The sequence below is a fragment of the Pleurodeles waltl genome, chromosome 10, assembly GCF_031143425.1.
Source record: "Pleurodeles waltl isolate 20211129_DDA chromosome 10, aPleWal1.hap1.20221129, whole genome shotgun sequence".
Lineage (NCBI taxonomy): Eukaryota > Metazoa > Chordata > Amphibia > Caudata > Salamandridae > Pleurodeles > Pleurodeles waltl.
In genome coordinates, this window is record NC_090449.1 from 182,839,736 (window position 1) to 182,983,914 (window position 144,179).

Here is a 144,179-nt window from a genome sequence, read left to right on the forward strand (position 1 = left end):
TAATGTCTTCCATCCTCTTTATTTCTCCTCTTGTATATTTTGTCCGTATTTTCCTGTCTGCTATATTCTCATCTTTCCACGTTTACCCCCCCCCTTCCTTTTTATATATTTCACTTTGCTTTCCCACATTTCCCCTTCTGCCAAGACTTGGTAGTAGTACTTAGCTCAATATTCTGGAATTCTATTTAATATCAAAGATGTCCTGCACGAGGAGTGCAGACCCCACTTTCTTTTAGGTTGTCTCATGCCTGGGCATTGCCCATAGGTGTTCACATCGTGAAACCACATCTAGTGCTCCTCCTACCCTTTCTATATACTCCCCATCATGTGCTCTCTTTTACCGTTTTTCCTCCACCATCACGTCCTCCTACCCTGATCGCTCCTATCATTGATCTGCAGTGCTTGCATCTGCCCAGCCCGGTTCTCAGCCTTCCAATGTCCTCTCTCACCCTGTGCTCTTGCATCATCTTTGGTCTTCTATAACCTGTTTATTCCCATCGCCATCCCATCCCTAAGTTCTGTGGTCTCTCCCACACTGACCCTTCTTTAACTCCATTATACCTCACCCCATTCTCTGCCATTCCGGAATCTTATGTCCTGTGCTTCCCTTTCTGTGCTCCTCCATCTGCATTCTCTCATTCTGTGCTCTCCCATCTGGTGCTGTATACCATCATGTGCCATTCACATTCTGTGCTCTCCACTTGTATGATCTTCTATCTGATGTTCTGTCCATCCTATGCTCTTCCGAGCACTGTGACATTCCACCACGTATTTGTCAACGGTATGCTTTGTTTTTCACTTCTTTTGAACTCTGCCTCTTTCATCCTGCGCTCCAATACTGTGCCCACTCTTTCCGGGCTCTCCATGACGAGCTCCCTCTCAGCCTAATCTGCTGCATCTTGCGCTCCCTCATTCCATGTTCCTATTGCTTTCAAATGTGTGTCAGTTTTTGATGTGCTTCAAGCATCATGTGTACTTTTCCATCCAGCACTCACCCATCCTGTGCGCCACCATCCTTCACACTTTCATTCTTAGCTCGTTCATCAAATGCATTCAGCTTTCCTGCCCTCTACCTCATTTTTCTCTCCTTCATCCAGACCACGTTCCTCCTGTGCCCGGCCACCACTTGCTCCTTCTGATCCACTCTTCTCATGTATTCTCTGAGGCCTCATCTTGTGCTCGTGCTTTCTGTGGCTGTATTTTCCCATTTCACGCTACCAACAATGCGCTGTTTTTCTCTGTGCTCGTCCAATACGTGTCATATCTTTCCTGCATTTACCCATTTTGTTAAGTCACTCGTGCTCATTTACATTTTCGCATTATTACATTCTGTGCACTCCCTTATCTGATCTTGCAGATTCCAGACTCACCCACCCTCTCCTCCCCAATGATTTCATGAACCCGCCCATCATATACTGTTGTACCTGGCCCTTTTTGCTGGGTCATCCTCAGTCTTTTTGCATCCTTTGTTCCTAATTTTTCTGACCAGTTTTTGTTGGCTTTAGGACGCTGGGCACTTTAACACTGCTAAAAGAGTGCTAAAGTGCATATGCACTCTGTGTAAATTGTACTGTTGATTGGTTTATCCGTGATTGTCACATTTGATTTACTGGTAAGTCCCTAGTAAAGTGCACTAGAGGTGCCCAGGGCATGTAAACCAAATGCTACTAGTGGGCCTGCAGCACTGGTTGTGCCACACACATTAGTAACCCTGTAAACATGACTCAGACCTGCTACTGCAGTGTCTGTGTGTGCAGTTTTAACGTGCCAATTCGACTTGGCAAGTGTACCCACTTGTCATGCCTAAACCTTCCCTTTTACTACATGTCAGGCACCCCCAAAGTAGGTCCTAGGTAGCCCCAGGTGCAGGGTGCAGTGTATGTTTAAGGTCGGACATATCCTACTGTGTTTTATATGTCCTAACATTGAAATACTGCCAAATTTGTTTTTCAATTTGCAAGGCCTATCCCTCTCATAAGTTAACATGGGGGTTGCCTTCAAATATCCTTAAAGCACAGATCCACTTTGACAGGAGATAAAAATGTGGCGTTTAGGGTCTTTGAGCTCACAATTTGAAAATACATCCTTTAGTGAAGTTGTTTTTTAAATTGTCTGTTTGAAAATGACACTTTTAGAAAGTAGGCATTTTCTTGCTTAAACCATTCAGTGACTCTGCCCACTTGTGGATTGTCTGTCTGGGTCAGTTTGACAGTTGGGCTGTTTTGCACCGCTCTAGACAGTGACATAAAGGGGGTGGGGGTGTAGCCTGCATATCCTGATGAGCCACCTGTGCTAGAGGTGAGGGAGGAGTGGCCGTTCACACCTGAAAGTGCTGTGCCTACCTGCACACAATGCAGTCTCCAACCCCTGGGTGTGTTTCTGGGGCATGGCCTGGGCAAGGAAGGATCTCACAAACACTTGAGACTTTGCTTTGAAGTTTGCCAACTTCAAAGGCAGAAAGGGGCATAAGAAGACCCAAAACCCAAGACTTTTAGAATCTTTCTGGAATCAAGAGGAACCTCTGCCAAGGAGAAGAGCTGAAGAGCTGGATGAGGAGTACTGTCCCTTTGCTTTGCTGGAATGGCCTGCAGTTGCTGCTTCTGCCTGAACAGAGTGCAAAGGGTGAGCTTTGCTGTGTGTCCTGCTTGACAAAGTTCTCCAAGGGCTTGGAGTAGAGCTTCCCTCCTGTTGGAAGACTTCAGATTCCTCGACCTGCAGCACTGGAAACTGTGTGTTGTGTGCTGTTCAAGAGGAGAAACCACTGTGACCTGCCAACGCCGCACGGAGTCACATTGCCCCGCTTCGCATCGCGACCCTGGTCTCACAGATGGCACCATTGGACGACTTCACCGAGCCGCTGCTCCCAACGTGCCCTGTGGGCCCCGCACTCTGGTATCACCTGCTCACACCACAGTTTGGGCATCCCAGACGACGCTCCCGCTGACACCGGCGCTGCTGCCTGTACCGTGCCTGAGGACATCGCTCATGAGGAGCACGAAGCACTGTCACATCCCGCACCGCAGCCCCGGTCCACCGACGCCAGCACCATTGACTCCAGTGTCATCACCAAGCATCCCTGCCTGCACCGAGGCTTGTGGACACTGCTCCTGAGGGTCTCGAAGCACATCCCGTCCTGCTGGCTTGGACCTATCGACGACAGCGCTTCAGCAAGGACTACTCCGCTGTGTGGACCGTGACCTGTGGACACTGCACGTCACACTTCCCCGCTTCTCTCCACAGCCCTGGTCTCACCGACGCGTCTGGATGACTGTCACCGCGCCGCTGCCTGCACCGTGATCTTTGGGGTCCGCACGTCCCACTGCCCCGCTTCCACGGCAGCCCCGATGCCATCCACGCCAGCGCTCCTGACTTCATCAGCCCGGAGTTCGATCTGCAATGCGTGTGACTTCAAGGGCCCGACGACTCCCGCACAGACTCTGAAACTGACACCGTGACACCAGCGACACCGCTCTCCGGAGCTCACCGCGAGGATCACGACGCCCTGCAATTCCAAAGGTACTGTTTACGGGTTTCCCTTATACCGGAGCTGGTCCACGACACCGTGGCCAGCCTGAACTGTTGACTTTGGTGATCATGACACTGTGATAGCCCCAGGTGGAGCTATCGATTCAAGGAACTGTATTTTTGAGTAAACCTTGAAAAATACATATCTTTAACACTGTATGTTGGATTTTTTATTGTATTGGTCTTATTTTACACAGATAAATATTGACTATTTTTCGAAAACTGTTGTAGTGTCCTTTTGTAGTGTTTTCACTTATTACTGTGTGTTATGTGCAAATGCTTTACACATTGCTTCTGAGATAAGCCTGACTGGTCGTGCCAAGCTACCAAGGGGGTGAGCAGGGGTTATCTATGCGGGTATCTCCCTTATCCTGACTAGAGTGAGGGTCCCTACTTGGACAGGGTGCAAACCGACTGCCAACTAGAGACCCCATTTCGAACATATACTATTTCTCATCCTCTGGTCCTAGTCACCCTTCTGTCACAGTTTGCTAACCTATTCTCTTTCATCCTCTCTCTCTTAACGCCATCATTTGTACTCTCCCATTTCTAATCCGCTCTTGCTATGCTCACCATTTGCTCCACATCTCCTCCTGCACTCGTTGATTTCACGGATGTACGCTCTCCCTCCCATCCTCTCCTATACTGATCTCTTCGAATTGTATGCCTTTCTCCACCCTGTGCTATGTCATTCTGTGTTCGCTCCAATTCTGTGCTATCATTTTCTGCACGGTCCTATCATGTGCACTCTCTCATCGCTTTTGCCAATGCTATGGCCAAGACCAGGCCCACTGGCTTTGTCAATACTTGTTATCCTTTGTCATCGGCTGGCAACTTACTGTGTCGCTTCGACTATAGGTGAAACGTCCAGTAGAGCCATTAACTTAAACAAGTAGGGGCATATTTATTTTCTGTGGTTAATTTTGCATCATTTTTGTACGCAAATTCAGCTCAAACTTAACTACCTATTTATATTTTGGAGCTAGAAGGGTCTAGCGTCAAAATATTGGAGTTACCGTCATTTTTTGGATGCGTGAACCCACCTTGCATCAATGAGATGCAAGGTAGGCAATCCCGTCCAAAAAATGACCTAAAGCCCCTAGCGCCTTATTTATCCTCCTGTGCAAAAAAAAAGGTGCACGGATGGGAGGCAGGCCTAAATAATGGCGCTAAGCCGGTTAGCACCATTATTGATTGCCTGGGTCAGAGCAGGCGTTAGGGGACCTGTGAACCCATTTCCATGGTCAAACACCATGGAAAGAGCCCACAGGGTCCCACCCAAGCCCCAGGAACACCCCCACCCACAGCAGAGGAACAACAGAGGATGGGGGAACCCATCCCAGTTAATTATAGGTAAGTATTTTAAATATTTTCAAGTGACATTGGGGGCCCTTAAATGGGCCCCCTACATGGCACTAGGTGCAATGGCCATGCCCTGGGGACACTTGTCCCCTTTGCTGGTCATTGGGGTGGTGGGCATGACTCCTGTCTTTTATAAGACAGGTGTCACGTGGTATGGTTTGTTTTGCGTCAGGAAATGACGCTAGGCTGGTTAACGGCATTTCTTTGCCTCTAACCAGCCTAACGTCATTTTTTGAGGCAAAGCTCCCTTCCCCCGTACCGCCACCCCCCCACTGAGCTAATGTCATTTTTTCTGACGCTAGCCCAACCTAGCGTCGGCTTGCGGGATTCCATACATTTGGCACCAGGCTGGCACTCTGGAATGATGCAAGCCAACGCTATACTTTTTTACGCAAAACTGCGTTGGCGCAGTTTTGCGTCAAAAAGTATAAATATGTGCCCTAGCACTTTGGCTGGGCTACACCAGAGCGGAAATATTGCAAAATAAAAAATGGATTCAGCGAAAATCAAAAGGTAAAAAAAAGAACTTGGGGCTGAGCCGATTGCTCCATAATCCATTATAGAAGAAAAACAATTTGACTAACTCAGAACAAATATTTTATTTCACCTGCCATAAAGAACATTTATCTACAGTTTTCATATTAGCTCTGACTATTACTGTACCATGTGTGTTCTACTTGTCCATACAATACAAAACACGTACAATTTTCCGTATTGTAATGTAATATGCATACGATTAAAACCTTATGTGGAGCGTGCAATGCTGTATTTACAGTTGTATAAAAGGAAATCAGTGCTTGTGAAACAGAGCAATGTTATCCCTTCCAGTGTCCAAGAAGTGTGGTGGTAACTGCGAACAGCTGCCGAGTGCAAGAGTGCTTTATGGCGCTACATCAACGGAAGGTTTCTGTGCAAGTCCTCCACTTCGAGCCTCCACATGCGGGAATGCACTGGGTTGTCTGAGAGGTCCGTCATTTTCACCGCTCGCAGGAAGGGCTCGGGACTGCAAGACTGAACAACGCCCATTATCATGACGTATTTGCCTACAAAAGAAAGTAAGACTTAGCGTTTGCAAACTATGCCATTATAATTACTCGGAGGTTTTCTGGTAAAATGTATTGAAGAAGCTTGGTATTGCTAATAACAACTCAACGAATGCAAAAACTATGCTGCTTCAGCCCCTCTGGTTCATCAACATTTTATTATCTCTGATTTATTAGTGTCAGATTAGACTAAGTAACTAATCCAAAAAATATTTTTTTTGTTTTTTAAACTGGGTCTGTCGGAGCAAATCTGAAGAAAAAAAAAAACACTGCATTGAAACATGTAAAGTTTATGAAATTAGGAGAAGGCACTTAAATTACCTTGATAAACACATCACAGGTCAATATCACATTTCACTACTTTGTTGGAGTAATCCACTACAGAAATTTAGCAAAATACACTTAAATTAAATTATGCTCAAAGTAATGTTAAATGATTTGTTTTTCATTAATTTCCTATAACATTATTTCTTCCAATCTCTCATTTTAGACAAAACAACTAAATCAAAATTGATATAATCCTTGTTGCAAGGCAACATTTGGTGAAAACCTGCAAATGTTTTAAGATTTTATCATGCGCTTGTACAAGTACAATCTTGATGCACAGAGTGGTGACAGCATATACACAAATAAGAAAAACAAAACAGCAATGTCAAAATAGCAATATGACAAAAGAGAGGCGAGCAAAGTCAATGATTGATGAATGATCTAGGGAGTGCAACACTATGTATAATCTGCAGACTCCCAACTCTTCTGACCACAGCATCTAAATCCACCCCAGCCCACATTTGTCTTAAATGTTTCCTTGCGGGATCCCTCTTGACAAGGGTTAGCTCTAGACCACAAATATCAAAGAACTGCTTAAACCAGGTAATAGACAATGGAGGGTTTGGGTCAAGCCAAAAACGAGCAACCAGAATCCTAGCTGTCAAGCTGTCAGAATCACAGAGAAAACAATACCTTTCATCATCAAGGGGACTTCATATGATGTACCAAAACGATCAGCTAAACACATGGGTAAATATGACAAAGTAACCCTAGAAATATCCTCGCAGACTTCCTGCTAATACTGATGCAATGTGCCACACAAGTACGCGATATGCACTGTGTCTGCTCCTATTTTACCACACTTAAAGCATTTCGAACCGGCCCGACATCCACAGTTGAATAATTGGTTCAGAGTGTAACATGTATCTAGATCTTAAAATGATGTAGTTGCAGCCTTGATAAATTCACAAATTGATTACCCAACTGGATTGACTCCATAACAGCATCATCAGCCACTTGTAGTGATAGTTTATGAGTCCTTTGGAGGCTAAGGTGGATAAATTATCCATTTATAAAACTGACTAGTTCTTCCTCTTCCATGGGTACTGTGCAGGAGTTCAATATAACGTACACGGTTCAACAGCCCTGAATCTTTAACTTATTTGTTAAATAATTTTTAATCTGCATCTACTTAAAAAAAACCTGTGCTCAGAACTGCAAATTGCGCAACTAAATCCGAAAAGAAAATGAACTGTTGTCCTGCGAACAGCTGACCTACCGATTGCTGGTGCAACCTAGACCAGTATACTGCATGCAAATCATTGGAAAAAGAGGGAAAGTCCGGTTTAAACCATAAAGATGTACAAGGAGTGAGAGGGGCAATTAAAAATTTAAACCTTGACCACACCTGATAAAATACCACAAGAGTCCTAAACCCAGTGAGCTTAAAATAAGAGGGTTCAGGAAACTGTACCCTTAGGCCAACTTCAACATAGAGACCGCAAGAACCAGGACTCATGATATATTTGAGACATGCGCTCTGAGGTAGAAGACCAATAGTTGTACTTTACACTAGGAAGCCGCCGTCCACCTTTATCTTTTGGTAGTGGTAAAGTCTGTATTGTGCAGCAAGGGTGTTCACATTGCTAAATTAACTTGGCCTAAGTCCTTTCAACCCAAGAGAAGAAAGCAACTGTTAAATATAAAGTAATGGCTCTAAATACATATATGAATTTAGGGAGCATTGCCATTTTGATCAGGTTACAACGTCCCATAAGACCCACTTATAACGTGTTCCATTTCTCAAATAGGTGCCTAGATTTATCCAAACCAGGTTTGTGGTCCAATGGTACAATATCCTTGACCACCGGAGAGAGCCAAACTCCCATATACAGTGCTGTTTCCACATATCTCTTATCGGCTTCTGGGTAAAGCTTGTTAAAAAGAACTTGTGTCTTAGAATTATTGAGCTTGTAAACAGAGAGTGCACCAAATATCTGATCTTTACGCTCAATTGCTACCATAGATGCAGATAGATCATAAGTGAACTCCGACATCATCTGCATATGCAGCTATGCTGTATGTTGAAGCAGTAATCCTCAAGGGAGCCAGGGGCCTTGAACTTTTTAAGGTGGTGCAAATATGATTCAAGATGCAGCACAAATAGTAATGGGGACCAAAGGAAATCGCTGGTGTGTTCCCCTCTTTATTTTAAAAAATTCCAGATGTTAGGCAGCCACTGATCATCCGTGTTGAGAAGTTGTGATGCAGAGCCTGATTTCTGTCCAGCATCAGATAACCAAAGCAAACTGCTGCCATTGTTGACCATAAGAAAAGGCCATGATACCTGAGCAAACCTTTTTTCCGCATCAACCAAAATCGTATTGGACAGTAGACCTAATGCCCTGGAAATTAGCAACCGCAGGATTAGTGTGAGCTGTAGTGTCTCAGTGTGGGACAAACCAATGTTGCATACTGTCCACCCAAACTGCAATACTGGGGGCATCACGATTCACTATAATTTTGGGATAGATTTTAGCATTGCAGTTTATCAATGATATTGGTTGATAAGAGGAGCAGTTCAGTGGATCTTTTCTTCAGAAAACTGAATACCATTGTAAAAGTCTCACCCCAAAACCTAGGGACATCCTTTGTCCTCTCAATGTACTTGACCGGTGACAAAAAAATGAAGGATACATGAATATGTTTTACAGAATTCTGAGGGTATGGCATCTGGCCCAGCTGCTTTCCCAGCCAGGAGTTGTTTCAAAGCTCTTAAAATCTCTGCTGCTGTAGTAGTTGAGTCCAGAATTGCCCAATCATTATTACAAAATAGCCCCAATACTGTGGAAGTAACATATTAATGGATTTCGTCCAGGGATGCCATAGATGTTTCCCCATACAGTTTTTCATAGAAAACTTGGATGAGCCTCAAAACCTTATTGTGTTCCGCTGGATTGTATTATTTGCATCCTGTACAGAGTCAATGGCGTTCTCATTCACCCTCTTCCTTACTTACTAACATGCTCCTCATTTCCTCACTATTTTCAAATGTATTTATCCTAAGGCAAAAGATACTGCAACTACTTTCCCCCAAACTATTATCTGAATCTTAGTCTCTGATAGAACCCAATTACTTCTACCCCCAACCTCTTACATTTTAGAGTCTCAGCTTTGCATATTCCAATTGAAGAAGTTCCTGCTGTAGGGATTCCTCCTGCACACGTATAACCAAGTTCTGGTGAGAGACAAAACGGATTGTGATCCCCTCCATCACTACCTTCCTGATATCCTAGACCACCACTGGGGTAGTGGATCCTTGATTTTCTTTCAATAAATTAGACACGTTTTCCCTCATTTGCGCACAGTAGCCACTGTCAGTAGTGAGCGATCAAACATCAACCTTTTAGCCCCCCTCCTGCAAGCAATCCCATCCCCTAAGATCACAAACGTAGCTATCCGCGGTTTATGATTAGAAAGTATGCATGGAAACAGATGGGTTTAGCTACCCATGACCATTTACTGCATGGCAAATATCAAATCAAACCTGGAAACATGCAGAGGAGGGGACAAGTAGTATGTGTACTCTGGTAGTGTTGCATGTGTGTAATGCCAGCTTCTGACTAGCCTGTATGTATTCACCACATGATGCAGGGCGGCACGTTTACCTACCTTCCTAGATACACAGTTTCTATTTGAACTGTCCAACTTGGGGAAAACGGTCACAAAAGTCTTCACATATAATTATGGGATTTTCACACATGGCTAGCTCTACCAGAAGCAGCTGAACAGGTGTAAGGTCATCATCATTAGCACAATAAGTACATCATATTGTTAATTGCACCTGACCTGATCTTAGATTGTCAATGACCCAGCAACCCACCAAGTCTCTTGTTAGCTTTAAGCATGTCCATGAAACCCATTTGCTAATGCTGCTACCCCTCTTGTGGGCTTGTCATATCCGGATTAACCCATTATCTGGTAACCTAAGCCATCCAGCCGCTGTGAGTTTCCTGTAGGCAGGCCAATGACGGACTCATCATATGCAACTCTTGCCTGACATTTTGAATTTTAGGGGAAGATCGAAGGCCATTAACGTTCCAGCTTAATATCCTCATCTCATGCATAAGTAATGTGTTAATCAACTTGCTCATCCCAAAGCATATTTGCAGCTTCCTCAACCACTCCGAGCATCATAAATTGAATATAATACAAAAAATCCAGGCACCTAGTCCCACCACCTCCCCCCATCCACCCCTGCTCCTCACCACCCTTCCATCAACCCAAACTTCGAAATAGCGCTCTGGGTCGAAGCCTAGCCCAACCTGTGACTTACTGGGTGATCAGCTCATGTAAGCTCCCTACATTCCCCCCTTCCCTCCTGAGACAAATTACTTCTTACTTCAACTAGTGGTGTGCTGCGTGACTGCCCTGATACCCACACCCACAATGGAGTCTTTCCAATAAGTGCGCTTTATCAAATGAAAGACTATAGAGCAAACAAGAACCCCCCCAATAGCAAAAGTTATTGTGGATGGATGTATCTGGCCATTCTATAGTCCCTTTTGGTCTTTGCACCTCCCCCCCCCCCACACACACACACAGACAGCAACTATCACATTCCACAACCTGCCACTACTTCAAGTACTAAACGCCAACAGTGCTGAATCTGGCATTATCAGTCTTAAAACATTGCTCTTACCAGTGGCATGCAATCCAACAAACCGATCTCCTCCAAGTTTTAAGGAGTTGGCTGCTGATTTGCGCCTCCCACTGTTGGCCCCACTAGGTTGGAAAACCCAGGTGAAGGGCCCACAAAACTACGGAAAAAGATCTGACCGCTTGTTGGACCTTCGGTCAGGCTCACAGACCAGGCACCTGGTCACCAAACTTCATGAAGGGTCCAACAAGTATCCATGAGCCTGCAAGATTTTGTGAATCCTTAACACCTGAAAGCCATGAGCAGCATGGCGGGACGGGTGCAGGGACGCCACAACTGCCCTTTGGCGATGCACAGCAGTAACTGGCTGTCCTTAGCAAGTTAGTTTCAGGGCCTGGCTAAAAGCTAGACCCTTCAGCCAACACATGCAGTACACACCTTTATGCCGTGCACAGCGTGGTATGGCAGCCCAAAGTGATGATATGGTCAAGATTGTTTATTAAGCTGGAATGTATTTGAATAAAAATCTTAGAAACTCATTTAAAATGACAGCTAAAATACAGTTTGGGCTAGGATTTCAAGCAATTTCAAAACAATGCAATGATACAGAAATATATATATATATCTCTGTGATCAAGGCTACAGCCGAAGCGTGTTGAAGGGGAAACCTGTTTCCTGAATAAGGGAATTTACAGTATTACGAAGGTGTCCCGGCTTTCCTTGAACGTAAGGATAATGTCTGAATGGTTTGGGGGTTTCCGGAACCTGGCTGGGATCGCTGCTCTACAGCTTTCGCACTCCGGATTGTATATTATATATATATATATATATATATACACACACACATACACACACACACACACACACACACACATACGCATCCTCACTTCCAGGAGGGGCTGTGTGTGCATTATATATACACATACATACTCTTGACCCTTGCTTCCCTAGGGAGACTTAAGATTGAAAGGTTTCTTGCTCTTGTGGCCATGTCTGATTGCGGTTCCTCTGAACAAGACCTTGAGACGTATAGGCCTAATGAATATGAGGATTAATATTATGATGACAGATTTTGACCAGTCAGTCCAACAAACTATCGCCAAAGCCCTTGCTTCAACGCTTCAACCCATTTCAAAACTTTAAGAACTCTCTGGACGTTATACTGTCCTCTCTCCTACAACTCCAGCGGACTCCCTCCAACTCCCTGACCCTGCTACTGATTCCACCTGGCCACATTCAGATACCTATAATAAGTTATCCCAAGGGTTTTATGTGAACACACCTACAGTGTCAAGAAACGCTCAAAAGGCAGCCCAAACTCCTGACATTTACTTCAATATGTTCACTTTTCTAAAGAAATTTGCCAGAGATCCCAAGAAGGGAATAGGCAGATCCCTCAGAGCTTGACAGGGTAAACTACTTGTGTTTCTGTCCCCTTGGCAAAAATTCTAGGATTAACCCTCCAAGCTCAATACACAGGTGCCGCCATCAGCCTTGAGGTGCTAGCGGGGTGGACCCAGCGTGTGATCTGTCTGCTGGGTAACGCCAACCTTGCCCTGGCCTCTGAAAGACGCACATCGTGCTTCTGAGAAATAACCCACAGTGGGGGAATTAGTCACTGTTGAGCCCGGTCCTTTGGCTGAGAGACAACTTTTTGGGGACCAATTTGTGAATGATATTGGCAAATTCCTAAACACCTTCGCTTCACTTGATAAAGCCCATTCTTCTCTCAACCCCCTTTTTGGCCATGCTGGCCATGGCAGAGGACATCCGACCGTCCGGTTCAACCCACAAGGTCCTCAACGAGGTTTTATCAACACAGAGGCTACTGGCAAGATCCCTCCTCAATTGTCCTTCTTGTCCTCCAGGTCCAGAAGCATTCAAGGCCGTTACAATAGAGGCGTCAACAGGGGTAACCAGGCCTCCAACAGACAATCTGCAGGTAACAAATCCTCTCCTGTAGTTTCCTCTGGGGGCAGACTAGGACACTCTGCACAGAAACGAGTCAAGATTTTGAGGGATTGTTGGGTGCTGGACACGGTTCAGAGTTACGGTACAGAACTTTCTCAGGTGCCTGTTCAAATCTTTCCTCCCTTCCTTTTTTCCAAACTAGACATGAATTTTATAGACTCGACGATTCAAGAACTTTTGAAGAAACAGGCTATTGCACCAACTTTTCCTCACTCAAGAAGTTTCTGCAGCAATGAGTTTCTGGTTCAGAAAAAGGTGGAGGTCAGAGGCTGGTTGTCAACCTCAGAGTTCAATCTTTGGACGGTTTGCAGCCATTTCAAGATTTAAGGTATCCACCTTCTGCAAGATCTGCTTCAAGAAAAGGTCTGGGTGGTGCATCTAGCTCTCAAAAATGCCTACCTCTCGGTTCCTATTTTTACTCCACAAAAGTGTTCTGTGATCCTAGTGGTGAAATCAGTGGTACGAAAACCTCTCCCTTCCTTTCAAGTTTTCTTTACCTCCTTGGGCATTCACAAAACTCATGAAACCAGTGGTAGAGCGTTTGAGGGACATGGGAGTTGGCTTGATCATCTAGCTAGACATGATTCTGATGGCACAAGACAAAGCTCAACTCCGGACGCATCGGTCTTGGGCGGCGTCCCTGTTGCAGGATTTGGGGTTTACAATCAATTTGGAAAAAGCTAAAAAATCTATTATTATACCTTCGCAACAGATATAGTTAATGGGGTTTCAAGTGGACTCAGTCAAAACCCAACTTCTTCCTCCTTCAAACGTGAAATCTATCAAAAAGGAGTTGAAGACGACTATGTCCAATCAGGGATTTGAAATCCCTAGCATTGATTGTGGGTCTGTTAGCTTCTTCTATTCAAGCGATCTTTACCGGTCCATTACACTAGAGAGCCCTTCAAGGCTTGTAGATCAATTACCTTTAAAAAGGTTTGAAATATGATTCTCAGGATCCCATATCTCCCAATGCTCAGGAAGATCTCCAGTGGTGGCTTCTTCTTAAGGGGGCTTGGAACGGCGCAGTGTCAATGTCATCATGGAATATGACACCAGCAGACCAGCATGACTTGGCAGAGCAAGGTGTGGGGATTTTTCCACTGCCAGTCTTCGGTCGTCAGAAGAGTTAGGACTTCATATAAACTGCCTAGAACTGTTGGTGGGGTCCTTCGCCATAAAGTATCTCTCCCTCAAGAAGAGCAACTGCTGTGTCCTCTTGCGAATGGACAATGTGTCGGTGGTTGATACATGAATCGACTGGGGGGCACCAGGTCTCACCTTCCGGCAGACATTGCCAGGGAATTTGGGCATTTCTGTCTCAGTCAGAAGATTACAGTGCTAGTGGAATACCTTTGCAGCAAAGACAACAACGTTGTGGATTGGAACTCCAGGTTTCTGGTTGATTACAGTGACTGAAAACTCCATCCTCAAATTTTCCAGAAGGCTGTGCGATCTCTGGCTCTGTGCCAAGTGGATCTAGTTGCATCTCGACTAAATACTCAACTGAAAGACTTTTACAGTTGGAGATCAGATGCTATGGCCCTTACCACGGATACTTTACTTCAGAACTGGTCTGGCCAGGTGAACTATGCGTTCCTGCCTTTTGCCATTCCGAGGGTTGCGATTTAAGTCCAGTGGCAGTCAGCATCATTAGTCCTGATAACCTAGGTCTGGGAGACACAACCTTGGTTTCTGACTCTTCTGGAGATGTTGGTGTCTCTTCCTGCACGTCTGCATCTTCTCTTAGATACTGTGAGCTCTCCCCATCCTCTTCTCCTTCAAGGCCAGTTGGTTTTCATGGCTGGGAAAATATCGGGAGACATGGACAGGTCGAGGGTATCTCAACAGCAGCTGCCGCTTTTATACAACAAGCTTGGACTGCATCCACCCACAAATGATATTCTTCTGCATGGAAGAGATGGGTGGGTTGGTGCCTTCAATGGGATGTAGAACCCGTGGGATCCGAGTTAAAAGATGTTCTCAATTTTCTTTCTGAGTGTGCTGAATCTGGGTTATGTTACAGGTCAGTAAATAATGTGAGGTCAGCTTTATCCACTGGACATGCTCCCACTGACAGTAAACAGGTAGTTATGCACCCTTTGGTTGTAAATTGCTTAAGGGTATTCGAGTGGCAAACCATCCGAAGCCTAGATATTCCCTATGGTGGGATGTTAATAGTGTTTTCTCCATCTTTGATTCTTGGCCAAATAACTCTGATTTGTCCATGAAACAGATTTCTGCTAAGTTGACCATACTTCTATGTTTAGTTTCATGTAGACCTCTTGAATTACTGATTTCCATAATTCCCTATTCTATCCATAAGGTAATAATTTCTGTACTAATCAAGATGGTCATTCTTTATTCTGCATATTCCTGTTACATAGAGGCTTGCATAAACAACTTGCCCTCTCAACATAGTTTTAGTGTAGCAGCAATTGCACTGCCTACACATTTGCTTGAGATCCAGGAGGCTTCATCTGGCATTTGCCATCCTTAGATGGGATTTACAAAAGTGATCATACTCAATTCATGCTGTGTGAAAAGTAGTTCTAAGCTCATCTTAGATGTTCTACCTGCGTCATCTGCGAACAAGAGTATTGATATTACCTGGCCATTCAGTTTGGAAGACTCACTTTGAATGTTGCATAGCTCATCAGTAACCTTTATTAATAACGAGGCTTAATGCTGTGTAAGGCCTAATACATCCCTTTCACAATCTTAAATTAACTAATAAATTGGCAACGCACTGCCATTCACTGAATGATTTTACACATTCCACACTCAGTTCCGGTAGCGCTTGTGTGGAAAAAAATATATTTCAATACATTCTTACAACAGATTTGTTTTAATTAGAATTGAGCATTTCTATCCAATTTTCTGTTGGCAGGTCAGTAATTTTTATGGTGTCTTCTTTTACCCGGGATCTGACATGCTCTCAAATTCCAGCATCCTGGAAAGGGTCCATTATCATAGCTGAATTTGCGAGTCTCGGACGTTAAAATTTAGAAGTGATTCTCGGTTGGTTATTTTGACTGGCTGTCTGACCGTGGCACTGGCCATGGGATGTGGTTATGGTAATGGTGTTGGCTGAAATGGGAGTCGGTTGCTGTGTGAGCTTCCTTCGCTTGCCCCCTTGCTGCGGTGAGCTTCTTTATTTCCCTGACCTCATCCTGTCAGGCCGCATGATAAATTGAGCTGACTATTGCTGCCTGGAATTGTCCACTGCTACCACAAGCTACCAAAACGCTAAGGTGCTATGTGGCTCGAAGACCATGAACGCTGTCTGGGCTGATTAACAGAAATGGTCAATTTTTTATCTCTTCATGGCGCACCGCACCCCTCTCCTACAGCAGGAGAGGGGGGTATAATCATCTCACCAATCTTTAAGGGAGGCGACAAATCAAAACCAGAAAATTACAGACCAATGGCCCTGATCGATAATGAGGCAACGTACTACGCAGGGTCCTACTGGAACAGCTCCCAACAGGGCTGATGCTACATCAATCATCCCGATTAATCAGAAAGGGTTCAAGGAAACAACAGGGAGTTCAACCAACATTATGGCATTGTCGCTGCTGATGAAAAACTCAAAACTAGCCAAACAACCACTGCACGTATGTTACGTAAACTTAAAAGCGGCCTTTGACTTTGTCCCACAAATCCTGCTTTGAAGTAAGCTGAAGAACTGGAGCGACCACCTATGCTCTTATGAGCAATCAAAAACCTATACATAGACACCTAGGTTAGAATAAAGCTGGGCAATGGGGCTAGTTTATCCAGGGCCATTCCAATGCTTTGAAGGCTCAAACAAGGTTGTGTCTTGGCTCAGATGCCTTTTAATTTGTTCTTGGTGGACCTCTGTTTACCGCTGTCCTCGATAATCTCCCACGCCCCGAAGATTCACTGCATTCCAATCTCAAATTTGCTATACGCAGACGACCTGGTGCTGATTAGCCGCACCAAGGTGGGAATGCAGCACCTTCTGAATGTCACCTATGATTAGTCACTAAGGAATGGCCTGACAATTAACACCAAAAAAATTTAAATTATGTACGGGTGCAAAAGAACACGTGGTAAAATAAGCTAGTTCCTCAGCTCCGCAAGGGTCAAAGAAGCCATCGTAGATAAATATCTCTGCCTTATATTTGATGATTAAGGTAATTTTAAGCTATACAGGGAGGAAAAAAAGAGAAAATGGATTGCCCTGACGGGTGGTCTCAGAGCGCTTTTTAGGAACCTGAACAGGCTATCTTGCACCCCATCTTGGAAATAGCGAGGGCGAGGACAATCCCAACCTTGGCATATGAAAGCGAAGCCCTTCTATGAAGGGCCTCAGCCACTCTGGCCAACATCATACGCCTACACAACGCTGGAATCCGCGACAAGGCACTCGACTGGATCTCGTCATTTCTCTCAGGCAGAACCCAGAGAGTCCGCCTCCCACCGGTCCTGTCAGAAGCTTCCAGAATAATCTGTGGAGTGCCCCAAGGATCTTCGCTCAGCCCCACGATCTTCAACTTTTACATGGCCCCCCTCGCCAACATCGCACAAACCCACCACATCAAAATAGTTCCTATGCAGACGACACTCAGCTCATCCTCTCCCTCACGAAAGACCCTACAACTGCAAAGAACAACCTCCACAATGGACTTCACGCCATCGCCAGCTGGATGGAATCAAGCCACCTCAAGTTAAACACAGACAAGACAGAAATCCTCATCTTTGACACCAACCCCTCAACTTGGAATGACTCCTGGTGGCCCACCTCCCTAGGAACAGCGCCCTCACCCACCACCCATGCACACAACCTAGGCTTCATCTTGGACTCAACTCTCAGCATGACTCAGCAGGTCAATGCCATCTCCTCTTCCTGCTACAACACTCTCCGCATGCTCTGCAAAATCTTCAAGTGGATTCCCGTCGAAACCAGGAAAACGGTCACCCACGCCCTGGTCAGCAGCCGATTGGACTACAGAAACGCCCTATATGCAGGAATACCAACCAAACTCCTAACAAAACTGCAAAGAATCCAGAACGCATCCGCCCGCCTCATTCTGGACATCTCACGCCGTGACCACATTTCCCACCACCCCAGAGACCTTCACTGGCTACCAGTGTCAAAGAGGATCACCTTAAAACTCCTCATCCACGCACACAAGGCCCTCCACAACACAGGCCCAGCCTACCTCAATGACAGACTCACCTTCCACACCCCCACCCGCAATCTTCGCTCCGCCAGCCTCGCCCTCGCCTCCATCCCCCGCACCCACCGCCAGAGGAAGATCCTTCTCTCACCTAGCCGCCAAGACCTGGAACTGCCTACTGCTTCATCTTCGCCAGACCCAAGACCTCTTGACATTCAGGAAATGCCTCAAGACATGGCTCTATGACCAGTAGCTCTCCCTTGACCCCTCAGCGCCTTGAGACCCTAACGGGTGATTAGTGCGCTCTATAAATCCTTCATTGATACACAAAATCTACAGGGAAACTTTCCATCTACATGGATACACCCCAGCAGCCCAGATTAGGCTACAAGTGCGGCATTTGTGATCATGTGCTGTGCAGATCAGAACACCCTAAACCATACACTCTGGCTGGAAATCAACAAACTTCACTCAGCCGCCAGGAAATTCTTCAGAGGCTCCATTGACCAGCTTGGTTTAGCTCAGCTAGGGTCTGCAACGCCCACCCTTGAGTCATATAAAAATACAACAAGCAAATTATTGAGAAAAATCTCATCATTAGAGGACAAAGCCTCTCTCGAGAACCGCACCCTTGCATGGATGGTTCTAAACAGTTACTTACAGCTAAATCCACAGCCATACTTGGGAGAAGTCTTAAGTAGCAAAAGCAAGGGTGCTTTTTTAAAATATCGCCATGGGTTTCTGCCCAGCAATGCACATGAAGCACTCTGGCAAAGGGCAGCAGGAGAAACTCCCTACAAGTTGTGCAGCCACCTTAAAGAAGATGCGATTCATATCTTCTGCCTTTGTATATCCCACCCTGGCTTAGGATGGGATACACTCATGCAGACAAGCGATAATAGCATGCTTAATTTCTGGGGACCCACAAGCAATTGCCCGAACAGTAAGACATCTACAGGGCGTCGAAGAGACCACAAAGAATGTATCATGCCAGCCTGCACTGATTCTGTGGCAGAGGCCTTCAGCTTTGACGGCGGGGTCTGGAGCAACATGTCACTAATCCCCGACTCACTCTTTGCAATGCAGCTAGCATTTGCACACATTCCTGTCAGGATATAGAATCTCGAGCAACAAGAACTTTTGCTGTCATATTGCCTACAAGTTTTAAGGTCCTCATTAATTTTTAACGTCATTTCACTAACGTTTAATTGCACTACCATCACACTACTAATAAAATTTAAAATGTCAATGACTTTACATATCATTGTATTTTTTTTATATTGAAACGATTTTAATCAATCAAGTACTAAATTGAATTATGGTGTATTCTTTGCTGTTCAGGGCTAATCGTGAAAATAATTGCTGCTCTTCTGTTAATTTGTATGTAATTGAACTGCGGTATTTTTATATTGTGGTATGATACCTATTTCATGTGATGTATCATTCGAAATGCTACTCCCTGCAAGATTATCGCCTAACCGTTCTCCCACATATACCACTGATCCTATGTTTCTTATTACAATGGCTGGGCCTTGGTGTGGGTGTTGCGGGAGCCATGCTATATAAAAGTGTTTGAAGTGAACCTAAAAAGTAGGCATCTACATCGACCTTTGCAGGGGTAAAGATCTCCTACTTCTGAAAAAATACAGTTGAAATAGTTTAAAAGTTATTGCTCTTTCCATGTTCCAAGTTTCACTGATTATGCCACAATATCCCTTTGTGCATTTGTCATGTGTGTCAAACAAAAAATATCCCACAACTGCTGTCCAATAAAGTTTTCAACTACTCATTGTTTTAAGGAACAAAAAGAAAACAAAAAAAAAAAAAACTTTCTAGCATTTTTAGTACTTTTGTCAGATAAACAGGCCAAAACTGATTAAATAAGCATGTTCCCGGGCAGGTGACAAATGTTTACGTTTGATAATGTGCTCTTATAGCTGCAAGTGGGTCTTAAACGCAGAAAATGTGAAGGGTGAATGAAACCTTACTAAAAAAAACCCTAAAGGATAACAATTAATCGGCAAACACTCAAGGTAAGCTGGGGCTTTATATATTAGAAACCCCTGAACAACTATTTTCTTGTTAACGCCTGAGAAACCTTGCGCTCCAGAAGATGACCTACACTATTTTCTCTGAAACGTTTTACTGGCCAAGAACAGACGAGCAAAATTTTGAAGATGTGAGTGGACAGATGTACCCTAAACAGTTTAAAAAGGGTTGAAAATGTGGGAGAATAAGTCCAAAGTGATTGTGGACAAGAGGTAAAATCGATCCCATCATTTGGAGGAAGCCACGATGATTAAAAACGATTTTCTCCCAAAAATGTGCATGAGCAATGAGGCAAATAAAACAAGTTACTTATCTGTACGCTGTGATTCTCCAGTATTGATATATTTCATAGATTCACATACTTGAACCTTCCCCCTCATCATGGTGCGAGTCCCACGGTATTCAAAACAAGCAGTATTACGTAAGTATTTTAACAAAAAAGAACATGCAATTGACATTATTAACCTATTCACTTTATTATAATAGACCCAAACTCCAGCCAATCAGAGGCCAGACCTTGAACAAGCTCTTCCTCTGGAGAGCCACCATACCTCAGGTTTTGAGCACGAGTGTAACAGGATATATCTATGAGGCATAGAGGTGGAAGGTGAAAAAATGGAGAGCGGGTGGGTCGCATGTTGATCTACGAAAGATATCAATACTGGCGAACCACAGTGTACAGGTAAGTAACTTCTTTTTTTTCTCCAGTATTGAATCTTTCATAAATTCACATGCTTGAATCAGAGTAGTAGGCAAAAAATAAACAATGGAGGGTTCATGAATGTACTCTCTAAAGAGGTACAAGCAAGTAAGATCTGAACCACCAGGAGGTATAGACCAAATTAAACAAAACAGTGGTGATAGCGGAATAACAATACATTATTTGAAAAAATATTGCAATTATATATGAAAGAAAATAAATCTGTACCTTAATGAAAGAGGTGACGCTATACTACCTGTCCAACTGTGGCATCTACTTTCCATGGTGCATCCAAACAGTGTTTGGTAAAAGTATATGCAATCAAGCTTGTTGCTGCTCTGCAAATGTCTGGAAGTGATAAGCTAACAAACTAGGCAGTAGACATGGCCATCTTTTTGGTAGAATGTGCAGTGACTTTCGTGGACATCGGTCTTCCTGCTTTTTCGTGGCAGAATACAATTGCTGCCAAAACCCTACGTGCTATGCTGCTTCTTGACAGTGCGCAACCCTTACTGGAAGGAGCAAAAGGGACGAAAAGTGATTTCGATTTTCTGGAGGCTTTTGTTCAGTGAATATAGAATTTAAAGCATGGGTACTCACAAATATTTTCCCAGGGGCCGCACTGTTTGGTCTTTGATGTGGCAGAGGGCCGCATTGCTGTCAGCATGGTTGCGGTTGGAGGGCTGGGGGTAGGGGTAGTGGTAAAGTGTGTGTAGGGCAAGTGAAGCATATACATCTAATGTCTGAATTGCCCAATGTGAAACCAGAGACTTGGGTATAAATCCAGGCTTCTCCACTTAACCAAATTGAGTGATCCTAGGCAAATGTTTTATGTCACTTTACCTCCTTTTTTCATTTTTCTTCATCATCACACTTAAAAACCTTGAAATATGCCTTCAGGATGTATGCTGTATAAAACCTTCTGTGTCTGATTTAATAAACTATAATGTTGTTCATGTTTTATAGAAACCCAGCCCTCCCAAAGAGTTCACTTAACAACTGACTTGCCTTTTAGTTCACAGTTCACATTGTCGCCAGGGTGTGGGGGATGAAAGTTTCTAAATTAATGTTCGAAACTATGACTTTAAAAATACTTATCAATGCAGTGATATAGTGTTGGGTACTAAGGTGAAATGGTTCTGCAGGTAAATGAAATGCACTGTTTGAATTTCACACAGATAATACTTTTATATTTTTGCTGCAAGATGTCATTTATAATGAAGGTGTTTCTAAAGTTAAGAGTTCCAGAACGCCCTAGTTACTCCTTTTCGTTAACTTCAATTAGACGCCAAATAAATACTTACCCGTTTATTTTACAATTTTTAGTGCCAGTGCTGAGTCGAATAAACAGCAGCACAGTACTGCTGTTGACCTGGGGGGCGCATGTAAATGTCAGGAGGGCCACATGCGGCCCCCGGGCCGTACTTTGAGTATCATTGATTTAAAGCAACGTTTGATGTCCAGAAAATGAAGAGCCCTTTCCACAGTGGAAGAAGGTTTCTTAAAATGGTTGAGGGAATGAGAGGTTTGTTTGAGTGGAAAGAAGTCAGAACCTTAGGGATGAACTTAGGGTTGGTTCATAACAAGACCTTAACTTCTCTGAACCGTAAGAAAGGCTCAGTGGCCATAAAGGCTTGGATTTCGCTGACCGTTCTGGCTGATGTGAGGGCCAATGTAAGGCTGTCTTCCATGAGATATACTTCGAATCCGCTTTATGGATGGGCTCAAACAGCCCCTACATGATTTGGCAAAGAACCGTATTCAGTGGTCAAGATATTGCAGGTGGTTTTATTGGTGGGAAGGTTCTGAATAAGCCCTTCATGAATTCTTTCACAAGTTTAGTGGACCACAGCGAGATTTCACCTTTTTTCCTGGTAAATCTGGAAAACGCTGCCAAATGCACTTTTATGGAGGAGAGCGCCACGCCTGACTTTGCCAGGCGAAGATGATAAGGCAATAACTGTTCTAGAGAAGAGAAAAAAAAAAAAAGTGCTTATCATTTTTAATACAACAGCAGCAGAATCTCTTTCATTGCCACCACATAGGATTTATTTGTGAAAAAAAGCACATCACTGTTCCAGGATCGACTTGCATCTTGCTAGTATACTCAGAGATCCATGATTATTGTCGTGAGGTGCCATCCTGACAAATTGAGAGATTTTATTTAATGATGCAAGGGTCTGGCCATTACTCATTGGAATTCACATCTGTCGGTTGAAATTGGATGTGTGGATACACAGACAGGAGGACCAAAACTGTCTCTGCTATGAGCATGAGATGGCATGGCTCCTTCTTCATCTTACACGTCACACCCTGGGCATGAGAGGAATGGGAGGAAACGCATGGGTAAACATTCCTGTCCGTTGTATCTGAAGAGCATTCACCCAGGACTCTCTCTGAGGGAACATGCTTGAGAAGATTCTGCATTTTTCGTTGAGAAGATGTTGCAAAGAGATCCAGATTTGGGGAACCCCACTTTTGGATGATCAGAGACAACTATGTCTGATTTGTTTCCCCTTCATAGCATTGACTCATTGTCCTACTTAGAGAGTCTGCCCATACATTGTTTACACTTGGGACATGTTTGATTTTCAGAGAGCTGTCATCCACCAGTAACCACTTCCATATATGCTGGGCTTGAGAGGAGACCATTTTTTATCTTGTTCCCCATGGATTGGCTAGATAGAACATTGTGTTAGAATTGTCTTTTCTGACCAGGACTGAAAAATGTTAAAGTTTGGGTAGGAATGCTTGCAGCCCCGGAAACACAGCCCTGAGGTCTAGGAGACTAATGTGCATTTGAACTTTTTGAACAGACCATTTTCTATGGATTTCCAACTTCTGAAGATGAGACCCCCAACCTTCTAGGGAACCATCCGTTGTCATTAAGAAGCATGGTTCAAATGCCTTGAAAGAGAGACCCGTTGAAATGCTTACTTCTTTTCCCCACCATGATGTTTTATTCAATGTGGGGGTGATGCTGATGATCTTTAATACACCACGTACCTGGATCCTTTGTGCATCCAATTGTTCCTGCAACTGTGTAATGTGCAGATTACAGTTTGGTATTAATGGAATGCACGAAGATAGCATTCCCAGCATTGACTTGAACATTGTTACTGAAACTGACTTTCCTTTTGCAAGGGAAGTGGCCATCTTTATTATCTTTTGAACTCTTTCTGCAGTCAGGTGCGCTTTGGCGTCGGTGGTGTCCAGAATGGCTCCTAGAAATACTAATGATCTTGATGGTATCATGGAGGATTTTTCTGCATTCAATTTCAGCCCCCAGAGACTGAAAGAGCTGCTGACAGACCATGGTGGATTCTGTCGCAGAGAGAAATGTGGGACCCTTGATCAGTTGTCCAGGTAGGGGAATACCTCGTATACAGATCTTCTTATGAAGGCAGCCACCAGTGCCATGCTCTCAGTGAAGACTCCGGAGGTCCATCTCAGGCCAAATGGGAGAACCTTGAATTGATAGTGGAACCATGCCACCTCGATCCTCAGGAATCGCTGATGCTTTATGTGATTGGGACTGTGGAAATATGCATCTAAGAGATCGAGAGACATCACAAAATCCCCGTTGTTTACCAGCAGTACGATTTCTTGCAGAGACAGCATTCTGAAAGGTTGTTTCTTTACATACTTATTGAGCTGCTGGAGATCCATGACCTGTCTTCATTTCCTAGACCTTTTCCTGAAGAGGAAGAAGTCTGAATATAATCCCCTGCTGAAAAGGAAATTCTTCTATAGCGATCATTGAGAGAAGTAGAGCTATATCCTGCTTTAAGAGTGAGATACTGATGCGATCTCTTGTGAGGAGGACGAATGGGAGGCTTTTGAACGTATTCCAGGGTGTGACCATGATGGACGAAGTCTAACACGCATGTGTCGGAAGAGTTGCTCTCCTATTGATTGTAGAAAGTGGAGAGATTGTAGCTCAATGGTTGGTCCTGAGGTGGCAAAATGTCAGGAGCCTGAAAATTGTCACTGTCTTCTAGTGGTGCCTTGGGATTTTCCTCCAGCCGGGGGTCGTCCACGTGCTGGTTGTCTTGAGTACGCAGATGTGGAAACGCAAAATTCTTAAATTGACATGAGGGCTCCATTTATGCAATTTATATTTCGCTTTAATGTATGAACTACGTGCAGAGCTGCATTTTGCTTGCAACTAAAATTTTTCTGTTTGACCTTTAGACTTGATTTCCACTGAATTTTTGTTTGCTCACACTTAGGGCCTAGAGATGTTATCCGTAACTTGTTAGCTCAAGAAACCGCTGCAGCGATTAAACTGATGAAACTGAAGACCAACGCTGACTGTTCGTATTCTATGAAGTAAATCTTGGTGCTGTCTCCTACTGGAAGACACCCTGGAGAAATTTAACCCCGACAAATGGAGGCACCACTACTGAGACTCATGGCAAGAAATTAGACAGGCTACAAGCCTGTGACAGATCGAGGACACCGGAGACGGCAGATCGAGGGGGCCCCTGCCAAAAGACTCGTTTCTTGCAGCTGCCATCTAACGTTCCCAACATCCATCCATCTGTAAAGAATTTCTTCCACTGAGAACCATTAGGAGGGTAGACAAAATTGCGTCTTGAGAATACGAAGACCCGGCCCCTGACTTAACTACGCCACTTGACTGCATCTAATTGGTGAGACTGTTCTATGTCCCTTTGTACCTTTTGGGGGTGATTTTTGACGTCTTGAATACTTGGGTATGAGATACTGTTGACCTAGGCATTTGATTTGGTAAAAAGACCTTCTCATACCCACTATCCGCTTTTAGGATAAGGATGAGTAAGCTCAAGAAATGCATTTCTAAATGTTGTTGTTGTTGTTTCAGGTCCTTCAGTCTGGATGAGTCAATACCTGTGCCAGATGAGGGAAGCCCAGCTTGGTTTGTGTTAAACAAAATATATAGTGCGGGACCGACCCTCTGGGGCACATTATGGCACAAATATACAAGGAAAGGAGGGGAAGGCAATGGCCACTAAATGGCTCCTGGGATGATGAAAAACTATCATCTTGAGCAAATGTTTAATAAACAAAAAGTATAGGGAGCCATGTGGGATAGCTATCGTACCTGGGAACAGGAAGCAAGAAAGGTTAGAATGAGAGAAATGAAAGAACGAACAAAAGAATAGAACAAGTCCCCAGCTCAAAAACTAGCTGATTATGCTCACCAACAGAGAGCACAGAATATAGAAGAAGGGCACAGGGAATTTAGAATGACTACAAGTAAAATGTATCCATCCATGCCCCAAAACTTAAAAGAAGAAGAACATCCAACAACCCTTGACCCGTTGTTGCAACATCTCCTTGATAACCCTCCACCTTAAGCTCCTATTCTACCTCGCGCACCCCACGTACCCCCAAATCAAAATGACAATGGACAAGAAGAAATTGGCAGCCAAAATGTGGCTGTCACGGTTCCCTCCCAGTCATCTCTAAAATATGCCTACATGGATTGAGTTTCCAGGAGACGTACAAATTGATGAATACAGCCTGTTTAGAGCTGAAGTTGGATTAGCAGAAAAATGCAATGCTTTGGGACGGTGTCTGACACATGCTCAGGCTGCAAGGGAAAGAAGTCGCTAACTCCCCATGCGTGAACTTCACCCTAGACCTAATGCAGCAAATGAAGGATATTTAATTCGCCAGTATGTACATACCCCTTGCCAGCGTTCAGAACTCCTAAGTATCAGGAAAAGTCTTCCTGACTACAGAAAAAAACCCTACTTTGTTTTACGAAGAATTAGAGGCTGCCAGCAGTATGGCCATAATGACATTTAAAGATACAGAGATGTTCTTTGGTACATTACTCCCGCTCACTATTTGGCAGTAAATAAAGAGAGTGAATGATCCTAATATATTTGGGGCCACTTGGGCACAATTAGAACATGAAGACACCACACATGCGGCAGGCGCCCTCCCCAGTGAACATTTGCGTGCGTTACCCGCGCTCATTATACAACACCTTCAGACCATAGTGCCACGCACACATGTAGATTGGGACTAACTAGCTGTCTGTAAGCAGAAGGTAGATGAGGAAGTGTCAGATTTTTTTCTCCAGATTTGAGGACAAATTCCGCTCCTTTAGTGGACAGGACTTTAACACACAAACAGGACAACGAATGTTTGCTGATAAATTTGTATCTAATTTACAGAAGGATGTCTGTGATGCTATTAAAACAACAGAGAGTACATGGCCAACAGAAAATCCGTCTGAATAGTTAGTTATGGCTACCTCCTATGAAAATAAGTCTAAAGCTAGAAAAGAACATACAGATAAATAAATGAAGGATTTAAAGACAAAAGTGCTTATGGTGCAGGCATTTCCTCAGCAGTATCAAGGTAATAACATGGGACAGAGGGGTAGAGGACGTGGAAGAGGGATTGGTCGGGGACACTCAGTGGCTCCGGCGCAACAGGGACAGAGATCAATTGGCCCAAATGCTTGTGTCTATTGCAAAAAGGAGGGACATTGGAAAGACGCTGGTCCAGATTTACAGGGGACCGCACAACAAGGTCAGAGAGGAAATGGACGGGGATACCAGACATTGAATGGGGGGGGACTTACCAGACAAGATTTAAAAAATCATGCTGAACACCAACAACCGTGCAACAATTTCTTTGACACTTCCTACACTGTAGATGACTATACTGACAATATGTCGTAGGGATGCCCAGGAGAGTGTAACGCGAGAGTGGCCATACCTGTTGATCAGCGAGGACCCTATGTACCTGTGAATTTTGAAAATATGGATCATCCGTTCCTGTTAGACACAGGCGCCACACGTACTTCAGCAATGTGCAACTCTCTCCCTGGGGCGTCCCTCTCTGGGTCTACAAACATTTTGCTTAGGTTCGCAGGAACACAAGTACACAGCCCCATCTCCAAGCCACTTGACATTACTGTAGGACCATTTTCTGTCCCACACTCTTTAGTACTACCTGAGGGGTGCCATAAGAATTTGCTTGGTTTAGATCTCCTGAAAAAATTGCATGCCCACATATATTGTTCCCCAGATGGTGTGTATGTTACCAAAGCCAATCCCAACAAATGGGCTGCCTCACGCAACTATACAGTGTCAACCCTCCTAGACACACACCCAGAGTTGCGCACCATTGATACTTCCTTATGGGCCGCAACACAAAAATGATGTTGGTACTGTAAAAATGGATCCCATTAAAATACGGGTAAGGGATGGTGCTCCTCTACCTCGGATTCCCCAATATAAGCTATCTATCCCCTGAAGTCGAGGAAGGGCTGTTCCAAGTTGTTCAACACATGCTGCGCCAGGGAATAATAAAAGAAAGTTTTGGCAGCCTGTGCAATAGCCCTCTACTCCCCTTTGAAAAGAAAACGGCACCTGATGCCCCATCTGAATATAGATTAGTTATTGATCTGGGTGCCATTAATAAAATTGTAGTACCACAGTTCCCTGTTGTCCCTGATGTCACTACGTTATTCAACATTTTTCCACGCACATCCAAATACTTCTCAGTCATCAATCTTAAGAATGCCTTCTTCAGCATTCCTATTGATGATGAAAGTCAATATTTGTTTTCCTTCACCCTAAGACACAAATCTTACAAATTTTGTAGAGCTCCTCAAAGGTATACCGAAAGTCCGTTGATATTTTCCCAGTTGTTGAAAGGTCAGTTAGATTCCTTGCTGCTCCCTGAGGGCACAGTATTATTGCAATATATAGTGACATACTGGTGGTGGGTGACACCCTAGAAGAATGCAAAAACTCAACACTACAGGATCTGACACATTTGTCCACGTTTGGCCACAAAGTATCCCTTCCCAAATTACAATTCTGTCAACAGGAGGTCTCCTACTTAGGGCACCTCCTGTTGAAGGGGGGTAAACGACTTGATCCACAAACAATTTCAGCCATTGGCGCCTTGCAGAGACCCACCACACAGAAAGAGGTGAGAGGCTTTATAGGAATTACCTAATACTGTAGACAATGGATACCGAATTTCTCATTGATAGCCAAATCGTTAGTAGCTCTCACCCTCAAAGATGTACATGTCCCTTCACAATGGACAAAGGAGTGTGAGCAAGCTTTTGAACAACTAAAAAGGGTTGTATGCAATGCACCAGTATTAGCAACCCTAGACTATCAGAAAGAATTTACGCTTTTTGTACATGAAAAGGAAGGATGCAGTTTAGCCCAGCTAACACAGTTGCATGGAGAAAAGAAAAGGCCATGTGCATACTTCTCATCCATGCTGGATCTGGTGGCCCGAGCATTGCCTTGATGCTCAAGGGTGGTAGCAGCTCCTGCAGCTGCTGTCAATCAGAGCTAGGGGTATATGTTGGGCCACCGATTGACAGTCATGGTACCACAAGCAGTAGATGTTTTATTAAACAAAACACAGACAACATCTTACCAATGCTAGATTGACCAGATATGAATTAGTGCTGTTTGCACCCCATATCACCATAAGAAGATGTAACGTCCTAAATCTAGCCTTCATGTTACCCCTGCCAAACAAAGATCTCTCTGACAAACACATTCACGACTGCATTATCACCACTGAGGAAGAGACGAAAGGGAGAGTTGACCTTACTGATCAACCACTGCAAGATTGGGAAGGGGAACTGTTTGTGGATGGATCTTGTTTCAAATTACCCAGTGGAATGGCTACTGCTGCATATGCCGTTACTACACTCAAGACAGTAGTAGAGACTAACAAAATACCTCAAAACTCTGCACAAGTGGCAGAATTGGTAGCTCTAACCAGAGCCTGTGAACTGAGCAAGGGATTAAGAGTAAATGTCTACACAGATTGCCAATATGCTTATGGGGTGGCACACTCCTTTGGAAAATTGTGGAAAGAAAGAGGGTTCACGACTTCACACGGAACAAAAATACAACATGGGGATTTGATTGTGGGATTATTGAATGCCCTGACACTACCTAGTAAGATTGCAGTGATAAAATGTTCAGCCCACAAGATAGAGAATGATGTAGGAAGAGGTAATGCCTATGCTGACCAAATAGCGAAAGAGACAGCTCAGAGTGAACAGACGCCCATGTATGTGGCAGGGACAGCTAGACGGATGCCAGAAGTAGGCATGATGAATAAGACAATAGACAGCGTAAAGGACATCCAGGATGCAGCAACACCGGAAGAACTTGAGTCATGGCATAGTACTGCCACTTCGGACAGAGAAGGGTGTTGGGTGGATAAAACAAGGAAGAAAAGGTGGATGTTACCCGATGCTTATGTAAATGCTATTGTTACTTCAGCTCATGTGCCAGCTCACATCAGTGCACAGGGTATAGTGGACACGCTAGATCAGGTCTGGTACAATAAGAATATTACTAAATGTGCACGATCACATGCACAAAGATGCATACTATGCCAGACATACAATGTAGGGAAAGGCACCCTTGTTCCCAAGGGACGTTTTGCACCCCCAGACCTACCGTTTGAAGTCCTACAAATGGATTTCGTGGAAATGGAACGAGTAAACAAGAAAAGGTACATGCTTGTGGTGGTGTGCTCAATCAGTAGATGGGGGGAGGCCTATCCCCTGACTGGTTGCTCCGCTGCCAGTGCGGCCAAGGTACTGATGAAAGAGTACTTTCCTGGGTATGGTCTGCCTCTAACGATTTAGAGTGACAATGGCAGCCATTTCACCAGACAGGTGATGGATTTGGGCTGTAGAGATTTGAAAATACAACAGAAGTTTCATTGTGCCTATCATCCACAAGCAGCAGGCCAAGTGGAACGCTACAATGGTATCCTTAAGAGCAAACTGGCAAAAATATGTCCTGAGACAAAGTTAAAATGGCCAGACGCCCTCCCCATAGCACTGTTATCCATTAGAAACACACCACATTCCAGAGCTAAAGTATCACCCTATGAAGTTGTAAAGGGGCGACCTGCCAATCTGTGGGGTGTGCCTAGGAAAAAGCTGTTCTCTGACATTGATTATCCATTATTTTTCGATTATTGTGTACAACTCACTGAACAATTGTGTTCTATTCACGAACAGGTCAAGGAGACACTACCCAGAAGGTTCGAGGGGGACGGCCATTCCCGGCTACCAGGGGACTGGATATTCTTGAAAAATTTCCAGAAAAAAATCCAGCCTTGAGCCCAGGTGGAAGGGCCCATTCCAAATCCTCCTAGTGACCCAAACTGCTGTGAAGTGTGGCAGTAAAAAGAACTGGATTCACGCCTCACATGTGAAGAAGTGCCCTTTGCCTTTGCACTATGATCAATGGGTGCTTAACACCGTGCAGACTGAGAGACTGAACACACTCCATACCAAGTACCCTTTGGAGACGGAGAAGTGATTCTGAACGGGGAGATAAGGACTCCTGAGGAACACGCAGATAAAAACACTTCTCTCCCAGAGTTGTTTGCACAGGAACTGATCGGACCCAGATACTGTTTGAGAAACAAAGCTCATGTGAATTACAAACAGACTTAACAGAAGAAACAGTCCTAGGAAGGACTGCACCCCATGTTGGTGGTGAAGACCGCCAACGACTAACCTGTACGAAGCTGACCAGTGAGGCTTTGAAACAAAAGACACTAGGGATTATTGTAAATAGTGCCTGATGGAGTAGTAAGGGAAATGGTTAGGTATCGCAATGTTACTAGGGAGGAAAGAGGGGAGAACAAAAGAAAAATGGGTATTGTATTATTTACCACATTACTTTCAGTGTGCTCCCTTGCATTAGCAATGTTTTTCATACTTGAATGGCATGCTCCCATGCATAAGATACTACCAACAACAGCATCCCCTCCCGATCATCATTTTGTTACATTAGCTCCACACAAGGAAGCCCACAGGGCAGATTACATGAATAACACTTTTATTAAAATGATAGGGGCAGTTCAGCAAATTTGTAATAAATCAAATTGTTCCGTTTGTGGGTTTCTTCCCCATTCCACTAAAGGTAGTATGCCATTTGGCCCTCTTCCACTTTTTAATGGTACCTGCAGGCTAAGTCAGTTCATGGCAATGACAGCACACCTCCTAAAAAGATCTATAACAAAGGAAGTACCGGGGTACCTTGACTTCCTGTCAAAATTTAATAATACACGCGGAATAGACAATGGGAGGAGGGGCAGCAAACTGGAGAAAAACGAATATGAAAGTTGTAATAGTTCCTACACAACGCCAGAAATAACGAAGGGACTATGAACTAGAGTAATAGTAACAAGTGTGAAGGCCCCACTCTGTTACTCTCGCCAGTGACAGAAGTGGATTGGCCAGAGTAAATGTAGAGCATCAATACAATTGAATGAGACGGGCCCTCATGAATTTGCAGCAACTCCAGCCACAGTGTTTGTGTGTGGCAAGAATGCCTATATTCGCCTTCCCCAGAATAGTCTGGTGCTTGCTATTCAGCCTTTCTTACACCTCCTGTTTATATTGCACCTCCTAGCTACCATAAAAATAATCACCTGAAGAAAAGAGAAGTTGACCAAACAGACACAACAGGTGAGGTAGCCACAGATTTCTTTCTGGCCCTGTTCTACCCAGTAGGAGCTGGTCTGGCTAGTAGAGACATTAGAAGACTCACCCGCATGGTGGAAGCTGTCATAAATGAGACTGCAGGAGCATTAGCCAACATAACGGGTGAGATGCAAGCCAATAGGCTGATGACTCTTCAACATAGGGTTGCCCTAGATATCATACTGGCTGCCCGTGGTGGTGTATGCCGCATAATTGGGTCTTCCTGTTGCGTATATATACACCGGATAATGCCCCTTCTGTCCACCTGGCAATAAATAAATGACATAAAATAGCGGCAGAAATACATCAAGATACCAGTACATGGACTGTATTAGGGTGGTTGTGGGGGATTCTCACTACTTGGGGTTGGAAAGTGTTCATAGGTTTACTCATAATTGCTGGGGCAGTACTAGGGTGCTGCCTCTGTATAAATTGTCTACCGGTCATTTGTACCACATTTATGGGAGCTTGTCGTCCACCCCGGTTAATGTACATGCAACAAATGCTTTGCTTGCTTAAGAGGGAGTGTTTTATGAGATGTGCAGAATAGAAATTTAGATGCAAAATGTTCTCCGCATGGCAAAAAGGCCGGTTTGTGGAAACGTAAAATTCTTAACTTGACATGAGGGCTCCATTAATGCAACATGTATTTCTCTTTAATGTACAGACCACGTGCAGAGCTACATTTTGCTTGCTACAACAGTTTTTCTGTTTGACCTTTAGACTTGCTTTCCTCAGAATTTTTGTTTGCTTACAGTTGGGGCCTAGAGATGTTATCCGTAACTTGTTAGCTCAAGGCGCCTCAGTGGCGACATCACCTATACCTTATCAGTTTGCGAAATGTTTTCCGATAAGATGTTATCTCTATCCTGTCAGTTGAAACCATTTCTGTTAACGATGCAATCTGCATCCTGCTAAAAAAAATTAGGGAAGGGTTATGCACATATATGGACTTAACTAAGCACGCACGCAGGGGGAGGGATGTGGAATTTACAGTATAAAGGTGACCAGGGAGATTGGTTGGGGGTTGCTACTGCTTTGCACGAGGAGACGCAAGTGCTCCTGTGTTTGTAACCCGCTGCAGCGATTAAACTGATGAACCTGAAGACCAATGCTGACTCTTCGTATTCTATTAAGTAAATCTTGGTGCCCTCTCCTACTGGAAGACACCCTGGGGAAATTTAGCCCCAACGCATAAGAGGTAAAGGCCCTGCAAGATTGTTGCCCAGTGTATTAAGGTTGATATCCCTGCTGTGAACATGGCGATATCGTTAGGACTGAAAGGAAGGCCTTTGACCGTATTGTCCTCTTCCTCCATGAAATGGCTGAAAACGCTGTTTCTGGAGCGGCTTTGATGGCCTGCAGAGTGCTGTCCACATTTTTACCCAGTCGAAGGGCATATCCAGAACTTTGAAATTTGTACTTCAGGGCGGAAAGAGGCAACCTTTAGCTAGCCCTGTCTGTGTAATACTGCTGCAACTGCCACCTGCCTAAATGTGGTTGATGAGATGTCCATGGCAGTGTCTATAATTTCAGACAACGCTCTAGCCCCTTCTTGCAAGGTGTCCCTCGCTTCTTCTTTCTTGTCCTCTGGTAGAACTCTAAGAAGTGAGATAAAGCAGGCGACATTTGACAGACGTAGTGACTGAAAATGGCCAGTGCATTTGAAGCCCTAATGGATGTAGCTGCCATTGCTGCTAAACGTTTGCCTTGTTATCTAGCCTTCTGCCCTCCTTGTCTGGTGGTACTGAACACTGGCAGAAGGATTTCTGGATCTACGCTGGGCAGCCTGCATGACCATAGAATCTGATAGCTGATGACCTATCAAACAGGCCGATGCATCATCTGGAGCTTTATATTTTTTTATCCATTTGTTCTGCATTCCGTACATCATCTATTGCTTTTGCATTTGCTTTGCGGGTAGAGGTTGGTCAAATCTTTTAGTAGAACGTTTCCAGTAACTCGTGAAAGTCTCCAATGTCTTCATGAGAACTTGCTGGTGAAGGTGATCATGACAAAGGGACAAGGTAATAATCCCATTCTTAACCTGGTGCAACTGGGTCCTGAATTAGTTCCCCTTCTTCATTTTGGTCGTCAGCGTCACTATCCATATAATCATCCCTGATGGTGATAGGCGGTAGTTGAGGTAATGCCATTTGCTATTGTGTGGGAACAGGTACTGGATGCCTGGATAAAAGTGACATGCTCCTGCACGACTCAAAGAAAGTGATAACTGCTTCAGGGAAGTGCTTAGAGTAAGCTTTAAACATATGCACAAAGTCGGTGACCAAGGAAATAGACATTGAGATAATATCTTTACTTGAGTCTTGGTGCTCCTCATAAGGATAGTTTTCCTGGAATGCGTCATGCTAATAGGACTCAGCCTGCTTGCGAGTAGTAAACGAGTAGTCTTCAGCCAAGTATGTGGAAGTGCTTATCCCCTTGTGCGTCTCCTGGCACTTTACTCTCAGCTGTAACAGGCTATAAGCTGGACAGAAAAGTCCCTGCTCGTCCGATTCTCAGTGTCAAGAAGGCGGGATGGAGGTAATGGGTACACATTGCTTGGTCACGTTTGGAGCCAGAAGCACAGCTCTTTTCTGCCTCGACTACGGCATCAAAAACGAACTGGGTGAGATTTTTCTTATGGCTATTGCCACTCATACTGGTATCAACGCTGAAGACTTAAAAGTCGCCATCAACGGGATGGCAGTAGATGATGTCGTCCACGAGGTGGTCGTCGATGATGCAGTTGTCTTCGACACTGTGGCTAGAAGTGAAAGGGACTGCACTGTGGACATTGTTCTCATGAACGACAGGTGTGTCTATGGTCTAATTTTCAATGAAGATTCTTCCTTGAGAGGTGTGACACGCATCGAGGATGAAGTAGAAGGTCTCTTGTGAAAAGAAACTCAAGATGAGTCTTTAGAGACTGATTTTATAGACTCAGATCTTTTTCCAGTAACCTTGAGTCTCTTGAGGTACATGAGGTAGAGTCTTCATTTTTGCACTTACACTCAGCTGGGGAGCGACTTGGACCCTCCTCCTCATCTGTACCAGATTCTGATCGTGATTTTTTTCTTCTGGAGCTTTAGAAGCAGCCTGACCTAAGGGTTCTTTAAATTAATTTTTTTAGCAGAAAACAATCTGTAATGTTGCAGTCCTTGGGTTTATGGGTTGGGATATATGTAGTAGAGACAATACTTATGAAGGTACTCTGAAAAAGTCTTGGCTTTCCAATAGACCTGCATAGTCTAAAAGCCTTTTCTTGGATCCCTCTGACATGGTGCCCAAATGCTGAACAAAGAAACAGTACTTCAGAGGCTGCAATAGTAGACTGTAGTCTTTTCGTGTAAGAAGGTAAAGGACAAAAGTTATGAAATTGAAACAACCAAGCAGAGATCAGGGAGACTCCCTCACACACAATGTGCGGTTGGAAATCTGAGGTATGGTGGCTCTGCAGGGGAGGAGTGGTTCATGGTCTAGACTCTGATTGGCTGGAGTTTGAGTCTGTTATAACAAAGTGAATTGGTTAACGTCAGTTGTTTTTTCTATTCTGTTAATGTACTAACATAGTGCTACTTGTTTTGAATGAAGTGTTACTCCCACCATGAAGAGGGGGACGATTCAATCATGTGAATTTATGAAAGATATCAATACTGGAAAAATGAAGTTGAAATAGTTCATGATAATGCACTGAAAGCAATAGTGATATGCTAGCATGGCAACATTCTTACATCTATACGTGTTATTTGGACCAATGAGGATAATCTACCTTAGGAAATGACTGATGATACTATCATCCTCTTCTGTCGATAGTGAGATATCTAATTTGCTGGGCACGAAAACAGATATTTTGATTTCAGACATCAAAGCAGCAAGCCATTGACACTAGAGGGACAGTGCGCCAGGCAGCAATGTTTTTTTTTAGAGTTTTTGTAGAAATGGGCAAAGAAACCCACTAAAACACAGGGTTCAGAGGGGCTTATGATGTGTCCAGCTATATTTTTAAAAGACTGTGAAACCTTAACAGTGGCCAGAATGGCAGTAGTGCATTTTCTAAAATACTTTGTTTTGTAAGGGCCTTAAAAAGAAGCTTCCAATATTCACAGCTGCAGACATACAAAACACATTTTGACACGTTTAAAAAATCATTTCGAAAATATATGACAAACATAAAACTGGATGCCAGGAACTTACAATTTACCAACGGATTGACTGGTCTTGGGCAGTCTCAGCATCATCAGAAGTAGCTGGTTTTAAACTGTGCTAGCAAGACTTTCTGACGTGTGCATCTGGGGGCTAAGAGTTTAAGGGATGTAGGTCGTAACTTCAAAATGCAAAACTGGACAACAAACATATTGACATTCACAAGTTTTGATGCTTTAATATCAGCGCGTTTAATTTGCTCTAAAAAGTGTCCTTAAAGGCAAATTTCTATTCTAAATTCAGTCCAGCCCAGCATATTTGGGGAGTGGGGGTGCCTTACTAAATAGTTAGTGGTCCATACAGTTTGCTGGTAGATTTAATATAGGACTAACTTGTGGTGTTAACATTTGTGCATTACAATAGCTGGGTGTCAAGATTAGAACGGTATTACCAGAGCCTCAACGGTGGTAATTAGTAACACCCCATTTTTGAAAAGCAACATATCTTCACGCAGTGGCATCTGCAAAGTACCTGACCCCTTGCAATGCAATGTGGCTGGTTTACCACATTAGAATAAAACGGTTCCCTCCACCAGTTTGTTTCCAGGACTTAGCATGAGGTGGTTGCACCAGTCCCAAACTTTCATAAATGCATACAATACTTGGTGCGGTACCGTTTTTACTAAAAGACATGTTTAGGGCCCACAGCTAAACTAAAAACTTGTGCTATGCTCTGAATGGTTTAAGGGAATGAAGGTTCTCCTACCTATAGGGCAGACTCAAATTTTTCCGTGAAGGGATGCTTAGATCTTTAACGGTGCAAAGGAATGATCAACTTTGAACACTGAAAAGAAGACAAGAAAACAAACCTACTTGGCAAAAGCTCTGAGAAGTCTCTTTATGTACCAGAGATCTCCCTAAAAGGTGGTCTGTCCACAATGTACTAAGCTGGATTATGAGATACTAAGATGGTCATTATGACCAAGGCGGTCCATGGACGGCCACGGTGGAGGTGGCGGTTGCACCGCTGCGGTGCCGGTGGTGCAGACTGCCATATAATGGGCACGTGGTGTGGCAACTGCCAAACAGCCACAGCGCCGCCAGAGCGGGCGGATTGCCGCGGCTGCCTCCTCCCACCTTGCGGTATGCCAGACACCGCCGACCATATTACGAGCGTGGTCACTGGCAGGGTTTTCGTGGTTGACGCCTCACCATGAAAGCCCTGGCGGTAACACATCGAGTGACAGAAATTTACATTCATGTCACCCCTACACACCCCCACACCCGTACACACACACAAACACATGCACGTAAATACACACGCACACCCCACATACATGCACGGCAGGCACACACCCACCCCATTACAGTGGACCGACCTACCTGACAGGGCCGCACTGCAGCCCACGTCGAGGAGGTCTTCTGGCTGGGGAGAGATGGTGGCGGTGATGGTTGCACATTACCTAACCATCACCACCGGCGACAATCGTTATGGGCTTCAGTCCCCCACTGCAGCAACAAAATCTGATTGGACGGTGCACAGCGGTGCGAACCGCCACGGGTTCACTGCCATGCAGGGACCGCCGTGCACAAGTGGCATGTAATATAGTGGTCGGTGTAGTGACGTCATGGCGATGCTGGTGGTGGGAATGCCTTTCTCACACCCACGTTCAGCCCGGTGGTGTTGGATTTCAGTCCGTGTTATGTCAGACTCCTCTTCGGGACTTGTAATGCGGCTGTCTGGTGGCGGGTTAACACATGGCGGTCCGGCCCGAAAACCGCTGATCTCGTAATGAGGGTCTAAATGTTTTATTTATTTTACACCATTCACATTCATGTGTCATAAAATATGTCATTAGGCTTCAATATGCTTTAGAAATCCCTATTAACAAAATCCTGACCTGGTGTGTTGCAACTAGATGTATGGAAATATTATGGCCCTCATTACAGCCCTGGCAGTAAATCCCGCTTTCCACCGTGCTTAAGACTGCCAAAATACCGTTGCGGCTGCAGAATTCCATTACAGGTATTACGACCCACATCTCGGAATCCGCCACAATACAGACACCCACACAAGCCCACCACACCAAAAGGTAAGTGATAAACTGGCAATACCAAAAGCCACACCGTCACGCCAACAGGAATACGGCCACACTATCATGACCCACACACCGCCGCGCTCAAAATACACACACACTTACAATACACAACTACATTGGACAATTCGAAGTACACACACCTGATACACATACACACACCACTGTAAAACACACACCCACATTACCCACAAACTCTTACAACCTAAAATTTGGAAGAAGGCCAGAAAGAGAGATTAGCAAACACAATACCAGCCCCCACAGACACACAACACCATCACTTATACAACATCCACGCACCTCAAACAACACACACCAGCACACCACTCCCCCCACACATCACAACAGACAGCACCTCACACATCACCCAGACCACATCATGGCATCTCAAAGACAGCCCAGGTTTTCAGAGGAGGAGCTCAGGGTCATGGTGGAGGAAATCATCCGGGTAGAGCCACAGCTTTTCGGATCACAGGTACAGCACACCTCCATTGTGAGGAAGATGGAGCTATGGCGGAGAATCGTCGACAGGTTCAACGCAGTGGGACAGCATCCAAGAACACAGGATGACATCAGGAAGAGGTGGAATGACCTACAGGGGAAGGCGCGTTCCGTGGTTTCAAAACACCAGATTGCTGTACAGAGGACTGGCGGTGGACCCCTGCCCCCGCAACAACTAACAATATGTGAAGAGCAAGTCTTGGCAATACTGCATTCTGAGGGCCTCGCAGGAGTAGCAGGAGGACTGGACTCTGGTAAGTCTAATCTTAATTACCATATCCCCCACCCCACCTGCATGCCATCCCATACCCTCACCCTCACACCCATCACCTCACATATGTCTCACTATCACAACCCACACATCTCAATACCAAGGCCCTGCATGCCAAACCTATGCATGGACCACCGTCACCAAAGAATGTCCAGTACAGATACACACACAGACCTCAAACCAACTATCACAAAAGGGCAAACACAATGATGCAAGCACAGGAGTAGAGGGTACCTCACCCAATGCACAAGATGGCACACACAGATACTAAAACTATGCATTTACACCCCAACAGGACCCATACCCAACGTCACCGGGCAGGAGGTTCCAGACATATCCAGTCCCCCCCACAGAAGAGTCCCACAGTGGTGACAGCAGCTCTGCATGCCTGGATCAAGATAACCAGCCAGGCCCATCAGGGACCTCGCGACAGTCGATTCCCCTGACACAGTCCCAAACCACCACAGAACCTCCCCCCTCAGGAAACGCCGCCACAGCACCCACCCAGCAGGCCCATCCCTCTGTCCCCAGGACATGTCAATCAGCAGTGTGTCCACCACCAGCGGGAACCCAGGCAAACCCACCAACCCAAGAAAATCAGGGACCTGGGGTCAGTGGCAGTGGGCACACGGTTCAGGGAACAGAGGCACAGGATAACAGGGAAGCTGGGAGGACTGCTGTGCAACGGGGGAGGACAGGCCCAGGTAACCGACACTCCACAAGGCACTCTCCAACATCATGGGTGCTTACCACCATTCCCAGGAGACCATGGGCACGGTACTGGCAAAGTTTCACGAGACCCAGCGGCTGCAGGAGGAACACTACCTGGGGATCAGGGAGGACTTGAAGTCCATTAACACCACCTGGTCACCATTGCAGGGGTGCTGGCAGACCTTGTCAACACCATGAGGGCCACAGTGGCACACCAGCGGGCCCCTGATACTAGCCTGGACGATGAACAGCCCTCCACTTCTGCCGGCGCTAGTGGACAGGAGGCACCGCCACAGGACCAACAGGCCACCAGCACCCCGCCAACACCCCACCCCCTGCAGAAGGAGAACCACCCCGCAAACGGTCCCTGAGGTCCAGGAACAAGACCGGGAACATTGCCAAGACCCCCGCCAAGAAATAAGACCCTCCTGAGTAACACCCTTCTGTCCCACTTTGTCACCCTGTCCACCTTAAACTGTCATAGCTCCCCTTCCTATGCCCCATTGGACAATGCACATGTGAGACCAAGAGTGGACTCTACCAAGGACATTGCTCCTTCATCACCCCCAGCCCATTTCACACCCCCTCCACTTATTAGCACGGAAATAAACATCCTTGAATCACCAAAAAATCTGGAGTCAGTCTGTGCTTTCACAAATGTGTAATTGCAAAATCTCTGGAGTATAGCAATGTCAATGTACTTGTTCACATACCAATGTTACACAGCTGTAGGCCAGGAGTAAACATAGCAGAGGGCACAAATTGGGACCCAGATCTGTGAAATGGAAAGCCATAGTGACAAGTCAGGGTCCACACAAAGAGGTAAAAAGGCAGACTTATGCTATGTCCTACAATAGTACGGGATGTGGGAAGCAGTTCCATCTTCTTAACTGTGTCTCACTGGTAGTATTGCATGATGATGTTGTTTCGCTTGTCTGCATCTTCTTCTGCCTCCTCTTCTTCACTGTCCACAGGCTCCACAGCTGCCACAAGACCAACATCAGGCCCATCCTCCTGCAGAAAAGGCACCTGTGGGCGCAAAGCCAGGTTGTGCACCATACAGCAGGCCCCGATGGCACACTTTCTTCGGTGAGTAGTATAGGGATCCACCTGTCAGATGGAGGCACCAGGTATCACAAGGCTGTTTAGCAAAAACGTTACATTTTCTCAATGTGCCTTTGTCTGCCCGTATTCCTGGGCTAAATAGGGGTGACGCAGTTATTTGGCCTGCCATGTGGCCCCCTGAAATGGCGGCTGTCTGACCTGTAAGGTGGGACAAGGGGAAATGAGGTAACTGCGCTGGCGTTGTACACCGTTGCGGTAGACGGTCGAAGACCGCAGCACAATTCTGCATTGGTTATCATTGGGCCCTATGCGTTCCAGGAGCCAATGACGATGTACGTAGGTGGTGACGGTACGCACCGCCGCGGACGTTACCGCCATTTTCTATCTGTTCCCTCACTGGATACCTGACCTTCAACAGGAGAGGACCTACACTGCAAGTGCTGCTGTGACCAGTGTCTGGAAGAGACAATGGCTACAGTGTCTGGGGAAAGGGCCCCTGCCTTCACTTCGGAGGAGTTGGAGAAACTGGTGGATGGGGTCCTCCCCAGGACACGCTACTGTACGATCCTCCAAACAAACAGGTGAGTACACTGTGAGCATGGTGGATGGCACATGATTGTATGGAGTGTCATGGATGGAAGGGGGGAGGGGGCAGGCCAGCATGTGAGGATGGTGTGTGTGTGTGTGTATATATGTCTGGGCCAGGGTGGGAGGTTTGTAGGCAATGTGTGAGAAGAACTGTACGGGAGAGTAACATCCATTCTAACTTCACTTTTCTTCTAGGTGAGCACCCACCAGAAAAGGGTATTTGGCGTGCCATCGCCAAGGGAGTGTGGACCCTGGGGGTCTACCATAGACGGAGCACCCACTGCCAGAAAAGATGGGAGGACATGCGCCGCTGGAGCAAGAAGACAGCAGAGGCCCAGCTGGGGATGGCCTCCCAACGTGGAAGGGGTGCCCGTTGCACCATGACCCCCCTGATATACCGGATCCTGGCGGTGGCATATCCAGAGTTGGATAGGCACTTCAGGGCATCACAGCAGCCACAAGGGGGTGAGTACACTCTCATTCAGCTGACTCTGCATGCTTGACAAGGTGTCTGGTTGGGGGTGGTGGGCTGTGGGTTCCCCTAGGCCAGGGCAGATGCGCAAAGGTAGATCCATTGATTTGCAGGCTCATTCCCACTTCAACCTCAAAGGTGGTATTTACCCTCTACACCTAGTCAGGTTCCCATGGGTTCCAGTTGTGCATGAAATGGGTCTAGACAGAGTCCGCCTTGGGCATGTGCTTTTCCCCTGCACTGTTACTGCATGGCTTAGTGCATAGGGCTGCTCCTTGTGTGTTGTGTCTGCCAACTGTAGTGGTGTTGCATGCATTGCCCATGTGTCTCTTCTGTCTTACCCCCCTTTTTGTTTTGACACTCTGTTCTTGCGTGCATTAGCATCATCTGGCGGAGGAACAGTGACACCGGAGCAGGAGGGAGCTGCATCCCACATGGTCCTGGAGGGTATAGTAACAGAGTCTGAAGGCACCAGTTGGATGGAGGGCGAGGGGAGCTCCACGACGGGGACAGGAGCATACACCAGCGACAGCGGCGACTCCTCTGATGGGAGCTCCCTTGCGGTGGCGGTGGACACAGAGGTACCCTCATCAACAGGTACAGCTGCCACCCCCCCTACCAGCACCACCCTCCCAGCAGCCCCTCAGCGTGTTTCCCGTGCCTGCTCACCCAGGAGGGTGGGCATCTCCTTCGTTCCAGGCACCTCAGGCCCTGCCCCAGTCAGCCCTGCTGCCCTCAGTGAGGAGGCTATTGACCTCCTGAGATCCCTCACTGTTGGGCAATCTACCATTCTGAATGCCACCCAGGGTGTTGAGAGGCATTTGCAGCAAACAAATGCATACCTGGAGGGCATTCATTCTGGCCAGGCGGCCCAACAGAGAGCATTTCAGGCTCTGGCCTCAGCACTGATGGCAGCCATTGTCCCTGTGTCCAGCCTCTCCCCTCCAACTTCCTCCACCCAGACCCAATCCACTGTACCTCAGCCTATCCCAAGCACACCATCAGACCAGCATGCACACTCATCAACACAAAAGAGTGGACATGGCAAACATAAGCACCACACATCACACCAGCACTCACACAAGCACCATCCCCATGTAGACACACCAACATCCACTGCCTCCACTGTGTCCCCCTTCCCCACCCTCACTTTCTCGTCTCCACTCACACCTGCATGCATTACATACTCAGCCACTACCTCCATCACCAGCACGCCCATCACCACACACCGCTCACGTGCAATCACCAACCCCACTACCATTCACACATCCCCTGTGTCCTCTCCCAGTGTGTCTGTGAGCCCTCCTCCCAAACTACACAAACGCAGGCACATACCCACACCAACAGCCATCCACCTCAAAACAGCCTCCGGCCCATGCACCTTCACCCAAATTCAGCAAACGTAAACCTCCTACAACCACTACCTCTTCCTCCACTCCCAAACCCCCTCCATCTTCCCGTCCCAGTGTGTCTAAAAAACTCTTCCTCGCAAACTTTGATCTCTTCCCTACACCTCCCTCCCCCCGTCATTCCCCTAGGGCCAGGCTGTCCAGGTCCCAGCCCAGCACCTCAGCCACCAAATCCTCAAGCACAGTGGTCCCAACAACTCCGGTCTCATCGCAGGCGCCAGCCATCAGGGCTGCCAGTGTGCCACCTAGCGAGGCCAAGGAGCAAGCCATTCCGCCACCTGCCAAGGTGAAGGAGGTGCCCACATGCCGGAGGGAGATGCGCTCCTACCAGCAAGCAAGGGCTCCTCCAAGCCAAAAGGGGACAGCGGCAAGGCACCAGCAGCGACATCAAAGGTGGGGAAGGGACACAAGCCGAAGAGCAGGTCAGGACAGGGCATGGTGGCTCCGGATGAGGGACCAGCGTCACCCCTTCTGTCAACCACAACATCAACCTGTACGGCGGTGGACACCGCCACCTGCACGTCTGCTGCCTCAGCAACAGTCCCCAGCATTATCCCCAGTGGGCAGCCGTCCGAGGCTGCAGGAGATGTTCTGCTGGGTCCCTCAACAGGTGCAGACACATGCACCACCGCCGCAAGCCCCGCCACCAGCCCCGCGACGTACTCAGACAGTGCCACCACAGCTGACATGGCAATCATCCCCAGTGGACAGCCGTCCGAGGCTGCAGGAGACGTCCTGGACCCTGCCCAGCGTACATGAGGCATGACTGCCAGCACTGTTTGTACTTGCAGGTGGCAGGTGAAGTTGCAGCAGGGTGGAGTGTGTCTCTGCTTCCATGGAGTATCATGCGACCTGTTCCCAGGCGATCTCGTGGCGCACACACACCCAGGTTAGGGAATGGGACCTGCCACACTGCATGTGAAGCAATCTGGGCACAAAGCCCCCTCCAGAACCAGTGGAGAATCACATCCACTACCTCAGTCCTTGGCAGGATGAAGCACTCTGGGCACCAAGCCCCCTCCAGAACCAATGGAGAGATACACCCACTACCGCAGTCCTTAGCAGGATGAAGCACTCTAGGCACCAAGCCCCCTCCAGAACCAGTGGAGACTGTTATCCACTTGAGAGACTGTGGCTTTGCACTCCCCAGGATTAAGCAGTGGGCAAACCACCCACTTTAAAGACTTGTGAGACTGTGGCTTTGCACTCCCCAGGATACAGCAGTGGGCGTGGAGCCCCCTCATGAAGCAGTGGTTTATCTAAATTTGTGTTTATTTATGGTAAAATCCAGTTTAAAATATTTGTTAGTCGGATCTAAAAATGTCAACTCTCAAGGCTGTGATAACATTTAGAGGACTAAGCGAAAGAAAGTGAAGTATCATACAATGCATAAGCTTTCAGTATCACGTATTCTCCTTCAGGTGGCAGCAGTGGCGTTCTAGTGTCACCCGAAGGAGTAGCCTGCAAAGGTTTATGCATTTTAGTTAGTCCAGTAAAGGCTATAACCACCTGCAAAGTTTTAATTACTTCAATCACAATTTAGTAAATACTCGCAGGCACAGGTACTCATTGACATTTACTAGAATACGAACATTTATTCAGCAATTTGCTCTGCTACAGGTAAGAAATATTGATTTTCAGTAAGCACAGTTTGCTCTCCTTTGTGAATTGTTTTTTTTTTTTTCCCTCAGAAGCAGCAAAGAGTAAGGCATAGTCCAAGTAATAAATGTAAGTAAATAGTCTTCCAAAAGTTTAGAAAAGTTATGGGGGGGGGGGGGGAGTTTATCTATAATTTGCATGTTGGAAACAAAATGACACCATCTCCAAGGAAAGTGTAAGGACAGCTTTGCTGATTCTTACAACACAGGTGTACTCCTTTTGAGCTACGAGCTGAGCTGAGCTGAACTGCCTTTGAATTTCGTTTTTCAGGGCCAGGAGTCAGCAAACAATGTTTGTAAAACACAAATATTTTGCAAGTTAGACATGCAGTATTAGTCTCCCCTGTCTAAATTGCAAAACTGCCTCAAATCTTATGCTCATTGCATGAAAGGTAATCCACAGATAATTAATCCTATGCCTTTATCAGTGTGGCAAAGTGGGTTGCCTTGCCTTCCCTAGAAATCAAACATTTTGGGAGGGCTCGGAGAGAGATTCTTCTTGCTTCAATGTTTTACATCAACCCCGCGGTAAATGTATTAGATGGGTTATTTAAGAAAACTACGCAAAATATGAGAGGACACACAAAATGTCATTTCTACTGATACATAATCTGCAAAGAGGCGGAAGTGTGACTGATTTGCGCTAAAAGCACAAACAAAAAATATGCAAAGAGAAAGATGATTGTGTTTGCGGTGGTTAAGGTAAATTACTCTTTCCTTGCACATACTGACTTTCACATGTGTACACCTTTCTAATACATTTCACAAGTCATCAGCTGTGCCTTTTGGCCACCAAAAATTAAACACAACTTGAGGAACAAGAAAAGTGCTGATACAATCTCCCTCCAAACCTGGGGAATGGAGTCATCTAATTTTTAAGGTCAAACCTCAGAGTGCATGCGTCTCGGTTGAGAGAGACTTGTGTTCAGTAAAGGGCTTGGAGCCTGCCTGTCACTCACCATTTGTTGGTTTAAGTGACACTCTTCTTTGCAGCACTGTAATTGATCAAGGCACACCTGCTTCATTTCCGTTCCTCCTTGTGGAGCAGGTATCAAGCACTAATTGACTCAAGTCAATTAGTGCCTATCCTCTGCTCCTTATGTGATTAAGGTACTATTCTGTTCTTTTTAATTTCTAGTGCCCCACAAACAGAAGGCTTGTGACTGGCAAAAAGGTGCCCATCAGGACAAACAACATTGCAAAGTCTGATTTTTTAAAGTTAGCTTTCTTTTATTTTGCCACGTCGTCTTTTCTCACTTTCCACTCATGTTTTCTTTTGTTTTTGCTCCAGGGCACTGTTCTCAAAAGATGACAATTAACGTGTTTGAAATATTGCAAAGTGACAGTGCTTCTTTATTGAGAGCAATCTCTGAAATCACCCCCCACCCCTCCCAAGTCCGCTCTACTACTGTCCACATCAATCCAAACCACTTCAACCCACACCCATCCACACCACCCCAATCAAATCCACTCTAGCCCACTGCACTTCAATTCTCCCAACCCACCACAATCTAATCTGCCTCACTCCAGGTAGCCCCCTCTAATCAAAAACAATCTGCCCTACTCCAATCCAAAACAATCTGCCCACTCCAATAAAAAACAACCTGTCCCATTCCAATTCGGACCACTACAATCCAAAACAATCTAACCCACTGCAATCCAAACTAATCTGCCCCGCTCCAATCCAAACCATTCTTCCCTGCTCTAACCTGCCCCACTCCAATGTCAAAGAACCCACTCCAGTCCAAAACAATCTACCCCGCTCCAACCCACCTCACCTCATCCCAATCCAGCCCACTCCAATCCACCCCACACCAATCCAATCCACCCACCCAATCCATTCTAATCCACCCCAATCTCACCCCCATTGCAATTCATCCCACTCCAATTCAATCCACCCCCACACCAATCTACCCCACTCACTCATGCCACCCCATTCTACTCCAATCCAATCCACCTCTCTGCCTCAATCCACTGACCCACTCCACCCTCCTCTATAACACTCTCTGCCACTGACCCTACTACCTTTGACTCAAATCTATGACACTCTAATCCTCCTACTCAACTCACAACATTCGGACAAATTAACTCTACAACACTCTACTCCCACACTTCACTCTGACATTCCAGGCAACTAACCTTTAGCCATGCTGAACGGAAGACACACTTGTGTACAACATGGCAAACAAAGCCAAAAGGTCGTGTATAGGCTAGACCTATTGGCTTTGCCAATGCTTGTTGACTTTGGAAATAGTTTTAAAGTCTAAAGTAGAAGCAACAATACAACCCATCGACAACAGCTAATATTGCTTCTGCAAGTGCAGAGCATCAATGTGGCTGAGATTTCTGTGTAAAGGTGTTTTTGATGTGAAACTTCCTTCACCCTTCTACATGGTTTCTGGGAAAACTTTCTACAACATGTACTGAAAGATGCATTTTAAAAACAGCGAAAAATTACATTTTATTTTTAATATTTTAGATTTACATATGGAATGTTAATTGGTTAGAAGTGAACTACGGGGATGTCACCAAGGAGTTCTGATTAACTTTAAAAAGACAACAAGAGCAAATCTCAAGTTGTCAACAGTATCACTCTGAATGCAGAGGTGATCATCCCTGTAAGCCCTCCAAAATCATCTGCCCCAGCTTTAGAGCAGTGTTGGGAAGCCATAAATAACATGGTTCCTGGTATGTATACCATCCCAAAGGTAAAGAAAAAAAAATAAGCCATCTTTGACCAACCCCCGCCCCCCACCACCTTCCTTCCCACCTCCTGCAGCTGTGCTTTCTGCTTTCATTCAAAGCAGCCAAGCAGAGCTGCACTGACAGGCACTCAGACAGCCTTGGCAGCCTGGCCTGGAAGGCCTTGATGACATTGCAACACTGAGTATCGAGTTTTGTTTTCAACTGTTGCTAGGTCATAGTAGTGAAATACAAGGTTTAGAACCTGAAATAAACAATAGAGGCTCTCCATGAGGGTTATCACAGCCTATGTAGTATTTATCACAGGCAGATGTTCAGTGTACGTGAACAGTGTATATGCTCTGTGTCTTCGTTAAAATGTTAGCCATTTAGGAGTTTTGTGTGTACATTCACCCATCTCATGTTACCTCTGAGGCAGAAACACTGATTTGCATGTTTAACCTGGTTTTATCACTTTACCAAAATCTGGTAGCTAACTTTGGACCCACCCCTTTCTTCCAATCCCTTTGCAGTACTAACTCCAAAGGCTGCAATTCCTCCCCAGCTCCGACTTTGCTGGCACACGAGTTCTGTCTGAATGGGGTCATTAATCATGATAGTTAGACTACTGTATCTCAGATTTGTTTGGTCTGTCAGAGCAATCTTTTCTACTATTGCCCACTTATACTGAAATCACCCAGATTTACGATTAAAAAGAGGACAAGTTAGTCCTTATATTCTGCCTACTAGCAGTTATCAACATTAACCTTGCAGTCACCCCAAAGGCACAACCAGGATGATGGTATATGGCTGCAAGGACATAGTGCTGATGATTCATCCCAGCCTGTTTGCGCTGGGAATAGAACGTTGTTGGGGTGCATCACATGAATGAATTTTGGTAAGAAACGTTCAGCAGTGTGACAAATTCCATAACGAGAGCAGCCAACACCCAGCCTCATCTGAAATGTGAAACAAAGGAGCATGTAATAAAATAAAATCACACGAAACTTAGCACAAGTCTGGAGTACATGCCACTTTGTCTCTAAAACGGTCACTCTAACCACCTCTATATTCCAAAATGTTAGTAGCATGCAAACAACTTAATATTTTTTTTACGGGGGCGTGGTTTGGACACCAGTTAATGTAGCTCTCAACATCTCTGATACGTTAATGAATTTTTGGACGAGACTCAGACTGGCTTGTCGTTGTTGAAGGGCAGGCAGAGGAGGCTTGGCAGCCTGTGAGCAGCACAGTAAGTGCTGTAGATCAAGTGTGGTCCTAAATTAACACCTTTTCTACTTTTCGAGTGCCCTTCACTCACTGGAACACAAGTGTGATGCTTGCAGTGGTACATACCGGCCGTGCGTAGAGTTGGATGCATGTGCTGTGGTTGTATTAATGTACGGTAATTATATATTACTTTACAATGAAAAAAAACAATACAAATTTACTGACAAAACCAAAGGTTACAGGGACATTAGAGTTAGGTTCATGTTTTACCTACACAAAAAACACAGAAATTCAGCAGTTATAGTTAGCTGAAGAAACTATAACTCATGCCGTTAAGTAACTGTAGGCCAGGAGTTATACCTTCTTAAATTCAGTATAACTATAACGGCTGAATATAGTCTCTCTCTCTCTCTCTATATATATATATATATATATATATATATATATATATTTTTTTTTTTTTTTCACTTAAATCAAAGGTTACAGTGATGTTATAAGTAGGTTCTGAATTTACTTGCACAAAACCAGAGCAATTCAGTAGTTATAGTTAATTTAAGTAACTATAACTCGCAGCCTAGGGTAACTATAACTCACCCCCACAGCCCCCATGCACAGTTTTTTCTTCAATAATTTGACTTCTAATGTTTCGTTTATATTTTTATTGATGTTAAAAATGTTGTCATGAGTGCTGTAATATCTGGGGTAATTAGCAGTGCACAGCTTAGGCCGTGAGTTATTGTTACTTGAAATAACTATAACTTCTGAATTTCTCTGCTTTTGTGCAAGTAAATTCAAAACCTAACTGTAACATGTCTTTTAAGTTAATTTCTATGTTTCTTAATTTCTATTTTCTAACTATAACATCTGTGTAACCTTTGCTTTTTCAGTGAATTTTTGTGTACTTTTAACTCAAAGTAAATTTTCATTACTATACATTAATCCAACCACTGCCACGTTGGGCCTTTGGCAATGTGCGGCCAACCCTCCTACCACGTACTGCGCATGGCCTTTGGCCATGGGCGGCGGGAGTTGGCCGCAGGGCCTGTCTCACTTGGTGTGAGAATAGGTGTTAGTGGGTGTCTCTGGGTGTGAGAGTGTCTATGTGGATGTGAGAATGTCGGTCTGGTGTGAGACTAGGTGTAAGAGGGTGCCTCTGGGTGTGACAGTGGGTGTGAGAGTATCTGTGAGTGGGTGTGTGTATGTGTGAGAGTGACTGGGTCTGTGAGTGGGTGCTTGAATAGCAGTGGGTCTGTGAGTGGGTGAATGAGTGAGTGAGTGGGTGGGTGGGTGGGCATGTGAGTGGGTACGCAACTCGGAGTGGGTCGTGAGCAGGTGCGTGAATCGTTGAGTGGGTCTGTGAGTAGGTGTGAAAGTCTCTGAGTGGATCTGTGAGTGAGTGAATGAGTGGTTAAGTGGGACTATGAGTGGGTGCGTGAGTGTCTGAGTGTGTCTGTGAGTGGGTGTGCGAGTGACTGTGTGGGTAAGTAAGTAGCTGTGTGAGTGACTCTGCCATAAAGGAACCTCACCTGCCCTTCATTCCAACAAGAGTTCACAGCTTTGCATGAAATATCTACCCAGGTGGAGTTCTTTCTGTCTCCTTGAGTGAATGTCCTGTATGTATTCCACACTGCAGCTGTGTAATAGGGCACTAGGAAATGTCACTAGTGACCTCGTGTGCATTTGGGCAACATGGTTGTTCCAGTTGCCTGTTTCACTAGACTTCTGTGATAAGATGAATCCTCCTATAGAAAGGTAAACAAGACTATAAAGACATATATATCTCCAACAAACCTGGGTTCTTCCTCTTATCTATATGAAGAAAGTGATTCTTTGTTTTGTTGAGATGTCCCTCGGATTTACCGGCATCAAGAACGTGCCATCAAAATTGGTGGGAAACTCACTTAGAGGCACTCAGAGGAATCTCTATAGTCTTGTTGTCCTCTCGATAGGAGGATTCAAGTTATCACAGAATTCTAGAGAAAGACGAACGAGGAACAATCACACTGCCAAAAGCACACATGGTTACTTGAGACATTTCCTTGTTGTCCATTAGGTATCTGTATTGTAGAATACACACTGGACGTTTACCTAACGAGGTAGCACTTACTAACTAACCAGTAGAAAGTACTTCAGTTTGGTAGACATTTTGTGCACAACTGTGGACGTGAGCTTCCATCGTAGTCATTATGCTAATTTCACAGAAATTAAATGTCAACAACAAGCACTTACAAATATAAACGTAGAAGTGACGCTCCACTTCTGGAGAGGACAAGTGATTCTAACTCCTAGGCTTGGCGAAGGCAAAGCAAGTCTCTTAACTCTGCAATTCCATATTGAAAAACGATCTGAAATCCTTTGTTGAGATGAATGCCTCTTTGATATATTGGAGCACAATCTGTATGTGACTATGACGAGTGGACTCTTTCTAGTCTTCCCTAAGAGGGCCGCTCAGTCCCCACTCCAGCCAATTTTGGCCCTGTGGACCCCATCCCCAGTTGCCAACCTCTATTCAATGGGGGAGAGGGGTTGCACAGCCCCCCTCCCCGGCTGTTTTTGGCCCCAGTGACCCCACACCCCGGGGCCCACCTCTAATGGAGGAGGGGCCCATAAGGCCCTCATCCCCAGGCCGATCACAGCCACAGGACCCCATCCCCCAGTCTTAATTAAATAGAGGAAGGGGTGGGGGGGCATGGCCCACCTCCCCAGGCTGATTTTGGCCCCAGGGATCCCATCCTGAAAGGCCTTTTTCCCCCTCAGGTGCCAGGCCTTTTTTGGCTATTTGGGGCATTTTGTGCTTAGGCCCTCATAACATTTTGTCCACATAAGCTATCCACGCCAAATTTGCGTCCTGTTTTTCAAACATCCTTGGGATTCTAGAGATACCCAGAGTTTGTGGGTTCCCGTGGAGGAGACCAAGAAATTAGCAAAAATACAGCAAACATTATGTTTTTTTCCAAACAAATGGGAAAAAAGGGCTGCAGAAGGCTTGTGTTTTATTTCCCTGAAAATGGCATCACCAAAGGGTTTGCTGTGCTAAAATCACCATCTTCCCAGCTTTCAGGAACAGGAAGACTTGAATCAGAAAACCCAATTTTTCAACACAATTTTGGCATTTTACTTGGACATACCCCATATGTACTATTTCCTGTGCTTTTAGCCTCCTTTCACTTAGTTACAGAAATGGGTGTGATACCAATGCTGGATCCCGGAAAGCCAAACATTTCTGAAAAGTAGACAAAATTCTGAATTCAGCAATGGGCCATTTGTGTAGATCCTACAAGGTTTACATACAGAAAATAACAGCTAAAATTAAAAACAATGTTGAAATTGAGGAGAAAAAAAACAGCCATTTCTCTCCAAGTTTTACTCTGCAACTTTTTCCTGCGATGTCAGATATTTTTAAAGCAATATACCGTTACGTCTGCTGGACTCTTCTGGTTGTGGGGATATATAGGGCTTGTAGGTTCATCAAGAACCCTAGGTACCCAGAGCCAATAAATAAGCTGCACCTTGCAATGGATTTTCATTCTATACTGGGTATAAAGCAATTCATTTGGTGAAATATAAAGAATGAAAAATAGGTATCAAGAAAACCTTTGTATTTCTAAAATGGGCACAGGATAAGGTGTTGAGAAGCAGTGGTTATTTGCACATCTCTGAATTCTGGAGTCCCCACACTAGCATGAGAATTACAGGGCATTTCTCAAATAGACGTCTTTTTTTTTCTTTTTTTACACACTGTCTTAAATTTGAAGGACAAAATGTAGAGAAAGACAAGGGGCAACAACACTTGTTCTGCTATTCTTTGTTCCCCCAAGTCTCCCGATAAAAATGGTACCTCACTTGGATGGGTAGGCATAATGCCCACGACAGGAAACGCAACATGGACACATCACATTTTTGCATTAAAAACTAATGTGTTTTTTGAAAAGTGTCTAGCTGTGGATTTTGGCCTCTAGCTCAGCCAGCACCTAGGAACCCCTACCAAACCTGTGCATTTTTTAAAACTAGACACCTAGGGCAATCCAGGATGGGGTGACTTGTGGGGCTCTGACCAGGTTCTGTTACCCACAACCCTTTGCAAACCTCAAATTTGGCCACAAAAACACTTTTTCCTCATATTTTGGTGACAGAAAGTTCTGGAATCTGAAAGAAGCCACAAATTTCCTTCCAACCAGCGCTCCCCCAAGTCTCCTGATAAAAATGGTACCTCACTTGTTTGGGTAGGCCTAGTGCTTGCGACAGGAAATGCCCCAAAACACAACGTGGACACATCACATTTTCCCAAAGAAAACAGAGCTGTTTTTGCAAAGTGCCTACCTGTGGATTTTGGCCTCTGGCTCAGCCGGCACCTCGGGAAACCTACAAAACCTGTGCATTTTTTAAAACTAGACACCTAGCGGAATCCATGATGGGGTGACTTGTGGGGCTCTCACCAGGTTCTGTTACCCAGAATCCTTTGCAAACCTCAAAATGTGGCCAAAAAACCCCCCACTTTTTCCTCACATTTTGGTGACAAAGTTCTGGAATGCGAGCTGAGCCACATATTTCCTTCCACCATGCGTTTCCCCAAGTGTCCCAATAAAAATGGTACCTTACTTGTGTGGGTAGGCCTAGTGCCTGCGAAAGGAAAATCCCCAAAACACTATCTGGACCCATCAAAATCATCAAATACAAAAACTACCTGTTTTGCAGGGGGGGAGGGATGCAAATGCGTTTCTGGTCCTGGGCTCAGCAGCCATCTAGGGAAACCTACTAAGCCCAGACATTTCTGAAAACTAGGCAGCAGAGGGAGTCCAGTGAGGTGTGACTTGTGTGAATCCCCCAGTGTTTTCTTACCCAGAATCCTCAGCAAACCTCAATTTTAGTATTTGTGTGTGTGTAATCACCGCACCAGCACAAATGTCCTACCACCCAAAGTTCCCCTCAGTCTCCCAGTAAAAATGATACCTCACTTGTGTAGGTGGGCCAAGTGCCAGTGACAGAGAAGAGTCAAAAACATGTCGAAATTGAGAGGGAACCAAAGCCGGTCCAAAAGGGCAGATTGTCTGACAAGTGGGGCAGATTTTTTATTGTATTTATGTGATAATACTGGGTGGTAGGAATTTAGTGGATTCCTGCAGATTCCGGAAGGTTCCATCAAAAAAATGTGGAAAAAATATGTGATTTCCAGCAAAGTTGGAGGTTTGCAGGGCACTGTGGGTAAGAAAATGGTACGGGGTGCATGTGAAGCACCCCACCCTGGACTCACGCAAATGTTTAGTTTTCAGATGTGTCTTGGTCTTGTGGATTTTTCTACATGGCAGCGTCCCAAAGTAAGTGCAGCCCTCACCATTCCAAGTGGGACGATTTTGAGAGTTAGCCAAGCTCTCATGGCCCAAATGTAAAACCAAAACCGAAAATAATCAAAATGCCTTCTTGCTTGCCATGGGATAAGATGTTTTAGTGTGCGGGGCAGAGCTGAAATACATTTACCCCCTTCAGTTGGGGTGGGGGTTTAACCATGCCCATACTAGTAGGTAGCCACCATCACACTATATATATATTTTTTTTATTCTCTGGCATCTAGTAGACTTTCTGCCCACCACCCCGGGGTGTGAATCGGGGGTAATTGCCCCATCTGCCCACTGGTGGGCAGAACAACTTTGGCCCCATTTATTTGGGGTGGGGGTATGGCTATTTTGAAAAACAATCTTCCCTGATCTCTGGTGGGCTTTCTGCGTCCCTTGGGGCAGATATGTCCAACAATAATATGCCCCAATGGGGAGCGACCCTTGCCCAAGGGGCAGCCCCCAAACAAAACACACACACCAATCCCTGGTGCCTAAGTGGTTCCTGCCCCCACGGAGGCAGATCGGCCTAATAGAAATAGGCCGATTTGCCCCCAAGGGGAGCAGAAATGGCTTAAAATAAATCTCCCCCCGGGGAACGACCCTTGCCTAAGGGGTTGCTCCCCTTGCGTGAAACTGACACAAAAAAATAAAAATCCCTGGTGTCTAGTGGTTTCTGCCCGGCTGATCTGCCCTCAAGTGGGGCAGAAATGGCCTAAATACAATTTGCCCCTCAGGGGAGCGACCCTTGCCTAAGGGGTCGCTCCCCATATATAAAAAAAATATATAGATATATCCCTGGTGTCTAGGGGTTAATCATAATAAGCCTAATCATAATAGGTCAATCTGCCCTCGGGGGGGGGCAGAAAAGGCCTAAAAATATTTTGCTCCCCTCATTCAATAAGATATAAAAAAAAAATAAACCCCTTGTGTCTAGTGGTTTCTGCCCCCCCCCCCCCCCCCCCCCTGGGGGCGGATTGACCTAATCAAACTCCCCGAGGAGTGGCCCTTGCCTAAGGGGTCGCTCCCCACATATATATATTTAAAAAAAGAAGAAAAAAAAGAAATTATCCCTGGTGTCTAGCTGATTCTGTCTCCCCCCCCCCCTCCCGAGGGCAGATCAGTCTAATTATAATAGGCCGATCTGCTCCCAGGGGGAGCAGAAATGTCCTAAAAATAATTCCCCCTCCGGGGAGCGCCCGTGCCCAAGGGGCCGCTCCTCTTATTCAATTACAGGAAAAAAAAATACTCCCAGGTGCCTAGTGGGCATTTCTGCTGAAATGCTGAGAAAAACTTTAAAGGAAAGGCAAGGCCTTTCTTTTCCTTTGATGCCTTTCTCGGCCCCTCCAAGTGATCGGAGGAGGAATGCAAAAGCATTTCTCCTCCGATCGGCACTGGAAGCTGAGCTTCCAGTACAGAGGGGCAGGCCTCGGATGAGGTCAGCGCGCAATTGTGCGCTGACATCAGACGTCACAGGGGTTGGGGAGGGACGGGGTGGAAGGGGAAGCGCTTCCCCCTCCATCCCTCCCCAGGGGAAGGGGATGGGAGGCACCCGGGGAGAGCGCTAGCGCTTCCCCCAAGGACCCCTACTTGAATGTAACGGTTACGTCCTGGGCACCCGAGCGGTGCTGCCCAGGACATAACAGTTACGTCCAGGGCACCCAAGGGGTTAATTTTAATCTACCACAAAGAAACCAGAATGATTACGTGGAATGGTTTACTTCAATGCACAAGACTAATTCCAGTAACTAATACTACAGGATTGCTAAAACATACTGTTTTACTTGTCTGTCTTAGTCACACATCAACACACCTAAGTTTTTTGCGCTTAAGACAAAAATTACTTTTTTGCTGTCTCCGAGGAGGAAGAAATGTTGTCACCCTAGTAGAATTTAGTACAAAAAGTGAGGGCCAGCATGGTGTACAATATGTAGAATCACAACTGAAGTTCAGAATGGGGTGTGTCTGAAATACTGAGATGTATGGGGTGGAATGTGCTAGTCACGAGACAGAGCAAAATGGGTTAATTATTCAAAGTGGAAAAATAAAGACAGTTTTATGTCCATCCTTACCAGATCTGCCAGTCTGATTTGTCTTCTGCCGCAAGTTGCGAGGCAGTAGAAAGATGGGTTTTTTTTCAAATAGAAACACTTTAAATAAATGTCTTAGGTGTGATTTAAATTTTTTTTTTATTAAAACATATTTTTGTATTCAATCAATCATCTTGATGTTGTAGTAGATAAAGAGCATACTGAACGCTCTACAACTTATTTAAAGGACCTAAGGCATGACTATGCAAAACAGGCCATCGTGTGTTTCAATTTAAAAGGGACTAAGTTGATCGGATTACTCAGGATATACCCGGTCTTCAGTGTGAAAAGCTTTCCTGTTTTTTAAATTAATTTTGAACATGTGCATTGCTTAAACTCCACAGGATCCAAACGTGAAATGGTTAATAGGACAGAGCTCGAAAAATCATAGAATTGTTACAAGACCTGCAGATCGAGTAACTTAAATAATCTAATAAACCTAACTAATGTACTTGCCCCATAAACAGGTCTCAAACTATGTGATCGTAGGCAAATAGTTTACAGAGACAATTTTTTCTTAATTCTCACATGTGATTCCACCTTCAAATATGTGAGCTCAGCATTTCTGCAGTAAAAAAAATCTTTAGTTTGATTAAGTAGACCAAAGTTTGCTGCATGCATCACAAGAATCTGGTCCACATACTCATGATGTCTAGCCCACATAACATAGGACTTCTTTTAGTTTACTAACATTGCCATCAGGGCAGGAGTGTTTCTCAGTTTTTTTAAATACTCAATTTTAATAAATATATTACTAAACCATGATGTAGTAACATAGTCATTTACACACAGTAACTTTCCAAGAAATGTACAAAAACCTCTCCCCTAACTTGCAGCTTTACTGATAAAACTATATAGGGCCTCATTCTAATATCGGCGGGCGCTGCCCGCCGGGCGGGAACCGCCAAATGGCCGCTCCGCGGTCAGAAGAGCGCGGATGCCATTCTGGTTTTCCTGCTGGGCGACCGCCAAAAGGGCGCCCGCCGGCCCAGCGGGAAAGACCCTGCAACAAGGAAGCCGGCTCCGAATGGAGCCGGCGGAGTTGCTGGGGTGCGACGGGTGCAGTGGCACCCGTCGCGATTTTCACTGTCTACAAAGCAGACAGTGAAAATCTTTATGGGGCCCTGTTAGGGGGCCCCTGCACTGCCCATGCCAGTGGCATGGGCAGTGCAGGGGCCCCCAGGGGCCCCACGACACCCGTTCCCGCCATCCTGTTTCTGGCGGTGAAAACCGCCAGAAACAGGCTGGCGGGAAGGGGGTCGGAATCCCCATGGCGGCGCCCTGGGCCAGGGGAAAACCGGCGGTTCCCCTTTTCTGACCGCGGCTTTACTGCCGCGGTCAGAATGGCCCTGGAAGCACCGCCAGCCTGTTGGCGGTGCTTCCGTGGTCCCCGGCCCTGGCGGTTTGAAACCGCCAGGGTCGGAATGACCACCAGTGTATTAACAATCTGTGAAAATTGGGTTTCAGAAAGCATATCCTTTGCACATCAACATGTAAAGTATTCCGATTTGTTTTCATCCTATTAAAATAGTTTTTCATCACACAGAAATATAAACAAGCATTTTCAATGCAACAGGTCTCGCATTAGCTCGAGTTAGAGCTATTAGCGTTGTGAACACAAAGAAAAACGCAGCACGATTGCACTATGTAAAATGCAGCGCTATCGCGCTGCACGGAAAATAAACAGATAAAGTAGTCCGGACACCATGCTGAAAACAAACATCGAGCCTCCTATGTTTTGAGTAGTTTACCTGTGCTGTTTAGGTGGGCTAGACACCAGAAAAGGCATGACGTATGCATGCCTTTCACAAATGAAAGCAAGCGGATTTTAAAAGGCAAGCCCACAAACCAATGTAAGTGACTGACGTGACATGTGCACGGTTTGAAGCCCAAAGAGATTACAGAATGGGACAGAGCACTTTCACAACTACTGAAATATATTTTGAAATGTTTGCACAGTTGACTGCAGAAAAACCTGACACCCTCTATCCTTTTATTTGACATTCTAAGCAGTAGGTCACACAGTTCACCTTACAGAGTCCTAGAACTCTGCAGTCACAAGGAAAATAAATTGTAAGAAAAACTGACTTTTGACCCATCTGTGAACACAAAGCAAATGTGACAGAAGAACAAGGTTTAAAGGCATCTTTTATTGGCCATCCACTTTTCAACTGAACAGAACACCTGTCGACCTGATCAAATAACTCCTCAATGCAGTTTTCGAGCCCTGTAGGAGTTTTAACTATAGGGTGAATCCTCTTCCCCTTCTAGCTTCCTGAATCAAGCAAGAACCATCATGACCCTTACAGCAAGGTCAAAGAGTCCAAGGAATAAGAAGCCCTCTGGCACAGGCACTACAGCTTCCCTGGCAGTTTCATCATCGTCCTTTATTTTGTCCTTACATTCCCCATATATGAAGAGGATGAAGAGCTTAACCACATCATGTGTCTAGAGGAAAAGCAAATCAGCAGGTTGCTGTGACCTAGTTAATGATCAACCCCCCAACAGTGTGAGGCTTTCTTTCAGCAATTCCTTATTCAGTCACAACTCTGATCCCATAATGACTGTGGCAAGTAATGTAAAAGTGCTTAGTAGTGCCATCTTAATAGAAACATTTATATATCACAGTCATACTTGTTTTGATCCCGTGCTTGGAAAATTAGGTAGGGCATTTTTAGCTGGTTACACAGAGAGTCAATGCTGCAGATGAGATGGACAGAAAAATAAAGGTCTCTCCGAAGAAGAGCAAAGTGGGCCTGAAAAGGATGACTCACAAATTCATATATGCGGTCTGCGCCACGCAATAATAGTGAGGTAATTCCCTGCTTTGTTCTTGGCACAATGGACCAGGAAAGTCAGGGGGCCTATTGGCTGGAGGGGATACATAGGCTACATTTCGATCTGATGTAACTTGCAACAGCTGAGAGCTTAGTTAGTCCTGTCATAGCTAGGCGCAATGATTACTTCCATGACTGGAGGATTGATGGAGCTGCCTCCAGAACATGTCTTTCAAGGGAGACTGTTTACTTTGATGAATTGGAAGAGGACCCTTTAGAAGGAAATGCAGAACCTGGATTCATGCCGGTGTGGAAAAATAAAGCAAAGCAAGCCCACAACATCAGGAGATTTTCACAAAAAATACCATTATAAATGATACCCTTGTTCTTCAAATGAAGGATGCTTTAATCCAGATCTTTAAGGTTTGGAAGGAGTGTACAAGAGTGGAGGCTTGTTCATTAGGGCCATATGAAGTATCAGCAACAGGCCAGACTGTGCTGCTGCAGACCTGTGCATTGCCTGTAGGATGAGGGGAGAGGTGATTTGGATATCTCAATGTCACGACAACAGGATGTTATTCTCAAATACCTATGTCCTTAAGATCATCAAAATAGGTATTCTTCAGTTTTCAGTGTTCCAAATACTTTTTTTCCTTTTTTTCAGGATTCAAATCCCAAGTACCTTGTGAGGTCCTGGATTGAAATGTTCTGCTTAAAATTCAGAATCCTGCAATAAAAATCTGGGCCGAGGGGGGTCAGATTTGTCCACATTGCCCCCTTATGCCCTTTTCATATTTATTTTCCCCAGCATGGTGCTGGGTGCACTCGGATGGGTAATACAGGCAACAACAGAATTTTTCAGTTATGACCTGTCCATCAGAGTGCAGCGGATTTGCAAGTATGCTGTTGGATTTGCAAATCTACAATGAAAAGTGGGAGAAAAAGCTCCACAGTCTAATGGATCCACTGATTAATGGCCCAGGTATCTCTTAAGGTTTACCTCTTCATGCCCAGATGGAACACTTTAGATGCTAATTTTTTAAAAACTGCTGAACGGTTTTATACCAACGAAATCAAAGACACTTCCTTGCGCAAATTTCTCCTTTCATGCCAACGTTGATGTACTTATATTCTGCTGCTTTTTCTGTATCGAAGAGCAAAAATATCATATAATTAAAATGGGAGATGCCACTTTTGGACACCCACTGTCTTTAGTCATCCACTTTACAGATCTGGAAAATATAAACCAGAAATCCGAAACCAAAGTGGATGCACTAGTTCTTGACATATTTAGTGCAGATTTATTGAACAGTGTCAAAATTGTTACAAAACCAAAAAATAATTTCCAATGGAAACTGTGAACTAACCATAACTACAAATACCTCTGTGATATATTTTAAAAGTGCTTGTGGATCCTGCACATGGATAGGACAATTCAGTGCTTATGCATATTAAAGAGGATTGCCTGGACGAGATTTACATAAGACTCAAATGTGCTAATTATATTTCAGATAGAAAGAACGTGAATTAATTTCAATGGTTTTTAAAATAAATGTTAAAACCACCAATGGGAGGTGTAGGCCCTAGTGCCAATGATTCATTTCTAAAGTCCAAAAAATATTTAATATATAACATAGATCCCAAGTGTGACTCCGTATATCTGAGGGCAGTCTCTGAAAGACACTGATGTATCTTGATCATATCTGCAACCTTCATAAAACATATCTTTAAAGGTGCTTGATCGGAATTCCTCAGTGACTATCCTATCACACCACACAGTATTTTGAAATCTATAAACAATGCAGACCAAAATTAGGATTTTTGTGTATATATATATATATGTATATATATATATATATGTGTGTGTGTTTGTGTGTTACGTGACTGGTCAAAATATATTAAAACGTAGCATGGTCATCACATTAAAAGGGCAGATAAAGTCAAGCTGGCTTTCTGTTTGGTCCCTTTCGGGTGTAGGGAGCAACAATGACAAAGATTCTCTTTCTGTACCACAGGCTTGCCATACTGATGTGGCAGACCATTCCCTGCAAAAACAAACCAACCAAGAGAACAAGAGACAGACAGACAGACACACACACACACACACTTACTTACTTTACCCTTTGGCTTAATCTTTTTATGAAGCTCTAACTTCTCCAGTGGGGCAAGCCTTGAGCTGTAAACGGTAAGGTGCATCAAAATCGGACACCCTTGTCCCCCTGACAATCTTGGAAGCCCAAAGATTAATAAAAAATATATTGGATCTGCTTGATCAGTATTGCTCAGTGACTGTCCTAAAACACCACATAGTATTTTGGGATCTTTAAACAAGGCCACTGAGGTAGACATGGGTTTTAAAAGGATTCTCTATTTTTGAAGTCCTAACTTTTCAGGTTTCTGGAGCAGCTCATCTGTGTCACTTCTAATCCTCCCAGAATTTTAGGGAGCACTTAGGGACCAGGACTCACTCCGACAGAGGCCATCACCAAGGTACAAGTCGAGTTGGTATTGGTCAACTGGTCACTTCATGATTTAGGCCTCTTTAAGCTTTTTGTTTCTCTGTAGCTACACAAGAGGTAAGCCACCGACCCTTAGAATCAATTTCCTTGTCCTGGGTGTAATACGGAGAAGGTCCGTACCTTCAGATCTCCTGTCAAGTCACATCGAGCAGGGTTCAGTTGTTATCTTCCAGAGGTCCAGATATTTTCTGAGAAGTGTGTATTTAGTGCTAACCATAAATGTGGCACCCAAACTGTGAATGGGGGTAACTTCTGGCTCATTTCTGACAGGTGGGTTAAAGGTGCCCAGACCAACTGTACCCCATCCCTGGGGAAATGCCTGTGAGCCCACCCAGAGGTGTGACCCTTCTTCTGTGGTCACTTAAAACTAGTTCTGATGTAGTTTCCCTCTCATTGGATTTCACATTACATTTACGTGTGAAAGGACAGGTCCCTTACAAGTTAATGAAGTTCCCAGGTCCACCATAAGCGGTCTTACTGCAATGGGAAAGAAAAACATCTCCAGACACACGGGCTATTGTTCCTGTTCTGGGAGCACTCTTCATACATCATTAATGCCTGGCTAGGCAGCTGCTGTAGTGATAATGCACATTAGTCCCATGAGTTGCAGGCAGCGAAATGGTAACTTTCTAAAAGTTACTTTTCCTAAATATTTATTTAAAAACAAAATTAACTTCACCAATGACTCGGACCAAATATGAAAAATTGTCTTTGAATGACTTTGTAGCAGTTTCTTGTCAAACTCTATAGATTAAAGTTTATAGTCTGTTTTTTTTTTTCTTTTTTTACATTTTCTAGGGTTCAGCAACAACCCTGCCAGTTAAAGTAGCTTTTGGGGGCTAGTCACTTGAGGAACATGACAACTTTAATTTCACACATGTTCCACTTGTAAACATCAGCCACCCTACTTTGTAGACAGGAAAGGGGAGACGTATTAAAATTTAAAAGCATGGTTTCCTGCCTCTCAAAAAGGATTATTTTGACAGCAAGTTTTGGGCTGCTGCAGTCAAGCTACACTTTTTAAGTCAGAAGCCAGGTTTTACAGGCTTACTCAGTGGCTGGTGCAATAGACGCTGCAGTGCACAGAGGTCATTTAACTTACAGTTCCAGGGTGCATTTTCTATACTATCGAGATATAGAAAAGTTAAATATGCCAATTAAGGGTAAGCAAATGTAAGCATGTTTTAAGGGTAGATCAGTCAATTTACTCCTTGCACAGCTGTCATCCATAAACAAGTTGCAGTTTTAAGGTATGCCAGGAAGATTACACCAGTATCAATAAACCGGGCTTCGCTTCAACCTATGACAAATAGGATCTACCTGCTTTCCACTTAACAATGCCCAGGCAATATTTCAGAGTACACAGGAAGTCTACCTCAGATAAACTGACTCAATCATTAAAGTTAACTGTGAGGCAGGACATCAGGCCACATATCTGCAAGCTCCCAGCAACCAGTCAGTAAAATGTGTAAAGCGAGAGAGACCATTAGCAAAGATCATGCCCCAAAAGGAGGGCAGGTTGCAAGAGGGATCAATATATCTAATAACGTTGTTCTTTTTAAACACACAATGTACCTTGAAAAATACAGTAACTGAGCTGATATTTCTCTTTAAACAGTGCTCAAAATGAAAAACAGATGAAAATAAAATATGAGGCGCATGCAAATTATAGCGAAAACCACCAGAGGTACAGGGATCGTGAATGGATATACATACAGTTATGCTAGCCCACAATGCCAGACTCTTTGGGAGGACCTGGTGACAACTCACCTACTTTAGAAACTGCACAGTGTAATCTGGGTTTCTGCTCTAAGACACAACTCATAATTTTCTCTAAAATATTGTTACTTTCAACTATAAGGGATGATAAAACCATGCAGAAGAAAACAGACAATTCTCTTTTTCCCACAGACTGACAAGAGTTACAAAAAGTAATAACATACGTTGACACCTTCTTATAAAATTAGAGAAACAACAGATGAAAGGGGGGAATCTTATAACATCTGCAAGAAGTGACATTGAAGGTAAGCGAAGCAGAACACTCATTGGTTCATCTCAAGCAATTATTTTACTGCATTTAAGATACCATGCACAAAGCTACCAGCAGGGTTGAGGTTCCTCACACACCATAAATTCAACAGTCAAAAATAAGATAAATATTGGCAAATCAAAATGTGTCTTTGATACGAAAAAATTATATTGCACAAAGAACTAGAAAGGGAATTACAAGTACTTCTAAAATACATACAGCACAGTTCCAGAATATCACTATAGAGCGAATACAGAATTTCTATGACTATTACAGCAGTTCATTTTGAAGCCTAAAGTTCTTGTCTAGAATGCCAATTTGCAACACCCATCTAAACTTAAAGAGTTAGTTAATGTTAATTCACAGATGGTGTAGATTAGTAACGAAGCTGCATGCAAAACACCTGACAAGACACACTGCACTGGTTTAAACACTTTATTACTAATGGAAGAGCATATGTTAATGAGACTTGACATACGTAGTTAACCTTCTTCCTGCTGTGTGTACTGTACATGCTTTCACAGACCCAAGTTGAGTTTGGGGTTCACAGGTATATGGGGATTGTTTTGGGAGTATTAACCTAAAGGTTTGGAAGGGATGGGTGTTTTGTCTTTTTTTAAATTTCACTGGGGTGTACCAAGCGGAATAGAATGCGGGAAAAGGAAGAAGTGATCATAGAAGTTCATAATTAGAACTGACTGTATTTTAGGGCTTAGTTTGAATTGTAAAAATGTGACTATTATTTCATAGAACGTGAAGGGATTATTACATAGAAAAAAAGTTGAAGAAAGTTGCTGATCAATTATACAAACCTCATGTTTAGCCAGAATAGTGCTCCAGAAACAAATGTACCCAAAAGCCAGAATCGACTACTTCATCTGCAATGGGCAACACGAGAGGGACATCTAGATAGGATAAAACAACTCACGACACTCACTGTTTTAATCATTGGAAAATTATCTGGGTTTAGGATAATAGAGACTAAAAATGAGAATTTGTAGTTAGTAGACATTCTCAAGATGGTGAAACCATTAGATAAGGTCTACAGATTACATTCAGCAACTCTCTTTGTACAGAATAGATTATTATCAGTGTCTACAAATATATGAACTAATTTTTGAAAACTAACATTCTGCCACTGGTCGGGCCATCCTATGTTAACACTCGGAATAGCAGGATTAGGCCCCACAAATAAAGAAAAGGCTTGGTAATTCAGGCAAACTCTGCTTCAAAACCCAAACTTGTGACTCATGTTTACAGTCTGAGCAATATCATTTAAGCAAGACCAATATTTTCATTGCCGTGGGCTTTCAGCCTTTTTAAGAGGAATCATCAGTGAATTTACAATGAGGGGGAAAAAATAACAGAGCAAGACTGGCAAAAATATGTACTTAAAGATATAGAGACTCATCAAAGAACTTGAAGAATGAGATAGATATAGATGTTCAAACAATTATCTTCCGACACTTCTGAGCTGAAAAGTAGATGTTACAGAAGGGTAATGTGAAAAGGCCTCAGCTAAGATCATACAGCAATAAGAGTTCACTTATGACCTAAATGTAAAAAAATAATAATAATAAAAACAGGAAAATATCAGCCTGACAGACCAAGGTGAAAAGGACGAAATACCAAATCTGTCAACTTAGAAAGGACAGCCTAGAACAGAACATTACAAACCAAATTCAGCAAGGCATCAAAGAATACTACTTGCAACTATATTAAGAGTCTTCTTGGAAGGATCATATTGAGATGAATATCGTTCTTCCTCAAATAATACTTATTAGATCAATCTCAATTAGCCTTGCAAATATGCTGTCACCTTGTACAAAAGGAGTTATCAAAAACACTATATTTACAATGAAAATGCAGGTCTGCGATTTTTCCATCATAAATATTGAAGACACTTACTAAGCACACAGGCTGATCTAAAAGAAAATCATCTCACAAGGCACTGAATACTGAAATTGACAAACAGAAGGAAATATCCTACTCTTCGTTGTTCATGCAGGCCAGTATCGTTTCTGAACAAAGTCTAAAAAGTCTACTCCAAACTTAAAGCACACTGCAAGCACCTAAAATACAAAAGGGCTTCATTGGAAGTTGTAATGTAAATACAGACATCTCTGAATTTAAGGCCTGTAGTGATTATGAAACTACCAAGACGTGCCCTTTTAACCCTATCCTATCAGAAGCTAAAAAAGCTTTTGACTTCGCACAGAGGTCCCCAAAGCAGTTTTTCATGTGACAAAACAAACTGAATGTTAAGATCCATCATCACATGGCTTCGAGAGCAGGTGTTTTTTAACCTCAAGATTGTGTTGACCGCACACAGATGCTGAATGCGTCACTGTCAAGAGTCAGGCATAAAAAGTCTGTAAATCCCCTTCAAAAGCTTCAATGAGAAGCTTTTTGAGAGTGTGACTGTTCGCAGAATTTTATAATACTTGATTCGTGTAAAGTTCAACGTTACAACGGTGTGTATTTTTGAGACATTTAAAAAAAAAAATGAATTTATCACTGACATATCTGCAATAGAGCAAAGTAAAATTATATGTAATGAACAGACAGACGACTAATATTTAGAAGAGTTAGCTATATCTTTCAACATAAAATCTGCATAATCTGAAATTACAATCTGAATGTGTTGCCCATAATCTACAATTTGGCTTTCTACAACTAGAAACAAACATTGCTATTGGCCCCGTTTGTGTAGCGAGCATAATAGACCAGGGAAGCAGGAGCTCAATTATAATGCGGTTATTTATGGCGACAATGCTTCCTTCACCCATTATTACTTCATTACCCTACTCAAAATGGCTAATATAGGTACCCAGAAAGAAGTGTCATGAGCTTCCTCAAAAAGAGAATGGTCAGATATTATGTGACTTTTATTTGATATGCAAGAGTGGGATTTGAAGAAACTTGATGTGACTTCTACATCTTCCCAAATGCTGTATGCAGTACTGGCAGGTGGCTTAAGCAACTAGCAGATTGCAACTGTGGCTTATCGTTTGCTTGGGCTTTAGAAATGTTAATGTGTAAAAAGGTGAAGATCCAGAAACAGACAAATGTGCAAAATTAGGTTCATAGCAAGAGAAGCAGCATTTTTATTAAGTAATTTGTGGACCGGTAACCATCAAAGATAAGATGTCAAGACCAGCCCAGTTGTGTGACAACTACTGCCAGCACTCACAGTGCCTCTCTCTCGACCTGTGATCCCAACTATGCACTGGTATCTCTCATAAAAAATATAATGCAAACACATCCACAAAATATTTCCGAGCTTCACAGAACCAACACTTGGCAGCTGCGACAGCTGAAGCCAGCTGCCGCAATACAACCCAGAAATCATGGACATACTAGATGTGGGCTTTGCCTTCTTTGCTTCAGTCCCACTCCTTCGCTCTCGCCAACCTCTCCCATATAACACAAGACACATTCCTCCAAAATCGTAGACCTGCACTTCCTCATCAGACGAATCAGTTTGGGAACTATGGCCCACACTTCAAAGCACAACTTCTCTAATCGTCATAGAGGCAAAATACTCAGAACTCCGGTCATATGGGATTGCAGCTCAGTATACAAAGGGCCTGATTACGACCTTGGTGGATGGGCTACTCCATCACAAACGTGACCGATATCCCACCTGCCGTTTTACAAGTCCATAGGATATAATGGAACTTGTAAAAAGGCGGGCGGGATATCCATTACACAAAGGTCGTAATGAGGTTCAAAGTCTTGTGCAAGTAGTTTATTGCAGTTCTCTTCTTACATCTGCATCCTCACAGCCTAGCAGGGAGAGACACATTTTTTAGGCCTCTGCCTATGAAACAAGCATTTGACACGCAATGGGTCTCGCGTTTGTTCAAGGTAGAGATATTAGCATTGTAAATTTCTAACTGGACTTTCTTGCCATGCAAACTGAAAATAAAAAGTAAAACAGCTGACATAAGCGAGCCAATTCAAAGCACTGCCGTGAGCGCGAAAAGAGAGACAAAAAGAAAAAGAAGTTCACTCGCAGTCAAAGTTATCAGCAAAAGTGCAATTGTCCATGTAACCGGGTCGATGACGAAGGCGGTAACAAAACCGCCCTAAGGATGGACAAAAGTAAAGCAGTTACCAACAAAAACAAAAGATTTTTGAAAGGCAAGTCCATGAACGAGTGGATAGTGATGGGTGTGCGTTGGGCGTGGTTAAAAGCTCCGATATATACCAACTGTTAGAAATGGGTTTGGCAGTCAGGCTGCCCTCTGTCCAAGCAAGAACCCTCACTCTAGTCAGGGTAAGTCACACACAATCCAAAATCAGCCTGTGCTCACCCTCCGGTAGCTTGGCACGAGCAGTCAGGCTTAACTTAGAAGGCAATGTGTAAAGCATTTGTGCAATAAATCATACAACACCATAGCATAACACCACAAAAATACACCACACAGTGTTTAGAAAAATATATAATATTTATCTGGGTATCTTCAGGTCAAAACGATCAAAGTTGCAATATGAATTTGTAAAGATATCACTGAAAAGTGATATAAAGCGTCTTAAGTCTTTAGAAAGTAAACAGAGTCTCTTTCAAACACAAAGTACCTGGTTTCTGGTGGAAAATCTCCTCAGAGGGCCACAAAGGAAGAGGTGCGTGGAAAAAGGGTGTGTGCGTCGATTTCTCCCCAGCACACACGGACTTGCGTCGTTATTTTCCACGCGGGGAAGTCGGGCGTCGTTTTCCGGAGCGCGGACAGTCTCTTTCTGTGGGTCGCGGGGATTACCAGATGCCCCGGGTCTGTGCGTGGATTTTCCTGCTTGTTTTCCGGCTGTGCGTCGTTCTGCGGGGCTGCGCGTCGAAGTTTTGATCTCACGGCAGGCGTTGCGTCGATTTCTCCTGCGGAGTCGGGCGGCGTTGTCCTTGCGAGGCCGTGCGTCAAAGTTTTGATCTCACGGCAGGCGTCGCGTCGATTTCTCCTGTGGAGTCAGGCAGCGTTGTCCTTGCGAGGCCGTGCGGCAAAGTTTTGATCTCACGGCAGGCGTTGCGTCGATTTCTCCCGGGAAGTCGGGCGCTGTTGTCCTTGCGAGGCCGTGCGTCAAAGTTTCGGTCGTCCCGAAGACGTCGCGTCGGTCGGTGTGCGGTGTTTTTCTTGCCGCGGAACAAGCTGTGCGTCGAAAAGTTCGGCGCACGGAGCGTCCAAGAGGAAGAGAGAAGTCTTTTTGGTCCTGAGACTTCAGGGAACAGGAGGCAAGCTCTATCCAAGCCCTTGGAGAGCACTTTTACAGCCAGACAAGAGTTCAGCAAGGCAGCAGGCCAACAGCAAGGCAGCAGTCCTTTGTAGAAAAGCAGACAGGTGAGTCCTTTGAGCAGCCAGGCAGTTCTTCTTGGCAGGATGTAGTTTCTGGTTCAGGTTTCTTCTCCAGCAAGTGTCTGATGAGGTAGGGCAGAGGCCCTGTTTTATACTAAGTTGTGCCTTTGAAGTGGGGGTGACTTCAAAGAGTGTCTAAGAAATGCACCAAGCCCCCTTTCAGTTCAATCCTGTCTGCCAGAGTCCCAGTAGGGGGTGTGGCAGTCCTTTGTGTGAGGGCAGGCCCTCCACCCTCCCAGCCCAGGAAGACCCATTCAAAATGCAGATGTATGCAAGTGAGGCTGAGTACCCTGTGTTTGGGGTGTGTCTGAGTGAATGCACAAGGAGCTGTCAACTAAACCTAGCCAGACGTGGATTGAAGGGCACAACAAGATTTTAGTGCAAAGAAATGCTCACTTTCTAAAAGTGGCATTTCTAGAATAGTGATATTAAATCCGACTTCACCAGTCAGCAGGATTTTGTATTACCATTCTGGCCATACTAAATATGACCTTCCTGTTCCTTTCAGATCAGCAGCTGCCACTTCAACAGTGTATGAGGGCAGCCCCAATGTTAGCCTATGAAAGGAGCAGGCCTCACAGTAGTGTAAAAACGAATTTAGGAGTTTTACACTACCAGGACATATAACTACACAGGTACATGTCCCGCCTTTTACCTACACAGCACCCTGCTCTAGGGGTTACCTAGGGCACACATTAGGGGTGACTTATGTATAGAAAAAGGGGAGTTCTAGGCTTGGCAAGTACCTTTAAATGCCAAGTCGAGGTGGCAGTGAAACTGCACACACAGGCCTTGCAATGGCAGGCCTGAGACAAGGTTAAGGGGCTACTGAGGTGGGTGGCACAACCAGTGCTGCAGGCCCACTAGTAGCATTTAATCTACCTGCCGTAGGCACATGTAGTGCACTCTACCAGGGACTTACAAGTAAATTAAATAGTCAATCATGGATAAACCAATCAGTAGTACAATTTACACAGAGAGCATATGCACTTTAGCACTGGTTAGCAGTGGTAAAGTGCCCAGAGGTCAAAAGCCAACAACAACAGGTCAGAAAAAATAGGAGGAAGGAGGCAAAAAGTTTGGGGATGTCCCTGTCAAAAAGCCAGGTCCAACACCAACACACCCGAAAAGCAGCGCTTGCGAGCTGCTATGCTCGACCTAACAAAGAACCACTAGATTATTTGTTTCCTGAGTGTTATCCCCAGGCCATGCTATCCTTTTTATCGATCTTCTGAAATGCTTTAAGCTGAAGGCATTTGGAATCCTTCTGGAGTTTCATTATGGTGACTCATTTTCATATCTTCTAGATTCCTCCATCCCACTGGTCACGCCATCATAAAGTTCCCTCCGAGACTTTTGAGGCATTCATTTACCCTTCACTTCCAGTAGTGCAGTGAGTATATTCACATTAGTTCAACACTTGTATGGTATCCCTCATAGTAACCACAACCTGTACAACACTAACTAAGCTAAAACCCAGCAGCCATTTTAAATAGCTTGTAATATCATCAAAAACATGGCTACTGATCCTACAAAAAATAATGTAATTACTAATTTAGGCATAAACGCATGTGTATGTCACAGTCGTGTATGTTTCATGCCTCACATACCGGTTGTAGTAGCAGCCAATGAAATCCATGCGTCTAGCAATGCTGAGTGGCGTGTACCAAGCCCTCTTTGAAATTCCTAGCATATTAATCATTTCCACTTTGGGCAAGGCTGCTAAGGAACTTCTGTTTACTTTTACCTTGCAAAGTGGTCGGTGTCACTAGACAAGCGACATCTTAACATTCCACTTTAGAAAGGAAAGTAGTTCATGGTTTACATATGTGCCTGCTCGCTTATTTGAATACATTGTTTCAATACAGTATTTTTCACTGCAAATCTGTCTTAGTTCCTCATTTGTTCTCTATAATGTAATGCACACTTCTAAGCATAATTGTAATTGTTATGTAAAATCGTGGTTTGTATATTTACCTGCAAAGAGGCAGGGTTTCCCCTTGGGAACAGAACTGACGCCACAGACAGAAAAGGTGCCAGTGTCATCATGGATTCGCACTGTAGTGCCACGCTCAGGCAGCACTTCTATCACCGTGCCCTGCATCCACACCACGGAGACATCCAGATCACTGTCGCCCACACCCCTGCTCAGCCAGAAGGAAAGCTGTCCATCAACACTGCGAGTGCAACGACTCAGCGTCTCAGCCAGCATCTTGATGGGAGGAGACTGGAATTTGAAAGTTGGTGATGTCACCCGGCCCGAATCAGTCGAAGTATCCATCATAGGTATCCGAACAACAGGTTCCTGAAAAAAAAATGGTCAACTGATATAGAAAGCCTTCAACAGTAAGTGTTTTGCGGAGAAACCACCAAAATGGACACGAAGTGCTTAATACTACACGTAACTTGACATTTTATTTATCAATGCTGAACATTTCAAAATAAAAGGGTGGGAAAGCTCACTTGAAACTTACCAATAACAAAATCATACTTTTACTAAAGAGACATTAAGCATGGAATGACTACTGATTATTTTCTTAAGGGCTGCTTTCTTAACATGACCCTCCAAAATTTTTTATTACGTTTTTACATGGTTTTCAGAAAATATTTTTAAAATGTTCAATGATTAGTAACGCTGTACCACAAACTATGTTGAAAAGTCTATATTTTACTTTCTAAAAGGTCCAATTGTACATTTGATTACAGAAAACTCAAATAAAATGTAAACTAAGCAATGCTAACTTTGATTATATGAAATAATTAGAAACAAATTAAATTGAAACATTACAGAACTTACATTTTCACACCATGTAACTTATTAGTAAGTCTGACAAAAAAAACTACCACCACAACATCCACTTGCCTGTCTACAACACTCCTGCCACTGCGATCTATGTGTTACTCACCACATACATCTCATTACAACAACGCTAAAGATACTTACACACACACACAGAACCACTTTTACAGTCATTTTTCATGTGCAAGCATAAAAGCTCCTATTCTGTCTGAAACACCTTACTCACACTAAGATCAGAGGTTATGGAGGCAAAGGAGCCTTCCGAGTAGCCAGCAATGTGCCAGGTGGCACCACCGGTAAGCAATATCCCTTTTTCCCTTTAAGGGGTGAGGGGTAGGTTGCAAAGGTTCAGTCACAGTTGGATGCATGTAACAGGAGACGCTTGGGTGCTCTAACAGTGAGTGTTTTCCACATAGATATTTTTGGTACTACTTGTTAACACTCCTGTACCAGGCCCTTGATGTTCTCTCAGGAAGGGGCGCGGGCGGTAGACCGACAGGTGTCAGAGCTTCTGTAAAAAAGGAGCATTACCCATTCACTTCTTTACCACAGGTTTTTCTGAGAATCATCTCCCAGGTGGAAAAGAAAGATAAGGATTTTCGACCAGTGATAAATGTGAAGGACTTCCACAGGTGGGTCGTGTGCCGCCATTTCAAAATTGAGATATCCTCTTACCCAACGATTGGTTGGTGAAGCTTGATCTGAAGGATGCCTACATCACCGTCCCCATTTTTCCACCCCACAGACATTGTCTACAGTTCGAATGGGGCGGACAGGTATTTGAGTTCACTTGGCTTCCACTTGGTCTGTCCTCCGTACGCTGATGCTTCACCATGGTAATGTGGCCCGTCATAGAATGGCTAAGCGCGCTGTGGGGTCAGACTCATAGTATACAACATCCTATTGATGCATCAGAATAAATCCACTTTGGCTCCCAACTCCAAATGACAAGATCCCTCCTTCAGGTTCGGGGATTCACTGTGAATGTTCAAAAATCAGAATTTGTCCCGGCCCAACAACTGCACTTCCTGGGCTTCGAGATCGATACAGTGTGACAATCACTCCAATTAACCCATTAAAGATGCTTCTCATATGCCGAGAACTGCCCAAGACATTGGAGAGGGAAAAGTTCTCACTCAGACATCTAGCCAGGATTGTAGGACTGCTGTCCTCTTCCACCCAAACCATTTTCCCAGGCCCGTTGTACTACTGAGTGCTTTAATGTCTGAGGGCACACCATCCCAGGAGGGGTCGGATCTATGCCCAATAAATCTGCCCCTCGCAGAAGGCCCAGGTGGAGCTTCGTTGTTGGCTTGACCACATACACGCATGGAAAGGCAGGGCCATCTTCGAGTCAGCCCTGGATCTGATTATCCAGTCCGATGCCAGTCGCCAGGGATGTGGAGCTCATTGTGGAGGTGTTACTACAAGAGGACAATGGTCTGGATACGAGGAGGCTCTACAGCACAACTGTCTGGAGCTCCCTGCATGATCTTTCACAGTGCAGAGTTTAGCGGGCAACAGAGTTTCCTCTTTCATTCTCTTAAAGATGGACATTTCAGCTCTACGGTATATAAACCACTTGAGGGGGTACACTGTCCAAGGTACTGGCGGACTTGGACAGAGACTTCTGGAATCACTGCCTATAGCACAAGTTGTCAGTGACAGTGGAATCTCTACCGGGGAAATTCAAACCAGGCAGCAGACTGGCAATCCAGGCATCCGAAGGATTCCAGTGCATGGAAACTAGATCCCCCTCTGTTTCAGAGGATTAGGGAACGGTGGGGTCCATATCAAGTGGATCTCTTTGCATCAAGACTCAATCATCAACTACCACGCTTCTTCAGTTGGCGCCCGGACCTGCTACCAAAAACAACGGATGCCTTCCTCCAGGATTGTAGTCAGATTCAAGGGTATGCGTTTCCTCTTTCTCGATGATCGCAAGACTCCTGGCCCTGATCAAATGCCAGAAAGCAGAGCTTATCTTGGTAACACCAGTATGGGAATTGCAAGTACTGTATCCAGCTCTTCTGAAACTTTCCATGGATTTTTTTTGATTACCACTTCCCCTGATTCCGCCTCTTCTGATAGAATGTCATGAGAACTAGAATTTGTTGATTTAGAACAGAACTCTCCTGTTGATGGTTTTGAGGATTACAGGGGACAGTGGGAAGTCTCAGGCCTTTCGAAAGAGGCTGCCTCTCTTATCAGAAGAGCACCAGCTGAATTTACAGTCAAGAGATATGGTAAATGGTCATGCTGGTGTTTGCAAAGGAACAGTGATCCCATGGGGACAGATGTAGTGCATATTGTCAATTTTTTCACTTGGCTGGCAAGGGGCTGGCACACTGCACAATCAATGAATGCAGATCAGTGATCTCAGTTTGTCATGTATCTCTTCATGACATACAAGTGGGAGAACAACCTCTGGTCTGTTGACTCTTGAGGGATATCCGCTTATCTTTTCCACCTGAACTGCAGTATTACTCCTTTAGGGACATCAATGTGGTACTGCGAATGCTACGATCACAGCAAGATAACAAATACTTGTCACGTAAAGCATTAACAGGTAAGCTGGCAATGCGTGTTATGTCTCATTTCTTCTAAGAGTGGCCGATGGTTGGGCACTGGATATTACAGCGCATATGTTTAACGAGAGGGTTGATCATTTACTACCCCTAGACGCTCTAAGGCCAATACCAGGGTGGTTAATTATCCTGCTTTCCCTTGCCATACCAAATTGTGTATTTTGTGACAAAGCCATGACTGAAGAGTATCGTCCTCCAGGGGCAGCACAATTATTTAAAGCCCTTGAGAATCCTTTCACACCAGTCTTGGCAACTACTATCGCCCGATGGGTGAGATTGGTTCTACAAGAAGCTGGCTATGACACATCTTCCTTTGGGGCACACTCACAAGGGGAGCTATGGCTTTGATGGCCCCCTCACTGGGGGGCTGCCTAGAAGATATTTTCAGAGAAGCAGACTGGTCTTCGCACTCTACATTTAAGACTTTTTGCTTTATGCCGATCACAGGCCTAGCATCACTGGTTGTCAACCAGCTTTAAACTAACATAATCTGATACTCCAGTCCTGACATATAATTTGAAATTTCCTATCTATTGTGAGGGAAAGTTTCAATTCTATTTAGGACACAAAGCAGAGGATTATTCCTCCCAATTTCATTCAGACTATGACCCCTCATCTACTCTATTAAATTTACAGCACTGTGGATAAGTATATTTGCAGTGATGCATTAATTTCATTGGATAATGATTCTGTTGCAGTGTATTCTTGTTGTGTTTCGATGACACTGATGGATAATTTAATTGATGTTTTCCACATGTTCTGAAACTTATCCTCCCTGTCCTGTTTCTCCTTAGGCTCAGAGTAGAAGCAATAATTCTGAAAGAAATGCTTGGATCAGAATGTTTTGAACGAAGAAAGATAAAGTGCTTTTCCCTGATGTTGAATATATGGTACTAACTCTATGGTTGCTGTTGGACTGAGTTACAGCAAGACTCATGGAATATGTAGTCTTTATATCTACATGTTATTGTTAAAGGCTGCTGAGTGAATAAAATTAAAGAGATCAGCATAATACTCGCATCCGTATCCTTAATAGAATTGAAACTTTCCTTCACAATAGCTAGGAAATATTATATTCATCCCTATTGAAATCCCTATTGAAATGAATTTACTTATTCCTAATTATGCACGATTGATTACTTAAAAGGGAACTCTAGATATGTAGCAAGAACTTAGCATACTATGACGCAAGATATTTGCCTTAGTATTTGAAAGCCATGATTTGTGACACTGTGACAAAAATACATGTCCTATATTAAAAACATGGTAGTGTGCATTATCCTTAGTCTTTCTGTTCTTTCAACTCAGGAGAAAATTATAACTAACAAAAAACAACTTTTCCTATGAGTCCTAGCCATGTGGTTAGTATTTCTACATAAAGAGAGCAACATGCCCATCTCCACCGCTCTCCTTGCACACACGCCCTCAAATGTCACTTCCTACCCAAAGCACTCCCATTTAAGTGGTTGTTTCAACTAATAAATTAACTTTTCAAGTCATCAAAATGTTCAGCAGCCCAACTGCACAGGATGTCACTTTAACCCTTAGAAATGCAGTGACTTTCATTAAAAAGTCACGATGCCTACCTCTAACTCTTGCCCGAAAGAAAAGCAGTGGAAATAAAAACTACTAGATCTTGTGTGAGATGTCCACTATGCATCTCCAATTTGCATCCAATGCAGCACAGAAACGGAGAATTCCATGAATATGGAGTCATGTTGACAGTTTGGATTGTGATTGATAAGAAGGACAACAGTATTACTGTTTTATCCTCCAACTGCAAAAACAACAAGTGATGGACGGAATGCTGAACATTGTCAAACACTCACCCCCAGTCATAGATCTGGGTTTAATCCATCGTTCTTTTGCTCAAAATGCCACCCCAGTTTGGACCCAGCCATATGCAAATCAGTCTTGACCCTGTTCCTCATGGGAACAGTCCAGACCGAACTGCCAAGCCAGGTCCTCACTGGACCGGAAACAAGCATCCTGGGACCGGTTTCGGGGTTTTACCCCTCATCAGCCAGGCTAGCTTGAATCCTGTGCTTCCCATGCCACTGGACCCACGTCTGGGCATACCCTTCCTACTTAGGGCAACAAAGCAAAAACAACAAGTGATGGACGGAATGCTGAACATTGTCAAACACTCACCCCCAGTCATAGATCTGGGTTTAATCCGTCGTTCTTTTGCTCACCATGCCACCCCAGTTGTTGTTTTTGCTTTATCCTCTAACTGCTTCAGAGTATATTTCTCCCAGGGTCCGAGGGCTTGGGGAAGCATGCTTGTGAGGAGTCTTTTTGTTCAGCAACAAGGAGCTAGATCTTTTCATTACCACCACGTAATAAGTATTGTACTATAAGGCCACTGATGTAGTATATGTAAAAGTTCAGACATTGCTCAAAGATCAATGGTTCAACTGAAGGTTCTGGTGGTATGTCAAGAACTGGCAACATTGCTGAGAAGAGTCAGGCCATAGCATCTCTAGCCTGTATGAGGGCTTTCTGAAGGTAAAGACAACGTACCCACTAAAATGGTTCCTTCCACGACACTAATGCCATCACTGATTCTATCTGGCAATCAGTGCATAAAGGTATGTTGGCCATAATGAAGCTATTTGAGATTTAGTTCATACAGACCCTCAGCATCCGGGCAAGGTAAGCAATGCACTCTGAAGGGTGAACTCAGCAGTGCTAGAAAACGAGAAGATGCCACTACCTAAAGGAAAAGAAAAGGATGAGGTTGTTTAATTGAGAATCTCGGTGGACATTAAGGAATAGCACAGAAACCATGGGACCCTTTCCCGTTCGACAGTGAGGAAAGTTAATCCACTTAACATGGATGCAGACCCACGACACCCTCGCATACAGACAATGAGGAGTCAAACAATGACTCATTGGGTTATTCTGATGTAGAGTGCAAAACATATATTGGTTGGCGTCTGTCTTATGGGAATGGAAGAGGTATCATTAGGCTCAGATATCACAGCAAGAATGCATGGCACCCACCAACCATAAAGAATGGATAGATAATCAGGGATTTTGTTTAGCCCAAAGGACTTTAGATATCCTCGGACTACAGAATAACCCCCAAGAGACACAGCCCATCATGTATAAGCTCTCTCTCATATGGAACATCTGCTGCAAAGGTACAAAAATGCTTCAGGGGAGAATGCCTTTGACTTTCTGTGAAGGTGAAAACAGCCCTGAAAATGATAACTTTTATGGAAATGTTAGCAAAAGAACCAACAAAGTGCACTTATAGATAAAGGAGAACATGCTACTACAAACAACTGGTTTTAACTATACTTCTCGTAAGGGCCGTGAAATGTTAGTTAGTGCTGTGGATATTGGTTGACAAGTGTAACTTGAGAGTCTTTTGGGATTTGCCTAGAAGGCTTTTGTCCACTGGATAAGAATAGTTTCTTCTTCTCTACATAAAAGTGTAGGTCCATTTGATCAGATGGGACAAAGAGACTTCACCAAAGGCAGGGCAAGTGGTCCACAGGTTTTTTTTTTTTCACTAAACATTTTAGGTAACAAATGTCATGGTAAGGAACACATGCAAGGGCAGGATCAAGTCCAATGTTTATAAAGATTCTAAAATGCATGTAGAGGATGAAGCCAGTAGCAAAAAACATCAGATGCATAGGATCTTTTTTCAATGAAGAACAAAATCAATATAGCCCCCCCACCCCCACTAAAGACTCCTTCAGTATCTCTGGAATTATTTATGAGGTCTATCCCTTTTCCCTGGTCAGAATTGGGGAGGAATAAGACAGTGTGTGCCAAAAGGCCAAAAAGACGGCACATGGGTTATGCAAACAGCACAAGTTTTCATAAAAGACTTTTAAACATGCCTATTTCAGTAAAGGAGAAGGCACTAGCCTTTAAGGAGATTTCAGAATCGGTAACAAAGAACACTGCTCTGTGACATTTTTTCGCTGTACTAGTTTCCCAAGTAATCTCTATTTGGTCCAGAAGGACAAAGGAATTGTTGTAGACTTAAAACTATGGGAGTTCAATCCATGGGTTGTATTGAAACTTCTATCTAATTTAGAACATTCTGCAGGAAGGTGACCACATTCTTCAGGAAGGTAAATGAATTGCATGACTGGACCAGAAAAATGCCTACCTGAGAGTTCTTATTTTCAAAGCCTACTGAAAGTTTGTCGACTTCACCTAGCAGGACCAGGTATGCAAGATCAAAACCTACTATTAGGCCTCAAATCATCAATACTTTACTTCATCAAACTCCTGTGGACGGAGGAGCTATAAAGGTATCTCCATCTTGCAGCCATTAGGTTTGTAACAAATTGGTCAAAGGCAGGAGTAACACAGACTATGGACCATGGCTCTGGGGTGCAACACAGATTCACTGACTGCTGATTACCAAGTGCATCATTCTGTAAATCAGGGAAGTGCAAGAGATCAAGGAAGAAGATTGATTATGACTGAGCATTAACAAGCCTAGCAGAACCTATTAATGTCCATGATTTAAATGATTTTCTCATTTCTAGGCATTATAGGGCACTCATATCTGAATTCCTACACCAGCCAAAAGGTCAAACTAAAGCAAAGGCAATAACATTTTCAGATGAAGCTAGAATGGAAATGAAGTGGTGGCTGGATCACATTAAGGCCCTGAAATGTAAAGCAAACTGCAGACCCAAAAGATGAAGGACTTAAAAACTGAGATGGGTTGTTTGCTGCAACAACTCATCTAAGCAGCGACAGTGATCTAAAGACAAGAAGTTAGTCCTTGTTTAGAACATCTGGCCGGATCATTTAAGATTAAAAAAATATATCAGAATATAGGGTAAAATACTGCATCCTACCCCAGATGAACAAAGAGAGTGCAGGGATGTTTATCAACCAAATGGAGGACACAAGACCCAAAATTGTGACAGATTTAGCTAACGATAGTCTAGATTAGTAAAGTGAGCTATGGCATCCAAAATATTTATTTTGGAAAGAAGACTGCAAAATATCAGCTGCCAAGTGGTCAACAGTCTTCTTTTAAGAAATATTAATTCATTAACGCGGAGTATGAATTGTACTAGAATACCTGTCACCTCCAGTTCTGACATAGAATGTGAAATGTTTTAACTGTTGTAAATAAAAATCTATTAAAGAGACAGAAGAAGAGATTTGCTCACCCTCTCTACAATGTTAGCTTGTGCAAATTTAGTTTTAAGATGTTTTAGACTGATTATTTTGAAATATATATCTATATTTTGAGACTGATAATGGTAGTAATGGCAAGGACTGAATTCCTTTTCCTTTTTAAAAGGACTGAGTATACGGAATCGTTCATGGAGGAAGATGATGAGGTCTCAGAGGTATATATACTAAGTTGTTGTTGGATGTGGTCTGATTTCCCAAAAGTGGGAAAAGGGATGATGTCATGGGCTTTTGGGGGAGATTAAGACATATTAGTAATAACTTTCAATAGAAAATGCGGAATCAGGTTTCCCTGAGTGCAAAAATTAACGTAAGGTCTTGGATGAAACTAGCTTTATAGACCGCAAACCTGTAGCCTACAATGGAAGCTTTGATGTATGTGCAAGTGGGTCACTAGGTTTAGAAGAAGAGATTCTACTGATGTTGCTGGGGTAGATGAAGATTTGATTGTGGATAGAATTTCAAGCTCTGGAGATTTAGGTAATAAGATGTTTTGTAGAATCTGTGGTCAAAAAGTATGCCTGTGTGTGAGGTGCATTAGATGTAATGCATGTGAAGGGATGCCCCAAATTATTGAGTCGGCTGCACGTTGTGGGTTCTTCAGAAGTCAGTGTGTCGAGTGAGAAGTAAGGAGGGAGAGGGGTTTAGGAGAGTATTCCGTGTCAAGATAGTGCCTATGAGAGAGATCAAATACTACAATCATCAAAGCCTGGTGGCCATATTTGACATCAGCAATTACATTTGAGAACACAATAACAAATCATTGTGGCAGTTTCTGTTCTTTTAATTAATTGTGTGAAATGTATGTTTCAACAAACACCAAAACATATCCATCAGCATGCAAAACAAAGACATTATACATAACATATAACACAGTAAATTTCCATTCACGTTTGGAGGTAAGTGGTCCGGAAATAGTTCACAAAGTCCCATCATGAGGGGAGAAAGAGTCTTTCGTGACAGAAGCCCAGTGTGTTCAAAGTTTTTAAATCAGGTTTCTACGAGTTTCTATATACTGGATTTGCTTCTCAGTGTGATATAATTTGCCAATGCGTTTCGACCTCTGGAATCGGCCCAGTATTTTTATGAGGTCTTCCTCAGGGACATCAGCATCCCCTCGCTTCAGCAGCTATAGAGGGGTGGAGTTCTTAATGGGCCTCCCATCTGCAACTCAGCAGACAAAGGCTCATGAATAACGTGAAAGAATGGGTGGGCGAATGAGTAAAAGGATGGACGGATGAATGTGTGAGTGAAAGGGTGGATGGATGACTGAGTGAATGGGTGGATCAGCGAGTTAAAGGATCGGTGTAAGGATGGATGAGAGGGAGGGTGAATGGATGGACAGATGAGTAAGAATGGATGAATGAATGAGTGAAAGAATTGATGGCTGAGTGAAAGGGTGGATGGATGAGGGAAATATTGGATGGGTGAGTGACAGGGAGGGCCAAAGTATAAGTCATTTATGTACACTTAATTAAAACCTTTACATGAGTGCAACCAGGCAGTGCAATTCCGAATCAGGGAATTAAAAAACGATGTTTGCGAAAACATGGCCAACAATTACAAACATAATGCAGATTAAAATCTTGAAATCTACTGAGAGAGGAAGTTAATTAACATACTGGAGAGAGAGAAAGTTAATTAAAATACTGGATAAAGTGGAAAGTGCAAACAGCTGCAGAAAGCTATGACAGTTTATTCAGGTATAGAATTGCCTCAAAGTAGGTGGAAAGCACAATAGAAAGCACAGAGGGGCAAAAGCAGGGAACAACTATGCCATAGTTTATTGAAGAGTAAAATAGTAGCAGAATGAGGAAAAAGCACAAGGTTAAGTGCAAGAAGCAATAAAACGCAATGCCTTGAGACCCAATCATGTGCGGGGTAGCAGCAAAATTTGGAGGATGCAAATAAAGTTTCTGGGAGCCAGACTGGGGCCGCAATTAACCACATGGTATGTCAGCAAACTTGGAGCTTTCCTTCCTTAGCAGTTGATAAAGTGCTTGTTGCAAAGTGCTGGGGAAGTATAACTGCAGAAATGCTGCAAAACAGCACTGACTGGACACCAGTAGTACAGAAAGGAGAGTGCGAAAGAGTAAAGCGAAAAGGGGACAGTAATAATTGAACTGCCTCGAAGGCAAGAGAATTGAGCAGTAGGTCGGCTTTAAAATACAGCTTCCAAGGAGGCGTTGTTAGCAGTTCCTAAGTTTGCGGGCAAAAGGTTGGAGGAACTGCTTCTGGCCCACGACTGCTTTAGGAGATTGAATTCAAGCATTATTTGGTTTGCGATCCGGTCTTTGGCAGACAGAGTGCTGCTTTATAAATCCGAATGATAATCTTCTCTAGCAGAGTGGCCTCTTTGCCCAGGGTGTTTCGCGTCCAAGAGTTACCGTTGATGTTATCTTGGCTTTCATCACCTGAAGTAGGAGCTCTTGGCTCGGACTCCGTATTTTCCAAGATAAAATTGTAAGGACAAACATAAGACTGTTGCCGTTAGATTGCAGGGAGTTCAAGTGCTTCGCCTACTGAGATGAATACTCGAGTATTCATACTCCGCACTTTGGAAAAGCCTCTGCCCTTAAGATGCCACTATCCAAAGCCTTCTATTTTGTTTCCCTAGATGGCCGTCTTGGTGTCTATGTGGTTTATTTCAGGGCTGTTCTTGCCAGTGTAGAGATGCAGAGTTGATAGTTGTCGCTGTAGGCCGATCTTGGTTTGTTATAGCAGTACAAGGTCATCCGAGTAGAGCAGGTGCATCATGCGTTGCCAACCCAGTTTAGGGGTATGGCATTTGACTTCATCTATGGCCTCCAACAAGGCTGCAATGTACAGATTGAATAGCAGAGGTACTAACACACATCCTTGTGAAATGAATATATGAAATGGTAAATGGATTAGTGAAAGGGAGGGCGGATGGATGGATGAAACTGTGGATGGGTAGATAAGTGAAAAAATGAATGATGGGTGAATGAAGGGATGGACGAATGAAGGAAAGGAAGAGTGAATGGATAAACAGAGTGAAAGTGTGGATACATGAGTGAAAAGATGAATGTATTAGTGAAAGTGTAAATGTATGGATGAGTGGGTGGATGGATAAGTGAAAGTAGGACCGGCTAAGTGAAAGGGTGGATGGAGAGATAAATGAGTGGAAGGGTAAACTGCGGATAAATGAATACATGGATAGCTTTGAAGGATAGCTGTGGAGATGGATGGATAGGTTTTGATATGGATGGGCGTACTGATGGAATGGTGAAAGACGGAATGATGGACGAAAGAATGAACGGATGACAGAATGTAAAGGTGAAATAGATACCATAGGTTGATGGAAGGACGAATGGAAAGATGCTTGGATGGAAGAAACAAGAAAGCTCTTCTGGGGAGTGTTGTGATGATTTACTTTGTTTGCCTAGTGCTTTCATTCTTTGGTTGAAAGTGGGAAGTATTTTAATTTTCTGGGTAATCCCTTGGTCTTCCTCAGGGTAGTAACAAAATGTCAAGGCAGAGCACCATAGTTTTGTCTATAAATTAGTGAGGAACACAAACTTGATATTAATACTTTTCTCATGTTTACTAGTGGTTGTCTCACATCTCTGGACTGTTGAATGTCAGATCACAAGGTGCAAGTATTCACATAACGGAATAAGTTGGGTCGAGGGTGAAACAGGACCCATGCAGGGGAATGCAATGCGAGGCGCCCCAGCTCCGTGGGCAGCCTCTATTTGCACAGGAGTCGTTGCCCGCTTCTGCAGGGGCTCAGGGTAATCCAATGACCTATCAATTGTTTTAGTGGCCTTTCACTGCATCGCCTGTCCTCACATCACTGCGATTGCTATATGGTGCCATGGTCATTTCAGGGCATTTGAAGCAGCAGGTGACTTCATCGGAAATCAACGCCTACGTTTGTAGTATTTGCTCCCTCTCCCGTGGGCTTTAACTAGATCAAAGTCTGTATTGACCACAGATATTGCGATTTCCTCTCAGCAGGAGCTCCTCATGGTTCAGCGCTTAGCCTAAGAATGTTTAATATCTATATGTTCCCTCTGGCTAAGGTGGTGGAATCATTTGGAGCTAAGATTATCTCTTACACGGATGATACCCAGATCTTTTTTGTCTTTGGTAAAGGGAGGCTCACTGAACAGGATGCCATTCAACCCTGTCTCTCTGCAGTTTTTTGGTGGATCACCTATAATCAACTTATGTGCAACACCGAAAAGACAGAGGTGCTCAGTTTTGGACACAATGTCACTCTTAATTTGGATGTCCACTGGCTTGCAGGGGTGTTTCCACCAGATAGGGAAGTAGACTCTGTAAGAAACCTAGGGATCAAATTTGATAATAAAATGTCTTTCCATAACCAAAGTATCCCAGTGGTAGGCATGTGTTTTGGCATCTTACGTATGGCAAAAATAATGTTTGCATTTCCTTTCAAGTCCAGCTAGGATACAGGTTTTAGTTATGTCCATGTTGGACTATACCAATGTAATATATGCGGTCCTACCAAAGTACCTGCTGAGAAAACTCCAGACTGTAAAGAATGCGGCGCTTATCTGGCTCTTGGTCTTCCTAGACAAGAACACATTACTATGCACTTGCATAATCTGCACCGGCTCCCAGTGGAAAAACAGGTTCTTTTCAAGTCACCTCTGTTAATGCAGAGCACTTCATTATTCAGGACCTGATTATTTATCTGACAGGATGGCCTACTATAGCCCGATAAGAGCCTTAAACTCCTCCAATCTTCATCTGGCCAAAATTCTAAGAGTTTGTCTGGCTAAAGCAGGAGGACATTCTTTCTTTTCTTTGGCCTGGTTGTTGGAACAACCTTCCTTTGAATGTGCGAAAGGTAAACAAAGCATTATTTAAGAAAAAAAACTCAAGACTTGGCTCTTCTCACAGTTACTGTATTCTCCTTTGTTTTCTCTGACTATACGGTGTAGTGCCGGGACACTTTTGAGTAGTCATGCACTTTAGAAATCTCTTCACATTAACATTAACCACCACTCTTAACTTCACCCTTTTTAAGACTGGCTTGACGTCATAACAGTTTCCAAAGATCCTGTTATCAATTATTTAAAATATGCATAAAATGAGCTTTGGTTCCACTCAGAGAAGTTTAACCCTCTCACCGGACCTGGCTAGACTACTGGCTGTTTGATTTATCATTTCATCTCTTGTGGTGTGCTTGCATTGCAATGAACGAGGGACTAATTGGCATATGAAAAGTACACGAAATCATCACACGTGACATTATTTATTTCACCAATGCGTTGTTTACAGAAGGAAGTCCTTTTCCGTTTTAACGTAGCAGGCTTTCTAATTGTTTAAGTGAAAAATAGTGTACAGGTCACACACAATTCAGCTGCTTCATTCAAAATAGGCAGTGTCAAAGCCAGGAAGTGTGGCTTTAATGTGGCAATGCGTGAAAAAACAGGCATGCACTTGCACATTAAAGTACGACTATCTGGCATTGTCAATACTTGTCTGATTTACATTCGGGACTCGAATCTAAACTTATCACTCCCACTTCAAGAATAGGCAACGATCTCCCGAGCACCGCCCAAACCAGCAGCACCACCGTTTAGCTTTATTAACCACGTGTATTGTAAGAAGTACAACACACACTGAAGTAATTGAAATAAACATATTTTGAACTGGAGAAAAAAAACAAATGCCTTTCGAAAGTTGAAAATTAATATTTTATTCACTGAATTGTACTGCTGCCCAGTTTAAATCCATTAATGACACTTTTGATTCCTAAAAAGCTAGAAAAACTGCTTTTTAAAAGCGTGGATCTGCATTATAGGATCAGTATTTCGCAACATAGAAGTATTCAAAGAGGTTGCACAGGTGACTGACTGGCTTCTCGATCGTAGTCCTTACCTCCCTCCTGTGAACACAAGAGCCTCTGAAGCGCGTCTAACTCTAAGCAACGTTTACCGGTGAAGGGGCGTCATACTGACACCCACAGCTTAGCCGATCGTGCTCGGAGCTTCATAATTAATGTTCTTCCGCAAGACGCATTATCCTACAACTACGCATTACAGAGAGCTTTTACTGAATTTAGTAAAACGCGCCACAATTACTGGACCGGAAAGGGCTGCACCAGTGCTCCGGAAGTAATCGTCCACCCGCAAGTGGACCGGTGCTCCAGGCAGTGTGTAGATTAGGGATCTGGTAATTATGACTAGTCGTCAGCCCTAGCTAACGAAACGATATAATACCCCATTTCGGCTCTTTCTAGCTATAAACGAACTGAATTTAGAGAAGCAGAGAATCTCATGTTTAACGAGCTGTATCACCCACTGGTTTCGCCTCGAAGAAGAGTTGCCCTAGGTTTTCCATCTTTTACAGGAAATACAATTGGCCATCTGTTCACGTCCTAATATTCTGCAAATCACTTAACGTGCTTCCTAATTAGAATTTTACATGAAATAATCTGTATTCATTTTTAACCCGACCTTTCTGAAGATGCTGCAGACATGGCAACATGTCGAAACCAGAGCGAGGGAGATAATTAATGGGAAAAAATCCGGGGATTTCATTTTACCCATAGTCTATCATTGAAAAGAAGGAATCTTAGGCGGGAACAGCTATTTTTGCCAGTTGTGGTTTTAAACACTGGAGGTCTCCCAAGTGAATTGGTTCTGTTAGCGACCATGGTGAGACCAGATGTTTAAGGGAGCTATCCCATTACACTGAAGGGAGAAAAATATGTTTTTGAGGGTGATTGAGATTGCGAAGAGGGTGAGGTTATGGAAGTCTGTGGAGGCATTCTGAGTGTAAGGATTATTAATATTAGGCTGCCACTGAGGGTCAGTCGACAAGTATGGATGTCATTACAATTGCTGGTTCTTGACTTTTATGGGGCAAGTTATTTTCTTCTTGGTTCTGTAATCGTTTACAACAATTAGAGTACCACCTGATGATAGTGAATTTTGGATGGAAAGCCCATTACTAGAACATGTCAGTGATTTGCAGAGTGGGCCTGCCACCAATTTGTGACATTGTGATTGACACTTTATTACAAGCTGAGCAAAGCATTTACGTGCATCCATATTTGCTAATTTTGAGAAATCAAAATAGTCCAGCATGCTGGAGGGTGTTACTGCTGGAGCATTTTAATCCTTCGCATGAATCAATGCTCTTCGAGGTGGATGGATTTTTGGACCCAGTAAGTGGTGTGGCAGAACTGCTAACACAATTTCAGTACAAACCCAATTAATTTAAACACCATGACTAATGTAGCCACTGAAAGAAAACACCAGTCAGAAATAAAGTTAAGGGATTTATTACAAACACAAGCTCACAGTCATGTAAACTATTGTCAGTACTAAAGTATAAAGATACATAATCACCAAGGGTTTCCCAAGGTGACAAAATAAGTTCAGGCAAAGTAACCTTAAGAAAACTAAGCATTCAAGAAGCACAATACACATAAAAAATTATCTGAAATACAGAAATGATGCGCTACTCAAGAATAGCAATCGTCAGTCAATTCAATTTAGTAGAGTTATAATTTAGGCTGGGCAAATGGGAAACCCTGCAGCTAACCAAATCATGGAAACACGTGTGGGGCAAAACCCATGTGGACAAAAAACAAAAAGAGCAAAAATAATTAGAAAAAAGATAATCTTGGACTCCAGGATATTAACTAAGGTGGGTAAAAAGATAAATAAAAAAGGGAAGCATCAGCATATTAGAATCTCGATCAAGAGTCTTCTGAAGGGGATTACAAATATTTCTGAGTCTCAAGGGGACATCTCAAGTGGAAAAAGAAGAGAGGAAGATACTTCTTCAAGGAGCTCAGCATTCAGGGACTGTTTATCAGCAAAGTGTCAGCAAGCAGCTGGAAAAATCTGAGCAAAGTCTAACTGGGCACTGTAATATCAAAAAATCACAAAGCATTCTGATTTGCCAAAGGTATCAGACCATGTCAGTTTTGAGGGGCATCATCTAATAATAATCGATCACACAGCTCCAAGTTGAAACATATGCATTCCTTCCCAAGCTTTACATGAGAACATCTTCCATCCGTGAGGCTCAACACAAGTTTGAAAAAAATGTATACAATGTCATTCTATGTTCCACAATGTTCCACTCCCAAGGGCGATAAGATAAATTCTCTCTGTGCTTAAACAATGGGACCCATTACCAAAATGTAGTCTTGTCATGGGAACGTAACTTAAAAGAAAGTTCATTTTAGATAATGATTCAGCATTTTTGTATCGTGATCATAAATTGCAAACTCTGCATGCGGGCCTCACTTATGCTAAGGTAATTAATCATGACGTTACATTCAATTAATACATTTTAATAAAACACATGCAATATGCAAACTCATGAATTCAGCATTAATAACACTTTATTAGTATGAGTAATTAATTTCCTTTTAAATGAAAAGACTTTGATAATGCATTTCATTAAGTATAACAGAAGTGCATTTCTCTCATTTTTGCACACATTTTAAATTCATTAACCTTTAGAAATTCAATATCGTTTCAATAGGTACTGTTAGTCTAGAGTCTAAATTACAATATAACATCAATTTAATCCTTCTAACATGATTTAATTCAAATACCACCTAAGTCGATCTCTACAATACAAATGAAAGCATATTTAAATTGTGTGTTATGCAGCTTCTATCTTTTACTATTAATACTTTGATTAATATAGCACACAAACTGTCACACTTTGATTACCTCTCTGACACAAGGGACTCTACTACAATTTAGACTATATTATTAACAAAACTCAGAGTAGGATGACCAGATTTTGAAAAGCAAAATAGGAACAGAAATTATGAGGCACTAAGGAGAATTAAATGCAGCCTTTCCACACACTGTTATCTGTGCTAATTAAATTGTTTTTAAATAAGGGCTGTTTACTAAACTTCACATTGAAACACATGAACACTCATGCCTCAGTTCAGTCAGAACTCTGTCAAAATTAGGATGTGTACTACATTTACTGAAATTTGCTTACGCAAATTGAAAAAAAAAAAAGACTGTCTCTGCAAACCCAGCACACCTTGTCTCATTATCTCAAGGTGCCCTACATCAGGCATGAATAGTGCTTGCTGATATGCCAACATTTAGAAAAATGAAAATGTGAGATTTCAAAAACAGTCTGGGATGTTTATTTTCCCCATTATTTTGAATTGAAGTGAAGGCAATTTTAGGCAAACAAAAATGCGAAATAAGGCATTGTTAGATTACAAATTGCGAGTTTCCCACATGAACAGATAGTGTTGACACATATTCTCTTCCAGTCTTGTTGTTTGCTTTCAGAAAATCACATTTATTAGGATTCATCATCATCAATAAACTTTATTCGGCCTACATTTGTCCATAAAAGCACATAAAATGTAAAATATACAACAATAAATGCTATCAATAAAAAACAATAACTCTCAAGACAAATCAATTGATTCAATCCTCTAAAAAAAACCTTTAGATTACAGTGTACATAAAACCAAGATAATCTTAAAAAACGACAACCCCAACCTCACAAACAATTACATGTATAAATAATTTTAAAGTGCATATTTCTGCCTTAAACTGATTGCTGAGATATATAACTAAGAACAGATTGTCGCGCCGCGTACTGCGGCGCGAGCCAAACATTCGGCTCGGGCCGCACAACGCGTCTGCAGGACGCGGCGCGCCCCCAGTCTGTTGTGTGCTTTGCGAGGCCCCAGATTGGGCATGGGGCCTTGCTCTGTTTCTGTGCACCGCGTTTTTCGGGCATCCTGAGCCCTCTTACCTGTTCTTTTCTTTTCTTCTTTTTCTGGGACATCTGGTTGTACCTTCCTTTATGTTTTTTCCCCCTTCCCATGTTACCTTTTTCTTCCCAGCATTCCTTGTTCCCTATTCTCTATGGTTCCTAGTCTATTCTGTTCTATGTACTTTTCCCTATCTAAGATGGTGTCCTTTTACTTCCTGTTGGTCGTTTCCTGTTTAGTGGTATTTAAGGGATGTGTTTCTTTCTTTCCTTGCGCTGCAACACTTTCTGTTTAGATGGTGTCTTCGCTCCTGTTTCTTAGCCTTTCTGTGCTGGATCTTGTCTGTTCCGTGTATTACCTATATTTTGCCTCTGTTGATTCCTGTTCTTTTGTTCCTGTTTCAGGAATCTATCTGTTTGGAGGTTTTTTCCCCTTTTCAGGGTTTTTTTCCCTCTGGCGCTGTTTCTGAAGGGCACAGTCTGTTCTTGGCGTTTCCATTGCCTACAGCACCGTGGCTACCAGAAGGAGTCGCCCCTTTCTGGGCCAAAGCCGAACATTCAAGACCCACGCCACTCGATCTGCGGATTCCAGGCGTAAGCAGCACGAGAGTCGTGACAGATTGCAGCGCCAAATTCTCCCGATATCCTCTAACACCATGGATGACACAGTGGCGGCTGCTGCAGATCCTGATCAATCTCCTCTGACAACTATTCAGCAACAGGCTCAGGAACTGCAACAACTACGCAATGAGAATGCTGCGTTACGACAGGCTTTGGCTTTCCGCAGTGGCGATGTTCCGACTATCTCCGCCTCTACTTCTCGTTTCTCCGGTGAACCAACTAAACTGCGTGAATTCCTTGATGCATTAACGGTGTATTTCGCCTTCAGACCTAACCAATTCTCCTATGACAGGACAAAGGTGGGATATCTTATCAGTGCGTTATCCGGTCCTGCCTTGGCCTGGGCAACCCTGATGGTATCATCCAACGACCCGGTATTGTCGGACTATTCCGCCTTTGTGAATCGATTCAAACAAATGTTTAGTTGTCCAGGATTGGAGACCTCTGTGGAAGAAGCCTTATGTGACATCCAACAAGGGTCACAAGATGTCCTTCAATATATTACACGCTTTCGTCAGCTAGCGGCAGAGACCACCTGGGTGGAACGTACTCTGGTGACTTTGTTTCGCAGAGGACTTAAAGAAGAAATAAAAGATGAGTTAGTACACTCCACCAGAGTTGAAGATCTTCGTGGTCTGATGGATCAAGCACTTTCCATCGAATACCGTCTCCAAGAACGACAATTGGAGAAGAGAAAGAGTAGAGGATCTTCTCAGCCAAGCACTTCACGGGTTTATCTGCATCGTTCTGAGGAACCTCGCCCTCCTGCTAGAGACATAGAGGGAGAACCTATGCAAGTGGATACCACTCGAGGCCCGCTTTCCGTTAGCGAGCGGGAAGACAGACGTAAGAAAGGATTGTGCCTGTACTGTGGTGCTGCTGGCCACATACTTCGTACCTGCCCTGTACGTCCTCAAAGGCCATCGGGAAACGCCACTTCCCGTCCTCTGGAAGAAGGGAGGGGACGGGATCATCAGCTGTTCCTTCCATCAGTTCATTTAAGGACAATGCCACATCCTTGTTCATGTTACCTGTCATGTTACAGCTACCTGACGGCTGTCAAGAAAGAACTATGGCATTACTAGATTGTGGTGCTAGTGGTATCTACATGGATAAGACTTGGGCCACTACTCAACAAATTCCAACACAACCCAAAGAACTTCCAGAACAAGTGCACACAGTGGATGGATCCTTAATATCCTCTGGTCCAGTCGATACTACTACCCTGACATTAAGTTTACAGTTTGGTAACCATCAAGAACACATCTCCTTTGATCTCATATCATCCCCCAACCATACCATCATTCTAGGAATTCTGTGGTTCATAAGACATAATCCGTATGTGAATTGGGAAAGCCGGACTATTTCCTTGTCTTCACAGTTTTGTCATGAGAACTGTTTTGCTTCCGACAAATATTGGTCACCTAAAAGATTGACACCTACTGAAAGTACTACCGGATATTCCATCAATACTGTCCAAGGAGTCCCTGAACACTATTTAGAATTTCAAGATGTGTTCCAAAAATTACCCAGACCTGTGTTACCTCCACATCGAGATTACGATTGTGCTATTCCCTTGGACCCTGGAACTGTCGTTCCCTTTGGGAGGATGTATTCCCTCACGGAACCCGAAAAGGAAGTTCTAAAGGAGTACCTGGAAGAAAACTTACAGAGTGGTCTTATTGTTCCATCGTCTACTCCGGCAGGGGCTCCCCTCTTTTTTGTACCCAAGAAGACAAAGGATCTTCGTCCTTGCTTGGATTTTCGAGGCCTGAATAAGATAACTATAAAGGACCGTTATCCTTTGCCCCTCATCAAGGATATTCTAGAGGCAGTCAGAGGGGCTCAACGTTTTACCAAACTGGATCTACGGGGAGCCTACCACCTTTTACGTATTAAAGAAGGAGACGAGTGGAAAACAGCTTTTAGGACCCCATTTGGTCACTTTGAGTACAAGGTTATGCCTTTTGGTCTCACTAATGCCCCCGCAATTTTCCAAAGATTTATGGACTCTGTGTTTTCTGATCTTTTGAACCAAACGGTTGTAATCTACTTAGACGATATTCTTATTTATTCTAGACGTCCTGAACTGCATTCTTCTCACGTGAAACAAGTCCTTCAAAGACTCCGGGAACATCAACTATCTTGTAAACCAGAAAAGTGTGAGTTTGACAAGACGGAAGTCAAATATCTGGGTTAACATTTAAGTCCCACCGGCATAGCTATGGACCAAGGAAAAGTACAAGCCATCCTAGATTGGCCTTCTCCTTCCTCTATTAACCCCTTCGCTGCCAGGCCTTTTCCCCCTCCTGTGCCGGGCCTTTTTTTGCCTATTTGGGGCAGTTCGCGCTTAGGCCCTCATAACTTTTTGTCCACATAAGCTAACCAAGCCAAATTTGCGTCCTTTTTTTCCAACATCCTAGGGATTCTAGAGGTACCCAGACTTTGTGGGTTCCCTTGAAGGAGGCCAAGAAATTGGCCAAAATACAGTGAAAATTTCGTTTTTTTCAAAAAAATTGGAAAAACTGGCTGCAGAAGAAGGCTTGTGGTTTTTCCCCTGAAAATGGCATCAACAAAGGGTTTGCTTTCAGGAACAGGCAGACTTGAATCAGAAAACCCAATTTTTCAACACAATTTTGGCATTTTACTGGGGCATACCCCATTTGTGCAATTTTTTGTGCTTTCAGCCTCCTTCCAGTCAGTGACAGGAATGGTCATGAAACCAATGCTGGATCCCAGAAACCTAAACATTTCTGAAAAGTAGACAAAATTCTGAATTCAGCAAGGGGTCATTTGTGTAGATCCTACAAGGGTTTCCTACAGAAAATAACAGCTGAAAAAGAAAAATATTGAAATTGAGGTGAAAAAACCATCAATTTTTCTCTACGTTTTACTCTGTAACTTTTCCCTGCAATGTCAGATTATCGAAAGCAATATACCGTTACGTCTGCTGGACTCCTCTGGTTGCGGGGATATATAGGGCTTGTAGGTTCATCAAGAACCCGAGGAACCCAGAGCCAATAAATGAGCTGCACCCTGCAGTGCGTTTTCATTCTATACCGGGTATACAGCAATTCATTTGCTGAAATATAAGGAGTAAAAAATTGCTATCAAGAAAACCTTTGCATTTCCAAAAAGGGCACAAGATAAGGTGTTGAGGAGCAGTGGTTATTTGCACATCTCTGAATTCCGGGGTGACCATAGTAGCACGTGAATTACAGGGAATTTCTCAAATAGATGTCTTTTTTACACACACTCCTATATTTGGAAGGAAAAAATGTAGAGAAAGACAAGGGGCAATAGTACTTGTTTTGCTAATTTATGTTCCCCCAAGTCTCCCGATAAAAATGGTACCTCACTTGTGTGGGTAGGCCTAGCACCCGCGACAGGATATGCCCCAAAACACAACGTGGACACATCACAGAAAACAGAGCTGTTTTTAGCAAAGTGACTACCTGTAGATTTTGGCCTCTAGCTCAGCCGCCACCTAGGGAAACCTACCAAACCTGTGCATTTCTGAAAACTAGAGATCTAGGGGAATCCAAGGAGGGGTGACTTGTGTGGCTCGGACCAGGTTCCGTTACCCAGAATCCTTTGCAAACCTCAAAATTTGGCTAAAAAAACACATGTTCCTCACATTTCCGTGGCAGAAAGTTATGGAATCTGAGAGGAGCCACAAATTTCCTTCAACCCAGCGTTCCCCCACGTCTCCCGATAAAAATGATACCTCACTTGTGTGGGTAGGCCTAGCACCCGCGACAGGATATGCCCCAAAACACAACGTGGACACATCACAGAAAACAGAGCTGTTTTTAGCAAAGTGACTACCTGTAGATTTTGGCCTCTAGCTCAGCCGCCACCTAGGGAAACCTACCAAACCTGTGCATTTCTGAAAACTAGAGACCTAGGGGAATCCAAGGAGGGGTGACTTGTGTGGCTCGGACCAGGTTCTGTTACCCAGAATCCTTTGCAAACCTCAAAATTTGGCTAAAAAAACACATGTTCCTCACATTTCTGTGGCAGAAAGTTCTGGAATCTGAGAGGAGCCACAAATTTCCTTCCACCCAGCGTTCCCCCATGTCTCCCGATAAAAATGATACCTCACTTGTGTGGGTAGGCCTAGCGCCCGCGACAGGATATACCCCAAAACACAACGTGGACATATCACAGAAAACAGAGCTGTTTTTAGCAAAGTGACTACCTGTAGATTTTGGCCTCTAGCTCAGCCGCCACCTAGGGAAACCTACCAAACCTGTGCATTTCTGAAAACTATAGACCGAGGGGAATCCAAGGAGGGGTGACTTGCGGGGCTCGGACCAGGTTCTGTTACCCAGAATCCTTTGCAAACCTCAAAATTTCGCTAAAAAAACACATGTTCCTCACATTTCTGTGGCAGAAAGTTCTGGAATCTGAGAGGAGCCACAAATTTCCTTCCACCCAGCGTTCCCCCACGTCTCCCGATAAAAATGATACCTCACTTGTGTGGGTAGGCCTAGCGCCCGCGACAGGATATGCCCCAAAACACAACGTGGACATATCTCAGAAAACAGAGCTGTTTTTAGCAAAGTGACTACCTGTAGATTTTGGCCTCTAGCTCAGCCGGCACCTAGGGAAACCTACCAAACCTGTGCATTTCTGAAAACTAGAGACCTAGGGGAATCCAAGGAGGGGTGACTTGCGGGGCTCGGACCAGGTTCTGTTACCCAGAATCCTTTGCAAACCTCAAAATTTGGCTAAAAAAACACATGTTCCTCACATTTCTGTGGCAGAAAGTTCTGGAATCTGAGAGGAGCCACAAATTTCCTTCCACCCAGCGTTCCCCCATGTCTCCCGATAAAAATGATACCTCACTTGTGTGGGTAGGCCTAGCGCCCGCGACAGGATATGCCCCAAAACACAACGTGGACATATCACAGAAAACAGAGCTGTTTTTAGCAAAGTGACTACCTGTAGATTTTGGCCTCTAGCTCAGCCGCCACCTAGGGAAACCTACCAAACCTGTGCATTTCTGAAAACTAGAGACCTAGGGGAATCCAAGGAGGGGTGACTTGCGGGGCTCGGACCAGGTTCTGTTACCCAGAATCCTTTGCAAATCTCAAAATTTGGCTAAAAAAACACATGTTCCTCACATTTCTGTGGCAGAAAGTTCTGGAATCTGAGAGGAGCCACATATTTCCTTCCACCCAGCGTTCCCCCACGTCTCCCGATAAAAATGATACCTCACTTGTGTGGGTAGGCCTAGCGCCCGCGACAGGATATGCCCCAAAACACAACGTGGACATATCACAGAAAACTGAGCTGTTTTTAGCAAAGTGACTACCTGTAGATTTTGTCCTCTAGCTCAGCCGCCACCTAGGGAAACCTACCAAACCTGTGCATTTCTGAAAACTAGAGACCTAGGGGAATCCAAGGAGGGGTGACTTGCGGGGCTCGGACCAGGTTCTGTTACCCAGAATCCTTTGCAAACCTCAAAATTTAGCTAAAAAAACACATGTTCCTCACATTACTGTGGCAGAAAGTTCTGGAATCTGAGAGGAGCCACAAATTTCCTTCCACCCAGCGTTCCCCCACGTCTCCCGATAAAAATGATACCTCACTTGTGTGGGTAGGCCTAGCGCCCGCGACAGGATATGCCCCAAAACACAACGTGGACATATCACAGAAAACAGAGCTGTTTTTAGCAAAGTGACTACCTGTAGATTTTGGCCTCTAGCTCAGCCGGCACCTAGGGAAACCTACCAAACCTGTACATTTCTGAAAACTAGAGACCTAGGGGAATCCAAGGAGGGGTGACTTGTGTGGCTCGGACCAGGTTCTGTTACCCAGAATCCTTTGCAAACCTCAAAATTTGGCTAAAAAAACACATGTTCCTCACATTTCTGTGGCAGAAAGTTCTGGAATCTGAGAGGAGCCACAAATTTCCTTCCACCCAGCGTTCCCCCACGTCTCCCGATAAAAATGATACCTCACTTGTGTGGGTAGGCCTAGCGCCCGCGACAGGATATGCCCCAAAACACAACGTGGACATATCACAGAAAACAGAGCTGTTTTTAGCAAAGTGACTACCTGTAGATTTTGGCCTCTAGCTCAGCCGGCACCTAGGGAAACCTACCAAACCTGTACATTTCTGAAAACTAGAGACCTAGGGGAATCCAAGGAGGGGTGACTTGTGTGGCTCGGACCAGGTTCTGTTACCCAGAATCCTTTGCAAACCTCAAAATTTGGCTAAAAAAACACATGTTCCTCACATTTCTGTGGCAGAAAGTTCTGGAATCTGAGAGGAGCCACAAATTTCCTTCCACCCAGCGTTCCCCCACGTCTCCCGATAAAAATGATACCTCACTTGTGTGGGTAGGCCTAGCGCCCGCGACAGGATATGCCCCAAAACACAACGTGGACACATCACAGAAAACAGAGCTGTTTTTAGCAAAGTGACTACCTGGAGATTTTGGCCTCTAGCTCAGCCGCCACCTAGGGAAACCTACCAAACCTGTACATTTCTGAAAACTAGAGACCTAGGGGAATCCAAGGAGGGGTGACTTGTGTGGCTCGGACCAGGTTCTGTTACCCAGAATCCTTTGCAAACCTCAAAATTTGGCTAAAAAAAACATGTCCCTCACATTTCTGTGGCAGAAAGTTCTGGAATCTGAGAGGAGCTACAAATTTCCTTCCACCCAGCGTTCCCCCAAGTCTCCCGATAAAAATGATACCTCACTTGCGTGGGTAGGCCTAGCGCCCGCGACAGGAAACACCCCAAAGCGCAACGTGGACACATCCTAAATTTTGGAAAAAAACAGAGGTGTTTTTTGCAAAGTGCCTACCTGTAGATTTTGGCCTCTAGCTCAGCCGGCACCTAGGGAAACCTACCAAACCTGTGCATTTCTGAAAACTAGAGACCTAGGGGAATCCAAGGAGGGGTGACTTGCGGGGCTCGGACCAGGTTCTGTTACCCAGAATCCTTTGCAAACCTCAAAATTTGACTAAAAATACACATGTTACTCACATTTCTGTGGCAGAAAGTTCTGGAATCTGAGAGGAGCCACAAATTTCCTTCTACCCAGCGTTCCCCCAAGTCTCCCGATAAAAATGATACCTCACTTGCGTGGGTAGGCCTAGCGCCGGCGACAGGAAACACCCCAAAGCGCAACGTGGACACATCCTAAATTTTGGAAAAAAACAGAGGTGTTTTTTGCGAAGTGCCTACCTGTAGATTTTGGCCTCTAGCTCAGCCGGCACCTAGGGAAACCTACCAAACCTGTGCATTTCTGAAAACTAGAGACCTAGGGGAATCCAAGGAGGGGTGACTTGCGGGGCTCGGACCAGGTTCTGTTACCCAGAATCCTTTGCAAACCTCAAAATTTGGCTAAAAAAACACATGTCCCTCACATTTCTGTGGCAGAAAGTTCTGGAATCTGAGAGGACCTACAAATTTCCTTCCACCCAGCGTTCCCCCAAGTCTCCCGATAAAAATGATACCTCACTTGCGTGGGTAGGCCTAGCGCCGGCGACAGGAAACACCCCAAAGCGCAACGTGGACACATCCTAAATTTTGGAAAAAAACAGAGGTGTTTTTTGCGAAGTGCCTACCTGTAGATTTTGGCCTCTAGCTCAGCCGGCACCTAGGGAAACCTACCAAACCTGTGCATTTCTGAAAACTAGAGACCTAGGGGAATCCAAGGAGGGGTGACTTGCGGGGCTCGGACCAGGTTCTGTTACCCAGAATCCTTTGCAAACCTCAAAATTTGGCTAAAAATACACATGTTACTCACATTTCTGTGGCAGAAAGTTCTGGAATCTGAGAGGAGCCACAAATTTCCTTCTACCCAGCGTTCCCCCAAGTCTCCCGATAAAAATGATACCTCACTTGTGTGGGTAGGACTAGCGCCCACGAAAGGAAAGGGCCCAAAACACAACGTGGACACATCACATTTTTTTATAAAAAGCAGTGCCTACCTGTGGATTTTGGCCTGTAGCTCAGCCGACACCTGAGGAAACCTAGCAAACCAGTGCATTTTTGAAAACTAGAAACCCAGGGGAATCCAAGATGGGGTGACTTGCGGGGCTCTGACCAGGTTATGTTACCCAGAATCCTTTGCAAACATCAAAATTTGGCCCAAAAAACACTTTTTCCTCTCATTTCGGTGACAGAAAGTTCTGGAATCTGAGAGGAGCCACAAATTTCCTTCCACCCAGCGTTCCCCTAAGTCTCTCGATAAAAATGGTACATCACTTCTGTGGGTAGGCCTAGCGCCCACAAAAGGAAATGGCCCAAAACACAACGTGGACACAACATATTTTTTCACAGAAAACAGAGGTGTTTTTTGCAAGGTGCCTACCTGTGGTGTTTGGCCTGTAGCTCAGCCGGCCCCAGGGGGGGGGGGGGCAGAAATGCCCTAAAATAAATTTGCCCCCCCAACCCCCACCCTCCCCCGCCGGGAGCGACCCTTGCCTACGGGGTCGCTCCCCCTGCGTGACATTGGCACCAAAAAACAAATCCCCGGTGCCTAGTGGTTTCTGCCCCCTTGGGGGCAGGTTGACCTAAACTCAGCCAATCTGCCCCCAAGGGGGGCAGAAATGGCCTAAATACAATTTGTCCCGCAGGGGAGCGACTTTTGCCTGATGGGTCGCTCCCCATCTCTAAAAAAAAAAAACAAAGAAAAAAAAAAAAGAAAAAAAAAAAAAATTCCCCTGGCGCCTAGAGGTTTCTGCCCCCCCCCCCCCGGGGGCAGTTCGGCCTAATAATAGGCTGATCTGTCCCCCGGGGGGGCAGAAATGGCCTAAAATAAATTTGCCCCCCCAACCCCCACCACCCCCCCGGGAGCGACCCTTGCCTACGGGGTCACTCCCCCTGCGTGACATTGGCGCCAAAAAACAAATCCCCGGTGCCTAGTGGTTTCTGCCCCCTTGGGGGCAGATTGACCTAAAATTTGCCAATCTGCCCCCAGGGGGGCAGAAATGGTCTAAATACAATTTGCCCCCCCAGGGGAGCGACCCTTGCCTGATGGGTCGCTCCCCATCTCTAAAAAAAGAAACAACAACAAAAAAAAAACACAAAAAAAAAATTGCCCTGGTGCCTAGAGTGTTCTGCCCCCCCCCCCCAGGGGCAGTTCGGCCTAATAATAGGCCGATCTGTCCCCCGGGGGGGCAGAAATGGCCTAAAATAAATTTGCCCCCCCAACCCCCACCCCCCCCCCCCGGGAGCGACCCTTGCCTACGGGGTCGCTCCCCCTGCGTGACATTGGCGCTAAAAAACAAATCCCCGGTGCCTAGTGGTTTCTGCCCCCTTGGGGGCAGATTGACCTAAAATTGGCCAATCTGCCCCCAGGGGGGCAGAAATGGTCTAAATACAATTTGCCCCCCCAGGGGAGCGACCCTTGCCTGATGGGTCGCTCCCCATCTCTAAAAAAAGAAACAAAAAAAAAAAAAAACACAAAAAAAAAATTGCCCTGGCGCCTAGAGTGTTCTGCCCCCCCCCCCCGGGGGCAGTTCGGCCTAATAATAGGCCGATCTGTCCCCCGGGGGGGCAGAAATGGCCTAAAATAAATTTGCCCCCCCAACCCCCACCCCCCCCCGGGAGCGACCCTTGCCTACGGGGTCGCTCCCCCTGCGTGACATTGGCGCCAAAAAACAAATCCCCGGTGCCTAGTGGTTTCTGCCCCCTTGGGGGCAGATTGACTTAAAATTGGCCAATCTGCCCCCAGGGGGGCAGAAATGGTCTAAATACAATTTGCCCCCCCCAGGGGAGCGACCCTTGCCTGATGGGTCGCTCCCCATCTCTAAAAAAGAAACAACAAAAAAAAAAAAACACAAAAAAAAAATTGCCCTGGCGCCTAGAGTGTTCTGCCCCCCCCCCGGGGGCAGTTCGGCCTAATAATAGGCCGATCTGTCCCCCGGGGGGGCAGAAATGGCCTAAAATAAATTTGCCCCCCCAACCTCCACCCCCCCCCCCGGGAGCGACCCTTGCCTACGGGGTCGCTCCCCCTGCGTGACATTGGCGCCAAAAAACAAATCCCCGGTGCCTAGTGGTTTCTGCCCCCTAGGGGGCAGATTGACTTAAAATTGGCCAATCTGCCCCCAGGGGGGCAGAAATGGTCTAAATACAATTTGCCCCCCCAGGGGAGCGACCCTTGCCTGATGGGTCGCTCCCCATCTCTAAAAAAAGAAACAACAAAAAAAAAAAAACACAAAAAAAAAATTGCCCTGGCGCCTAGAGTGTTCTGCCCCCCCCCCGGGGGCAGTTCGGCCTAAAAATAGGCCGATCTGTCCCCCGGGGGGGCAGAAATGGCCTAAAATAAATTTGCCCCCCCAACCCACACCCCCCCCCCCGGGAGCGACCCTTGCCTACGGGGTCGCTCCCCCTGCGTGACATTTGGCGCCAAAAAACAAATCCCCGGTGCCTTGTGGTTTCTGCCCCCTTGGGGGCAGATTGACCCAAAATTGGCCAATCTGCCCCCAGGGGGGCAGAAATGGTCTAAATACAATTTGCCCCCCCAGGGGAGCGACCCTTGCCTGATGGGTCGCTCCCCATCTCTAAAAAAAGAAACAACAAAAAAAAAAAAACACAAAAAAAAAAATTGCCCTGGCGCCTAGAGTGTTCTGCCCCCCCCCCCCCGGGGGCAGTTCGGCCTAATAATAGGCCGATCTGTGCCCCGGGGGGGCAGAAATGGCCTAAAATAAATTTGCCCCCCCAACCCCCACACCCCCCCCCCCCGGGAGCGACCCTTGCCTACGGGGTCGCTCCCCCTGCGTGACATTGGCGCCAAAAAACAAATCCCCGGTGCCTAGTGGTTTCTGCCCCCTAGGGGGCAGATTGACCTAAAATTGGCCAATCTGCCCCCAGGGGGGCAGAAATGGTCTAAATACAATTTGCCCCCCCAGGGGAGCGACCCTTGCCTGATGGGTCGCTCCCCATCTCTAAAAAAAGAAACAACAAAAAAAAAAAACAAAAAAAAAATTGCCCTGGCGCCTAGAGTGTTCTGCCCCCCCCCCGGGGGGCAGTTCGGCCTAAAAATAGGCCGATCTGTCCCCCGGGGGGGCAGAAATGGCCTAAAATAAATTTGCCCCCCCAACCCCCACACCCCCCCCCCCCGGGAGCGACCCTTGCCTACGGGGTCGCTCCCCCTGCGTGACATTGGCGCCAAAAAACAAATCCCCGGTGCCTTGTGGTTTCTGCCCCCTTGGGGGCAGATTGACCCAAAATTGGCCAATCTGCCCCCAGGGGGGCAGAAATGGTCTAAATACAATTTGCCCCCCCAGGGGAGCGACCCTTGCCTGATGGGTCGCTCCCCATCTCTAAAAAAAGAAACAACAAAAAATAAAAACACAAAAAAAAAAATTGCCCTGGCGCCTAGAGTGTTCTGCCCCCCCCCCGGGGGCAGTTCGGCCTAATAATAGGCTGATCTGTCCCCCGGGGGGGCAGAAATGGCCTAAAATAAATTTGCCCCCCCAACCCCCCACACCCCCCCCCCCCCCGGGAGCGACCCTTGCCTACGGGGTCGCTCCCCCTGCGTGACATTGGCGCCAAAAAACAAATCCCCGGTGCCTAGTGGTTTCTGCCCCCTAGGGGGCAGATTGACCTAAAATTGGCCAATCTGCCCCCAGGGGGGCAGAAATGGTCTAAATACAATTTGCCCCCCCAGGGGAGCGACCCTTGCCTGATGGGTCGCTCCCCATCTCTAAAAAAAGAAACAACAAAAAAAAAAAAACACAAAAAAAAAATTGCCCTGGCGCCTAGAGTGTTCTGCCCCCCCCCCGGGGGCAGTTCGGCCTAAAAATAGGCCGATCTGTCCCCCGGGGGGGCAGAAATGGCCTAAAATAAATTTGCCCCCCCAACCGGCACACCCCCTCCCCGGGAGCGACCCTTGCCTACGGGGTCGCTCCCCCTGCGTGACATTGGCGCCAAAAAACAAATCCCCGGTGCTTAGTGGTTTCTGCCCCCTAGGGGGCAGATTGACCTAAAATTGGCCAATCTGCCCCCAGGGGGGCAGAAATGGTCTAAATACAATTTGCCCCCCCAGGGGAGCGACCCTTGCCTGATGGGTCGCTCCCCATCTCTAAAAAAAGAAACAACAAAAAAAAAAAACACACAAAAAAAATTGCCCTGGCGCCTAGAGTGTTCTGCCCCCCCCCCGGGGGCAGTTCGGCCTAAAAATAGGCCGATCTGTCCCCCGGGGGGGCAGAAATGGCCGAAAATAAATTTGCCCCCCCAACCCCCACACCCCCCCCCCCCCGGGAGCGACCCTTGCCTACGGGGTCGCTCCCCCTGCGTGACATTGGCGCCAAAAAACAAATCCCCGGTGCCTTGTGGTTTCTGCCCCCTTGGGGGCAGATTGACCCAAAATTGGCCAATCTGCCCCCAGGGGGGCAGAAATGGTCTAAATACAATTTGCCCCCCCAGGGGAGCGACCCTTGCCTGATGGGTCGCTCCCCATCTCTAAAAAAAGAAACAACAAAAAATAAAAACACAAAAAAAAAAATTGCCCTGGCGCCTAGAGTGTTCTGCCCCCCCCCCCCGGGGGCAGTTCGGCCTAATAATAGGCTGATCTGTCCCCCGGGGGGGCAGAAATGGCCTAAAATAAATTTGCCCCCCCAACCCCCACACCCCCCCCCCCCGGGAGCGACCCTTGCCTACGGGGTCGCTCCCCCTGCGTGACATTGGCGCCAAAAAACAAATCCCCGGTGCCTAGTGGTTTCTGCCCCCTAGGGGGCAGATTGACCTAAAATTGGCCAATCTGCCCCCAGGGGGGCAGAAATGGTCTAAATACAATTTGCCCCCCCAGGGGAGCGACCCTTGCCTGATGGGTCGCTCCCCATCTCTAAAAAAAGAAACAACCAAAAAAAAAAACACAAAAAAAAAATTGCCCTGGCGCCTAGAGTGTTCTGCCCCCCCCCCCGGGGGCAGTTCGGCCTAAAAATAGGCCGATCTGTCCCCCGGGGGGGCAGAAATGGCCTAAAATAAATTTGCCCCCCCAACCGGCACACCCCCCCCCGGGAGCGACCCTTGCCTACGGGGTCGCTCCCCCTGCGTGACATTGGCGCCAAAAAACAAATCCCCGGTGCCTAGTGGTTTCTGCCCCCTTGGGGGCAGATTGACCTAAAATCGGCCAATCTGCCCCCAGGGGGGCAGAAATGGTCTAAATACAATTTGCCCCCCAGGGGAGCGACCCTTGCCTGATGGGTCGCTCCCCATCTCTAAAAAAAAAAAAAGAAAAAAAAAAAAAAAACACAAAAAAAAAATTTGCCCTGGCGCCTAGAGGTTTCTTCCCCCCCTGGGGGCAGATCGGCCTAATAATAGGCCGATCTGCCCCCAGGGGGGGCAGAAAAGGCCTTCCCAAAAAATTGCCCCCCCTGGGAGCGACCCTTGCCAAAGGGGTCGCTTTGTTGCGTGACATTCGCACGCAAAAACAAACTCCCTGGTGTCTAATGGTTTCTGCCCCCCTTGGGGGCAGATTGGCCTTATCAAAATAGGCCAATCTGCCCCCAAGGGGGGCAGAAATGGCCTAAATATATATTGCCCCGTAGGGGAGCGACCCTTGCCTAAGGGATCGCTCCCCACCTAAAAAAAAAGAATTCATCACAAAAAAAAAAAAAAAATGGTCCTTGGTGCCTAGAGGTTTCTGCCCCCCCTGGGGGCAGATCGGCCTAATAATAGGCCAATCTGCCCCCAGGGGGGGCAGAAAAGGCCTTCCTAAAAAAATGCCCCCCTGGGAGCGACCCTTGCCCAAGGGGTCGCTCCCTTTTGCCAATTTCAAGAAAAAAAAAAAAATCCCTGGTGTCTAGTGGGGTTTCAAAAGCCGGATTGCAAGCAATCCAGCTTTTGAAACCTGTGAGAGACTTCAAAGGGAAGGAAATACATTTCCTTCCCTTTGAAGCCTCTCGGGGCCTCCCCCATGGGATTGAAAAAGAAATGCAAAAGCATTTCTTTTTCAATCGCGCTGGAAGCTCTGCTTCCAGCGCGATGGGGGAGACCCTGTGACTAATCAGCGCGCGCTCGCGCGCTGACGTCACAGGGGGGGGTTGGGGGGGGGTCGGGGGTGGGAGGGGAAGGGCTTCCCCTTCCATCCCTGACTTGGGGGGGTGGGGGGGAACCCCACAGAGGGAGCGAGAGCGCTCCCTCTGGGCTGTGTGCCGAGGACGTAGTGGTTACGTCCTCGGCACAGCAGCACTGTGCCGCAGGACGTAACCACTACGTCCGCGGCACAGAAGGGGTTAAGGAAAAACAATGTTTTCTAGGATTAGCAAACTTTTATAGGCAGTTTATCTTAGACTTTGCAAAACAAACCAGCCACATAACTCACACTCTAAAGAAGGAAAATTTAACGAAAGGTTTTGTCTGGACTAAGGCGGCTGAAACAGCTTTTCAAGGTTTAAAGAAGGCTTTCACTCAAGCTCCCATCTTGAGACACCCAGATACCAACAAACAATTTATTGTAGTTACTGAATCTTCCGAAAGAGCCATCGGAGCTGTCTTACTCCAACAACAAGAAGATGATGGTCTTGAACATCCTGTTTTCTATTTGTCCCATGTACTCTCTACATCGGAACAACATTAATCAGTACTAGAAAGGGAGTTATTAGTTCTGAAAATAGCCTGCCTAGAATGGAGACAGTTTCTTATGGGTTCCAAGGAGCCTTTTGAGGTGAGAACAGACCATTGTAATCTACAATGTTTACGTAATTTTGTATGCCAGAATAGTCGCCAGGCTCGTTGGGCCTTTTTCTTCAGTCAGTATGATTTTTACATCACCTATATTCCTGGATCCCAAAACATTCTGGCTGATGCTCTGTCTCGCCGTTATCCAGATTGTACTCCTACCCCATCTCAGTATCTACTTGAGCCTAGTAAAATCATCGGAGTAGCTCAGTCTTTCCTGGATGAGGTACAACTGGAATACTCTAGCCTGTCTGACCACGAAGTAGAGAAATCAAACCCCCTTATATGTAAAAAGCAAGGATATTATTATTATCAGAACCTGTTGTTCCTCCCTACTAATAGAGTTAGAGAAAAGGCATTACAAATGTGCCATGTTTCGCCGGTTGCTGGTCATAGAGGCATCAAGGCCACACAAGAACTTCTCTCGCGATCTTTCTGGTGGCCTACCTGGAAGTCGGATGTTGAAAGATACGTTCAGGCTTGTCCCATATGTGCTCAAGTAAAGGTTCCCCGTACCAGACCTGCAGGATTATTACAACCATTGCTTGTTCCACCAGCTCCCTGGCACACCATTTCTACTGATTTCATGTGTTCGCTCCCTCCATCAGCAGGAAACCGGGTTATCATGGTCACTGTTGATTCCTTTACTAAGATGGCTCACTTCACTGCCCTGAAAAAGTTACCTACGTCCCAAGAACTAAGCCAGATATTTATCTACCATATTTTCCATCTCCATGGACTTCCACATACCATTGTATCCGACAGAGGACCTCAGTACATTTCCTGGTTTTGGAAATATTTTTGTAGGACACTAAATATCAATATAGCACTAACATCGGGTTTCCATCCTCAAACCAATGGACAGACCGAGCGTCTTAACCAAGGATTAGAGCAAAACCTTTGCTGTTTTTGTAATTCTACCCAGAGCAACTGGAACACTTACCTCCCTATTGCTGAATTCTCCTACAATAATACTGTCCATAGTGCCTCCAAGGTCACTCCTTTTTTCTGTTCTTATGGCTATCATCCTATTTGTTTTCCTACTTCTCCTCAGTCTACCTCTCCTCTGCCTGCGGTTACTTCCCTTTCCAGACGACTTCTACAAATACATAGACTAATTCGATCCAATTTGTTGAACACCAAGAGATATATGAAGAAAATAGCAGACAAGAAACGTAGGAACATTCCAGACTATCACCTTCAGGATAAAGTCTGGCTTTCATCCAAATTCTTGCCTTTACGCCTTTCTCAGAATAAGTTCACACCCCGTTACTACGGGCCTTTCCGTATCCTTCAGCTGATTAATCCTGTCACTGTCCGTCTTCACTTGCCTCGTACATGGAAAATTCATCCGGTCTTTCATGTTTCTCAGCTCAAACCTTACGTACCTGATCCTTACTCTCGTCAGTTTCCTTGCCCTCCTCCTGTGTTAGTTTATGATGTACCTGAATATGAGGTACAAGAAATTTGTGACTCTCGTATCTTTCACAAACCTCTTCGTTATCTGATTCATTGGAAGGGTTATCCTCTCAGTGAATGCTCTTGGGAAGATGCATCTTCTGTTCACGCACCTCTTCTGATTCGTCATTTTCACCGCTTATTTCCACACAAACCTGGGCCTTCGGGGGGGGGGGCCTACTGTTGCGCCGCGTGCTGCGGCGCGAGCCGAACATTCGGCTCGGGCCGCACAACGCGTCTGCAGGACGCAGCGCGCCCCCAGTCTGTTGTGTGCTTTGCGAGGCCCCAGATTGGGCATGGGGCCTCGCTCTGTTTCTGTGCACCGCGTTTTTCGGGCATCCTGAGCCCTCTTACCTGTTCTTTTCTTTTCTTTTCTTCTTTTTCTGGGACATCTGGTTGTACCTTCCTTTATGTTTTTTCCCCCTTCCCATGTTACCTTTCTCTTCCCAGCATTCCTTGTTCCCTATTCTCTATGGTTCCTAGTCTATTCTGTTCTATGTACTTTTCCCTATCTAAGATGGTGTCCTTTTACTTCCTGTTGGTCGTTTCCTGTTTAGTGGTATTTAAGGGATGTGTTTCTTTCTTTCCTTGCGCTGCAACACTTTCTGTTTAGATGGTGTCTTCGCTCCTGTTTCTTAGCCTTTCTGTGCTGGATCTTGTCTATTCCGTGTATTACCTATATTTTGCCTCTGTTGATTCCTGTTCTTTTGTTCCTGTTTCAGGAATCTATCTGTTTGGAGTTTTTTTCCCCTTTTCAGGTTTTTTTTACCTCTGGTGCTGTTTCTGAAGGGCACGGTCTGTTCTTGGCGTTTCCATTGCCTACAGCACCGTGGCTACCAGAAGGAGTCACCCCTTTCTGGGCCAAAGCCGAACATTCAAGACCCACGCCACTCGATCTGCGGATTCCAGGCGTAAGCAGCACGTGAGTCGTGACAGATTGCAGCGCCAAATTCTCCCGACGTCCTCTAACACCATGGATGACACAGTGGCGGCTGCTGCAGATCCTGATCAATCTCTTCTGACAACTATTCAGCAACAGGCTCAGGAACTGCAACAACTACGCAGTGAGAATGCTGCGTTACAACAGGCTTTGGCTTTCCGCAAAGGCGATGTTCCGACTATTTCCGCCTCTACTCCTCGTTTCTCCGGTGAACCAACTAAACTGCGTGAATTCCTTGATGCATTAACGGTGTATTTCGCCTTCCGACCTACCCAATTCTCCCATGACAGGACAAAGGTGGGATATCTTATCAGTGCGTTATCCGGTCCTGCCTTGGCCTGGGCAACCCCGATGGTATCATCCAACGACCCAGTATTGTCGGACTATTCCGCCTTCATGAATCGATTCAAACAAATGTTTAGTCGTCCAGGATTGGAGGCCTCTGCGGAAGAAGCCTTATGTGACATCCAACAAGGCTCACAAGATGTCCTTCAATATATTACGCGCTTTTGTCAGCTAGCGGCAGAGACCACCTGGGTGGAACGTACTCTGGTGACTTTGTTTCGCAGAGGACTTAAAGAAGAAATAAAAGATGAGTTAGTACACTCCACCAGAGTTGAAGATCTTCGTGGTCTGATGGATCAAGCACTTTCCATCGAATACCGTCTCCAAGAACGACGATTGGAGAAGAGAAAGAGTAGAGGATCTTCTCAGCCAAGCACTTCACGGGTTTATCTGCATCGTTCTGAGGAACCTCGCCCTCCTGCTAGAGACATAGAGGGAGAACCTATGCAAGTGGATACCACTCGAGGCCCGCTTTCCGTAAGCGAGCTGGAAGACAGACGTAAGAAAGGATTGTGCCTGTACTGTGGTGCTGCTGGCCACATACTTCGTACCTGCCCTGTACGTCCTCAAAGGCCATCGGGAAACGCCACTTCCCGTCCTCTGTAAGAAGGGAGGGGACGGGATCATCAGCTATTCCTTCCATCAGTTCATTTAAGGACAATGCCACGTCCTTGTTCATGTTACCTGTCATGTTACAGCTACCTGACGGCCGTCAAGAAAGAACTATGGCGTTACTAGATTGTGGTGCTAGTGGTATCTACATGGATAAGACTTGGGCCACTACTCAACAAATTCCAACACAACCCAAAGAACTTCCAGAACAAGTGCACACAGTGGATGGATCCTTAATATCCTCTGGTCCAGTCGATACTACTACCCTGACATTAAGTTTACAGTTTGGTAACCATCAAGAACACATCTCCTTTGATCTCATATCATCCCCCAACCATACCATCATTCTAGGAATTCCGTGGTTCATAAGACATAATCCGTATGTGAATTGGGAAAGCCGGACTATTTCCTTGTCTTCACAGTTTTGTCATGAGAACTGTTTTGCTTCCGACAAATATTGGTCACCTAAAAGATTGACACCTACTGAAAGTACTACCGGATATTCCATCAATACTGTCCAAGGAGTCCCTGAACACTATTTAGAATTTCAAGACGTGTTCCAAAAACCATCCAGACCTGTGTTACCTCCACATCGAGATTACGATTGTGCTATTCCCTTGGAACCTGGAACTGTCGTTCCCTTTGGGAGGATGTATTCCCTCACGGAACCTGAAAAGGAAGTTCTGAAGGAGTACCTGGAAGAAAACTTACAGAGTGGTCTTATTGTTCCATCGTCTTCTCCGGCAGGGGCTCCCCTCTTTTTTGTACCCAAGAAGACAATGGATCTTCGTCCTTGCTTGGATTTTCGAGGCCTGAATAAGAGAACTATAAAGGACCGTTATCCTTTGCCCCTCATCAAGGATATTCTAGAGGCAGTCAGAGGGGCTCAACGTTTTACCAAACTGGATCTACGGGGAGCCTAGCACCTTTTACGTATTAAAGAAGGAGACGAGTGGAAAACAGCTTTTAGGACCCCATTTGGTCACTTTGAATACAAGGTTATGCCTTTTGGCCTCACTAATGCCCCCGCAATTTTCCAAAGATTTATGGACTCTGTGTTTTCTGATCTTTTGAACCAAACGGTTGTAATCTACTTAGACGATATTCTTATTTATTCTAGACGTCCTGAACTGCATTCTTCTCACGTGAAACAAGTCCTTCAAAGACTCCGGGAACATCAACTATCTTGTAAACCAGAAAAGTGTGAGTTTGACAAGACGGAAGTCAAATATCTGGGTTACCATTTAAGTCCCACCGGCATAGCTATGGACCAAGAAAAAGTCCAAGCCATCCTAGATTGGCCTTCTCCTTCCTCTATTAAGGAAACACAATGTTTTCTAGGATTAGCAAATTTTTATCAGAAGTTTATCTTAGACTTTGCAAAACAAACCAGCCACATAACTCACACTCTAAAGAAGGAAAATTTAACGAAAGGTTTTGTCTGGACTAAGGCGGCTGAAACAGCTTTTCAAGGTTTAAAGAAGGCTTTCACTCAAGCTCCCATCTTGAGACACCCAGACACCAACAAACAATTTATTGTAGTTACTGAATCTTCCGAAAGAGCCATCGGAGCTGTCTTACTCCAACAACAAGAAGATGATGGTCTTGAACATCCTGTTTTCTATTTGTCCCATGTACTCTCTACATCGGAACAAAATTACTCAGTACTAGAAAGGGAGTTATTAGCTCTGAAAACAGCCTGCCTAGAATGGAGACAGTTTCTTATGGGTTCCAAGGAGCCTTTTGAGGTGAGAACAGACCATCGTAATCTACAATGTTTACATAATTTTGTATGCCAGAATAGTCGCCAGGCTCGTTGGGCCTTTTTCTTCAGTCAGTATGATTTTTACATCACCTATATTCCTGGATCCCAAAACATTCTGGCTGATGCTCTGTCTCGCCGTTATCCAGATTGTACTCCTACCCCATCTCAGTATCTACTTGAGAGTTGTAAGATCATCGGAGTAGCTCAGTCTTTCCTGGATGAGGTACAACTGGAATACTCTAGCCTGTCTGACCACGAAGTAGAGAAATCAATCCCCCTTATATGTAAAAAGCAAGGATATTATTATTATCAGAACCTGTTGTTCCTCCCTACTGATAGAGTTGGAGAAAAGGCATTACAAATGTGCCATGTTTCGCCGGTTGCTGGTCATAGAGGCATCAAGGCCACACAAGAACTTCTCTCGCGATCTTTCTGGTGGCCTACCTGGAAGTCGGATGTTGAAAGATACGTTCAGGCTTGTCCCATATGTGCTCAAGTAAAGGTTCCCCGTACCAGACCTGCAGGATTATTACAACCATTGCCTGTTCCACCAGCTCCCTGGCACACCATTTCTACTGATTTCATGTGTTCGCTCCCTCCATCAGCAGGAAACCGGGTTATCATGGACACTGTTGATTCCTTTACTAAGATGGCTCACTTCACTGCCCTGAAATAGTTACCTACGTCCCAAGAACTAAGCCAGATATTTATCTACCATATTTTCCATCTCCATGGACTTCCACATACCATTGTATCCGACAGAGGACCTCAGTACATTTCCTGGTTTTGGAAATATTTTTGTAGGACACTAAATATCAATATAGCACTAACATTGGGTTTCCATCCTCAAATCAATGGACAGACCGAGCATCTTAACCAAGGATTAGAGCAATACCTTTGCTGTTTTTGTAATTCTACCCAGAGCAACTGGAACACTTACCTCCCTATTGCTGAATTCTCCTACAATAATACTGTCCATAGTGCCTCCAAGGTCACTCCTTTTTTCTGTTCTTATGGCTATCATCCTATTTGTTTTCCTACTTCTCCTCAGTCTACCTCTCCTCTGCCTGCTGGTTACTTCCCTTTCCAGACGACTTCTACAAATACATAGACTAATTCGATCCAATTTGTTGAACACCAAGAGATATATGAAGAAAATAGCAGACAAGAAACGTAGGAATATTCCAGACTATCACCTTCAGGATAAAGTCTGGCTTTCATCCAAATTCTTGCCTTTACGCCTTTCTCAGAATAAGTTCACACCCCGTTACTACGGGCCTTTCCGTATCCTTCAGCTGATTAATCCTGTCACTGTCCATCTTCACTTGCCTCGTACATGGAAAATTCATCCGGTCTTTCATGTTTCTCAGCTCAAACCTTACGTACCTGATCCTTACTCTCGTCAGTTTCCTTGCCCTCCTCCTGTGTTAGTGGATGATGTACCTGAATATGAGGTACAAGAAATTTGTGACTCTCGTATCTTTCACAAACATCTTCGTTATCTGATTCATTGGAAGGGTTATCCTCTCAGTGAATGCTCTTGGGAAGATGCATCTTCTGTTCACGCACCTCTTCTGATTCGTCATTTTCACCGCTTATTTCCACACAAACCTGGGCCTTCGGGGGGGGGGAGCCTACTGTCGCGCGTGCTGCGGCGCGAGCCGAACATTCGGCTCGGGCCGCACAACGCGTCTGCAGGACGCAGCGCGCCCCCAGTCTGTTGTGTGCTTTGCTAGGCCCCAGATTGGGCATGGGGCCTCGCTCTGTTTCTGTGCACCGCGTTTTTCGGGCATCCTGAGCCCTCTTACCTGTTCTTTTCTTTTCTTTTCTTTTCTTCTTTTTCTGGGACATCTGGTTGTACCTTCCTTTATGTTTTTTCCCCCTTCCCATGTTACCTTTCTCTTCCCAGCATTCCTTGTTCCCTATTCTCTATGGTTCCTAGTCTATTCTGTTCTATGTACTTTTCCCTATCTAAGATGGTGTCCTTTTACTTCCTGTTGGTCGTTTCCTGTTTAGTGGTATTTAAGGGATGTGTTTCTTTCTTTCCTTGCGCTGCAACACTTTCTATTTAGATGGTGTCTTCGCTCCTGTTTCTTAGCCTTTCTGTGCTGGATCTTGTCTATTCCGTGTATTACCTATATTTTGCCTCTGTTGATTCCTGTTCTTTTGTTCGTGTTTCAGGAATCTATCTGTTTGGAGGTTTTTTCAGGGTTTTTTTCCCTCTGGCGCTGTTTCTGAAGGGCACGGTCTGTTCTTGTTGTTTCCATTGCCTACAGCACCGTGGCTACCAGAAGGAGTCGCCCCTTTCTGGGCCAAAGCTGAACATTCAAGACCCACGCCACTCGATCTGCGGATTCCAGGCGTAAGCAGCACGTGAGTCGTGACAGATTGCAGCGCCAAATTCTCCCGATGTCCTCTAACACCATGGATGACACAGTGACGGCTGCTGCAGATCCTGATCAATCTCTTCTGACAACTATTCAGCAACAGGCTCAGGAACTGCAACAACTACGCAATGAGAATGCTGTGTTACGAAAGGCTTTGGCTTTCTGCAGTGGCGATGTTCCGACTATCTCCGCCTCTACTCCTCGTTTCTCCAGTGAACCAACTAAACTGCGTGAATTCCTTGATGCATTAACGGTGTATTTCGCCTTCCGACCTACCCAATTCTCCCATGACAGGACAAAGGTGGGATATCTTATCAGTGCGTTATCCGGTCCTGCATTGGCCTGGGCAACCCCGATGGTATCATCCAACGACCCGGTATTGTCGGACTATTCCGCCTTCGGCGCGCCCCCAGTCTGTTGTGTGCTTTGCGAGGCCCCAGATTGGGCATGGGGCCTCGCTCTGTTTCTGTGCACTGCGTTTTTCGGGCATCCTGAGCCCTCTTACCTTTTTCTTTTCTTTTCTTCTTTTTCTGGGACATCTGGTTGTACCTTCCTTTATGTTTTTTCCCCCTTCCCATGTTACCTTTTTCTTCCCAGCATTCCTTGTTCCCTATTCTCTATGGTTCCTAGTCTATTCTGTTTTATGTACTTTTCCCTATCTAAGATGGTGTCCTTTTACTTCCTGTTGGTCGTTTCCTGTTTAGTGGTATTTAAGGGATGTGTTTCTTTCTTTCCTTCTGTTTAGATGGTGTCTTCGCTCCTGTTTCTTAGCCTTTCTGTGCTAGATCTTGTCTATTCCGTGTATTACCTATATTTTGCCTCTGTTGGTTCCTATTCTTTTGTTCCTGTTTCAGGAATCTATCTGTTTGGAGTTTTTTTACCCCTTTTCAGGTTTTTTTTTTCCCTCTGGCGCTGTTTCTGAAGGGCTCGGTCTGTTCTTGGCGTTTCCATTGCCTACAGCACCGTGGCTACCAGAAGGAGTCGCCCCTTTCTGGGCCAATGCCGAACATTCAAGACCCACGCCACTCGATCTGCGGATTCCAGGCGTAAGCAGCACGTGAGTCATGACACAGATATACAAATATCCACCGACATCAAACCCTGCAAATATAAAAGACCCTCCTTGTAAGGCATAAAGGGGGTTATTCCAACTTTGGAGGAGGTGTTAATCCGTCCCAAAAGTGACAGAAAAGTGACGGATTTACCACCAGCCGTATTACGAGTCCATTATATCCTATGGAACTCGTAATACGGCTGGTGGTATATCCGTCACTTTACCGTCACTTTTGGGACGGATTAACACTCCTCCAAAGTTGGAATAACCCCCAAAATGCTTATTCAATAATAAACAACATAAAAAACAGTGTCTGGGAGAGGAATATAATGTGTAAAAAAGCATAAAATGTGAGGTAGATTGTTTAGTATGCCCATCACATGGGCAGGGAGGCATGCGAGGAGTCACTTAATGGGAAAACCACTAGATGGTGTATTAAATTTAGCCTTAACCTAGTAAGATAAAATCTATGTTGGAGATTATTTATCAATGACAAATATGGCTCCACACTTGCAGACAACATGATTTGCAAATACCTTGTGACAGTTGGTTTGTCTAGAATACCTTCAAGTCTTGTTTCCTTTTTAACAGCTCCAAAAAAGCACCTTCGAGTCAGCTTTAAAATTCACAGGGATGCTTCCTGGGTTATCAAAGGTATACCCATAACATTAACTGTGAAAGGCTGTTTTTAAATATGCCAGCCTGGGGATTAACTCCATGTTGTCCTGACATAAGCCATCAGACCGCTTTTCTCAGAGAAGCTAGTTTGTGGGCTTTTCTATATTCTTAAAAATAAAGATGCCATTTTCATATAGTCTTCAATATAACCCACCCCTAGCTCCCTATGTACATTAAAACTTGCTGTAGTCCTAGGAACTGCAATGAGCCTACATAAAATTTTCTGCAGTCTGCAATCTCCTAGGTTGGACATAACCCTAAACGCCCGCACCATGGGTGCCACCTGATAAACATTTACTATTATAAATTTTAAGCGAATCCTGTACAGGCTTTTGTCCTAAACGTCTTGCAAATCTAAAAATAGCATCAATCACCACCACCATTTTGTGTGCCCTATTAATTAAAAGACTATCCCAGTGCACCTTATGATCAAATAAAATACCTAAGAGTTAAAATTAGATGATTTTTCGATTTTTCTCCCTCCTATTTGAAAACATTTCGTTTTAAATTCTTTGGGCCACATACCATTACAAATTATTTTTGTTGATTAACCTTTAACATGAGATTTTGCCTAAAGGTATCAAAACCATTCAATAATCTGTGAAGGCAGTTTGCTCTGTGTGGCAATAAAACCACATCAACAGCAACACTGGGACAGACTGGTTTCCAATTTTAAGGACATCATCAGTGCACTTGCTAAGTGCTACATCCAAGGAGTTTATATAAAATAAAAAGAGAAAAGGGGAAAGGATAGAACCCTGCCTGACACCCCTAACCACTGAAATCGGGCCTGTACAGTCCCCCTCCGTTGTATAATGTACTCTTGTTACGGATCCCTTATGAAGTTTCATTATAAGATTTTATAATGGGGAATCTATTCCAGAATGTTTGATCTTGCCCCACAAGATCTCCCTATCCACCATATCGAAGGCACAGGAAAGATCCATAAAGGCCGGATGCAGGACACCTTACTGGCCTTCATTTATTTTCCAATAATAAGTTGAAGGTTCAAAGCCTGTTCTATGGTTCTGAGGCCAGGGTGGAACTGTACTGTACTGTACTGTACTGGGCTGAAAAAGGAAGTCTCCGCTACCCATAATTTCATTTTTCTAATATAATATAACAAGATCAAATATTTTCACTGTTGTGTCAATCAGGGCTATTGGTTGATAACAGGCCGGTGAATTCTGGCAGCCTTTAAAAAAAATGGGGAATGGAGACTATTATAGCCTCTTTCCAAGAAGTAACTGGGCCTGCCCAGACTGCCACTTGTAATACATTTGTGACCAAGGGGGCCCAGAACTCTACGTTACATTTGTACAAAGCCACAGGAACCCCATCTGGCCCAAGGGCCTCACCGCTCTTAGCACACATAATAGTCTTTATTACTGAAGTCAAATCTATGAGATCAGATACCCATTGCCTATCTGAGCGATTCCCGCTTTTATGAGCATTACTTACCTCTTCATTTTCTGGGTTAAATACCACTGAGTAATGGGCAACCCACTGCTGTTCAGTAACATGGCATGAAATGTCTCTCGGTGAACTATCTGCAAATAATTGATGGTTTACAACATTCCAGAATGATCTGCAATCTTTACGGTTTGCAGCTTAGTGCAAATCATCCCGTGCCTTTTCCCTAACCTCCTTTATATTTAAGCCTTGCAAGCCTAATATGATCAACATTTTGCGGAATAGTACTTGTGGTTCTTAAAACTTCTTTGAATGCACTGCCTCATACGCTCTCTTGGTGGTTTATGTAAAATTAGTCCACCAGCAATCACTCTACAGAGCCTCTCAAAATTACCCAAAACAGTTAACGGATCATCTGATTCAGATAGACAGTTCAGGATCACATTTGGACTGTTAATAATCAGGTTTTCAAAAAATATTCTTTGATCAATGGAATCCCATCGAAGACGTACCCCCTTATTCAAAGAGAAGGTAACTGGCACCAAGTACCAGAATGCATGAGGGAAAGCATAATGGGATGAACTAGCCATGTCTAGCATGGAACATCTTGAGTGTTATTCTTACAGTAGCACTGCCTCCTGATCTGGTGCATGAACTGACCACAGTGGAACGGGTTCTAACAAATTAGCCAGATGTGCAGATGCGTTTTCCCTAAATTTACTCCTACAGCTGGAGTGCATTTCTGACATTTTTGGGCCTCAGAGAGGTATCCACCAACAATTCTACAAAGTTGTGACTATTTGAGTTTCCCCAGGAATATTCCAGAAATTCTTTCTAGAACTCAATTTCTACATGAGCAATGCACACAGGTATATTTGCTGCTGTAAGTGATACCAACCAAGTGCAAACTCACTCATTTCTTTCCCTTTTTTCTTCACAGTTAAAATATTTTTCTCAGTGGCAATACCCCAAATTCACATTCAAAAACATTAGGAGAGGTGGTGTTCAGGCACGGGCCATTTTTTAGGGCAGAGGGGCCACACCCACCCCACCTTTTGCCCCTCATGAAGAGTGCCTGTCAGGCTGAGCAAAGGTCAGCCTGACAGACACTCTTCATGTTCAGGTCAGGTAGCCAGGAGCAAAGCATGCAAGATTTGTGCAGACTCCTGGCTGCCTGAGCTGAACTTTGCTGGGCTGAAGAGATCACAGCTCCTATGGGCGTGACCTCCTGGGCTCAGCAAAGGCGCCTCGAGGCCCTTCCCCGGATGAAGAGGGAAGGGTCACCCATTGACTTCGACCTGGGCACTTCAGGTTTAAGCCCTGAAGCGCCCAGGGCGAGTGTCAATCAGTGACACCTCGCCACAGAGTGGAGTGGGATGAGGAGTCTCACTGACCCCATCCCACTCTGATGAATTTGGGACTGCTGCCTTCCCTCATTGGCTGACCTAAGGTCAACCAGCGAGGGAAGGCAGAAGTCCCAACCCTCCCGGGACCTCTGAGGCTGGAGGTAAAGTGTGTGTGTGATTTTTTAAATGAATGTTTGGTGCGTGCGTGCATGTTTGAATGTTGATGAGTGTTAATGGATGTGTGTGCATGCGTGTGTGTGCGAAAGAATGAGTGTGCTGCCCGCTCCCCTCCCTCCTAAAACTGACGGCCGCCACTGGTGGTGTTCCCTCTCCCTTCCTGCCTCATATCCAAGATCTGCCTTTTAATATAAGTATATTTCTGTCCGGGTCTGAGAATGAGTGTTTTCAAACTTTCCATGGCATTTCTGCAGAGGAACATCACCTCCCAGCTGTGGGATCAGACATACTTCGACCTGCACATGTATGTGTGCACTTAAATCTTTTTATTTACAACTGTAGACCCACGTTTTGTGATTCCTAAATGTGGGTTTACACTTATGGAAATCATCTTTTGTGCGCATGTGGTCACCTCAGGTGTGTAAATGGCTTTGCAAATCAGGTCTTGAGGGTTTTTACAAGGGTAAAGTTAGGTGTGTGGGCCTCCAAGACAAATGCAAGTCTAAAGAGCTCCATTGCAGATGTATTCTGCTCCTCTTAATCTCCTTCTTTTTCCTTGGTTGTGATTCAGGGTTGAGAGGTGTGGGTGGCAGTGATAGAGCAGAACGCGGTAACAAATTTACCTACGTTTAGACGCTCTTTAGGCCGATGAATCTTTTGACTAAGTAGGAACTCTCTGTACTCTTAATCGATCACTCACCTTATATCGATAATCAATAACGTACATAAGCAACACCTTGAACGACATAACACTTAACAATTAATCCAGAATACATGTCGGCGAAACCCTGACCTTTCAGCCAGGAATAACCACACCAGTTTATTGCAAAGTTAGTGAATTTATTTCCCTAGATTAACAAAGCTAGCACGATATAAATGTGTCTCAACACCAAATGATAAACATAAATGAACATTAATAGCTGTCCATAACGTCGAAACAAGTGTAATCTATGTAGCATTTGAATCACAAGGCATTCGATAGTGGCAATGCAAAGCACTAATACGATAATCTGTAATGGGCTAATTGCGTACATTTAGTCAGCATAACAAGATCTCAAATTGCATCGTGCGACATATGGAATCCTCGTCTAACCTCAAATTAGCATCAACATGTGGGACTTCATGCAAAAACAATTTGGCAACATCAATTTAGAAAACTCCTAGCTAGGGTCCTTATCAAAATCAGCAGTTGGTTACCTAAAAGGAACACAATGCAATTTTACAATTTCCTTTCATAATTACCAATTCCGATCAGCAATCAATGAATTCTTCGTCTCACAGGTATCGTTTCTTGATCAGCATAGGGCCGGGACAAGGGGGTAGGGGTGAACGGGGCAATTGCCTCACGGCGGCAAGATAAGATTACTACTTCATGCAAAGGGCAAATCAAAGTTAAAGTCTCTAGGGCAAAAATCATTAAAGTCTCTTTCTCTCGACTAGAGAAAGCATCAAAGTCTCTCAAAATGGCGTCGCAGCAAAATGGGTCATAGTAGCTACGAAGTCAAAATGGCGGGATGTCCGAAGATATAGAGAGCTTCCCTCTCGTGCACCTGGGTTTTATAGACAACAGTTCAAGTCCAGTAGGTTCTCCATTGGAGGGTTCATAGGTTAGCTTCAAATTGACCAATCAAAAACGACAGTTCTCAAGCTTTTACTTAAGCATACATTATCCTTGGAGATGGGTACGCAAGTTGCAACATTGTTTCTCGATTAGCTTACTCTCAGAGCCTCCATTGTCCGCACCTGCAAGTCGGCCTTGAATTAAAGAGAAAATATGCCATGCTGGCACTAACTTTAAGATAAGCATGTGAGCAGTTTCTGTGGAAAAGTACAGCTTCAAGCAGAAATACACGTTTAATAGCACAGTGGAAAAAATACGAACATCTAAACCGTGAGACCAGGCAACTAGGCCAAAGCCTCCGCTAAAGTAATGCTAAGCTAAAACATTTCAAACAAGCAAATCGTAGCACACGTTTATGATTATGTCGGATTAGTGCAATTCTAATACACCACGTTATATAAAGCACGCATATAAATGATGGCAAACTACTCTGAGGGCACATTTTGTCCCCGTACAATCTTCATTAATTCGGTTAATGTCACACACGATTATGTCAGCACTACGTTTATGCGTTAATAAATCAAAACCTTCATTTTCTGCTTCATCAATCCCTCCTCTGATGACTACTTGTCATCACACAAATTTAGCCCACAAATTTTATCCCATTAAAATTCTGTCAGCTCCCTTTTCCTTTTAGTTCCCCTAGTTTGCGCTTTGTATTCTTCTGCCATTCTTTTCATAATTTTCTCCTCTTTTTTCCTTTTAATTCTTTCCATAATCATTATTATTCCCCTTTTTATTCCCCAAATTCCAAATACACAAATTATTATTATTAATATTCCTTCTATTATTTTCAATAATATTCCATTCCATATTCCCCCAATCCAATGTCCCACTGAAGCAAGTCCCTTTCCAACCTTTTCCCACACTCCTGGTTCTTTCAGTTCTTTCAAATCTGCACTTTCTTTTGTTAGATTAGCAAGCATAGTTTTAATCTTCACACTATTATCAGGTATATAGGTGCAGCAGTGACGTGCACCAATCATTTTGCAAACGCCTCCATCCTTTGCTAAAAGAATGTCTAAAGCAAGCCTATTTTGAAGAGTCATAGCTCTTTCCGCTGCAAGTTCAGCATCCATCAGGATTATAGCACCTGAAAACTTTGTCAACATGTTATCCACTATAGTAGACAACTTTCGTATCTTGATGGAATTCAGCACAACTCCCAATGAAGGAATCATGGCTCCAAATATATCACCTACCACAGCAGCTGCGGTCTCTCTTTTCTGGATACGATGGGATCCAGGTGTCTTTTCAATCATCGATATGTCATCTAGTTGATAAACCTTTGGAAACACTATACCCAAATAACATCTTCCCCACCATCCCTTTGGAAGACGATAATAGGCATTATGCCCACAAATGTAATACACCCCTGGAATGACAGGGTCAAGTCCATCCATCATGAATGTCCATTTGGCCTTAAAGATAAACGTATGTTTGCATTCACTCGCTCCTACAAAAATATTATCATAGTAAGATTCACCTCGATATATACAAAACTTCCCTACATGCCAAGCATCTAAAGCAATTTTCCCTTGTGTCTTTATAGCAGCAAAATCATAATTATCTACTGAAGTCCTCTTGTATAGCTCCTTTTCTAATTTCGCTTTCATTTGAGCCCTTCTATCATCTGTGCGATCTAAAAAGCTTATTTCTACAGCAGAGACGGAGCAAGTAAGGTTCTCTCTATGAGCATGAGCCGTTTCAAAAGGTTGCATTGGCTCGAAAAAGTCCCTTATAATTTTGTAATCCCAATATTTTGCAGTCTTGCTTAGCTGCGCTATTATAGGAACATAAGCAAAGGTGACATCATAATTTGAGAAAAAATACTGTATGTTAGATTGACCATAAAACCTAGACATTACTATACTACATGTAATCCCATATGTAAGAGGCATGTGGTGATAAGTCACCCCTTCCTTTACTGATGTCGGTATCTGTGTACACACATAACAATCTTTTGCATCCATAGTCTCAACATACTCTGTTAGTAAGCGATAGAAAACGTTATACGAAAGCTCCTTCTTATCGTGCAAGAGCCTCTCATCCAGTGCTAGTCTTTTCAATGGTGTTAGTTCAGTGACAGTAACAGGAACAATAGTAGAAGCAGCAATAGTCTCCTTCTCACCCTTTCCATGCATTCCAAACACAATTGCCATTATTATTAGTACACATGTTAGTACCAAGCCTACACACACGTATTTACAATATTTCTTTCTATTGTTTTGCGTCATGATCTGTATAGAATCAGAGAGCTAGAAGCACTTATAAATGAAACTACTTAGCAATTCAGTTACAAAGCTGAACGAGCACAATGTTCACACCGTCTTCTTCAAAAGGCCAGTCACTTATCGGTTAGCAGCATTTGTCTCAATTCGGTTTAGCAATGTCTCAGCTGGTTGTTTGTCTCACTTTAGATTGCAGCAAGCAATATCCTTTACTTCCGTTTCAATCAACAGAGTCTATGAAACTTTTCTTTTCTATTGGTATCTCTTCTTCTTCTTCGTTCTCGATGCTTAGAGATACAAACTCATCAGTCCAATCATCGTTTACTGCATATGCCCATTCAGGACCGGAATACCTCCTGTTTGGTATCCTTTTCCTTTTCAATTTTGCTTCTCTTTTCGATTCTGCTTCGCTGGCACTCTCCTCCTTCGCCAAGTCTCTTTCTTCACTTGACGATTGTTCCACGACAGCCACTTCCTTTCTTTTCTCTTTCACTTTCGGCCTTCCTCCTTCGTTCAAACCTTCTTTACCCTTTTCTTTTATCGGTGAGATACTTAGTCTTCTTTTTGCACCGTGTCCGTTTGATGGACCTGCACCCTTTTCTGTAGAGGTTTGAACTCTTTCGTTCTGCTCCTCTTTGTCCCCACCTTCAGGGGAATCAGTCACGTTTTCCTTTTCTTTTTCTGTATCGTCTGTTTCTGAAAAAAACCCCTTCTGCTCAGGCTCTCCTGCCTTCTCACTCTCTTCGAGCCCTTCGTCACCGTTACTTTCTTCAGGCTCTGTATCACTTTCAGCTGCTTCAGGTTCCTTGTCACCTTCAGCTGCTTCAGGCTTTTTGTTACCCTCAGCTGCTTCAGGCTCTTTGTCACCTGCAGCTTCGTCGTCGCTGTCTGAACTTTCTCCTTGGCCTTCCCCAAGTGAGTCGGACTTTTCGTTCTCCAATAATATCTCCTTTTCTCCTGCTGTTGCTTGTTCGCTTTCAGTTTGCTTTTGTTCTGTCCCAGCACTCGACACCGTTTTATCAGGCACTGGTAGTTTCAGCGCTTCAACTTCCTCATCTGTGGGACACAGCACCTTCTTTGTATGACTGGCGTGAATCCAGTTGGGAACCCCCGCACACTTCACAGCGGTAGTTGTCGTCAGGATCACTTGGAAAGGGCCTTTCCAACGGGGTTCCAGACACGACTTCCTCACGTGCTTCTTTATCACGACCCAGTCACCTGCTTTCAGTGCGTGTCCTGGACCTTGGATCGGTGGCAAGGTGGTCGCCTCCACCTGGTGAGAGAAAGAGCGAACCACGTCAGCCAGACCTTTGCAGTAGTCTAACACCATATCATCTGTAATATTCAAAAGCATGTTTGCGGGAACTGCAGGAAGTCTCATAGCCCTGCCCATGAGAATTTCGTGCGGAGACAATCCAGTTTTTCTATCCGGAGTGTTTCTCATTGACATTAGCACTAAGGGCAATGCGTCAGGCCATTTCAAATTTGTTGATGCACATATTTTTGCCATTCTCAACTTCAGCGTACCATTCATCTGCTCCACCAGTCCTGATGCTTCAGGGCGATAGCTACAGTGCAGCTTTTGCTCAATGTTCAGTGCTTCGCAAAGTAACTTCATCACCTCGTTATTGAAGTGACTTCCCCTATCTGATTCTAAAGAGATCGGGAATCCGAAACGTGGTATTAACTGCCTCAATAATAGCTTGGCAACTGTAAGACTGTCATTTCTACGTGTGGGGTATGCCTCAATCCAATGACTAAAAATGCACACAATCACCAACACATATCTTAAACCTCCATGCACAGGCATCTCAATGAAGTCCATCTGCATACGACTAAAAGGACCGCTTGCTCTACCAATGTGGCTCGCGTTCACAACTGTTCCCTTTCCTGGGTTCATCTGTTGGCAAGTGACACATCGATGGCAAACTGCTTCTGCAGCTTGACGAAATCTGGGGTTAAACCAATCAGTTTTGAACAATCTTATCATGGCATCTCTCCCTAGGTGAGCTTGCCCATGATAGAACCGCGCAAGCTGTGATAAGAGACCATTTGGCAGAACAAGTTTTCCCTCATGTGAAACCCATAGCTCGTCTTGTCTCTTTATACATTGTGATTTAGTCCAGGAATCTCTTTCATCCTCCCTGACATTACTTTGTAGTGCTTTTAGTTCTTCTATTGTATCTACAACCTTCAAGGCAAATGCTTCAGCTGGTTCGAGTTCTGGTTCACTTATTGTATTCCAATCATCCCTTAGCAATATACAGTTCAAAGCGCAAAATGTTGCGACTTGATCTGCATAGGCATTTCCCAGAGACACATAGTCCTGTCCTTTCGTGTGAGCACTGCACTTTACCACTGCAACTTCAGCTGGCACTTGAATGGCATGTAACAACTCCCTTATTCTCTCCCCATTTTTCACTGGGGATCCTGAAGAAGTCAGGAAACCTCTCTGTGACCACAGTTGTCCAAAGTCATGCACAATCCCAAACCCGTATTGGCTATCAGTGTAAATGGTGACTTTCGTCAATGCAGACAATTGACATGCTCTAGTAAGGGCTACAAGTTCTGCTACTTGTGCAGAATAGACTCCTTGGAGCCATCCCGCTTCCAAGACCCCTGTCACAGTACATACAGCATATCCTGCTTTCAAAATTCCCACCCCATCTCTTAGACATGAACCATCAACAAAAAGAATTTGGTCATTTTCATCAAGTTTTGTATCCTTGATATCCGGTCGGGGTTTTGTGCAAAATTCAGTCACCTGAAGGCAGTCATGCTCGACGTCTTCAGCGTTCTCAATTTCAGCATGTTCTCCAGGAAGCAAGGTAGCTGGATTCAACGTAGTGCACCTTTTCAGCTGCACATTCGGTGAGCCCAGAATAGTCGTTTCATACCTTGTGAGTCTTGCTCCAGTCATGTGCTGCGTTCGGGAGCGGGTCAAAAGTATCTCAACTGAGTGAGGGACCATGACTGTTACTGGGTGTCCCATCACTATTCCTTCACTCTGAGTGAGGCTGATACCAACTGCTGCTACGGCGCGCAAACACCCTGGGAGTGCTGCTGCAACCGGATCCAGAGTAGCTGAAAAATACGCTACTGGTCTGTTTACGCCACCATGGGCTTGGGTCAAGACAGACAAAGAGCATGCATCACGTTCATGGCAAAACAATGTGAAAGGCTTCGTGTAATCAGGCATACCTAAAGCTGGAGCCCTGCACATGCACTCCTTTAATTCAACAAAAGCATCCATCTCGTCCCCTTTCAGTTCGATCTGATCCAAGGCATCCTTCTGGGTCAATTTCAGTAGAGGCTTTGCTAGAGACGAGAAGTTGGGAATCCACTGGCGACAGTATCCCACCATTCCCAAAAACTTCCTCACCTCCTTCCTTGTCTTTGGTGGACTCATTTGAAGTACACTGGTAATTCTTTCCTTCATTATTTTCCGTGACCCTTTCTCTATCTGGTGACCCAAGTATTTCACTTTCTTCTGACAGAACTGCAGTTTGGAAGGAGACACCTTGTGTCCATTCCCTCCCAAATGGTTCAACAGAGCAATGGTATCGGCTGTGCAGCCACTTTCTGTCTTTGATGCAACCAGTAAGTCGTCAATGTACTGTACTAAGGTTGACTCGAATGGCAACTCTAACTCTTCCAAGTCTTTCTTTAGAACCTGATTGAATATCGACGGTGACTCAGAGAACCCTTGAGGAATTCGACACCAACTGTATACTCTGTCTAGGAATTTGAAACAAAAAAGGAATTGGCTGTCCTCATGAAGAGGCACAGAAAAGAATGCTTGTGACAAATCGATGACTGAGAACCACTCAGCTTCGCAAGGGATCTGAAACATTATCACAGCCGGATTCGGTACGACAGGGCAGCACTTGATTATGATGTCATTTATTTTTCTCAAATCCTGTACAAGTCGGACTTTCCCACTTGGCTTCATTAGTCCCATTATCGGTGAATTGCATGGGCTGCTTAATACTTCTTTCAGTACGCCCTGCTTCACGAATTCGTCAATAAGTTGGGCAACTTTCATGAGGGTATCTTGTGGCATGTGGTATTGTGGGGTCTGGGGAAAGATCGCATTGGGCTTTACCATCACTTTTACTGGTTCTACTCCTTTCATGAATCCCACCTCTTTCCCTGTCATGTCCCACACTTCCTTTCCGACTGTTTCCCGTAATTCTGCTGGGATATCTTCTTCAGTTATCATTGGTAAAAGACAAATCAGAGGATACTCTTCGTCAACTGTTTCTATCTCATCCCCCTCTACACTGTCCTCGTCTTCCCCATCATTGCTCGTCTCTATTGTTATTCCTTCGTTTGAACACATGATCGAGCAACCCAATTTACACAATAGGTCTCTTCCTAACAGTGCTATCGGGCTTGAGTCACACACCACAAATTGATGTACCCCTTGATAGTTACCAATGTTGACTGGTATCGGATCTGTTATTGGGTTCGTCAGATGCCTGTTTGCTACTCCCACCACTTGAACTGTCCTCCCTGAGAGTGGCAAATTTGGTACTTCACTGCTCTTAACAGTTGAACGTGTAGCTCCCGTGTCAACCAGGAATGAGACGCGATGACCCATTACTCTTCCTTCTACGTACGGACCCCTTTGATCAACTTCTAGAGATGCCGCAAGCACACAATCTCCTTCCTCTTCTGAGCTTTCACTCTCCCATACATTGTTTATTCCACTCTCACTGTGTAATGGGAACTGTTGTACTGTGCCGTTTGTGCTCATTACCTGACCCGTTACCTGTGGAGGAACCATCATTTGCTGCTGACTCATTGGTGCCAAAGGTATTTGCATTTGCTGATTAGGTACCATAGGTAACTGCTGTTGCATCGGCTGCATTTGCGTCATCTGCACACGGGGCATCTGCATCTGCTGCGGCTGCATAGGTTGTAATCCTTGCAATTGGTTTATGGTCTGAAAATTTGGGTTTAGACCTCTCATTTTCGGTCCTCTCATTGTCTGAAATGCATTGACATCATTGTTTTGCTGACCAACACCTACACCTGCACCTGCGCCTTCCTGCACCACCATCGGGCACTCGCGTTTCCAATGACCTACGTTTCCGCACGCGTGACACGGCATCACCTTCTTCATTGCCTGCACACCCGTCACAACAGTGTTCAAATCCGGACCATTATTCACAAAACCTCCTCTACCTCTGCCTCTGCCCTGTGGCTGAAACGCCATGTTTCCTTGCAACTGCGGCTGCTGTTGCTGAAACACCATGTTTCCCTGCAACTGCGGCTGCTGTTGCGGTACCTGCTGTTGGAACCCTTGCATCCCTGGCAACCCTTGCAAGCCTGTCTGAGCCGCCTTAAGCTGCATCATCATCACCTTCTCTTTCAGCCTTTTCTGTTTCACCTCAATTTCGTCGCTACAGTATTTCGCATAAGTCAAGACTTCATCAATCGGTTTCGACTGCCAGCAGATCAAATGCGATTTTATCATCTGACTTATCTCTGGTCTCAGCCCTTCCACAAATCTGAACACAAAATGAAGCATATCCTTCGCCTCGATTGCTTCCGTGCCACTGTAATTCTTGAACGCCTTCAACAACCTCTCATAGTAACTATGAATCGACTCTTTAGCCTCTTGGGCAGTTCGATCAATTTTCTGCCAATCCACATTTTTCGCGGCAACCTTCGTCTTCAAATGCTCAATCACCTTATAGTACAGACACATCACCATAGGTGATGGTGCACCCGTCTCTCTGTCTCTCTCTGGTTCACTTGTCGGCCAACCTACAGCTCTTTTGCAATCCTCCCACAAATCTGCCGGAACCACAATCTCGAATAGAGTGTTCAGGTCTTCCCAGAGACATTTTGCAAGCTTCACAAACCTATCAGTCTGTTGATACCATTCAATCGGCTTCTCTCTCAGTTTGGGAAAATCATTTGTAAAAGACTGAATATCGCTCCTGTGCCATGGTACATGTACTAATTTTCCCCCTGCTGTCTCTCTCATTGGTAACATGGTCACTGTCTCGCTGCTCTGCGGTCTTTTCTCATTATGCTCTGTAACACTGTCCCTCCTCTTATCCTTCCTCTTTACCCATCTGCTTTCCCACTTGTCTAAACACCTCCACACTTGGGCACTTTGCAACAATTCTCTAAGGTGTGCCTTCATGCCTGCTGATCTCATGTGTTCAAAATCTGTGGTCCCAAAATCCAACCTATAGCTCCTGCTCAAGTGTTTCGTCTTGCCTATGTCAATCCCGTTCCTGTCTGCTACTTCCTGCAAACTTTTATGTACCTTGTTTACCTCTTTCGTGATCTTTGGACATAGATACCTCAATTCCTCTTCCGTGTAGGATTCTAACCTGTTCACACCCATATTCCCTTCCACCAATTCTTGTGCTTCCATGTTCAGCCTCATCCTGCTCAAGTAATCGTCTCCCTTCCCACTGTCTGAACTTTGTGTGGAATTTAGACTGTTGAACCACTGTGTCAGCTGTTGCGCATTTACCCCCATCAGTGTAGCATTCACATCGACTGCCATCGATGGTTGCGGCAACTTTTCAGTGTTCGATGTTAATGGTATTATCAGTGGGGGGCTCGACCTCACCAGTGTTGATTGAGCGCATACGGGACTAAACTCCATCAAGGACCCAGACCCAGTTGGCTGAGCCACTATCGGGGTTATCCCTGGAGTGTTTTCTATGCACCTTCTTTCTGTCCCATTCTGCAGCATTTGTCCCTGACTGCTCATACCTAAGTTAGGCTGACTATACAAAGGTACAACTGGACCTACAGTAATGGGCAGTGATATTGCATCGGGATTCTGTCCATTTCCCATATTCTGAGGCATGTTCATCCCCATATTATGGGTCATCATTGCCGGCATGCCCATCTGACTCCTCGTCATTTGAGCATGAGCGTTTCCTCCCTGCATCTGCTTTTGAGGCATCATAAACTGAGTTGATTCAGCTTGTGCCATTGTTGGGTTGTAACCATTCTGTACGCCCCTTACGGTTGGATCTAGAATCATTCCTCCACTATTATCACTGCTGTAGTACCCTGACATCTGCGGCTGATAATGTTCTGCTGGTTTCAACACGGGCACATCTGGATACATTCTCCTAACCTGCGGTATCTGTGGGGTGAGCAGTAAACTCGGATCCTTAGATCCCGATGGTGCTTCTGGATTCTGCATTTCACTGTTCTGTACCGATGCCGGAGGGGCAGAACTGGTACTTGGACCTTGTCCATTCTCTGCATAAGGTGGTGGACGGTCGTTCAGCAATTGCATTATCAACTCCTCATCCTCTAACTCCTCTTCTCTTCTCAACTTTTCCTCGTTCTCTCTATCCTTGGAACATTTCCTGTCTGTCTTACAGGTAGCTTTCTTACCTGTCTCCTCTTCATCTTTAGTAATTGCGGGGAACAATTTTATTCCCTGCAATACATCTGACCTCCACACCTTCTGCGCATTATCCCACCTAGCATCCGCTAGTGTCTTTTCTACCTTCCTCATCCTTGTTTCAAACTTATTTTTCTGTTGCTGTCTAGCCATGAGTTCCCAAATTGCTAGAGCCTCAAACTGTGCTGGCCTTGGAGGCACCTTCATGTCATACATCGTGAATCTCAAATTCTCTAGGACCCTTATATTGAATGTCCCATGTATCGGGAATGCTACGCTCCCATGTTTCTCTGTCCACTTGTGCCATTGTTTTAGCCAAAGGCACGGAGCTACCCCTTTTTCCTCCATTACAATGTAAGCTGGTGTTCCCTCGGGCGGCGTATCCTCTCCTACGCTCGCTTTGATGTAAGACTCTCCCTTCATCGCGCTCCTGAATGCTTTAAGGAATTTCATTTTCTCGTCTTTTAATTCACAAATTTTATAATCAATAGATCACTGTTATTCCACAAGATTTGTAATCAATAGGTGACTTTAATTCCCGGAATACTCTTCACCTGCCTTTCCCCTTCCAATCGAGTCCCACGGACTGCGTCCAATCCGTGCGCGACCCTTCTCTCCAACCAACCTATCCCAGCGCGGCTCTTAGTGACGTCACACTCACACACACTGCGGCTGACAAAGCCTCGCGGCTAATCCTCCTTCACTCAGTTCCTCCCGTAACAACTTTTTGCATGTATCGCGAGCTACCAAAAACCAAAACAGATCTGTCGGTTTACTACAGGAAGGGTAACATAATCGCTTCAGGACCTTAGGGACTTTTCACTAACCTCGGCCACTATTCGATCTCTTTCACCAGCCTCGGCCGCTATTCCGTCTTTCTCAGTCCCCACACTCGCAAGCAGATCTGACCCGCAGACCTACTCTCAACTTGTCAATGATCTGTTCTAGTGCACTTAGAATCTTGTCAAAGCCCGAAGTCGAAGTTCCTATCACTCCCTAACACACGTACCCACTCGTTGACCACGCCCGATCAACCTACTAAACCGTCCAAACCACAACATGGATCAACATACTCCGGAGTCTCTTGACCTCGCAGGGCCCGTCTCAACAACAACAACCACGTGGACCTTTTTATGCACAAAGCGCCAGACGCACATGAAGTTCGACGACTTCCCTACTCTCGTACTCGGAGCCGCACCTCCGCTATTTCTATGAAGTTCGACGACTTCTCTACTTCTACACTCGGAGTCGCACCTCCGCTATCCTTAAAAGAAAACCCTCGCAACCTTTTCACACACCCTGCGGCAATAAGCTGTGCAAGCGCAAAACCCTAACTTCACTCATACCATCACTAGTACCGCCAACGCTGATTCCACACCTCCGTTCTCTCCATTCGCAAGCTCCGAGATCCCGGGAAAGTCGCGGTGGACCTAGCCCATCATCATCTTGTCAATTATTTTCATCCAAGAAAAATCTAATTCAACTTCTCGAATGAGGCCTCAAAATGCGTAACCGTTAGTTCGACACCATGTACTCTAATGGTACAGGGTCCCAAAAGACGAAACCGTCCTCTTCTACCATCTACTGATAGAGCGGAACGCGGTAACAAATTTACTATCACTCACCTTATATCGATAATCAATAACGTACATAAGCAACACCTTGAACGACATAACACTTAACAATTAATCCAGAATACATGTCGGCGAAACCCTGACCTTTCAGCCAGGAATAACCACACCAGTTTATTGCAAAGTTAGTGAATTTATTTCCCTAGATTAACAAAGCTAGCACGATATAAATGTGTCTCAACACCAAATGATAAACATAAATGAACATTAATAGCTGTCCATAACGTCGAAACAAGTGTAATCTATATAGCATTTGAATCACAATGCATTCGATAGTGGCAATGCAAAGCACTAATACGATAATCTGTAATGGGCTAATTGTGTACATTTAGTCAGCATATCAAGATCTCAAATTGCATCGTGCGACATATGGAATCCTCGTCTAACCTCAAATTAGCATCAACATGTGGGACTTCATGCAAAAACAATTTGGCAACATCAATTTAGAAAACTCCTAGCTAGGGTCCTTATCAAAATCAGCAGTTGGTTACCTAAAAGGAACACAATGCAATTTTACAATTTCCTTTCATAATTACCAATTCCGATCAGCAATCAATGAATTCTTCGTCTCACAGGTATCGTTTCTTGATCAGCATAGGGCCGGGACAAAGGGGTAGGGGTGAACGGGGCAATTGCCTCACGGCGGCAAGATAAGATTACTACTTCATGCAAAGGGCAAATCAAAGTTAAAGTCTCTAGGGCAAAAATCATTAAAGTCTCTTTCTCTCGACTAGAGAAAGCATCAAAGTCTCTCAAAATGGCGTCGCAGCAAAATGGGTCATAGTAGCTACGAAGTCAAAATGGCGGGATGTCCGAAGATATAGAGAGCTTCCCTCTCGTGCACCTGGGTTTTATAGACAACAGTTCAAGTCCAGTAGGGTCTCCATTGGAGGGTTCATAGGTTAGCTTCAAATTGACCAATCAAAAACGACAGTTCTCAAGCTTTTACTTAAGCATACATTATCCTTGGAGATGGGTACGCAAGTTGCAACATTGTTTCTCGATTAGCTTACTCTCAGAGCCTCCATTGTCCGCACCTGCAAGTCGGCCTTGAATTAAAGAGAAAATATGCCATGCTGGCACTAACTTTAAGATAAGCATGTGAGCAGTTTCTGTGGAAAAGTACAGCTTCAAGCAGAAATACACGTTTAATAGCACAGTGGAAAAAATACGAACATCTAAACCGTGAGACCAGGCAACTAGGCCAAAGCCTCCGCTAAAGTAATGCTAAGCTAAAACATTTCAAACAAGCAAATCGTAGCACACGTTTATGATTATGTCGGATTAGTGCAATTCTAATACACCACGTTATATAAAGCACGCATATAAATGATGGCAAACTACTCTGAGGGCACATTTTGTCCCCGTACAATCTTCATTAATTCGGTTAATGTCACACACGATTATGTCAGCACTACGTTTATGCGTTAATAAATCAAAACCTTCATTTTCTGCTTCATCAAAGCAGTCAGTGGAAACTACAGTGCACCATTTAGGGTGTTTGCTTGTTAGATCTCCTCGCTCTATCCGCTGAGCCGTACTGAGGCATGCCCCATCAACACTTGGTGCACCAACATGGTAGCAGTCATTTTAGCCCCCTGTGTCATATTGCTCTGGACCTTGAGATGAGCGTTGTATGCAGGAGCTGTGACCAGAGCGCCTGCAAGAGACAATATGAGATCACCCAGTGGAACTAGATTCTCGGAGTTTTGCCTTGGTGATGGTTCTGATGTTGCAAGGAGGACTGGAACTGAGTGGGCTGTAAGGGTAAAGCCAGGTTGCAGGCAGGGCTCAGCTTTGGTGCTGTCCATCTGCCCTGTTGTCAGGACTTGCACTACTAGTGATGGGTGCTAGAGGAGGCTCATAGGACGGGGACCTACTTCTGCATTTTATCAATACAGGACTTTTGGGGGTGTTAGTTTTTGGTAAAAGAGGGCTAAAACTGACAGCACTGGTGACCGAGCACTTCACGGCATCTTAGGTGAGGGGTTCATAGTAACAAGGTGGTTCTCAGACGTAATGCCAATGAAAGTAACCCAGTCCAACAAGGTTCCGAAGGAAAAACCCAACCCTCTTCTGAGTAAAAAGAATCAACGTCACTGTGTAAGGCTGCTGCAGATCCTTGCCTGGCAAATGTGCAGGCTTGTTGTAATCTTGCTTCTCATTTCATTATTGCATGTCTATTCATGTTCATTTATTTATATTCAAATTACATTCTACGCATGTGCCATGCTGCCTGTATGTACAATACAGAGTCACTATGGTACTGTGCTGAGCAAACAAACTACCAGTTTTCTACAGTTTTCCTGTATTTGATTTGCTACAAGTGGTGAAGGTTTGAATAGAGAGGTACTGGCTACTATCTGCAGCATAGGTAGTCTCTTTTGGGCCTTGAGGATTTATCTTAACTGCAGAATTTAACGAGTTGGCTTTTACTGGATTTAAAGGAAACCATTTTCTGGACTGCACTTTAATGGTACGAGTGTGACTTAAGGATTTGGCTGCATTATAAAAGAACGTCCTAAGTGATTTGAAACCTTCAGCTGTGCTTTTGAGTCTCCACCTGCCCTGAAATCTACATGCGTCAGCTATTGGAGGTAACAAGACAGAGAACGCAGTGCCTACGAGGCAGCTCAGTAACGCGCTCCTCACGCTTTGAAAGCTTAGGGTTGCTATCGGCCCAGGATCCTCTTGTGATCTGCGTTGTGCACTACATGATCTGCATTGCCACTGCAAAACGCATCACCTGCAAGCTACATGCCATTGTGCGTTTCTCCTTCCTTGTGACTACAACAACTGCAATGGATGAGCGTCCTGTTTACCAAAAGTGTTTCAAGTCCTGTGTGCTTCAAAGAAACGTTTTTAATCTTCAGCGTTTTCAGCACAATAATCATGGTTATTCTTCTGAGGACACAGCTGGTGAATCTTCATTTTAACAGATGAACATTCTGTTTCCGCCCTTTACTTTTCTGATAATATTAAACAATATAATTCGTTTTATAACTAGGTAAATGTCCCCACCTTGGAAACCAAAAAAATACTTTATTTATCTAGTGAGATTATGGCTTCCTTATTTAAACTACCTTTAGGCCACACTCAGGAACCTTTTGTTTGAAATTTCATGGAGTTGCCTTTGTGTGCAACATGCAGATTGATCCACTGGCAAAAATTCTTCGAAGAATGGGAGATCTTCCCATTCCTTGGTTACAATGGAATAGGGAATTAATCACTTAAATGAAAGCCATTGATGATGCAAGAATTTCTTCAGACATTTTATATTTTACAGGATCAGAAGGACAAGTGGTTTTCTTAACTTTGCCACAAGTTATATCAGAAGAAGGACAAAGAGGCGTTGATGTTTTTCAAAGCATTATTATGAATGGAGTACAGGTTGAAATCACCATCTAGCATAGCATTAATTAGATTTCAATTCTACTGTAATTGAATCCTTTGCTGAGTTGTTTACACCATTGAGAGCTTTCTATGTCTTTCAATTTTGGGTCTATAACTGATGAGATGATCTGGATCAAATTATTGTACATGACAAAAGCAAGAAAATCCAAGAATTATGGATGGATTATGGCTGATCCTAGATTGCACGATATCATTACTATGGCAAAAGCATTAGAGCAGTCTGAAAAGTTATGTTATCTGTGCTTAGCAAGAACAAAAGTGCAGACTACGTCAAGGATATGTGGAGAGTGAGGGATAATAACGCTTGCTCTAATGAACTATCTCATTTAAGAAAATAGACAAATCAGTAGTTTGTTATAGATGTAGTCATGTTTAATCATTTCCCCAAGGTCCTACAATAGGCAAAGAGTGCTAGAATTGTGGACATAAAAAAATTTGTACTTTGTGTTAAAGGATTTAAAGAAAACATCTATGACGCATAAAAATAAAATGTCTTTTGTTAACGATGAACACAATTTTAGATGTATGTGTGAATGTAATAAAGAGGAGGGGACCAACAAAGATATTGTACTGTCAATAATACGTTTTAGCAAATGTGAGGAAGGTCAGGAAATTAAAGAGCTTAAAGTCAGCCTAAGTGTACTATTAAAATCCTGGATATGGAATTGAAACTTATGGTATACTCTGGTTCTCCACTGATAATAATTACAAGAAAATATTTTTACCAAAAGTTTGGAAGCACCTTTAAGTTAGATGTGCTGAAGAAGTATGACCTAATAGCAGGGAGTGTTGATGGATATACAATTGACATTACTAGTTACGAGGATGTGGTACTTCCATTTAATGGGAGGAAAGCCCAAATCAAATGGTATGTGGCGGTGAAAGGTTAATGATGTAAATGTGTTAGGTTGAAGACCAATGGAAGCTTGGAGTAATTTTGAATCCCAGAAGCAAGTAACCAGTGTCACTTGTGACTGAAGCATATAAAAAGGGTAGGCATACCTAATCAATTCCCTAGTGTGCTTACTGATAAATTCGGCAAACTCAAAAGTTATTCACATAAGATTAAGACAAGAAGTCTGCTATTCCTGTGAAATAGAAGTTGAGAGGCCTACCAATTATTGTGAGGCAAGAGTTGAAGCAAATGGTAGATGTTAATCACCAGGCAGGTCGCTCCCCTCATCTGCCACGCAGCCCCCTGTGAATTGAACCTCCGTTGCCCCTTTTGCCGCCTGACTACTTGCTCCCTTTTTTCTGTACCCCTGCGCTTGGCTTCTGTGCCACTTCGTTTTTTCATTCTGTGCCCCTGTGTTTTGCTTTCTGTACCCCTGTGTTCTGTTGTCCCTCTCCCGCCGTCTTTTCCCGCCGTTTTTTCCCCGGGTTTTCCTCCAGGTTTTTCCCCGGGTTTTTCCCTTGCTGCTGAGCCCCTAATGCCCCGCCCCCTTCACTCCCACCTCCCAGCTGCTCCTCCCTCCCTCCTCCCTCATATGGAGGCCGCGAAGCGGGCGCGCCGCTGGCGCGCCAAAGGCGTGCCTAAGGCATGCCCGTCTGCACCTGTCCGTGCCTGGACCGCACCCAGCACCAGAACCCCTGGAACCCGCACCCCCCGCAACACCAGACTGCACTACGACGCAAGTACCATCCACGCACTCAACACCAGACGAGACCACCCCTGCTACCGGGCCACCCCGAAACGCACCCAGGGGCCTTTAACCTGCCGGAACTGCAGATTCACCAGCATCCAACCCTCCACACCACCAGCCAGAGAACCCAACCACCTCCGCTGCATCCTCCTCAACACCCGCTCCGCTCGCAAGCACGCCATCGAACTTTGGGACCTCCTAGACTCCACCACCCCCAACGTCGCCTTCCTGACGGAGACGTGGCTGAATGCCACCTCAGCACCAGACATCGCCATAGCCATCAAAAAGGGCTACAAGATCTCCCGCAGAGACCGCACCGATGGAGTGGGAGGAGGAATCGCCATCATCCACAAAGACTCCATCAAAATCTCAATGAACACCGATGACACCCTCACCACCGCCGAGCACATGCACTTCCAGATCCACACCGACCCCAACACCACCCTCAGAGGAACTCTCATCTACAGACCTCCCGGACCCCGCCCACAGTTCAGTGACACCATTGCCAACCTCATCAGCACCCACGCCCTCGCTTCCATGGACTACATCCTCCTCGGGGACCTGAACTTCCATCTCGAGAACAACAACAACGCCAACTCCACCGCCCTGATCGCCAACCTCGCAAACCTCGGACTCAAACAGCTCGTAACGACACCCACTCATGCCGCTGGACACACGCTCGACCCCATCTTCTCCGCAAGCCCCCACGTCTCCTTCAACCACACCACCGAACCACGCTGGACTGACCACAGATGCGTCCACTTCACCTTCAGAAAACCCACCACACACCACCGCACCCAACAGCTACCACGCCGCTGCTGGGGCAAGGTCACTGAGGACCAACTGACTACCGCCCTGAGACCACCCACCGACCCCACCTACCTAGACACCGCCGCAACCAACCTCACACAGTGGATCAACGACTACGCCAACACCCTCGCCCCCCTCAAGACCTTTACAACCAACCACACCAACAAGAAAGCTGCCTGGTTCACCGAGGACCTCCGGATCTCCAAGCACACCTGTCGGAAGCTGGAGAAGAAATGGCTCCACGACCAAACACCAGACAACCACACAGCCCTCAAGAGCGCCACCCGCAGACATCACCAACTCATCAGGACCGCCAAGAAGACCGCCTTCAAGGACCGCCTAGACAACAACGCACACAACACCAAAGAGCTCTTCAGCATTGTGAAAGAACTCTCCATCCCCAGCTCCATCACCAACGACATCCCGCCATCTCAAGAGCTGTGCGACTCCCTAGCCACCTTCTTCCACTGCAAGATCACCGACATCCACGACAGCTTCAAACCCGACCCCCCCGCACCCACCACCGAGTCCACCACCCCTGCGACTACCACTCACACCAGCCGCCTGACAGTCTGGTCCAACGCCAGCGACGAACACACCATCAAAACCATGAACTCCATCCACTCCGGATCTCCATCGGACCCCTGCCCTCACCACGTCTTCAACAAAGCCAGCGCAGCCATCGCGCCCCACCTCCGGAAAACAATCAACTGTTCCTTTGAGACAGCAACCTTCCCAGAAAGCTGGAAGCACGCCGAGATCAACGCCCTTCTGAAGAAGCCCAAGGCGGACCCCAAGGACCTCAAGAACTTCCGGCCCATCTGCCTGCTCCCTTTCCCGGCAAAAGTGACCGAGAAGATTGTCAACAAACAGCTGACCCGCTACCTCGAAGCCAACAACATCCTGGACCCTTCCCAATCGGGTTTTCGCAGTAACCACAGCACCGAGACCGCCCTCATCGCCGCCACTGACGTCATCCGGACCCTGACGGACAAAGGAGAAACAGCCGCCCTCATCCTCCTGGACCTATCAGCAGCCTTTGACACGGTCTGCCACCGCACCCTATCAGCACGCCTCCATGACACCGGTATCCAAGAGAAGGCCCTGGCCTGGACCACATCCTTCCTCTCCGGCAGAACCCAGAGCGTCCGCCTCCCACCTTTCTGCTCCAAAACCACCAAGATCAGATGCGGCGTCCCACAGGGATCCTCCCTCAGCCCGACACTGTTCAATATCTACATGGCCCCCCTCGCCCACGTCGCACAACAACACAACCTCAACATCATCTCCTACGCCGACAACACCCAGCTGATCATATCCCTCACCGAAGATCCCCATACCGCCAAAGCTAACCTCCACCGAGGAATGAAGGCCGTAGCTGACTGGATGAAGGACAGCAGACTGAAGCTGAACTCAGACAAGACGGAGGTCCTCATTCTCGGACCTACCCCATCAGCCTGGGACGACTCTTGGTGGCCCACGTCACTAGGCACAGCCCCGGAACCCACGGACCACGCACGCAACCTGGGGGTCATCCTCGACTCCACTCTCTCCATGACCAGGCAAGTCAACGCCGTCTCCGCGCCCTGCTTCAACACCCTCCGTATGCTCCGCAGGATCTTCAAATGGATCCCCCTTGACAAGAGAAAAACCGTTACCCAGGTCCTCATCACCAACAGATTCGACTATGGGAACGCCCTCTACGCAGGAATTACAAACAAGCTCCTGAGACGACTCCAACGCATCCAGAACGCCTCGGCCCGACTCATCCTCGATATCCCCCACCGCAGCCACATCACACTCCACCTGAGAGGCCTGCACTGGCTCCCCGTCAACAAAAGGATCACCTTCAAGCTCCTGATCCACGCACACAAAGCACTGCACAACACCGGACCCACCTACCTCAACAACTGACTCAGCTTCTACACCCCCACCCGAAGCCTCCGCTCAGCCAACCTCACCCTCGCCACAGTCCCCCGCATCCGAAAAACCACCGGCGGCGGCAGATCCTTCTCCTACCTAGCCGCCAAGACCTGGAACACTCTCCCCACCATCCTACGACAGACCCAGGACCTGCTGGCCTTTAGAAGAGTCCTCAAGTCCTGGCTCTTCAACCAGTAGCACCCCCCTTTCCCCAGCGCCTTGAGACCCTCATGGGTATGTAGCGCGCTTTACAAATGCAGTGATTGATTGATTGATTGATTAAGGTGAAATAAGTTATAATTAAGGAAAATGAATTTCCAGAAAGCAGACAAACGTTTAGGGCTGTGTGTAGAGCTGAGAGCACTTAATACTGAAGTAGTGGCCTATCATCCACTTCCAAATATAAATGAAGTGATGTGCATGCTGGAAGAGGCTAAGGTATTTTCAACTTTGGACCTACGGTCTGCCTACCACTGAATACAGTTGACTGTTTATTCAAGACCCTTGGCTGCATTTCTTACAGTGCAGGGGCTATTTCAATGTAAAAGAATGCTATTTGAATTAGCCTCTGTGGCATCTGTTTTCCAAAGAGCAATATTCCAAATGCTCAGACATATGGACTGCTTTGTGAACCGTTTCCTGGATTACATTCACATATTTTCTGAAAATGTACAGGAATACATAACACATATTAAGGAAGCATGTGAAAGATTGGAAATATTTGGCATAACTCACAAAGGAAGCAATTGTTTATTATTTTGTGACTCAGTGGAATATATAGGCCACACTTTGGGGGTCATTCCAAGACCGCTCCGCGGTCAAAAGACCGCGGGGGTCATTTCGACTTTCCCGCTGGGCCGGCGGACGACCGCCAAAAGGGCGCCCGCCGGCCCAGCGGGAAAGACCCTGCAACACGGAAGCCAGCCCCTGTTAGGGGGCTCCTGCACTGCCCATGCCAGTGGCATGGGCAGTGCAGGGGCCCCAGGGGCCCATGACACCCGTTCCCGCCATTCTGGTTCTGGCGGTGAAAACCGCCAGAAACAGGCTGGCGGGAAGGGGGTCGGAATCCCCATGGCGGCGCTGCAAGCAGCGCCGCCATGGAGGATTCCCTGGGCCAGGGGAAAACCGGCAGGAAACCGCCGGTTCCCCTTTTCTGACCGCGGCTTTACCGCCGCGGTCAGAATAGCCCTGGAAGGACCGCCAGCCTGTTGGCGGTGCTTCCGCTGCCCTCCGCCCTGGCGGTCAGAGACCGCCAGGGTTGGAATGAGGGCCAAAGTCTCAAATAGAACTTGCAGGAAGGTAAGCTGATGTTGGGTGGTTGGACAGACAACAAAAAGTGTTTGATCAAATTAAGGAAGAAATTGTGGAAGCTCCCACATTGAAGCCTTTTGCTTGAACAGATAATGTATTTTTACACTCAATGCTTTTCTGCATGGTACTGATGGTGTGTTTGTAAGTGGGATGAATGAGTGAAATGTTACATTTGCGTCTAGGACACTGAATGATACTGAAAGAAGATATGCAGTGATAGAGAAAGAGTTACTGGAGTGCATTTGGCAATTGAACATTTCTCGAATTATGTTTAAGGGAGTCTGTTCACCTTAAGAACAGACCATTAACCTCTTATGGGTAACTTCTCCCCTGATGGAGGATGGAATGCCACAGCCTGCTTTCCAAGAGAAACATCAAGTCTTCAAGAATATAACATTAAAGAGGAATTTGTACTGGATAAGCATAATGTGACTGCAGATTGTTTTCAGAGACTGCCTTATTATGCAAACAGTAATCAGGATGATTGTGTGGAAGTGGATATGGTATCCACGGTAAGAGACATTTTATGTGGTAAGTTTGAAAGTATTACTGTAAAGGAGCAGGTGAAAGTGAATATAAAGATGAGTTGTGGCAAGCAGTAAAAAGGTATGTATTTGTTAGGTGGCCTTGAAAAAAGGCACTTTCTGCCAGAATTATTCCCATTTTAGAAAATTTCTGGTGAATTTGAAGCTGAATGAGGAATATTGTTCAAGGAAGGAAAATATGTTCCTCCATCCATGATGCAGAGAAAAAACATTGTTGCCAGCACATGAAGTACATCCTGGAATGTCATCTAGGAAGGGAAGTATTAGATCTTGTTTCTTTTTAGTAGATTATAAAGAGTGGCGGACAGAGTGGTAAGGAAATGTGGGGTGTGTATTAATAATGAGAAAATGCTCAAAGCGGCATCAGGATTAGCTGGGAGCACCCACACTCGGAGCCTGTGCAGGCTTTCTCCAGCCCAGCAACTGTGAGAGCCAAACACACATGTGCTTTTAAGGGGGAGTGCACGTCACCCTGTGGCCCCGCCCTTTTACCAAACAGCAATAATAAACACAGTTTATTATTGTTGTTTGGTAAACATTTTGTAGTTGTTGCGGCTGGCGGGGGGCGGGGGAGTGACGCTCCTCCGCCCCCATGGATGAGCCGCCCCTGAGTTAGGGATGTGAGTGGAAAAATGTGCTGAGGGAGACATTATGAATGTACCGTATTACACCACATAATGTTACTGAAGGTTGTTAAAAGAAGGGATCCTGTTTCCAAGTTGTTTCCATGATGGATTGAGAAGAGGCATGTGGGTGAAGTGAATTATCTTGATAGTAATTAAGTAGTTAGGACAACTGAAAAGAAAAAGGAGAAATTAATCTGGCATATGGTTTAAAATGGAAAGATAAAAAATCATATTCTGAAGTTGGAGATATGTGGGGGATTCTGAAGCCAAGGTTGCCAGCTAAAGGTGTCCCAAAATTTGGGAAGGCCCTAAGAGTGGTCAGCGTAAAAAACATTTATGTTGTTATGCAAGATGGTAAAGTGTGGAATGTGAGAAGAGTGATGAAATCTAAATAAAATAAATCAATTAATGCACCCAGGAGCAAGGAAAAGACAGTTTTTGTGGTAAAAATTGAGAATTCACAAGGGGAAGTTCAGCAAAATCATCTAATTCAAGCTAATGAGGTGAATAATGAAATTAATGTAATCAGGGTACTTTGAGAATCCTATCAGTGGAAATATGTTCCCTGATTCTGTTGCATCAAAAGTGAAAAGAGCAAACCAAGACAGACTATCATCTAGTAAATGTGAAAATGATATATAAAGATGTTTTTCCATAGCTGGATACGGTTGAAGCTTTTTGGCGGGGTTATCGTTTTCTATTCATTAGCATTGTTTTTGTTTTTATATATTTGTTTTTGTTTTCCAGGAGGAAGATGTTTTGTAATTTTGTTGCTTCACTAAATAAGGCTGCTGCAGATCCTTACCAGGAAACTGTGCATGTTTGTTGTACTGTTGCTTCTTATTTCATTACTACATATCTATTCATCTTCATTTGTTTATATTTAAATTAGATTCCAAGCATGTGCATCTGGATTTGATTTGTTACAATGTTGATAGGCTTGCTGTCACTGCTTCCCAGTTTTCACCCTACTCTTGTGTGCATAAGTTTTGTGTTTTCATGTTTCCCTCATGATGTGTCTGGTCTATTCCTCCTTTGGATATATTTAAAGCCTTCACCTCTTCTCTTGGATAAAGTCCAACTGCTATCAGGGTACTCCTCTCTTCACACACCTGACCAAGACCTAGACCTCCTGATATCCTTTGTGGTGACTGCCTAATCCATATGAACTTAATATTATTATATCCGATACATACTAACTCTATATACTTTCTGCATATTGTGCTAATATCACCCACTTTTACAACAGGTTGCTGACACAGCCCACCTGGCCTTCATGTGAGGGGTTGCTATTCTACCTCCCGAAGTGACCTTCACCCTTGTTTTTCCCTTTCTTACCATTGTTTCATGTTTCCCCCAGTCTAAATCAGGGCATAGCTTTATCATACATGTCTAGGCTTAGGGGAGACAGAGACCAAGTCTTTCTGAGGCCCTAACGTCTGTAAAGCCCAGATTGCCTGCAACATTTTGGATTGAGGAAGGACTCACTGTTGCAACAAAATGCCACAAACAGAGAAGAAAAAAGCATTTGAGGTGAAGGATTTCTTTCTCAATTGCCTTTGCATGGTCATCAAATAGATATGACGCAGCCAAGAGACTGATGGATCTGTCATAGCTCTTCTCCAGAGTGAAAAATCTGATTGTGGCCACACATAGGAAAAGTGAAAGACTTCTTGTGGCTACATATTTTGAGGTCGCTGTGTCTATAATGGAACAAAGTGCCATGGCCAGGAAGTAGTCCTTTGCCAAGATGGACAGCAGATTGGTGTTGGGAGAAAAAGCCACCAAGGACCACAAGTAAGGACTCAAAAGTCTCAGAAGCTTGAGGAATATGCATTCTCATTAATCAGGCTCATGAAAACCAAAACCAAGCAACTCAAAAATAGGGTGAATTCCACAAGGATTCGTATCCTGGGGTTCCTGTCTCCTGTTGAAAGAGGTACATCACTTTCTATCTTCAGTGGAGTTTGTGACCGAAGAGTGTTCTTACATTAAAGACGAAGGTGGTGTGTTTGTCTAGCAAGGTCAGAGTGGTGCAAAGAATGGCTTTGGGTGTTATTTAGGGGCACCTGAGAGAATCAGGTCAGCAGGAAAGTGGTAAGGGTGGTAGCCTAGTAGAACGAGCTGGATGTCTGTTTTGTAATCCTAATGAGGCCCAGGAGCTTGCTGGAGATTGAAATGGAGTTACTTGTTTTGGGATTTGATGCCTCCCTCTTGTTCCCTGCTAAATTCTGAATTAGACAGGACAGGACAACTTTTGTCTGTACCCAGGCATCAGCGGCTAAGGAGTTGTTGTACTCCAGGAAATCCAGAGATACACCATAAATGAACCATGAAGCTTTTGGGAGGAAACCCAATAAATGTGGCTCTTGACAAAGTTGCCCATGGAGAGACACTGAGCTGGACCGAATAGCCAGGCATCCTTAGGCCACAACCTATGATGTGTAGGTGTTGTAGTACTGTGGTTTTTATTCTGACTTCTAATCCTTATGCCGTCCACACTGTTGTAGTTATGATGCCCTTGGTTCCTCCCTCCCCCACAATATCCCAGATGGTATTTGAGACAGGAAAAGTGTTCCCTGAGTGATTTGGATCACACTAAAGTTAATATGTTGAGCTGTAGTCAAATGGCTCCTGGGTATTATTATACTTAGTGCTAAAATGCTGAGTTATTGCCTGCCCAGTGCAATATTGTGCAGTATAATAAAATATTTCAGCTTAATGTTACACGTACCAGAACCTGTTCCTAAGAACTACAGGAAACGTGTAGTGTGCTGAATAATAAATCCAATCACGATTCCTAATCTAGAGTGGCATCCTACCCCTTATACTTTTCTGTATAAAATAAGCTTCACCCTTTCACTACATTGCACAGAATTAAACTGGATATTTTTGCAGCACTGAAACGTGAACGAGTTGGTAATCTGCGTACAAATTAGGAGCGGATGCTTGTTTAATGATACTAGGCTATAGTGCCCATTTCATTCTATCACTTGGATGAAGTACAACATGTCTTATTTTCAGTGGTCAAAGTTAAGGGGGCATTTGCAAAGTTGACACATTTCAAGGTTCTTCGTGGCAATACACTTCATTCCATTCTTTACCAAGTGATCAAGTACCTCTGGATACAGCTTTCGTTTGCATTTTCACCCTGGGCCCTTGCACAATTGCATTGCATTTCTCCCCCATACATGCACCACTGCATTGGTAGCAATCTAGAGGAGATTTCTCCTGCACCACAAGTATGCCAGAGTGAAGGATTATTGCTGTTAGGGTGGCAAGCGGCACATATATGAGACATCATCAGGCTGGTCATTAATGTTATGATCATGTGTCTTTCAATAGGGAGTCCTCTTTCATTTTGGTATGAAAACGTATATTATTGAACATGCAAAAAGTGAGTATATGTGATTCACTCAAATGTACATTTCTAGCATATTCTTCTGTTGTGCATATGTGACACAAAGTTGTTTGGCTGGTAGGACTTTAAGCTGCCAATCATCTTTCTGCATCATGGGCACACAACAAACCCAACTCAAAGCCAGGAGAAAAGGTTAAAGAGCTCTGTACCATTCATGAAACCTTTAAAAAGAACACGCTATCACCTGAGCAAAGCTGACTGCTTAAGAAAGCAATGACCTTTCAGCAATCCGAGGAATTTTCCAAAATAAGTTACCATATCATGAGATGTATGTCTCTTGGCAGCACAGTGAATGTCGGTGGGTGCATAGTGAGGGTGGTCTGTCAGGGAGTTTTATGGAACATGAGGGACAGGTAGAGTCTGTCTAAAAGGGTTGGAGAGCGACATAATGGTGAATAAATGTGTCTCAGTGCTCAAAGTAGGAGTCCGTAGGCTAGCTGTCAGACTGAGGCCCTCATTACAACCCTGGTGGTCGGTGTTAAAGCAGCCAACAGGCCGGCGGAAAAAAAAATGGAATCACGACCATGGCGGAAACCGCCAACATAGACAGCCACTTTAACACTCTGACCGCCACGGCGGTAGCAACAAACACCGCGGCGGTAACCGCCAACAGACAGGCGGAAGACAAGGTTCCGCCCACTGTATTACAACATGCCTATCCGCCACCTTTTCCGGGGGGGAACCAACGCTATCAAAAGCACGGCGGAAACAGTACACAGAAGAGAAACCA

The 144,179-nt window shown here is 44.8% G+C and overlaps 1 protein-coding gene across 1 annotated transcript; it reads right to left on the reverse strand.

The window, feature by feature from the left end:
- Positions 1–5,467: 5,467 nt before the first annotated feature.
- On the reverse strand, positions 5,468–85,813 carry RMI2 (RecQ mediated genome instability 2). The gene is made up of 3 exons (XM_069210161.1): positions 85,592–85,813; positions 71,123–71,450; positions 5,468–5,930 (listed from the first exon to the last, which is right to left on the reverse strand). Exons 2-3 carry the CDS (start codon positions 71,427–71,429, stop codon positions 5,776–5,778), a joined length of 462 nt encoding a protein of 153 aa, XP_069066262.1. The 5' UTR covers positions 71,430–71,450; positions 85,592–85,813; the 3' UTR covers positions 5,468–5,775.
- Positions 85,814–144,179: the final 58,366 nt, after the last annotated feature.

What these genes read in the sequence shown, in the direction of transcription:
- RMI2 (XM_069210161.1), bottom strand. Translation starts at nt 71,429, where the DNA reads ATGATGGATACTTCGACTGATTCGGGCCGGGTGACATCACCAACTTTC. An exon ending in GAAACCCTGCCTCTTTGCAG is followed by an intron (nt 5,931 to 71,122) that starts GTAAATATACAA and finishes TTTCTTTTGTAG; the next exon opens with GCAAATACGTCATGATAATG.